At 44.0% G+C, this 144179-nt stretch overlaps 3 protein-coding genes across 4 annotated transcripts in view; all 3 read right to left on the reverse strand.

Annotated features, from left to right (window-relative positions):
* Positions 1 to 268: 268 nt before the first annotated feature.
* Positions 269 to 60372, reverse strand: pfkla (phosphofructokinase, liver a). Its single transcript, XM_020461684.2, has 22 exons — positions 60141 to 60372; positions 53896 to 53969; positions 50934 to 51011; positions 37038 to 37227; positions 36649 to 36814; positions 34053 to 34097; positions 33824 to 33932; positions 27277 to 27372; positions 26276 to 26368; positions 25428 to 25553; positions 25130 to 25194; positions 21918 to 21981; positions 21499 to 21645; positions 19918 to 19988; positions 19692 to 19779; positions 19210 to 19362; positions 13230 to 13394; positions 12348 to 12409; positions 11026 to 11137; positions 10719 to 10818; positions 2974 to 3079; positions 269 to 2836 (listed from the first exon to the last, which is right to left on the reverse strand). Exons 1-22 carry the CDS (start codon positions 60217 to 60219, stop codon positions 2689 to 2691), a joined length of 2337 nt encoding a protein of 778 aa, XP_020317273.2. The 5' UTR covers positions 60220 to 60372; the 3' UTR covers positions 269 to 2688.
* Positions 60373 to 77794: 17422 nt separating this feature from the next.
* LOC116357701 (titin homolog) lies at positions 77795 to 87502 on the reverse strand. 2 transcript variants are annotated; one of them, XM_031805625.1, is made up of 2 exons: positions 87217 to 87502; positions 77795 to 87048 (listed from the first exon to the last, which is right to left on the reverse strand). In XM_031805625.1, the coding sequence occupies exons 1-2, from the start codon at positions 87473 to 87475 to the stop codon at positions 85964 to 85966; spliced, it is 1344 nt and encodes a 447-aa protein (XP_031661485.1). In that variant the 5' UTR covers positions 87476 to 87502; the 3' UTR covers positions 77795 to 85963. The 2 variants fall into 2 exon arrangements, with proteins under 2 accessions (XP_031661485.1, XP_031661484.1); XM_031805624.1 differs by having other exon boundaries at positions 77795 to 87300; positions 87385 to 87489.
* map3k13 (mitogen-activated protein kinase kinase kinase 13) overlaps positions 80627 to 144179 on the reverse strand; it is a 140773-nt gene continuing 77220 nt past the window's right edge. The window contains exons 2-14 of the mRNA XM_031805623.1: positions 127493 to 128188; positions 126668 to 126851; positions 123441 to 123632; positions 118017 to 118175; positions 115277 to 115435; positions 114985 to 115093; positions 113793 to 113902; positions 111986 to 112102; positions 107485 to 107631; positions 106529 to 107324; positions 105309 to 105379; positions 104572 to 104863; positions 80627 to 90523 (exon numbers count right to left, since the gene is read on the reverse strand). Of these exons, the coding sequence (XP_031661483.1) occupies positions 90425 to 90523; positions 104572 to 104863; positions 105309 to 105379; positions 106529 to 107324; positions 107485 to 107631; positions 111986 to 112102; positions 113793 to 113902; positions 114985 to 115093; positions 115277 to 115435; positions 118017 to 118175; positions 123441 to 123632; positions 126668 to 126851; positions 127493 to 128117 (3060 nt within the window). The 5' untranslated portion in view covers positions 128118 to 128188 and the 3' untranslated portion in view covers positions 80627 to 90424. The remainder of the gene's footprint in view (positions 90524 to 104571; positions 104864 to 105308; positions 105380 to 106528; positions 107325 to 107484; positions 107632 to 111985; positions 112103 to 113792; positions 113903 to 114984; positions 115094 to 115276; positions 115436 to 118016; positions 118176 to 123440; positions 123633 to 126667; positions 126852 to 127492; positions 128189 to 144179) is intronic.

Genomic DNA, 144179 nt, shown 5'->3' on the forward strand with positions numbered 1-144179 from the left:
CCTGCTGAAAAATCCAAGTTTATCCAACTCTATCCTTTTGTAAAACAAACATGTTGAGAAAGGGTGAGAGCTCAAATGCAGCTGTGTCTCTCTTTCTGAGGGGGGCGTGATCTTTTAGTGGTCAACAATGATACAGTACCAGCTAAATACAGACTTCAGTGGTCCATCTTTCATTAGAACATATGCATACTTATTTATAAACGATTGTTAACATTATTCAAAACGCAGTTGTATTTATATTTCAAATAAAATCAGATCATCTGAGAAGAACTTTCAAATGTTTTTATTTATGACGTTACTTTATATTGCATCTTTAATCACAATGACATTAATTCACATTTCTATTTTGGCGGCTATTGCTATTCCTAACATCTTGTACAGACAGACACATCCAGAATAGTAATAGCTGATTTCCAGTGTTCTACATTGACTGTATAGGCGTCAGTGATTTGTTCAGGATTACATGTAGGCACACACATGACAAGGCACACACATGACAGGGTCCCACAAGATGACAAAACAGATGGATTGTCGCACAACACAACCACAACATTTTCCTTACAATGGCAAAGAATAAACCAGTATAGACCAACTAGTGACCAGATTAGCCTTTAAACCAGTATAGACCAACTAGTGACCAGAATAGCCTTTAAACCAGTATAGACTAGTGACCAGTATAGTCTTTAAACCAGTATAGACCAAAGTGACCAGTACAGACCAACTAGTGCCCAGAATAGCCTTTAAACCAGTATAGACTAGTGACCAGTAGTCTTTAAACCAGTACAGACAAACTAGTGACCAGAATAGTCTTTAAACCAGTACAGACCAACTAGTGACCAGAATAGTCTTTAAACCAGTATAGACTAGCGACCAGAATAGCCTTTAAACCAGTATAGACCAAATAGTGACCAGAATAGTCTTTAATCCAGTATAGACTAGTGACCAGTATAGACCAAATAGCAGTTTCATCTGGTGTACTAGACCTGGGCCTGACGTCTAGGTAGTCTGACACATTACAGATATAAGGGCCTGATGTCTAGGTAGTCTCAGACACAGTACAGATATAAGGACCTGATGTCTAGGTAGTCTCAGACACAGTACAGATATAAGGACCTGATGTCTAGGTAGTCTCAGACACAGTACAGATATAAGGACCTGATGTCTAGGTAGTCTCAGACACAGTACAGATATAAGGACCTGATGTCTAGGTAGTCTCAGACACAGTACAGATATAAGGACCTGATGTCTAGGTAGTCTCAGACACATTACAGATATAAGGACCTGATGTCTAGGTAGTCTCAGACACAGTACAGATATAAGGACCTGATGTCTAGGTAGTCTCAGACACAGTACAGATATAAGGACCTGATGTCTAGGTAGTCTCAGACACAGTACAGATATAAGGACCTGATGTCTAGGTAGTCTCAGACACAGTACAGATATAAGGACCTGATGTCTAGGTAGTCTCAGACACAGTACAGATATAAGGACCTGATGTCTAGGTAGTCTCAGACACAGTACAGATATAAGGACCTGATGTCTAGGTAGTCTCAGACACAGTACAGATATAAGGACCTGATGTCTAGGTAGTCTCAGACACAGTACAGATATAAGGACCTGATGTCTAGGTAGTCTCAGACACAGTACAGATATAAGGACCTGATGTCTAGGTAGTCTCAGACACAGTACAGATATAAGGACCTGATGTCTAGGTAGTCTCAGACACAGTACAGATATAAGGACCTGATGTCTAGGTAGTCTCAGACACAGTACAGATATAAGGACCTGATGTCTAGGTAGTCTCAGACACAGTACAGATATAAGGACCTGATGTCTAGGTAGTCTCAGACACAGTACAGATATAAGGACCTGATGTCTAGCTAGTCTCAGACACAGTACAGATATAAGGACCTGATGTCTAGGTAGTCTCAGACACAGTACAGATATAAGGACCTGATGTCTAGGTAGTCTCAGACACATTACAGATATAAGGACCTGATGTCTAGGTAGTCTCAGACACAGTACAGATATGAGGGCCCCTCTTTAGATAAACAGGGAAGACAGACAAGTTGGGAGTGACATTCCAGGGTTGGAGCCCAGTGCTTAGAAGCCGGTGTCTACAGTCCAGGGTTAGTATGTGTTCTAGAAGCCGGTGTCTACAGTCCAGGGTTAGTGTGTGTTCTAGAAGCCGGTGTCTACAGTCCAGGGTTAGTATGTGTTCTAGAAGCCGGTGTCTACAGTCCAGGGTTAGTATGTGTTCTAGAAGCCGGTGTCTACAGTCCAGGGTTAGTATGTGTTCTAGAAGCCGATGTCTACAGTCCAGGGTTAGTGTGTGTTCTAGAAGCCGGTGTCTACAGTCCAGGGTTAGTATGTGTTCTAGAAGCCGGTGTCTACAGTCCAGGGTTAGTATGTGTTCTAGAAGCCGGTGTCTACAGTCCAGGGTTAGTATGTGTTCTAGAAGCCGGTGTCTACAGTCCAGGGTTAGTATGTGTTCTAGAAGCCGGTGTCTACAGTCCAGGGTTAGTATGTGTTCTAGAAGCCGGTGCCTACAGTCCAGGGTTAGTGTGTGTTCTAGAAGCCGGTGTCTACAGTCCAGGGTTAGTGTGTGTTCTAGAAGCCGGTGTCTACAGTCCAGGGTTAGTATGTGTTCTAGAAGCCGGTGTCTCCATTCCAGGGTTAATATGTGTTCTAGAAGCCAGTGTCGATGCTGAGAGAGCGTCGGGTCACATGTTCCATCTCTCCAGGGACGTACTCGCTGAAGCTGGTCTGGTGCTTGGCCAACATCTTCAGAATCTGATGCAGGTTCTGCCACCACTGGACCTTGGGCATCCGGTGCCTACGGGGGGAGGGGGTGGAAGAGAAATGTTACTGCCTGCTTAGAGACTAAAATGACACACTCTAAAAACCACATTGTAAAGCACTTCATGACAACAGGTTTGGATAGATGGACAACAGCTGTGGTACTCTACTCACTCAAAGTCAGTCTGTGCCTTAAGTTCAGTCACAGGGATGAAGGACAGGACCTTCTTACTGAAGCCGATGACAGACGCTGTGTCTGGGGCGTTGACGAACACACGACCTGGAATGGTAGAAGTTGACGAGGAGATAACCATTATATATCTACCACCCTGTTTCCACAGCTAGATGTTGTTGAATCAGAGATAAAGCTCCTCCTCTTATAGTGTCTTCATAGTTCACTACTTTAACCAGAGCCTTGGCACCCTATTCCCTTCATAGTTCACTACTTTAACCAGAGCCTTGGCACCCTATTCCCTTCATAGTTCACTACTTTAACCAGAGCCTTGGCACCCTATTCCCTTCATAGTTCACTACTTTAACCAGAGCCTTGGCACCCTATTCCCTTCATAGTTCACTACTTTAACCAGAGCCTTGGCACCCTATTCCCTTCATAGTTCACTACTTTAACCAGAGCCTTGGCACCCTCTTCCCTTCATAGTTCACTACTTTAACCAGAGCCGTGGCACCCTATTCCCTTCATAGTTCACTACTTTAACCAGAGCCTTGGCACCCTATTCCCTTCATAGTTCACTACTTTAACCAGAGCCTTGGCACCCTATTCCCTTCATAGTACACTACTTTAACCAGAGCCTTGGCACCCTATTCCCTTCATAGTACACTACTTTAACCAGAGCCTTGGCACCCTATTCCCTTCATAGTTCACTACTTTAACCAGAGCCTTGGCACCCTATTCCCTTCATAGTTCACTACTTTAACCAGAGCCTTGGCACCCTATTCCCTTCATAGTTCACTACTTTAACCAGAGCCTTGGCACCCTATTCCCTTCATAGTACACTACTTTAACCAGAGCCTTGGCATCCTATTCCCTTCATAGTACACTACTTTAACCAGAGCCTTGGCACCCTATTCCCTTCATAGTACACTACTTTAACCAGAGCCTTGGCACCCTATTCCCTTCATAGATTACCACCTTAACCAGAGCCTTGGCACCCTATTCCCTTCATAGTACACTACTTTAACCAGAGCCTTGGCACCCTATTCCCTTCATAGTTCACTACTTTAACCAGAGCCTTGGCACCCTCTTCCCTTCATAGTTCACTACTTTAACCAGAGCCGTGGCACCCTATTCCCTTCATAGTTCACTACTTTAACCAGAGCCTTGGCACCCTATTCCCTTCATAGTTCACTACTTTAACCAGAGCCTTGGCACCCTATTCCCTTCATAGTACACTACTTTAACCAGAGCCTTGGCACCCTATTCCCTTCATAGTACACTACTTTAACCAGAGCCTTGGCACCCTATTCCCTTCATAGTACACTACTTTAACCAGAGCCTTGGCACCCTATTCCCTTCATAGTTCACTACTTTAACCAGAGCCTTGGCACCCTATTCCCTTCATAGTTCACTACTTTAACCAGAGCCTTGGCACCCTATTCCCTTCATAGTACACTACTTTAACCAGAGCCTTGGCATCCTATTCCCTTCATAGTACACTACTTTAACCAGAGCCTTGGCACCCTATTCCCTTCATAGTACACTACTTTAACCAGATCTTTGGCACCCTATTCCCTTCATAGTACACTACTTTAACCAGATCTTTGGCACCCTATTCCCTTCATAGTTCACTACTTTAACCAGATCTTTGGCACCCTATTCCCTTCATAGTACACTACTTTAACCAGATCTTTGGCACCCTATTCCCTTCATAGTACACTACTTTAACCAGAGCCTTGGCACCCTATTCCCTTCATAGTACACTACTTTAACCAGATCTTTGGCACCCTATTCCCTTCATAGTACACTACTTTAACCAGATCTTTGGCACCCTATTCCCTTCATAGTACACTACTTTAACCAGATCTTTGGCACCCTATTCCCTTCATAGTACACTACTTTAACCAGATCTTTGGCACCCTATTCCCTTCATAGTTCACTACTTTAACCAGAGCCTTGGCACCCTATTCCCTTCATAGTTCACTACTTTAACCAGAGCCTTGGCACCCTATTCCCTTCATAGTTCACTACTTTAACCAGAGCCTTGGCACCCTATTCCCTTCATAGTTCACTACTTTAACCAGAGCCTTGGCACCCTATTCCCTTCATAGTTCACTACTTTAACCAGATCTTTGGCACCCTATTCCCTTCATAGTTCACTACTTTAACCAGAGCCTTGGCACCCTATTCCCTTCATAGTTCACTACTTTAACCAGAGCCTTGGCACCCTATTCCCTTCATAGTTCACTACTTTAACCAGAGCCTTGGCACCCTATTCCCTTCATAGTTCACTACTTTAACCAGAGCCTTGGCACCCTATTCCCTTCATAGTTCACTACTTTAACCAGAGCCTTGGCACCCTATTCCCTTCATAGTTCACTACTTTAACCAGAGCCTTGGCACCCTATTCCCTTCATAGTTCACTACTTTAACCAGAGCCTTGGCACCCTCTTCCCTTCATAGTTCACTACTTTAACCAGAGCCGTGGCACCCTATTCCCTTCATAGTTCACTACTTTAACCAGAGCCTTGGCACCCTATTCCCTTCATAGTTCACTACTTTAACCAGAGCCTTGGCACCCTATTCCCTTCATAGTACACTACTTTAACCAGAGCCTTGGCACCCTATTCCCTTCATAGTTCACTACTTTAACCAGAGCCTTGGCACCCTATTCCCTTCATAGTTCACTACTTTAACCAGAGCCTTGGCACCCTATTCCCTTCATAGTACACTACTTTAACCAGAGCCTTGGCATCCTATTCCCTTCATAGTACACTACTTTAACCAGAGCCTTGGCACCCTATTCCCTTCATAGTACACTACTTTAACCAGATCTTTGGCACCCTATTCCCTTCATAGTACACTACTTTAACCAGATCTTTGGCACCCTATTCCCTTCATAGTTCACTACTTTAACCAGATCTTTGGCACCCTATTCCCTTCATAGTACACTACTTTAACCAGATCTTTGGCACCCTATTCCCTTCATAGTACACTACTTTAACCAGAGCCTTGGCATCCTATTCCCTTCATAGTACACTACTTTAACCAGAGCCTTGGCACCCTATTCCCTTCATAGTACACTACTTTAACCAGATCTTTGGCACCCTATTCCCTTCATAGTACACTACTTTAACCAGATCTTTGGCACCCTATTCCCTTCATAGTACACTACTTTAACCAGATCTTTGGCACCCTATTCCCTTCATAGTTCACTACTTTAACCAGAGCCTTGGCACCCTATTCCCTTCATAGTTCACTACTTTAACCAGATCTTTGGCACCCTATTCCCTTCATAGTACACTACTTTAACCAGAGCCTTGGCACCCTATTCCCTTCATAGTTCACTACTTTAACCAGAGCCTTGGCACCCTATTCCCTTCATAGTTCACTACTTTAACCAGAGCCTTGGCACCCTATTCCCTTCATAGTACACTACTTTAACCAGAGCCTTGGCATCCTATTCCCTTCATAGTACACTACTTTAACCAGAGCCTTGGCATCCTATTCCCTTCATAGTACACTACTTTAACCAGAGCCTTGGCACCCTATTCCCTTCATAGTACACTACTTTAACCAGAGCCTTGGCACCCTATTCCCTTCATAGTACACTACTTTAACCAGAGCCTTGGCACCCTATTCCCTTCATAGTACACTACTTTAACCAGAGCCTTGGCACCCTATTCCCTTCATAGTTCACTACTTTAACCAGAGCCTTGGCACCCTATTCCCTTCATAGTACACTACTTTAACCAGAGCCTTGGCACCCTATTCCCTTCATAGTTCACTACTTTAACCAGAGCCTTGGCACCCTATTCCCTTCATAGTTCACTACTTTAACCAGAGCCTTGGCACCCTATTCCCTTCATAGTACACTACTTTAACCAGAGCCTTGGCATCCTATTCCCTTCATAGTACACTACTTTAACCAGAGCCTTGGCACCCTATTCCCTTCATAGTACACTACTTTAACCAGATCTTTGGCACCCTATTCCCTTCATAGTACACTACTTTAACCAGATCTTTGGCACCCTATTCCCTTCATAGTTCACTACTTTAACCAGATCTTTGGCACCCTATTCCCTTCATAGTACACTACTTTAACCAGATCTTTGGCACCCTATTCCCTTCATAGTACACTACTTTAACCAGAGCCTTGGCATCCTATTCCCTTCATAGTACACTACTTTAACCAGAGCCTTGGCACCCTATTCCCTTCATAGTACACTACTTTAACCAGATCTTTGGCACCCTATTCCCTTCATAGTACACTACTTTAACCAGATCTTTGGCACCCTATTCCCTTCATAGTACACTACTTTAACCAGATCTTTGGCACCCTATTCCCTTCATAGTTCACTACTTTAACCAGAGCCTTGGCACCCTATTCCCTTCATAGTTCACTACTTTAACCAGATCTTTGGCACCCTATTCCCTTCATAGTACACTACTTTAACCAGAGCCTTGGCACCCTATTCCCTTCATAGTTCACTACTTTAACCAGAGCCTTGGCACCCTATTCCCTTCATAGTTCACTACTTTAACCAGAGCCTTGGCACCCTATTCCCTTCATAGTACACTACTTTAACCAGAGCCTTGGCATCCTATTCCCTTCATAGTACACTACTTTAACCAGAGCCTTGGCATCCTATTCCCTTCATAGTACACTACTTTAACCAGAGCCTTGGCACCCTATTCCCTTCATAGTACACTACTTTAACCAGAGCCTTGGCACCCTATTCCCTTCATAGTACACTACTTTAACCAGAGCCTTGGCACCCTATTCCCTTCATAGTACACTACTTTAACCAGAGCCTTGGCACCCTATTCCCTTCATAGTTCACTACTTTAACCAGAGCCTTGGCACCCTATTCCCTTCATAGTACACTACTTTAACCAGAGCCTTGGCATCCTATTCCCTTCATAGTACACTACTTTAACCAGAGCCTTGGCACCCTATTCCCTTCATAGTACACTACTTTAACCAGAGCCTTGGCACCCTATTCCCTTCATAGTACACTACTTTAACCAGAGCCTTGGCACCCTATTCCCTTCATAGTACACTACTTTAACCAGAGCCTTGGCACCCTATTCCCTTCATAGTTCACTACTTTAACCAGAGCCTTGGCACCCTATTCCCTTCATAGTACACTACTTTAACCAGATCTTTGGCACCCTATTCCCTTCATAGTACACTACTTTAACCAGATCTTTGGCACCCTATTCCCTTCATAGTACACTACTTTAACCAGAGCCTTGGCACCCTATTCCCTTCATAGTTCACTACTTTAACCAGAGCCTTGGCACCCTATTCCCTTCATAGTTCACTACTTTAACCAGAGCCTTGGCACCCTATTCCCTTCATAGTACACTACTTTAACCAGAGCCTTGGCACCCTATTCCCTTCATAGTTCACTACTTTAACCAGAGCCTTGGCACCCTATTCCCTTCATAGTTCACTACTTTAACCAGAGCCTTGGCACCCTATTCCCTTCATAGTACACTACTTTAACCAGAGCCTTGGCATCCTATTCCCTTCATAGTACACTACTTTAACCAGAGCCTTGGCACCCTATTCCCTTCATAGTACACTACTTTAACCAGATCTTTGGCACCCTATTCCCTTCATAGTACACTACTTTAACCAGATCTTTGGCACCCTATTCCCTTCATAGTTCACTACTTTAACCAGATCTTTGGCACCCTATTCCCTTCATAGTACACTACTTTAACCAGAGCCTTGGCATCCTATTCCCTTCATAGTACACTACTTTAACCAGAGCCTTGGCACCCTATTCCCTTCATAGTACACTACTTTAACCAGATCTTTGGCACCCTATTCCCTTCATAGTACACTACTTTAACCAGATCTTTGGCACCCTATTCCCTTCATAGTACACTACTTTAACCAGATCTTTGGCACCCTATTCCCTTCATAGTTCACTACTTTAACCAGAGCCTTGGCACCCTATTCCCTTCATAGTTCACTACTTTAACCAGATCTTTGGCACCCTATTCCCTTCATAGTACACTACTTTAACCAGAGCCTTGGCACCCTATTCCCTTCATAGTTCACTACTTTAACCAGAGCCTTGGCACCCTATTCCCTTCATAGTTCACTACTTTAACCAGAGCCTTGGCACCCTATTCCCTTCATAGTACACTACTTTAACCAGAGCCTTGGCATCCTATTCCCTTCATAGTACACTACTTTAACCAGAGCCTTGGCATCCTATTCCCTTCATAGTACACTACTTTAACCAGAGCCTTGGCACCCTATTCCCTTCATAGTACACTACTTTAACCAGAGCCTTGGCACCCTATTCCCTTCATAGTACACTACTTTAACCAGAGCCTTGGCACCCTATTCCCTTCATAGTACACTACTTTAACCAGAGCCTTGGCACCCTATTCCCTTCATAGTTCACTACTTTAACCAGAGCCTTGGCACCCTATTCCCTTCATAGTACACTACTTTAACCAGAGCCTTGGCATCCTATTCCCTTCATAGTACACTACTTTAACCAGAGCCTTGGCACCCTATTCCCTTCATAGTACACTACTTTAACCAGAGCCTTGGCACCCTATTCCCTTCATAGTACACTACTTTAACCAGAGCCTTGGCACCCTATTCCCTTCATAGTACACTACTTTAACCAGAGCCTTGGCACCCTATTCCCTTCATAGTTCACTACTTTAACCAGAGCCTTGGCACCCTATTCCCTTCATAGTACACTACTTTAACCAGATCTTTGGCACCCTATTCCCTTCATAGTACACTACTTTAACCAGATCTTTGGCACCCTATTCCCTTCATAGTACACTACTTTAACCAGAGCCTTGGCACCCTATTCCCTTCATAGTTCACTACTTTAACCAGAGCCTTGGCACCCTATTCCCTTCATAGTTCACTACTTTAACCAGAGCCTTGGCACCCTATTCCCTTCATAGTACACTACTTTAACCAGATCTTTGGCACCCTATTCCCTTCATAGTACACTACTTTAACCAGAGCCTTGGCACCCTATTCCCTTCATAGTTCACTACTTTAACCAGATCTTTGGCACCCTATTCCCTTCATAGTACACTACTTTAACCAGAGCCTTGGCACCCTATTCCCTTCATAGTTCACTACTTTAACCAGAGCCTTGGCACCCTATTCCCTTCATAGTACACTACTTTAACCAGAGCCTTGGCACCCTATTCCCTTCATAGTTCACTACTTTAACCAGAGCCTTGGCACCCTATTCCCTTCATAGTACACTACTTTAACCAGATCTTTGGCACCCTATTCCCTTCATAGTACACTACTTTAACCAGATCTTTGGCACCCTATTCCCTTCATAGTTCACTACTTTAACCAGAGCCTTGGCACCCTATTCCCTTCATAGTTCACTACTTTAACCAGAGCCTTGGCACCCTATTCGCTTCATAGTTCACTACTTTAACCAGAGCCTTGGCACCCTATTCCCTTCATAGTTCACTACTTTAACCAGAGCCTTGGCACCCTATTCCCTTCATAGTTCACTACTTTAACCAGATCTTTGGCACCCTATTCCCTTCATAGTTCACTACTTTAACCAGAGCCTTGGCACCCTATTCCCTTCATAGTTCACTACTTTAACCAGAGCCTTGGCACCCTATTCCCTTCATAGTTCACTACTTTAACCAGAGTCCCATGGGCCCTAGTCAAAAGTAGTGCACTATGTAGGGAATAGGGTGCCATTCGAGACACATCCAGTACCTTGTCTGAAGTTGTTGATCATCTTCTCAGTGAGCCACTGCACAGCCTTCACACCCAGCTTGGTGCCACAGTTTCTGTCGAAGGGTGTTGGTGCACCTCCCTAGAACGACAGGTGAGAGACAAATCTGTTAATCTCAGAGCAGAAAGAAAAACTTCTAGGAAGCATATTTGATCATTCATACACTTCACATTCTACATCATCTACGTCTATCCCCTAATTTCCTGATCAACAAGCTCATCATCCTTTTAATATAAGGTTGCATTTTAACATGTAAGCATCAGCAGTGTGGTTGTGTTCGTTCCGTACCTGCTGGAGGTGCCCCAGCACGTTGACCCTACAGTCGAAGATGCCCTTCCCCTCGGCAGAATACAGCTTGTGGATGAAATCAGTGGTGTAGTGAAGGTGACACTTCTCATTCCTACAAAGACAGAACCATCGAGATCCCATCATTCACTATATTAACTGTCCTATAGAGACAGAACCATCGAGATCCCATCATTCACTATATTAACTGTCCTACAGAGACAGAACCATCGAGATCCCATCATTCACTATGTTAACAGAACCATCAAGGTCCTATCATTCACTATGTTAACAGAACCATCGAGGTCCTATCATTCACTATGTTAACAGAACCATCGAGGTCCTATCATTCACTATGTTAACAGAACCATCGAGGTCCTATCATTCACTATGTTAACAGAACCATCAAGGTCCTATCATTCACTATGTTAACAGAACCATCGAGGTCCTATCATTCACTATGTTAACAGAACCATCAAGGTCCTATCATTCACTATGTTAACAGAACCATCAAGGTCCTATCATTCACTATGTTAACAGAACCATCGAGGTCCTATCATTCACTATGTTAACAGAACCATCAAGGTCCTATCATTCACTATGTTAACAGAACCATCGAGGTCCTATCATTCACTATGTTAACAGAACCATCGAGATCCTATCATTTACTATATTAACTGTCCTATAGAGACAGAACCATCGAGATCCAATCATTCACCATATTAACAGAACGAACGAGATCCTATCATTCACTATGTTAACAGAACCATCGAGATCCTATCATTTACTATAACTGTCCTATAGAGACAGAACCATCGAGATCCTATCATTCACTATAACTGTCCTATAGAGACAGAACCATCGAGATCCTATCATTCACTATGTTAACAGAACCATCGAGGTCCTATCATTCACTATGTTAACAGAACCATCAAGGTCCTATCATTCACTATGTTAAGAGAACCATCGAGGTCCTATCATTCACTATGTTAACAGAACCATCGAGATCCTACCATTCCCTATGTTAACAGAACCATTGAGATCCTATCATTTACTATATTAACTGTCCTATAGAGACAGAACCATCGAGATCCTATCATTCACTATATATTAACAGAACCATCGAGATCCTATCATTTACTATATTAACTACCCCTCTGGATGTCTTGTTGTTAACCTCTATAATGGGGTCTTACCTGTTGACCTCTAATGGTGCACTGTGGTTAACCTCTATAATGGGGTCTTACCTGTTAACCTCTATAATGGGGTCTTACCTGTTGACCTCTAATGGTGCACTGTGGTTAACCTCTATAATGGGGTCTTACCTCAGCACCAGACCCCTCTGGATGTCTTCCTTCATCTTCTCTGCGAGATGCTCCACGTTAGTCTGAAAGGGCAGGGTCGTATTTATTAAGACTACATGGATCATTTATCCCTCTGTTCAGGAAGTCTAACCTACAGTACATGGATCATTTATCCCTCTGTTCAGGCAATAGTACATGGATCATTTATCCCTCTGTTCAGGAAGTCTAACCTATAGTACATGGATCATTTATCCCTCTGTTCAGGAAGTCTAACCTACAGTACATGGATCATGTATCCCTCTGTTCAGGAAGTCTAACCTATAGTACATGGATCATTTATCACTCTGTTCAGAAAGTCTAACCTACAGTACATGGATCATTTATCACTCTGTTCAGAAAGTCTAACCTACAGTACATGGATCATTTATCACTCTGTTCAGGAAGTCTAACCTACAGTACATCCATATGAAATTACTTTGTGGTCTGTCTGGGATAAATGAAGACTGTGTGAGTGTCCGAGATGGCACTCTAGTGAAGACTGTTAGTCTGAGATGGCACCCTAGTGAAGACTGTTCGTCTGACATGGCACCCTAGTGAAGACTGTTAGTCTGAGATGGCACCCTAGTGAAGACTGTTAGTCTGAGATGGCACCCTAGTGAAGACTGTTCGTCTGAGATGGCACCCTAGTGAAGACTGTTCGTCTGAGATGGCACCCTAGTGAAGACTGTTCGTCTGAGATGGCACCCTAGTGAAGACTGTTCGTCTGAGATGGCACCCTAGTGAAGACTGTTCGTCTGAGATGGCACCCTAGTGAAGACTGTTCGTCTGAGATGGCACCCTAGTGAACTACTTTGGACCAAAGTAGAAAATAAGGTTCTATGCCAGCAGCAGCCTGGTTCTCACCTTTAGGTCCTGGAGGTTGAAGGGGTCCTCAAAGATGTAAGCAGCGTCTGCTCCCACAGCGATACCGGCGTAGGTTGCCAGGTAACCACAGTAGCCTCCCATAGTTTCCACTACGAACACCCTTCTCTTGGTCCCTGTAGCCGACTGCTTAATCTTATCACAACTCTAAGAGAGGAGGAGACGGACAGATGACAGACAGAGAGGGGAAGGTTAAAGACACAACTGAAAGGGTCAATCTGCAGTTCCTACATACATGGTTAAAACACGGTTAAACCTATAAACCACGGTTACACCTATAAACATGGTTAAACCACGGTTACACCTATAAACATGGTTAAACCACGGTTACACCTATAAACATGGTTAAACCACGGTTACACCTATAAACATGGTTAAACCACGGTTACACCTATAAACATGGTTAAACCACGGTTACACCTATAAACATGGTTAAACCACGGTTACACCTATAAACATGGTTAAACCACGGTTACACCTATAAACATGGTTAAACCACGGTTACACCTATAAACATGGTTAAACCACGGTTACACCTATAAACATGGTTAAACCACGGTTACACCTATAAACATGGTTAAACCACGGTTACACCTATAAACATGGTTAAACCACGGTTACACCTATAAACATGGTTAAACCACGGTTACACCTATAAACATGGTTAAACCACGGTTACACCTATAAACATGGTTAAACCACGGTTACACCTATAAACATGGTTAAACCACGGTTACACCTATAAACATGGTTAAACCACGGTTACACCTATAAACATGGTTAAACCACGGTTACACCTATAAACATGGTTAAACCACGGTTACACCTATAAACATGGTTAAACCACGGTTACACCTATAAACATGGTTAAACCACGGTTACACCTATAAACATGGTTAAACCACGGTTACACCTATAAACATGGTTAAACCACGGTTACACCTATAAACATGGTTAAACCACGGTTACACCTATAAACATGGTTAAACCACGGTTACACCTATAAACATGGTTAAACCACGGTTACACCTATAAACATGGTTAAACCACGGTTACACCTATAAACATGGTTAAACCACGGTTACACCTATAAACATGGTTAAACCACGGTTACACCTATAAACATGGTTAAACCACGGTTACACCTATAAACATGGTTAAACCACGGTTACACCTATAAACATGGTTAAACCACGGTTACACCTATAAACATGGTTAAACCACGGTTACACCTATAAACATGGTTAAACCACGGTTACACCTATAAACATGGTTAAACCACGGTTACACCTATAAACATGGTTAAACCACGGTTACACCTATAAACATGGTTAAACCACGGTTACACCTATAAACATGGTTAAACCACGGTTACACCTATAAACATGGTTAAACCACGGTTACACCTATAAACATGGTTAAACCACGGTTACACCTATAAACATGGTTAAACCACGGTTACACCTATAAACATGGTTAAACCACGGTTACACCTATAAACATGGTTAAACCACGGTTACACCTATAAACATGGTTAAACCATGGTTACACCTATAAACATGGTTAAACCAAGGTTACACCTATAAACATGGTTACAACTATAAACATGGTTAAAACATGGTTAAACCTATAAACATGGTTAAACCATGGTTACAACTATAAACATGGTTAAAACAAGGTTACACCTATAAACATGGTTAAACCTATAAACATGGTTAAACCTATAAACATGGTTACATCTATAAACATGGTTAAAACATGGTTACACCTATAAACATGGTTAAACCTATAAACATGGTTACATCTATAAACATGGTTAAAACATGGTTACACCTATAAACATGGTTAAACCTATAAACATGGTTACATCTATAAACATGGTTACAACATGGTTAAACCTATAAACATGGTTACATCTATAAACATGGTTACAACTATAAACATGGTTACACCTATAAACATGGTTAAAACATGGTTACACCTATAAACATGGTTAAAACTTGGTTACACCTATAAACATGGTTAAAACATGGTTACACCTATAAGCATGGTTAAAACATGGTTACACCTATAAACACGGTTAAAACATGGTTAAACCTATAAACATGGTTACACCTATAAACATGGTTACAACAAGGTTACAACTATAAACATGGTTACAACTATAAACATGGTTACAACTATAAACATGGTTAAAACAAGGTTACACCTATAAACATGGTTAAAACAAGGTTACACCTATAAACATGGTTACACCTATAAACATGGTTAAACTTATAAACATGGTTAAAACATGGTTAAACCTATAAACATGGTTAAACCTATAAACATGGTTAAACCTATAAACATGGTTAAACCTATAAACATGGTTAAACCTATAAACATGGTTAAACCTATAAACATGGTTAAACCTATAAACATGGTTAAAACATGGTTACAACTATAAACATGGTTAAACCAAGGTTACACCTATAAACATGGTTACAACTATAAACATGGTTAAAACATGGTTAAACCTATAAACATGGTTAAACCATGGTTACAACTATAAACATGGTTAAAACAAGGTTACACCTATAAACATGGTTAAACCTATAAACATGGTTACACCTATAAACATGGTTAAACCTATAAACATGGTTACATCTATAAACATGGTTAAAACATGGTTACACCTATAAACATGGTTAAACCTATAAACATGGTTACATCTATAAACATGGTTAAAACATGGTTACACCTATAAACATGGTTAAACCTATAAACATGGTTACATCTATAAACATGGTTACAACATGGTTAAACCTATAAACATGGTTACATCTATAAACATGGTTACAACTATAAACATGGTTACACCTATAAACATGGTTAAAACATGGTTACACCTATAAACATGGTTAAAACTTGGTTACACCTATAAACATGGTTAAAACATGGATACACCTATAAGCATGGTTAAAACATGGTTACACCTATAAACACGGTTAAAACATGGTTAAACCTATAAACATGGTTACACCTATAAACATGGTTACAACAAGGTTACAACTATAAACATGGTTACAACTATAAACATGGTTACAACTATAAACATGGTTAAAACAAGGTTACACCTATAAACATGGTTAAAACAAGGTTACACCTATAAACATGGTTACACCTATAAACATGGTTAAACCTATAAACATGGTTAAAACATGGTTAAACCTATAAACATGGTTAAACCTATAAACATGGTTAAACCTATAAACATGGTTAAACCTATAAACATGGTTAAACCTATAAACATGGTTAAACCTATAAACATGGTTAAACCTATAAACATGGTTAAACCTATAAACATGGTTAAAACATGGTTACAACTATAAACATGGTTAAAACACGGTTATACCTAAAAACATGGTTACACCTATAAACATGGTTATACCCATAAACATGGTTAAAACAAGGTTACACCTATAAACATGGTTACACCTATAAACATGGTTAACCTATAAACATGGTTAAACCTATAAACATGGTTAAACCTATAAACATGGTTAAAACAAGGTTACACCTATAAACATGGTTACACCTATAAACATGGTTAAACCTATAAACATGGTTAAACCATGGTTACACCTATAAACATGGTTACACCTATAAACATGGTTAAACCTATAAACATGGTTAAAACAAGGTTACACCTATAAACATGGTTATACCTATAAACATGGTTAAACCTATAGACATGGTTAAACCTATAAACATGGTTAAAACATGGTTACAACTATAAACATGGTTAAAACACGGTTATACCTAAAAACATGGTTACACCTATAAACATGGTTAAAACAAGGTTACACCTATAAACATGGTTAAACCTATAAACATGGTTAAACCATGGTTACAAGTATAAACATGGTTAAACCATGGTTACACCTATAAACATGGTTACACCTATAAACATGGTTAAACCTATAAACATGGTTAAAACAAGGTTACACCTATAAACATGGTTATACCTATAAACATGGTTAAACCTATAGACATGGTTAAACCTATAAACATGGTTAAAACATGGTTACAACTATAAACATGGTTAAAACACGGTTATACCTAAAAACATGGTTACACCTATAAACATGGTTAAAACAAGGTTACACCTATAAACATGGTTAAACCTATAACATGGTTAAACCATGGTTACAAGTATAAACATGGTTAAAACAAGGTTACACCTATAAACATGGTTAAACCTATAAACATGGTTAAAACATGGTTACAAGTATAAACATGGTTAAAACAAGGTTACAAGTATAAACATGGTTAAAACAAGGTTACACCTATAAACATGGTTAAAACAAGGTTACACCTATAAACATGGTTACACCTATAAACATGGTTACACCTATAAACATGGTTAAAACATGGTTACACCTATAAACATGGTTACACCTATAAACATGGTTAAAACATGGTTACACCTATAAACATGGTTACACCTATAAACATGGTTACACCTATAAACATGGTTACACCTATAAACATGGTTAAAACATGGTTACACGTATAAACATGGTTACACCTATAAACATGGTTAAAACATGGTTACACCTATAAACATGGTTACACCTATAAACATGGTTAAAACATGGTTACACCTATAAACATGGTTAAAACATGGTTACACGTATAAACATGGTTAAAACATGGTTACACGTATAAACATGGTTACACCTATAAACATGGTTACGTCTATAAACATGGTTACATCTATAAACATGGTTACACCTATAAACATGGTTACAACTATAAACATGGTTACATCTATAAACATGGTTACACCTATAAACATGGTTAAACCTATAAACATGGTTAAAACATGGTTACACCTATAAACATGGTTACACCTATAAACATGGTTACACCTATAAACATGGTTACAACATGGTTACACCTATAAACATGGTTACACCTATAAACATGGTTACACCTATAAACATGGTTACAACTATAAACATGGTTACACCTATAAACATGGTTACACCTATAAATATGGTTACACCTATAAATATGGTTACACCTATAAACATGGTTACAACTATAAACATGGTTACAACTATAAACAAGTTTACAACTATAAACAAGGTTACAACTATAAACAAGGTTACAACTATAAACAAGGTTACAACTATAAACAAGGTTACAACTATAAACAAGGTTACAACTATAAACAAGGTTACAACTATAAACATGGTTACATCTATAAACATGGTTACATCTATAAACATGGGTACACCTATAAACATGGTTACACCTATAAACATGGTTACACCTATAAACATGGTTACATCTATAAACATGGTTACAACTATAAACATGGTTACAACTATAAACATGGTTACTACTATAAACATGGTTACACCTATAAACATGGTTACACCTATAAACATGGTTACACCTATAAACAAGGTTACAACATGGTTACAACTATAAACATGGTTACAACTATAAACATGGTTACAACTATAAACATGGTTACATCTATAAACATGGTTACATCTATAAACATGGGTACAACTATAAACATGGTTACAACTATAAACATGGTGACAACTATAAACATGGTTACAACATAGTTACAACTATAAACATGGTGAAACTATAACATTTCTCCAAAACAGTGGCAGGGAGTCCAGTTTGTTATTGTTTCAACAGTGGATTGCACATTTAACTTCCTAACATATGAACTATTATGAGTCCTCTGTGTGGTGTTACTATGCTAAAACAGGCCCTGCTAAGGGAACAGAGTTGAAGATGAAGGGGCCTGGTCTAGACTTCTGGTTGGCCTCATGTTTTTAAATTGAGTTTATAGTGGCAATCTAGATTCACGTGACATCTTGTTGCCAGAGACGACCACACTGGAAATGACCCATTGGGTTTTATTGTGTTTTATCTTTCATTAGATCAGACTGACCTCCATGGCAGCGTTGACAGCCGTGTCTGCCCCCAGACTGAAGTCTGTCCCGGGTACGTTGTTACTGATGGTGGCAGGGATCACCACCATGGGGATACACAACTCGTCAAAGCTACCGCGAGCATCATACAACTCCAGCACGCCCTCGTACGCCTGTAGAGAACACACACACGCCATCAGATGGAGGCCATTAACAGTCTATCTAGCGCGTGTATTATTTCAGAAATGATTCAATATCTGTCAACACAGTCACATTGTTTAGTCTTTCTAACAGATGACATGAACTTTAAAATGAAATAGTACATTCCATCGTAGGAAGATCGAATAACAGAACATATGTGACTAAAACAACGTTTTGAGGAGGGAGGCCATATAAAATCTATTGTCTGATGCAGCACGCCATGTATGCCATTAGGGAATACTCAATATAATGTATAACACCAATCTCAATATAATGTTCTGTTTTTGTCTGTAACTGGTACCTCAAATCCCCCAACGATCAGCAGAGCCTGGATATTATGCTTGTTGATGGTGTCCACGATCTTCTGCATGCAAGTACTAGGAAGGGTTCTGTAGAGCACAAAGAACCCCCACAGCAAACACAATTCAGGAGGACATCTTTCTAATTAAAAAAAAGGGCGCACCAATAACCACATTGAGTACAAACTATCAACTGCTTTCCCTCCTAATCATCATTGTAAAACAGACCGTTTAGTCCCCAGAAGAGATCCACCCTGGCCAGTCCATCCAGCCACACCGTGCCACTCGATCTCTGTCACCTGGTAGAGGAAGAACACACGTCAGTCAATCAATATCTTTATTGTCCCGATTTGAAAATGTGCAGTCAGGATTATAATCAGTCAGTTCTCTCCATCACAATATTCTCCACATGGATTATCAATTTTTGAATTCCGTAAAGTGAGTGTGGAAGAAGTGAAAAAAGGATTGTTTTCTATCAACAATGACAAGCCACCTGGGTCTGAACATTTGTATGGAAAATTGGAGGATAATAGCAGACGACATTGCCACTCCTATTTGTCATGTCTTCAAGCTAAGCCTACGAGAAAATGTGTCCTCTCAGGCCTGGAGGGAAGCTAAAGTAATTCTGCTACCTAAGAATAGTAAAGCCCCCTTTACTGGCTCAAATAGCCGACCAATCAGCCTGTTACTAACCCTTAGTAAACTTTTGGAAAAGATTGTATTTGACCAGATACAATGTTATTTTACAGTAAACAAATTGACAACAAACTTTCAGCATGATTATAGAGAAGGACATTCAACAAGCACAGCCCTTACACAAATGACTGATGATTGGCTGAGAGAAATTGAAGATAAAAAGATTGGGGCAACTGTTTTGTTAGACTTCAATGCAGCTTTTTACATTATCGATCATAGTCTGCTGCTGGTAAAACGTGTGTGTTATGGCTTTACACCCCCTGCTATAATGTGGATAAAGAGTTACCTGTCTAACAGAACACAGATGGTGTTCTTTAATGGAAGCCTCTCCAACATAATCCAGGTAGAATCAGAAATTCCCCAGGGCAGCTGTCTAGGCCCCTTACTTTTTCAATCTTTACTTGAAAAAGTAAGTGTGTCTATGTATGCAGATGACTCAACATTATACATGTCAGCTACTACAGCAAGTGAAATGACTGCAACACTTGACAAAGAGCTGTAGTTAGTTTGTGATGGAGCCTATTTCTTCCTATTTAAGAAATGAGAGGTAGTCATACCTGTTTGACAGATGACATTAGGCTGGTATATATAGGCAGCTATATCCACAGATTTGTCGGTCAATTCCTCCACCCACCATGCACTCTTAAAGAACTCCTGGCAGACTTGATACAAAATATTTTGTAGTAATGTAATGCTTCACTGTCTCAGTCTGAAACGTTGCGCACACTGCTGCCATCTGCTGGTCAAATCTAAATTACACCTAAACTCCTTTGATTGTATGGCCTTTCTTTTGCATTTCAAACATGATTAAAGAAAAGAAAAAACATGTTGTTGTTTTTTCCTTCATTTTAGGCAGAAATTGAAAAAAAGGATCAGATTTATAGAACATACTGGGACACCTTGAAAGACAATAGAGCATCTGAATACTTGATAATACTGCTGAATCAATCTCTCGCTCTCCATCCATCTTAATAATAGATAATACTGCTGAATCAATCTCTCGCTCTCCATCCATCTTAATAATAGATAATAATGCAGAATCAATCTGCTGTCTCTCTCTTCATCCATCCATAGCATGTTTAGTGTTGTATCCTGAAGAGACTATATCCTCACCGCTCCATTGGCCAACCCCTCGAAGCCGTCATTGACAGAGTAGACCTTGTGACCGTAGGCCAGCGCCACTCTGACAGCCGACCGGACCGCTGCATTCATCCCTGCTGCTGGAGCACCCACATTCAGCACCGCCAGCGTGTGGTTGCTCTGAAGAAAGATGAGACAGAGGAGTCTACAGCCATGTCATGGGAGTAATGTCTCACAGTGAATATTAAGGCTTCCGAGTGGCTCAGCGTTCTAAGGCATCTCAGTGCAAGAGACGTCACTACAGTCCCTGGTTCAAATTCAGGCTGTATCACATCCGGCCGCACAATTGGCCCCAGGTCGTCCAGGTTTGGCCGGGGATTGGCCGTCATTGTAAATAAGAACTTGTGCTTAACTGACTTGCCTGGTTAAATAAAGGAAAAATATAATAATACCTTGGTAACAGCAGGCTTCTGAAAGGCAAGCAGTTTGTATATGTTCCAGTTGTTCTCGAAGCTCCTAAGAATATTATCATATTCAGAAAACAGTTATCAAATGTTCTTAATATCATTATATCATATTTACATACTCCATAATACCCTCAAATGTTCTTAATATCATTATATCATATTTACATACTCCATAATACCCTCAAATGTTCTTAATATCACATTCATTATATCATATTTACATACTCCATAATACCCCACCGTTCAAAAAAGCTGGGGTCACTTAGAAATATATTTGTTTTTTAAAAGAAAATGATTTTTTTTGTCCATTAAAATGTCATCAAATTGATCAGAAATACAGTGTAGACATTGTTAATGTTGTAAATGCCTATTGTAGCTGGAAACGTCAGATTTTTGTATGAAATATCTACTTAGACGTACAGAGGTGCATTATCAGCAACCATCCCTCCTGTGTTCCAATGGCACGTTGTGGGAGCTAATCCAAGTTTATCATTTTAAAAAGGCAAATTTATCATTAGAAAACCCTTTTGAAATTATGTTATGTGGCAAACAGCAGGTCAGCCACCAGGGGGAGACTCGTTGAGGCCTGGTGACAGACGGAGGATACATCACTAAGCGATGGCTCCATCTGCTGGACGTGCCAGGTCTCGACGGGCTCTCCACCCAGGACTAATTGGGGCTGATTGGGGAGTTGGTGAGTAATCAAGGGCTGATTGGGGAGTTTGTGAGTAATCAAAGGCTGATTGTTCACCAGCTGTACAAGCCCCATAAAGCTACTAGAAGGGCAGGACACAGGGAGGACTGGGGGGGAAGTGAGGTGACTTCCATGTAGTTGGAGACGGTTACCAGAGCTAAGACGAGAGAGTTGAGTTTGTGTGCCCGACAGGATACAGCAAGACCTGGAGCCCAGAAGACGGTATCCCGGAGAGTCTCATGGGAGAGACTTTTCTTTTTTATTTATTATTTAATAAACCCCCTTGGAAACTGAGCTAATCCTACTCTGTTCGTGTCTGATCAGTGTAAACATCTTCACCAAACCCCCTGGTCTGCCACAGTTAGCACAGCTGAAAACGGGCCTTCAGACCAGTTGAGTATCTGGAGCATCAGCATTTGTGGGTTCGATTACAGGCTGAAAATGGCCAGAAACAAAGTACTTTCTTCTGAAACTCATCCGTCTATTCTTGTTCTGAGAAATGAAGGCTATTCCAATGCGAGAAATTGCCAAGAAACTGAATATCTCGTACAATGCTGTGTACTTCTCCCTTCACAGAACTGCACAAACTGTCTCTAACCAGAATAGAAAGAGTAGTGGGAGGCCCCGGTGCACAACTGAGGAAGAGAACAAGTACATTAGTGTGTCTAATTAAAGAAACAGACGCCTCACAAGTCCTCAACTGGCAACTTCATTAAATAGTACCCGCAAAACACCATTCACAACAGTGAAGAGACGACTCCGGGATGCTGGCCTTCTAGGTAGGGTTGCAAAGACTGGCCAATAAAAAATAAAAGATTAAGATGGGCAAAATAACAGACACTGGATAGAGGAACCCTGCCTAGAAGGCCATTATACTGGAGTGGCCTCTTCACTGTTGACGTTGAGACTGGACAGAGGAACCCTGCCTAGAAGGCCATTATACTGGAGTGGCCTCTTCACTGTTGACGTTGAGACTGGACAGAGGAACCCTGCCTAGAAGGCCATTACACTGGAGTGGCCTCTTCACTGTTGACGTTGAGACTGGTGTGTGTATGGGCTGTATCTATGTTAGTCTAATACTGTATATTTATACAGGACCAGTCAAAAGTTTGGGCACACCTACTCTTTACTTCTAATATTTTATACATTTTAGAATAATAGTGAAGACATCAAAACTATGAAATAACACATATGGAATTATGTAGTAACCAAAAAAGTGTTCAACAAATCAAAATATATTTTATATTTGAGATTTTTCAAAGTATCCACCCTTTGCATTGACAGCTTTCCAATGGAAGAGGTTTGGAACCACCAAGACTCTTCCTAGAGCTGGCCGCCCGGCCAAACTGAGCAGTCGGGGGAGAAGGGCCTTGGTCAGGGAGGTGACCAAGAACCCAATGGTCACTCTGAAAGAGCTCCGGAGTTTCTCTGTGGAGATGGGTGAACCCTCCAGAAGGATAACCATCTCTGCAGCACTCCACCAACCAGGCCCTTATGGTAGTGGCCAGATGGAAGCCACTCCTCAGTAAAAGGCACATGACAGCCCACTTGGAATTTGCCAAAAGGCACCTAAAGGACTCAGACCAGGATGTTTTTCAGGGACTGGGAGACTAGTCAGGATCGAGGCAAAGATGAACAGAGCGAAGTACAGTGAGATCCTTGATGAAAACCTGCTCCAGAGTGCTCAGGACCTCAGACTGGGGTGAAGGTTCACCTTCCAACAGGACAACAACCCTAAGCACACAGTCAAGACAACGCAGGAGTGGCTTCGGGACAAGTCTCTGAATGTCCTTTAGTGGCTCAGCCAGAGCCCAGACTTGAACCCGATCAAACATCTCTGGAGAGACCTGAACAGAGAGTATCTGCAGAGAAGAATGGGAGAAACTCCCCAAATACATGTGAGCCAAGCTTGTAGCATCATACTCAAGACTGTAATCGCTGCCAAAGGTGCCTCAAAAAAGTACAGAGTAAAGGGACTGAATACTTATGCATTTGTGATATTTCATTATTTTTATTTTTATGAATTAGCAGACATTGTTTTTGCTTTGTCATTATTGGGTATTGTGTAGATTGATGAGGATTTTTTAGTTCCAGTGAAGGGAAATCTTAACTCTACAGCATACAATGACATGCGAGACGATTCTGTGCTTCCAATTTGGTGGCAACAGTTTGGGGAAGTCCCTTTCCTGTTTCAGCATGACAATGCCCGGTGCATAAAGTGAGGGCCATACAGAAATGGTGTTTGAAATCGGTGTGGAAGAATTTGACTAGCCTGCACAGAGCCCTGACCTCAACCCCATCAAACACCTTTGGGATGAATTGGATCGCTGACTATAAGCCAGGCCAAAACGCCCAACAACACCAATGCTCTTATGGCTGTTATAGCAGCAAAGGGGGGACCAACTCCATATTAATGCTCTTGATTTGGGAATGAGATGTTCACCAAGCAGATACTTTTGGTCACGTGGTGTATCATATTCATAAGATATTTGACATCTCTCACCTTCCTCTCAGTTGGATGGCTTCATCAAACCTCTTTTCATTCATGGCCTTCTGAACCTCTTTAGTCTACAGGTAAGACACACATCATATAATCATACGATCGTCAGAATTCGATTTGTGCAAATCCCTCTCATTACCCTCCCTCAAACAGTAAGACTGTAATGCTCTGTTGCAGAGTATGAGAGAGGAACTGTGAAAGGGATTAGATTTACAGACATGGACCAAAAACATTCAGGACTGTTTATTGTTAGGAGAATTTGTCAGTGGTTCGTCACTTCTGAAACAGGAAGATACCTCACCATCTGTACACACTCCACAAGAGGCAGGCGGACAGCCTGGTTTCCTGACAGGCCGATGACACAGGCTGGGGTCTCTGGAGTGGCCTCTAACAGAGCGACGACAGCCTCCACTCCCACCTTACTGCTCTGTGGAATTACAACAGGACAGAACTTAACAAGATGGTGAGTACGCGCCACAGGGGAGGTCCGTAGGCCTTTGGACTCAGAGATATTTTGGAACACCTATAACTGCCATTTCCTGCAATCTAGAGCCTGAAATGATAAAAAATAAAATAAAATAGTATTTCATTTCCTATTTTAAATAATATAGCGGCCAGTCCACAAGCTGGTACAGTGCCACTCTTACATTCTGAACCTTGCATTCACTACGACACCCTCTGACAAACTGCAGCTTCAATATACCCAATATACCCAATCTAAACCGAACAGCACACTACTCCAATCTGAACCGAACACCCCACTACTCCATTCTAAACGGAACACCCCACTACTCCAATCTGAACCGAACACCCCACTACCCCAATCTAAACCGAACAGCCCACTACTCCAATCTAAACCGAACACCCCACTACTCCAATCTAAACGGAACAGCCCACTACTCCAATCTAAACGGAACAGCCCACTACTCCAATCTAAACCGAACAGCCCACTACTCCAATCTAAACGGAACAGCCCACTACTCCAATCTGAACCGAACACCCCACTACTCCACACTACGTCCAGTACAGTAGGGGCCTCCAGTACAGTAGGGGCCTCCAGTACAGTAGGGGCCTCCAGTACAGTAGGGGCCTCCAGTACAGTAGGGGCCTCCAGGGAGAGTATAACAAGTGTTAAGGAGCTCAACTCACCAGCACCCGGTCGAAGGCGGAGGGTGTTCCCCCTCGCTGTACATGACCTAGGACTGTCACCCGGGTGTCATAGCCCAGCCTCTTCACTACCAGCTACACACAGACATGAGACAGAGACAGTCAGAGAATAGACATGGAGAGAGGAGCAGTCAGCCATTCAGTCAGAGAATAGTCATGGAGAGAGGAGCAGTCAGTCAGAGAATAGACATGGAGAGAGGAGCAGTCAGCCATTCAGTCAGAATAGACATGGAGAGAGGAGCAGTCAGCCAGCCAGCCAGCCAGTCAGAGAATAGACATGGAGAGAGGAGCAGTCAGCCATTCAGTCAGAGAATAGACATGAAGAGAGGAGCAGTCAGTCAGAGAATGGACATGGAGAGAGGAGCAGTCAGTCAGTCAGTCAGAGAATGGACATGGAGAGAGGAGCAGTCAGTCAGTCAGAGAATGGACATGGAGAGGAGCAGTCAGTCAGTCAGAGAATGGACATGGAGAGAGGAGCAGTCAGTCAGTCAGAGAATGGACATGGAGAGAGGAGCAGTCAGTCAGAGAATGGACATGGAGAGAGGAGCAGTCAGTCAGTCAGAGAATGGACATGGAGAGAGGAGCAGTCAGTCAGGGAATAGACATGGAGAGAGGAGCAGTCAGTCAGGAAATAGACATGGAGAGAGGAGCAGTCAGCCAGTCAGGGAATAGACATGAAGAGAGGAGCAGTCAGCCAGTCAGTCAGCCAGTCAGGGAATAGACATGGAGAGAGGAGCAGTCAGTCAGGGAATAGACATGGAGAAACGAGGTCAAGTCAGCAAAGGGAACACAGATGTTTATACAGTCATGGGATGCATCCTGTTCTCTTTATAGTGCACTACAAAGGGAACAGGGTCAAATTTGGGACGCATTGTCATGGTCCCACAAAGTATAATAAGTCACTATGTGATTAATACTGATGCAGTTTATCAGGGTTTCCTACAAAGACAGAGGCACACGGAATGAGCTGTTTAAAGACGTACATCCTTGACGTAGTTTGAAGAGATCGGTTCACCAGCTCTGTTGATGGCCCCTTCAGCGATGATTACTATGTTCAGTCTGGAGCCCTTACTGCGACTCTGCACACAAACACATCACACACACACACATCATACTACTATATTACTGACACTCTGCACACACACTACACCAGTGTCTTTCAGTGTATTTGGCTCTTCAGAACAGAATGCAAAAGAACAGAACAGAATAGAGAACAGAATGAAACAGAATATAGAATATAATAGAACAGAATATAGAATATAATAGAACAGAATATAGAAAATAATAGAACAGAATATAGGAGGTAATAAAACAGAATATAGGAGGTAATAAAACAGAATATAGAATATAATAGAACAGAATATAGGAGGTAATAGAACAGAATATAGAATATAATAGAACAGAATATAACAGAACAGAATATAGAATATAATAGAACAGAATATAACAGAACAGAATATAGAATATAATAGAACAGAATATAATAGAACAGAATATAGAATATAATAGAACAGAATATAATAGAAAAGAATATAGAATATAATAGAACAGAATATAACAGAACAGAATATAGAATATAATAGAACAGAATATAATAGAAAAGAATATAGAATATAATAGAACAGAATATAACAGAACAGAATATAGGAGGTAATAGAACAGAATATAGAATATAATAGAACAGAATATAGAATATAACAGAACAGAATATAGAATATAATAGAACAGAATATAGAATATAATAGAACAGAATATAGAATATAATAGAACAGAATATAGAATATAATAGAACAGAATATAGAATATAATAGAACAGAATATAACAGAACAGAATATAGAATATAATAGAACAGAATATAATAGAACAGAATATAGAATATAATAGAACAGAATATAACAGAACAGAATATAGGAGGTAATAGAACAGAATATAGAATATAATAGAACAGAATATAGAATATAACAGAACAGAATATAGAATATAATAGAACAGAATATAGAATATTATAGAACAGAATATAGAATATAATAGAACAGAATATAGAATATAATAGAACAGAATATAGGAGGTAATAGAACAGAATATAGGAGGTAATAGAACAGAATATAGGAGGTAATAGAACAGAATATAGAATATAATAGAACAGAATATAGAATATAATAGAACAGAATATAGAATATAATAGAACAGAATATAGAATATAATAGAACAGAATATAGAATATAATAGAACAGAATATAACAGAACAGAATATAGAATATAACAGAACAGAATATAACAGAAGAGAATATAGAATATAATAGAACAGAATATAAAATATAACAGAACAGAATATAACAGAAGAGAATATAGAATATAATAGAACAGAATATAGAATATAACAGAAGAGAATATAGAATATAATCGAACAGAATATAACAGAACAGAATATAGAATATAACAGAAGAGAATATAGAATGTAATAGAACAGAATATAACAGAACAGAATATAGAATATAACAGAAGAGAATATAGAATATAATCGAACAGAATATAACAGAACAGAATATAGAATATAACAGAAGAGAATATAGAATGTAATAGAACAGAATATAGAATATAATAGAACAGAATATAGAATATAATAGAACAGAATATAGAATATAATAGAACAGAATATAGAATATAATAGAACAGAATATAGAATATAATAGAACAGAATATAGAATATAATAGAACAGAATATAACAGAACAGAATATAGAATATAACAGAACAGAATATAATAGAACAGAATAGAGCAGAACAAAACAGAACATAGAATATAACAATATAGAACACAGCAAATCAGAACTAAATATTGAATAGAACAGAGCATAGAACAGAATATAGAACAGAATAGAACAGAATATAGAACAGAATAGAACAGAATATAGAACAGAATAGAACAGAACAGAGCATAGAACAGAATAGAACAGAGCAGAATAGAACAGAATATAATCTAGAACAGAGCACATAACAGAATATAGAACAGAACAGAGCATAGAACAGAATAGAACAGAGCAGAATAGAACAGAATATAGAACAGAATAGAACAGAGCATAGAACAGAATATAGAACAGAATAGAACAGAACAGAGCATAGAACAGAATAGAACAGAGCAGAATAGAACAGAGCATAGAACAGAGCAGAATAGAACAGAATATAATCTAGAACAGAACACATAACAGAATATAGAACAGAACAGAGCATAGAACAGAATATAGAACAGAATAGAACAGAGCATAGAACAGAGCATAGAACAGAATAGAACAGAGCAGAATAGAACAGAGCATAGAACAGAGCAGAATAGAACAGAGCATAGAACAGAGCAGAATAGAGCAGAATAGAACAGAATATAATCTAGAACAGAACACATAACAGAATATAGAACAGAACAGAGCATAGAACAGAGCATAGAACAGAATAGAACAGAGCATAGAACAGAGCAGAATAGAACAGAATAGAACAGAGCAGAATAGAACAGAATAGAACAGAGCAGAATAGAACAGAATAGAACAGAGCAGAATAGAACAGAGCATAGAACAGAGCATAGAACAGAGCATAGAACAGAGCAGAATAGAACAGAATAGAACAGAGCAGAATAGAACAGAATAGAACAGAGCATAGAACAGAGCATAGAACAGAGCATAGAACAGAGCAGAATAGAGCAGAATAGAACATAATCTAGAACAGAACACATAACAGAATATAGAACAGAACAGAGCATAGAACAGAATAGAACAGAGCAGAATAGAACAGAATAGAACAGAGCAGAATAGAACAGACTAGAACAGAGCAGAATAGAACAGAATAGAACAGAGCAGAATAGAACAGAACAGAGCAGAATAGAACATAATCTAGAACAGAACACAGAATATAATCTAGAACAGAACAGAATATAGAACAGATATAGAATAAAACAAAACAAGACATAGAATAGAACAACTTTGTTGTGATTCCGGCCTTGTGTCTTCTTGGCTATGACGCTACAAGCTTGGCACACCTGTATTTGGGGATTTTCTCCCATTCTTCTCTGCAGATCCTCTCAAGCTCTGTCAGGTTGGATGGTGAGTGTTTCTGCACAGCTATTTTCAGGTCTCTCCAGAGATGTTTGATCGGATTCAAGTCCGGGCTGTGGCTGGGCCACTGAAGGACATTCAGAGACTTGTCCCGAAGCCATTCCTGCGTTGTCTTGGCTGTGTGCTTAGGGTCGTTGTCCTGCCGCTGAAAAACATTCCCACAACATGCTGCTGCCACCACCATGCTTCACTGTAGGGATGGTGCCAGGTTTCCTCCAGACGTGACGCTTGGCATTCAGGCCAAAGAGTTCAATCTTGGTTTCATCAGACCAGAGAATCTTGTTTCTTATGGTCTGAGAGTTCTTTACGTGCCTTTTGGAAACTCCAAGCGGGCTGTCATGTGCATTTTACTTCATCTGATTGGTAAAGTGCTGCAGATACAGTCCTTCTGGAAGGTCCTCCCATCTCCACAGAGGAACTCTGAAGCTCTGTCAGAGTGACCATCAGCTTCTTGGTCACCTCCCTGACAAAGATCCTTCTCCCCCGATTGCTCAGTTTGACCGGGTGGTCAGCTTTAGGAAGAGTCTTGGTGGTTCCAAACTTCTTCCATTTAAGAATGATGGAGGCCAATGTGTTCTTGAGGACCTTCAATGCTGCAAAAATGTTATGGTACCCTTCCCCAGATCTGTGCCTCGACACAATCCTGTCTCGGAGCTTTACGGACAATTCCTTCGACCTCCTTCGGCTTGGTTTTTGCTCTGACATGTACTGTCAACTGTGGGATCTTATATAGATAAGTGTGTGCCTTTCCAAATCATGTCCAATCAACTTATTCTAAAATTGAATTTACAATTATAATAAATAAGGCACATTACAAAATGTGAAAAAAAGTCAAGGGGTCTGAATACTTTCCGAATGCACTGTATAACATAAGATCAAATCAAATGTATTTATAAAGCCCTTCATACATCAGCTGATGTCAAAGTGCTATACAGAAACCCAGACTAAAACCCCAAACAGCAAGTAATGCAGGTGTAGAAGCACGGTGGAGAAGAGGCTAGAATATATACTGAACAGAAATATAAATGAAACAGGCAGCACTGAGAATGCACACGTGAAGGTGGTAAATTAGGTGGCGTCAGACCTTTGTGTCTGTCCTCCCTGACCTGCTGCTTTGTTTAATGTTACCTTTTTACCCCTTTTTAGTGATATCCAAATTGAACTTAGAACTTGGGAGGCCCCTTAGTGCTGCTTTTGACAACATCAATCACCACATTCTTCTGGAGAGAGTGGAAAACCTAATTGGTCTACACGGACAAGTTCTGGCCTGGTTTTGACAGTCAGAAAGATATTAGTTACTCTGGATGGTTTGTCTTCTGACAAATCAATGGTAAGTTTTCGGTGTTTAGGACCACTATTGTTTTCACTATATATTCTACCTCTTTTCGTAAATACAATGTCACTGCTATGCAGACGACACACAGCTATACATTTCGATGAAGAAGTGGTGAATCACCAAAATGCTGGACCCTGACCTCTCTTTTGACAAACACATCAAGAATATTTAAAGGGTAGCTTTTTCCATCTTCGTAAAATTGCTAAAACCATAACTTTTCTGCAAAAAAATGATGCAGAAAAGCTTATCCATGCTTTTGTCACTTCTAGGTTAGATTACCCGGATAAACCACTAAATAAACTTCAGTTAGTGCAAAACACGGCTGCTAGAATCTTGACTAGAACCAAAAAATTTGATCATATTACTCCAGTGCTAGGCTCTCTACACTGGCTTTCTGTTAAGGCTAGGGCTGATTTCAAGGTTTTACTGCTAACCTACAAAGCATTACATGGGCTTGCTCCTACCTGTCTCTCTGATTTGGTCCTGCCGTACATACCTACACGTACGCTACGGTCACAAGACGCAGGCCTCCTAATTGTCCCTAGAATTTCTAAGCAAACAGCTGGAAGCAGGGCTTTCTCCTATAGAGCTCCATTTTTATGGAACGGTCTGCCTACCCATGTCAGAGACGCACTCGGTCTCTACCTTTAAGTCTCTATTGAAGACTCATCTCTTCAGTAGGTCCTATGATTGAGTGTAGTCTAGCCCAGGTGTGTGAAGGTGAATGGCAAGGCACTGGAGTAACTAACCACTCTTGATGACTGCCTGGCCGGTTCCCCTCTTTCTGCTGGGATTCTCTGCCTCTGACCCTATTACAGGGGCTGAGTCACTGGCTTACAGGTGCTCTTCCATGCCGTCCCTAGGAGGGGTGCGTCACGTGAGTGGGTTGAGTCACAGACGTGATCTTCCTGTCCGGTTTGGCGCCCACTCGGGCTCCTGCGGTGGAGGAGATCTTCCTGGGCTAAACTCAGCCTTGTCTCAGGGTAGTAAGTTGGTGGTCTGTTGATATCCAGCAAGTGGTGTGGGAGCTGTGCTTTGGCAAAGTGGGTGGGGTTATATCCTGCCTGGTTGGCCGGAGCCACAGTCCCCCCCCCCCCCCCCCCATCTCAGCCTCCAGTATCTGTGCTGCAATAGTCTATGTGCCGGGGGGCTGGGGTCAGTCTGTCCTATCTGGTGTAATTATGTAGTCTTATCTGGTGTCCTGTGTAAACTTAAATGTGTTCCCTCTCTCTCCCTCCCTCTTTCTCGACCTCTGAATGCTCAGCTATGAAAAGCCAACAGACATTTACTCCTGAGGTGCTGACCTGTTGCAACCTCTATAACCACTGTGACTATTATTATTTGACCATGCTGGTCATCTATGAACGTTTGAACATCTTGGCCATGTTGTTATATTATCCACCGGCACAGCCAGAAGAGGACTGGCCACCCCACATAGCCTGGTTCCTCAGTATAGTATAGAACAGTATAGAACAGTATAGAACAGGATAGAACAGTATAGAACAGTATAGAATAGAACAGGATAGAACAGGATAGAACAGTATAGAACAGTATAGGATAGAACAGTATAGAACAGTATAGAACAGTATAGGATAGAACAGTATAGAACAGTATAGGATAGAACAGGATAGAACAGTATAGGATAGAACAGTATAGAACAGTATAGAACAGTATAGAACAGTATAGAACAGTATAGAACAGGATAGGATAGAACAGTATAGAACAGTATAGAACAGTATAGAACAGGATAGGATAGAACAGTATAGAACAGTATAGAACAGTATAGAACAGGATAGGATAGAACAGTATAGAACAGTATAGAACAGGATAGGATAGAACAGTATAGAACAGTATAGAACAGGATAGGATAGAACAGTATAGAACAGGATAGGATAGAACAGTATAGAACAGAATAGGATAGAACAGGATAGGATAGAACAGTATAGAACAGTATAGGATAGAACAGTATAGAACAGTATAGAACAGAACAGGATAGAACAGTATAGAACAGGATAGAACAGTATAGAACAGGATAGAACAGGATAGAACAGTATAGAACAGGATAGAACAGTATAGAACTAGTCCCAGTCTCACATGCTCCAGGCGGGCACACATGTGGTCCTCCCAGCCCTCTAATGGTGGAGCCTCTGGGATGAAGAGCCAGTCTGCTCCGGAGGCCAGAGCAGACACCAATGCTAGATACCTGTGGAGAGAGAACGTTAATGTAACGGAATGGCCTGTTTTAAAGAGGTTACAGAGGACACAGTCATACATAACAACGACCCTAAAATAACACAACATTAACATGTGGAACTTAACTTACCCACAGTGACGTCCCATGACCTCCAGGACAAAGGCACGCTGGTGGCTGTAAAATAAACTCTTTACTCAGAACTGATTTTAAAAGCAATTTAGTACAAACCACATTAATGTTGTCATTGAATTTAAGAATTGAACTTACACACGCTGCTGCTACTCTGTTTATTATATATCATGATTGTCTCGTCACTTTACTTTCAATGCTGCAGAAATGTTTTTGCTACGCTTTCCCAGATCTGTGCCTCAATACATTCCTGTCTCAGAGCTCTACGGACAATTCCTTTGACCTCTTGGCTTGGTTTTTGCTCTGACATGCACTGTCAACAGTCTATATAAGTTGCACTGTCAACTTATATAGACAGGTGTGTGCCTTTCCAAATCATGTCCAATCAATTGAATTTACCACAGTTGGACTCCAATCTCATTGTAGAAACATCTCAAGGATGATCAATGGAAACAGGATGCACCTGAGCTCAATTTCAAGTCTCATAGCAAAGGGTCTGAATACTTATGTAAATAAGGCATTTGTTTTAACCCCGAGGACAAACCATCCAGGGCTACTTTTTTTTTTAGGTCACTGTTTTCAATTTCATTTTCTATGGGAATCCCTATTCATGAGGAACCTGCTTGCAGTTCCTAGGGCTTCCACTAGATGTCAACAGTCTTTAGAAATTGGTTGATGTTTTTCTTTTGAGAAATGAAGAAGTAGTCCTGTTCTTTCCATGACTCAGATGGACTCAAGTCTTTTGGCATGACCTGCATGTTGTTTTCCCCGTATTGAACACAGTATAACCCGTCTGCAATTTGATCGATTATTTAGGGTACCTAAGGTTGGATTAGGAACGTTGTTTGAAATGTTTGGACCAAGTTTAGATACTTTGTAGGCATGTTGGGCGAGTTGAAACCGCCAAATAAATTGACATTTTTGGGATATAAAGAAGGAATTTATCGAACAAAAGGACCATTTAATCGCATGTCCTCAGATAATCGCATGGTCTGCTTACACAGTAAAGTTTTGACACAGCGGCTGGATTAACAAGCAGTTAAGCTCTATATAGATGTACAACACTTGCATGGTTTGTATTATGAATTTGGCGCACTGCAATTTCACTGGCTGTTGTCAAATCAATCCCGTTAACGGGATTAGAGTGGGAAGGGATCACTACAGATCCCTAAGAGGTTTTAATGCTGTCACTATACACAGCTTTATTAAGTGTGCCTGCATTAGCCACATAGGCCACAGAAAAATGTTGTCACATATTTTAGAATGTAATAATAATTTGAATATCCATGCATTGGAAACGCCTAAAAACACAATTATTCATGAAGTGCTTGCTTTCTATTGGACAGTTTTTGCATGTTTTTATTTTGGGTCGGGCGGGGGTCTATATTATGCCCTGTATGTACAATTATATACATTATAAAACATTGAGGAAAATTACAATGAAGTGCTTGAAAAAGTCCCCAAAAGTCCTTGAATTTATCTTGTCAATGTTGGTATGAACCCTGTGTCGTCCGTCCCACAGTCCTAGACCTGTGTCGTCCGTCCCACAGTCCTAGACCTGTGTCGTCCGTCCCACAGTCCTAGACCTGTGTCGTCCGTCCCACAGTCCTAGACCTGTGTCGTCCGTCCCACAGTCCTAGACCTGTGTCGTCCGTCCCACAGTCCTAGACCTGTGTCGTCCGTCCCACAGTCCTAGACCTGTGTCGTCCGTCCCACAGTCCTAGACCTGTGTCGTCCGTCCCACAGTCCTAGACCTGTGTCGTCCGTCCCACAGTCCTAGACCTGTGTCGTCCGTCCCACAGTCCTAGACCTGTGTCGTCCGTCCCACAGTCCTAGACCTGTGTCGTCCGTCCCACAGTCCTAGACCTGTGTCGTCCGTCCCACAGTCCTAGACCTGTGTCGTCCGTCCCACAGTCCTAGACCTGTGTCGTCCGTCCCACAGTCCTAGACCTGTGTCGTCCGTCCCACAGTCCTAGACCTGTGTCGTCCGTCCCACAGTCCTAGACCTGTGTCGTCCGTCCCACAGTCCTAGACCTGTGTCGTCCGTCCCACAGTCCTAGACCTGTGTCGTCCGTCCCACAGTCCTAGACCTGTGTCGTCCGTCCCACAGTCCTAGACCTGTGTCGTCCGTCCCACAGTCCTAGACCTGTGTCGTCCGTCCCACAGTCCTAGACCTGTGTCGTCCGTCCCACAGTCCTAGACCTGTGTCGTCCGTCCCACAGTCCTAGACCTGTGTCGTCCGTCCCACAGTCCTAGACCTGTGTCGTCCCACAGTCCTAGACCTGTGTCGTCCCACAGTCCTAGACCTGTGTCGTCCCACAGTCCTAGACCTGTGTCGTCCCACAGTCCTAGACCTGTGTCGTCCCACAGTCCTAGACCTGTGTCGTCCCACAGTCCTAGACCTGTGTCGTCCCACAGTCCTAGACCTGTGTCGTCCCACAGTCCTAGACCTGTGTCGTCCCACAGTCCTAGACCTGTGTCGTCCCACAGTCCTAGACCTGTGTCGTCCCACAATCCTAGACCTATGTTGTGGTAAGTCTCTCTGGATAAGAGCGTCTGTTAAGTGACTAACATGTAAACTGATTAAACTGTGTACCTCTGTGCGGTGGTAGTGATGGCGTCCACTATCTCCATGATGCGATGCAGGGCGGAGTCAGCGCCTATGGTCATGTCTGTCCCACAGAAGTCGTTGTCTATAGATCCAACCAACCCTACGATGTTCAGGTGATCATGCTGCTTCGCTAGGGTGTCGGTGATCCGGCCTGCAGGGCACACACACACACACACACACACACACAGTGTAAAAATACTGGATGCCATATCTTAACCCAAAATATGGTGAAATAACTCAGAAAAGCCAAGGATCTATAAAGCATAATGTGTTCATTACAGAATAAGTATTTTATTAAGAGAGAGTGTGTGTGTGTGTGTGTGTGTGTGTGTGTGTGTGTGTGTGTGTGTGTGTGTGTGTGTGTGTGTGTGTACCTTTCTGAACCAGTTCAGCCAGCAGTCCAGTCCACTCGGTCCTGAAGATGTTAGCGCCGGTGAGGCTGCCGTCTCCTCCACACACACACAGATTGGCGATGCCTCTCTTCACCAGGTTAAAGGCTGCTGCCAGGCGACCGTCCCGCGTGGTGAAGACCTTACAGCGAGCACTGCCGATCACCGTGCCACCCTGAGGGAGAGACCGAAGGAGACCACAGTCACAGTCAGTCTCCAGTATCTATGCTCCGGGGATCTAGGGTCAGTCTGTCCTATCTGGTGTAATTCCCTCCCTCTCTCCCTCCCTCCCTCCATTGATGTGATGGTTATACTATATAGTACACTTCAGCAAAGAAAAATGGATGCAGTCAACCTATGGCACACAGAAACAGCAGATTTTCAATCAAAGCGAATTTATTTAGCAGGGCTGAGGTAGCAATAGTTAATATCACAGTTTCACACTAAAAGCCAATTGATGCGTTGTTGTTGGTTTTTGTCTAGCTAGCTAAATTGTATATGTTGCATTTCTTAAAAACAAAAATGTGGAAAATGTGGTCGGAGGGTGTGACGCAATTACGGAGCCTCCAGAGGCCAAATCGAGCTCCGCGCCGCATCGGCGTGAGCCTACCTAATTTTGTAACTATGCGGAACTCTGCATCGATCCGTATTGACATGATTTGTTGACCGTAGGTGGGGAGGAAGATCCTTTATAAACAGAAAGTCACTTCCTTTACAACATCTCTGGTCTGCAACACTTCTGCAGATGCCATATCACTGTAAAAGGTGCACGGCCAATGGAGATGTTGGATTGACTATGCAGCGCTTTTAAATGAAAAACAGCATTCCAGACTAATAGTTAACACCTGCATTGTAATGGAAAGCACCATAGCAATGTATACAACTATGGTAATGGATAGCAGTAGACCCACACATAACATGTACAGGCTATACAACACAACATTCATTGGACAAATCAAATCAAATTTTATTTGTCACATACACATGGTTAGCAGATGTTAATGCGAGTGTAGCGAAATGCTTGTGCTTCTAGTTCCGACAATGCAGTAATAACCAACAAGTAATCTAACTAACAATTCCAAAACTACTGTCTTATACACAGTGTAAGGGGATAAGGAATATGTACATAAGGATATATGCATGAGTGATGGTACAGAGCAGCATAGGCAAGATACAGTAGATGATATCGAGTACAGTATATACATATGAGATGAGTATGTAAACAAAGTGGCATAGTTAAAGTGGCTAGTGATACATGTATTACATAAGGATGCAGTCGATGATATAGAGTACAGTATATACGTGTGCATATGAGATGAATAATATAGGGTAAGTAACATTATATAAAGGTAGCATTGTTTAAAGTGGCTAGTGATATATTTACATCATTTCCTATCAATTCCCATTATTAAAGTGGCTGGAGTTGAGTCAGTGTCATTGTCAGTGTGTTGGCAGCAGCCACTCAATGTTAGTGGTGGCTGTTTAACAGTCTGATGGCCTTGAGATAGAAGCTGTTTTTCAGTCTCTCGGTCCCAGCTTTGATGCAACTGTACTGACCTCGCCTTCTGGATGATAGCGGGGTGAACAGGCAGTGGCTCGGGTGGTTGATGTCCTTGATGATCTTTATGGCCTTCCTGTAACATCGGGTGGTGTAGGTGTCCTGGAGGGCAGGTAGTTTGCCCCCGGTGATGCGTTGTGCAGACCTCACTACCCTCTGGAGAGCCTTAAGGTTGAGGGCGGAGCAGTTGCCGTACCAGGCGGTGATACAGCCCGACAGGATGCTCTCGATTGTGCATCTGTAGAAGTTTGTGAGTGCTTTTGGTGACAAGCCAAATTTCTTCGGCCTCCTGAGGTTGAAGAGGCGCTGCTGCGCCTTCTTCACGATGCTGTCTGTGTGAGTGGACCAATGCAGTTTGTCTGTGATGTGTATGCCGAGGAACTTAAAACTTGCTACCCTCTCCACTACTGTTCCATCGATGTGGATAGGGGGGTGTTCCCTCTGCTGTTTCCTGAAGTCCACAATCATCTCCTTAGTTTTGTTGACGTTGAGTGTGAGGTTATTTTCCTGACACCACACTCCGAGGGCCCTCACCTCCTCCCTGTAGGCCGTCTCGTCGTTGTTGGTAATCAAGCCTACCACTGTTGTGTTGTCCGCAAACTTGATGATTGAGTTGGAGGCGTGCGAGGCCACGCAGTCGTGGGTGAACAGGGAGTACAGGAGAGGGCTCAGAACGCACCCTTGTGGGGCCCCAGTGTTGAGGATCAGCGGGGAGGAGATGTTGTTGCCTACCCTCACCACCTGGGGGCGGCCCGTCAGGAGGTGGTGACCCAGGGTCTCGAGCTTGATGACGAGCTTGGAGGGTACTATGGTGTTGAATGCCGAGCTGTAGTCGATGAACAGCATTCTCACATAGGTATTCCTCTTGTCCAGATGGGTTAGGGCAGTGTGCAGTGTGGTTGAGATTGCATCGTCTGTGGACCTATTTGGGCGGTAAGCAAATTGGAGTGGGTCTAGGGTGTCGGGTAGGGTGGAGGTGATATGGTCCTTGACTAGTCTCTCAAAGCACTTCATGATGACGGATGTGAGTGCTACGGGGTGGTAGTCGTTTAGCTCAGTTACCTTAGCTTTCTTGGGAACAGGAACAATGGTGGCCCTCTTGAAGCATGTGGGAACAGCAGACTGGTATAGGGATTGATTGAATATGTCCGTAAACACACCGGCCAACTGGTCTGCGCATGCTCTGAGGGCGCGGCTGGGGATGCCGTCTGGGCCTGCAGCCTTGCGAGGGTTAACACGTTTAAATGTTTTACTCACCTCGGCTGCAGTGAAGGAGAGACCGCATGTTTTCGTTGCAGGCCGTGTCAGTGGCACTGTATTGTCCTCAAAGCGGGCAAAAAAGTTATTTCGTCTGCCTGGGAGCAAGACATCCTGGTCCGTGACTGGGCTGGGTTTCTTCCTGTAGTCCGTGATTGACTGTAGACCCTGCCACATGCCTCGTGTCTGAGCCGTTGAATTGAGATTCTACTTTGTCTCTGTACTGACGCTTAGCTTGTTTGATAGCCTTGCGGAGGGAATAGCTGCACTGTTTGTATTCGGTCATGTTACCAGACACCTTGCCCTGATTAAAAGCAGTGGTTCGCGCTTTCAGTTCCACACGAATGCTGCCATCAATCCACGGTTTCTGGTTAGGGAATTTCTGGAATGTTTTAATCGTTGCTATGGGAACGACATCTTCAACGCACGTTCTAATGAACTCGCACACCGAATCAGCGTATTCGTCAACATGTGGACTGGGACATGTTTCGTATTGCGTCAGATAACAATATTGGCCAAATGTGCACTGACCTATGGGACTCCCAATCACGGCCGGTTGTGATACAGCCTGGAATCGAACCAGGGTCTGTAGTGACGTCTCTAGCACTGAGATACAGTGCCTTAGACCGCTGTGTCACTCGGGAGCCCATTTAAACATATGTCAGAAGTGGGATACGTCGGAGAGACAGACAGCAAGGTTTAAACAAATCTCCGCTTTTGAAAACAAAATATTAGGCTAAAAGAAATGTGAGATAATGTCAAGACGCTTTTCATAGTGGAGATCTGTTTCAAGTTGTATAAATTGCCTGGCTGGGCTGATGAGACAGTGGATTGCGCAGTCCGATGGAACAGAGTAAATAGGCATTTCAACGTCATAGATTTAGCCGGTGGTAACTTGTGGAATAGAGTCCGACTGGAATGCAGTTTTAACCAATCAGCATTCAGGATCAGAACCCCCTGTTGTATAACATTCAACATTCAACAATACAAACACACACAAAAACCACTGAATTAGACTGCTTTAAAACATTGATAAGAGTATAAAAATGCACTAGAACATAAGATGCTATTTATCTACTGACGAGAGACTGATGATATAGGCTCCAGCACCACACACAGAAAGAACTTACCATCTGCAGAACTAGACCGGCAGGGAGGGAGAGAACAGAGAAGAGATAGTGAGCTCCAACAGTATTGGGACAGTGACAATTTTTATTCTTGTTTTGGCTCTGTACTCCAACACTTTGTATTTGAAATGAAAGGTTAAAGACTGTCAGCTTTAATTTGAGAATATTGTAATCCATGTCAGGTGAACCGTTTAGAAATTAAAGCACTTTTTGTACATAGTCCTCCCCATTTTAGGGAACCAAAAGTATTTGGACAAATCCACAATATGTGTATTAAAGCAGCAAAAAGTGTTTGGTTCCATATTCACACAAACAACAAAATGTGGCGGCACCCATTGTGGCTGGTCATATCACCTGTGCAACTAGAGGTGAAAAAACAACCATAGATCACCTTTAGTCCACACATACAAAGCTCTCCCTCACCTTCTACTTGGCAAATCTGACCATAACTCTATCCTCATGCTTCCTGCAAAAAAAAAAAAACTCAAACAGGAAGTATTAGTGACTTGCTCAATACAGAGGTGTTCCAATGAAGTGGATGCTGAGCTACAGGACTGCTTCGCTAGCAAAGACTGGAATATGTTCCAGGATTCATTCAATATCATTGAGCAGTGTACCACATCAGTCACCGGCTTCATTAAAAAGTGCATTGATGACGTCATGCCCACAGTGAACGTACGTACATATCCCAACCAGAAACTATGGATTACAGGCAAAGTCCGCACTGAGCTAAAGGCTAGAGCTGACACTTTCAAAGAGCTGCTAGCCATCAAGCTAACAAAGATGTTTTTTTGCCGCACTGCTTTGCTTTATCTTGGCCAGGTCGCAGTTGTAAATGAGAACTTGTTCTCAACTAGCCTACCTGGTTAAATAAAGGTGTTCTCAACTGGCCTACCTGGTTAAATAAAGGTGTTCTCAACTAGCCTACCTGGTTAAATAAAGGTGTTCTCAACTGGCCTACCTGGTTAAATAAAGGTGTTCTCAACTAGCCTCCCTGGTTAAATAAAGGTGTTCAACTGGCCTACCTGGTTAAATAAAGGTGTTCTCAACTGGCCTACCTGGTTAAATAAAGGTGTTCTCAACTGGCCTACCTGGTTAAATAAAGGTGTTCTCAACTGGCCTACCTGGTTAAATAAAGGTGTTCTCAACTGGCCTACCTGGTTAAATAAAGGTGTTCTCAACTAGCCTACCTGGTTAAATAAAGGTGTTCTCAACTGGCCTACCTGGTTAAATAAAGGTGTTCTCAACTGGCCTACCTGGTTAAATAAAGGTGTTCTCAACTAGCCTACCTGGTTAAATAAAGGTGTTCTCAACTAGCCTACCTGGTTAAATAAAGGTGTTCTCAACTAGCCTACCTGGTTAAATAAAGGTGTTCTCAACTAGCCTACCTGGTTAAATAAAGGTGTTCTCAACTGGCCTACCTGGTTAAATAAAGGTGTTCTCAACTGGCCTACCTGGTTAAATAAAGGTGTTCTCAACTGGCCTACCTGGTTAAATAAAGATAAGATAGCTGCTTGGAAACAGCAGATTTTCCCAATTTGGGCCTTTTCTCATGGAGGCGAATGCTTCCTGAGTTCTAGGAGTTGTGTTTGCTATGCTATTTCCCGGGACACTGTGGACCAACCGGATTTTCAATGCAACAACGATCTACTTGAGGAGGACTATCGATCGGACTGAGCTTTCTACCCTAAGAAAGCAAATCGCAGCGTTCCACAACTTGCTGGGGAAACCACGGCCACCTACCTCTGAGGATGCCGCGCATTCGTCCTACCCTATTTCCAACCCAGGGGGATTCTCCTTCGGGTTCAGATCTTCAGACCGTATGGTGTCTGAGACTCCGGCACCTTCCTCAGCCAAGATTAAATCTATGGCTGGCTCGGTTCCATCGGGCCACACCTCCCCTCAGTCCTCAAAGGTCTCCACTTGAGACAAAACAAAACATTCAGACCTCCCCAGGCATTTCACCAGCTGTCAGCATCGGTAGCTCTATGGTGAGAAACATCTCGGTTCCTTGGGAAAAACAGCTGTGCTATCCTGGAGCACGAGCACAGGAAAACTATGCTTAACAAGTCATATAATTATTTTTGTGGACTCACTCTGTATGCAATAATAATGTTAAACATGATTGAAACGTGAAATTCAAACACAAAGACCAGGGAGGTTTTCCAATGCCTCGCAAAGAAGGGCACCTATTGGTAGATGGGTAAAACATGAGGCCAATGGTGACTTTAAAACAGTTCCAGGGTTTAATGGCCATAATAGAAAACTGAGGAAGGATCAACAACATGGTAGTTACTCCATTTACATGTCAGTCATTTAGCAGACGCACTTATCCAGAGAGACTTACGGTCTGCTGTCCTAGCTTCAGGGGGGAAGATGGACAGGGACTCTGCTGTCCTAGCTTCAGGGGGGGAAGATGGACAGGGACTCTGCTGTCCTAGCTTCAGGGGGGGAAGATGGACAGGGACTCTGCTGTCCTAGCTTCAGGGGGGGAAGATGGACAGGGACTCTGCTGTCCTAGCTTCAGGGGGGAAGATGGACAGGGACTCTGCTGTCCTAGCTTCAGGGGGGAAGATGGACAGGGACTCTGCTGTCCTAGCTTCAGGGGGGAAGATGGACAGGGACTCTGCTGTCCTAGCTTCAGGGGGGAAGATGGGCAGGGACTCTGCTGTCCTAGCTTCAGGGGGAAGATGGGCAGTGACTCTGCTGTCCTAGTTTCAGGGGGAAGATGGACAGGGACTCTGCTGTCCTAGCTTCAGGGGGGAAGATGGACAGGGACTCTGCTGTCCTAGCTTCAGGAAAAGCTAGCTTCAACATTGGGGTCCCAGGAAAAACAAGATCTTGTACTGGGCTGAGCAGGAGCTGCCCTCTCATAGGGGTGGGAGACCTGAGGTGGCAGAACAGAGTGCTCGGGTTAGGGTGTAGGGTCCCACAATACTAATATGACTGATAGAGTGAAAATGAAGCGTGTACAGAACAAAAATAACAAAAATATTCCTAAACATGCATCCCGTTTGCAACAAGGCACTATACTGCAAAAAAAATGGCTAAGCAATTCATTTTTTTGTCCTGAATACAAAGTGGTATGTTTGGGGCAAATCCAATACAACACATTATTGAGTACTCTCTATATTTTCAAGCATAGTGGTGCAGCATGTTATGGGCATGCTTGTAATTGTTAAGGACTGAGGAGTTTTTCAGGATAAAAAAGAAACTGAATAGAGCTAAGCACATGCAAAATCCTAGAGGAAAACCTGGTTCAGTCTGCTTCCCACCAGACACTGGGAGAGAAATTCACCTTTCAGCAGGACAATAATCTAAAACACAAGGCCAAATCTCCACTGGAGTTGCATACGAAGAAGAGTGAATGTTCCTGAGTGGCAGAGTTACAGTTCAGACCTAAATCTGCTTGAAAATCAATGACCCCAACGTGTCTAGCAATGACAAACAACCAATTTGACAGAGCTTGAAGAATTTTGAAAATAATAATGGGCAAATGTTGCACAATCCTGGCGTGGAAAGCTCTACCCCGAAAGACTCACAGCTGTAAATCGTGGCCAAAGGTGACTCTAACCTGTATTGATTCAGAGGGTTGAATACTTATCTAATCAAGATACAGCACACACACACACAGATTTTATTTTTCATAAATTCATAACAGAATATTTAGTGTGAATCGTTGATAAAAAATGACAAGGAAGTCCATTTAAATCCCACTTTGTAACAACAAAATGTGGAAAAAGTCAAGCAGAGTAAATACCGTCAGAAGGCACTGTAGCCTAAGAAACAAGGCTCAAGAAATCAATAACTTGCTAGTAACAGATAACATTCATAAAGTGACTATCTCTGAAACACACTGAGATAACACCCTTCACGATAGCAATACATGGTTACATCTACAGAAAAGACAGGAATGCCAATGGGGGTGGTGTTGCTGTTTATATTCAGATTCATATTCCCGTAAAGTTTAGAGGAAGCTGTTTTAGTAACATGTCTACAGGTTCTCCTAAAGCCTTGTGGGAAATTGCTTTAGACCACCAAGTGAATATGGATCATGTGTGAAATGCTTGATAATGTATGTGATATCATTAGAGAGGTATATTTTCTGGGTGACCTATATTGACTGGCATTCATTAAGGTGTCCACTCAAGAAAAATATTAAAAATGTAACCAGTGGATGCAACCTGGTTCAGGTTATCATTCAACCTACCAGGGTATTTACAAACAGCATATGAATTAAATAATGTATTGATCACATCTTTACGAATGCTGCAGATTTGCTTTAAAGCAGTATCCATAGGATGTAGTGATCACTATATCGTAGCCATATCTAGGGAAACGAAAGTCCCAAAGGCTGGGCCTAATATAGTGTATAAGAGGTCATACAATAACTTACATAGTGATTCATATGTTGAAGATGTAAATAATATTTTTTGGACTGTGGTGTATAATGGGACACAACCAGACACTGCAATTATACCATTTAAGAAATTGCTTATTCCAGTTACTAATAAGCATTCACACATTAAGAAAATTACTGTAAAAACTTAAATCCATAAAAATGTGTATGGTTGAAAAGGATGAGGCAAAAGCAATGGCAAATAAGTCTGGCAGCAGAGCCAATAGGCTGCATAGCCAATAGGCTGCATAGCCAATAGGCTGCATAGCCAATAGGCTGCATAGCCAATAGGCTGCATAGCCAATAGGCTGCATAGCCAATAGGCTGCAGCTTTTCCGGCTTTCGGGAAAAAAAAGTAAATGAAAGGCGGATTAAAAAAAACTGTTGCAAAAGTCTGGTTCATCCTTGGGAGCAATTTCCAAACGTCTGAAAGTGCCACGTTCATCTGTACAATCAATAGTACGGAAGTATAAACACCATGGGACCACGCAGCCGTCATACCGCTCAGGAAGGAGACTGTCTCCTAGAGATGAACGTACTTTGGTGCGAAAAGTGCCATAATGACCATCGTTATGTTTGGAGGAAAAAGGGGTAGGCTTGCAAGCAGAAGAACACCATCCCAACCGTGAAGCACGGGGGTGGCAGCATCATGTTGTGGGGGTTCTTTGCTGCAAGAGGGACTGGTGCACTTCACAAAATAGATGGCTTCATGAGGTAGGAACATTATGTGGATATATTGAAGCAAGATCTCAAGACATCAGTCAAGAAGTTAAAGCTTGGTCGCAAATGGGTCTTCCAAATGGACAATGACCCCAAGCATACTTCCAAGGTTGTGGCAAAATGGCTTAAGGACAACAAAGTCAAGGTATTGGAGTGGTCATCACAAAGCCCAGACCTCAATCATATAGAATGTTTGTGGGCAGAACTGAAAAAGCGCGTGCGGGAAAGGAGGCCTACAAACCTGACTCAGTTACACCAGCTCTGTCAGGATGAAGGGGCCAAAATTCACCCAACTTATTGTGGGAAGCTTGTGGAAGGCTACCCGAAACGTTTGACCCAAGTTAAACAATTTAAAGTCAATGCAACAGCTCAGCGTTCAACACCAATTACCCAAAAAGATCATCACTAAGCTAAGGACCCTGGGACTAAACACCTCCCTCTGCAACTGGATGCTGAACTTCCTGACGGGCCGCCCCCAGGTGGTAAGAGTAGGTAACAACACATCCGCCACGCTGATCCTCAACACAGGGGCCCCTCAGGGGTGCGTGCTCAGTCCCCTCCTGTACTCCCAGTTCACACATGACTACATTCCATCTCATATTGCTGAAATGAGCAGCAAACCTGGTTTCAAAAACAGATAAAGCAATGCCTCTCCCCTATTGGACCTAGGTAGTTTGTGTGTATGTATTGATATGTAGGCTACCTGTGCCTTATTTTTTCATTTTTAATTGATGTAGTTCTGTCCTTGAACTCCTGTCTATTAAAGTTCTGTATTATGTTTCTTGTTCTGTGTGGACCCCAGGAAGGATTAAGGGTTCCCCAGGAATTCCTATCACTGTGATGCCTTCGACCACTGCGTCCGTGTGTGTTTTAACTATTTAACTGTACTAACAGGCAGCAAAATGTTCAATATCGCTAAAAGAAGAAAACCGCAGGGCAGCTCTCTAGGCCTTCTACTCTTTTCTATTTTGACCAATCACTGGCATTAAACAAAGCATGTGTGTCCATGTATGCTGATGATTCAACCATAACCACATCAGCAACCACAGCTGATGATTTCACTGAAACCCTTAAAGTGTTGCAGTCCGTTTTGGAATGGGTGGCCAGCAATAAACTGGTCCTGAACATCTATAAAACTAAGAGCATTGTATTTGGTACAAATCACTCCCTAAGTTCTAGACTTCAGTTGAATCTGGTAATGAATGGTGTAGCTGTTGAACAAGTTGAGGAGACTAAATTACTTGGCGTTACCTTAGATTGTAAACTGTCATGGTCAAAACATATAGATTTCATGGTTGTAAAGATGGGGAGAGGTCTGGCCGTAATGAAGAGACGCTCTGCTTTTTTGACACCACACTCCACAAAGGAAGTCCTGCAGGCTCTAGTTGTATCTTCTCTTGATTATTATCCAGTCATGTGGTCCAGTTCTGAAGGAAAGACCTAGTTAAGCTGCAGCTGGTCCAGAACAGAGCGACACGTCTTGCTCTTCATTGTAATCAGAGGGCTGATATAAATACTATGCATGCCAGTCTTTCTTGGCTAAGAGTTGAGGCTGACTGCATCACTTAATTTGACCCTCCCCCTTCCCACAGTCCCCAAATCCTGAACAAATTCAAGAAAGCGTACAGTATTATATCGAGCCCGTACTACGTTCCATGTCATATTGCTCAAATAAACAGCAAACCTGGTTTCAAAAAACAGATAAAGCAACACCTCACGGCACAACGTCTCTCCCATGTTGGACCTAGATAGTTTGTGTGTATAGATATGTAGGCTACCTGTGCCTTGATAGTTTGTGTGTATTGTAGGCTACCTGTGCCTAGATAGTTTGTGTGTATTGTAGGCTACCTGTGCCTAGATAGTTTGTATGCATTGATATGTAGGCTACCTGTGCCTTGATAGTTTGTATGCATTGATATGTAGGCTACCTGTGCCTTGATAGTTTGTATGCATTGATATGTAGGCTACCTGTGCCTAGATAGTTTGTGTGTATTGATATGTAGGCTACCTGTGCCTTATTTTATTCATTTTTTAAATTAATGTAGTTCTGTCCTTGAACTGTTCTTGTCGGTTAATGTTCTGTATTATGTTTCATGTTTTGTGTGGACCCCAGGAAGAGTAGCTGCTGCTTTTGCTACAGCTAATAGGGATCCTAATAAAATACCAAACACCTGTCGTATTCAGCGCGTGACAAATACATTAGATTTAACCAATAGCAACCTGGACTATCTGCATTGACTATCTCTTTGACTCATCACATATGCAGCTGCTACTGTTTATTATCAATCCTGTTGCCGAGTCACTTTATTCCTACCTAAACCGAGTGTACAAAACATTAGGAACACCTGCTCTTTCATGAGAGACTGACCAGGTGAATCCAGGTGAAAGCAATGATCCCTTATTGATGTTACTTGTTAAATCCACTTCAATCATTGTAGATGAAGAGCAGGAGACATGGTAAATAAGGATTTATAAGACTTGAGACATGGATTGTGTATGTGTGCCATTCAGAGGGTGAGTGGGCAAGACAAAAGTTTTGTGTTTTTGAACAGGGTATGGTAGTAGGGGCCAGGCGCACCGTTTTGAGTGTGTCTAGACCTGCAACGCTGCTGGACAGTTTCCCATGTGAACCAAGAATGGTCCATCACCCAAAGGACATCCAGCCAACTTGACACAACTGTGGGTAAGAATTGGAGTCAACATGGGCCAGAATCCCCGTGGAATGCTTTCAACACCTTGTAGAGTACATGCCCTGACAAATTGAGGCTGTTCTGAGTGCAAAAGGGGTTGCAACTCAATATTAGGAAGGTGTTCCTAATGTTTTGTACACTCAGTGTATGTGTACATATCTACCTCAACTACCTGGTACCCCTGCACAACGACTCAGTACTGGTACCCAGTGTACATTTCATCATGTCACCACTATAAGACCCTCAATATTTATTGGAAAGGAGCATCAAGCCCATCACTGTGCACTATCACCACTCTGTGAAGTTCATCAAGCCCATCACTGTGCACTATCACCACTCTGTGAAGTTCATCAAGCCCATCACTGTGCACTATCACCACTCTGTGAAGTTCATCAAGCCCATCACTGTGCACTATCACCACCCTGTGAAGTTCATCAAGCCCATCACTGTGCACTATCACCACCCTGTGAAGTTCATCAAGCCCATCACTGTGCACTATCACCACTCTGAAGTTCATCAAGCCCATCACTGTGCACTATCACCACTCTGTGAAGTTCATCAAGCCCATCACTGTGCACTATCACCACCCTGTGAAGTTCATCAAGCCCATCACTGTGCACTATCACCACCCTGTGAAGTTCATCAAGCCCATCACTGTGCACTATCCCCACCCTGTGAAGTTCATCAAGCCCATCACTGTGCACTATCCCCACCCTGTGAAGTTCATCAAGCCCATCACTGTGCACTATCCCCACCCTGTGAAGTTCATCAAGCCCATCACTGTGCACTATCACCACCCTGTGAAGTTCATCAAGCCCATCACTGTGCACTATCCCCACCCTGTGAAGTTCATCAAGCCCATCACTGTGCACTATCCCCACCCTGTGAAGTTCATCAAGCCCATCACTGTGCACTATCCCCACCCTGTGAAGTTCATCAAGCCCATCACTGTGCACTATCCCCACCCTGTGAAGTTCATCAAGCCCATCACTGTGCACTATCCCCACCCTGTGAAGTTCATCAAGCCCATCACTGTGCACTATCACCACCCTGTGAAGTTCATCAAGCCCATCACTGTGCACTATCACCACCCTGTGAAGTTCATCAGTTATTTCATCTGTAGCCTAATAAACTGCATGGTTTCCCGATTCGTAGTGGGAGGACCACACAACATATCATCACCTGACTTCAAGTTACCTTCCATATGATGGTTATTATATCAATATTTACACATAAAGGCGTTTCCACCATCCTTTTTCACATAATTACATTTTACTGAGTCTTAAAGATACCATCATGTCGAATGAACAAATTAGTTTTCGTGATTTTTGTATTTATACGATACGACTTTACTCTCGTGAAAACTAGACATGTACTGTCCCAATACTTCTGGACCTCACTGTATATGGAGAGAAATAGTTAAAGCAAAACAGATGCTGAAGAGACATGTTATGACGATCAGAGAAAGAGACACAGTTCATCATCTTGACCCGCTGACACAGTAGGTGATCAATTCAAATATCTCTCCCTTCCTCACCATAAAAGCTCAGGCTAGGGGTGTACTGGACAAGCTGCTATTTCCCTGTTTTGCCTTCTTACCAGGTCACCCTCAAAAAATAGGTTTTTAACCTCAAGTAAAAAAAAATATTTAACAAGTCAGTTAAGAACAAATTCAAATTTTCAATGACTGCCTAGGAACAGTGGGTTAACTGCCTGTTCAGGGGCAGAACGACAGATTTGTACCTTGTCAGCCCGGGGATTCAATATTCCAACCTTTTGGTTACAAATCCAACGCTCTAACCACTACGTTACCTGCCGCCCCAATGGGTTTTGCCTGGTTAAATAAAGGTTACATTTTCAAAAATTCTGAAAATCTGGCATTTCAGACAAATGCCAGTTGGGCGGGAATTATAATTTTTTCCTATTGGGTATTGTTTATTTTTAGCACAATTCTAATGATCTGGCGAATAATGGGGGCCTCAAGGAAGAAAATGGTCCAGTGTGGTAGAAATGCCAGAGCCGATTTCTGGTCCCGGTCTTTTGACCATCCCATGTAAAACGGCTCTGATCATGACTCCTGACACCAGTAGAGTTTAGGCTTCTCTTTCAGAGTAGCTAGGTCACTGTTACCTGCTGTATGATGTTGGTGACACTCTGCCAGTGGGCCAGCTTGATGTTGTCCCCTCCATCCACCAGACCCTGGTAGCCCTGAGAGGAAAATATCAATCACATCGTTCAATCAATCAGATCAATACTGGTCATGATGGAGGAGAACATCCTAAGATACAGGCTAAATAACTGTAAGATACAGGCTAACTGTAAGATACAGGGTGACTAACTAACTGTAAGACACAGGCTGACTAACTGTAAGACACAGGCTGACTAACTGTAAGACACAGGCTGACTAACTGTAAGACACAGGCTGACTAACTGTAAGACACAGGCTGACTAACTGTAAGACACAGGCTGACTAACTAAGATACAGGCTGACTAACTGTAAGATACAGGGTGACTAACTGGAAGACACAGGCTAACTAATTGTAAGACACAGGCTAACTAATTGTAAGACACAGGCTAACTAATTGTAAGGCACAGGCTAACTAACTGTAAGATAGATACAGGCTAACTAATTGTAAGACACAGGCTAACTAATTGTAAGACACAGGCTAACTGTAAGATACAGGCTGACTAACTGTAAGATACAGGCTGACTAACTGTAGGATACAGGCTAACTAACTGTAAGACACAGGCTAACTAACTGTAAGATACAGGCTGACTAACTGTAAGATACAGGCTGACTAACTGTAAGATACAGGCTAACTGTAGGATACAGGCTAACTAACTGTAGGATACAGGCTGACTAACTGTAAGATACAGGCTAACTAACTGTAAGATACAGGCTAACTGTAAGATACAGGCTGACTAACTGTAAGATACAGGCTGACTAACTGTAAGATACAGGCTGACTAACTGTAAGATACAGGCTGACTAACTGTAAGATACAGGCTGACTAACTGTAAGATACAGGCTAACTAACTAAGATACAGGCTAACTAACTGTAAGATACAGGCTAACTGTAAGATACAGGCTGACTAACTGTAAGATACAGGCTGACTAACTGTAAGATACAGGCTGACTAACTGTAAGATACAGGCTGACTAACTGTAAGATACAGGCTAACTAACTGTAAGATACAGGCTAACTAACTGTAAGATACAGGCTAACTGTAGGATACAGGCTAACTGTAGGATACAGGCTAACTGTAAGATACAGGCTAACTAACTGTAAGATACAGGCTAACTAACTGTAAGATACAGGCTAACTAACTGTAAGATACAGGCTAACTAACTGTAAGATACAGGCTAACTAACTGTAAGATACAGGCTAACTAACTGTAGGATACAGGCTAACTAACTGTAGGATACAGGCTAACTAACTGTAGGATACAGGCTAACTGTAAGATACAGGCTAACTAACTGTAAGATACAGGCTAACTAACTGTAAGATACAGGCTAACTAACTGTAAGATACAGGCTGACTAACTGTAAGATACAGGCTAACTAACTGTAAGATACAGGCTAACTAACTGTAGGATACAGGCTAACTAACTGTAGGATACAGGCTAACTAACTGTAGGATACAGGCTAACTAACTGTCGGATACAGGCTAACTAACTGTCGGATACAGGCTAACTAACTGTCGGATACAGGCTAACTAACTGTCGGATACAGGCTAACTAACTGTCAGATACAGGCTAACTAACTGTCAGATACAGGCTAACTAACTGTCAGATACAGGCTAACTAACTGTCAGATACAGGCTAACTAACTGTCAGATACAGGCTAACTAACTGTCAGATACAGGCTAACTAACTGTCAGATACAGGCTAACTAACTGTCAGATACAGGCTAACTAACTGTCAGATACAGGCTAACTAACTGTCAGATACAGGCTAACTAACTGTCAGATACAGGCTAACAACTGTCAGATACAGGCTAACTAACTGTCAGATACAGGCTAACTAACTGTCAGATACAGGCTAACTAACTGTCAGATACAGGCTAACTAACTGTCAGATACAGGCTAACTAACTGTCAGATACAGGCTAACTAACTGTCAGATACAGGCTAACTAACTGTCAGATACAGGCTAACTAACTGTCAGATACAGGCTAACTAACTGTCAGATACAGGCTAACTAACTGTCAGATACAGGCTAACTAACTGTCAGATACAGGCTAACTAACTGTCAGATACAGGCTAACTAACTGTCAGATACAGGCTAACTAACTGTCAGATACAGGCTAACTAACTGTCAGATACAGGCTAACTAACTGTCAGATACAGGCTAACTAACTGTCAGATACAGGCTAACTAACTGTCAGATACAGGCTAACTAACTGTCAGATACAGGCTAACTAACTGTCAGATACAGGCTAACTAACTGTCAGATACAGGCTAACTAACTGTCAGATACAGGCTAACTAACTGTCAGATACAGGCTAACTAACTGTAGGATACAGGCTAACTAACTGTCAGATACAGGCTAACTAACTGTCGGATACAGGCTAACTAACTGTAGGATACAGGCTAACTAACTGTAGGATACAGGCTAACTAACTGTCAGATACAGGCTAACTAACTGTCAGATACAGGCTAACTAACTGTCAGATACAGGGTAATGAACTGTCAGATACAGGCTAACTAACTGTCAGATACAGGCTAACTAACTGTCAGATACAGGCTAACTAACTGTAGGATACAGGCTAACTAACTGTCAGATACAGGCTAACTAACTGTAGGATACAGGCTAACTAACTGTCAGATACAGGCTAACTAACTGTCAGATACAGGATAACTAACTGTAGGATACAGGCTAACTAACTGTCAGATACAGGCTAACTAACTGTCAGATACAGGCTAACTAACTGTAGGATACAGGCTAACTAACTGTCAGATACAGGCTAACTAACTGTCAGATACAGGGTAATGAACTGTCAGATACAGGGTAATGAACTGTAAGATACAGGGTAATGAACGATGCGTTTTAAAACTGGTGTGCGGTAGAATAGATGGTGATTGGATAATAGTACCTCATATACGAGATACATCTTGGCTCCAACAAATATCCCCATCCGGGTCACAGCGCGGACAGCTGCATTCATTCCTGGATATCAGAGGGTCAGATTACAAACTGCAATAAAAAATACATCTGTCATACTATAGATTTCTTTGATCATATATTGTTTAATATCGGGGTGGCAGGTAGCCTAGTGGTCAGAGCGTTGGGCCAGTAATGAGGCCATGCTCATAAAAAATGTCTATACTCGTCATTTAAAAAAATATTGTATTAACCTTTTATTTAACTACGCAAGTCAGTTAAGAACAAATTCATATTTACGATGACATTATCTGTCAGTGCAGCTTTTGAGTCAACATGTTGAAATGTAAGTTACTGGAATCTGGCTTACTGTGAGGTCAATAACTCTGAATTACATCTGGCTTACTGTGAGGTCAATAATTCAGAATTACATCTGGCTTACTGTGAGGTCAATAAATCTGAATTACATCATCATGTGCTAACAAAATATTCTATAGTAATAGCAAGCTAACCAAGTTTACCTCCATCCTTCTCATCTTGGCTCTCTCGCCCTCAGGGAATGAGCAGTCACCCCATGTGCACCAAAATATAATTTCTTTGTATGGATCAAAAATGACTCTGGGAAACCATTAACTGCTTCCTAAAGTCCCACCGTTTACAGAACTGATGGTTTTAGGATTAAAAAGGCAGGGCAGTCCGGGGCTCATGTTTGGAGTATTGCAGTGTAGCCTAGTTTGTTTTACACCATCCCAGCAGGGCAGAATACTCGGAGCTGAGACAAAATCTTTCGGGCCTAAAACCCCCGAAAGCCCGGGTCTGGTGACGTCAATGACAAGCTAGTGTGAAAGTGAAAAAAATTGAACAAAATATTAGAGGCCGACCGATTAAATCGGAATGGCCGATTAATTTGGGCCGATTTCAAGTTTTCATAACTAATCGGTAATCGGCATTTTTGGACGGTGATCACCGCTAACTAGCGTTTGCCAACTACTTACATTGCACTCCACGAGGAGACTGCGTGGTAGGCTGACTACCGGTAATGCGAGTGCAGCAAGGAGCCAAGGTAAGGTGCTAGCTAGCATTAAACTGATCTTATAAAAAACCATCAATCTTAACATAATCACTAGTTAACTACACATGGTTGATGATATTACTAGTTTATCTAGCGTGTCATGCGTTGCATATAATCGATGCGGTGCCTGTTATTTTATCATTGAATCACAGCCTACTTCCCCAAAACGGGGGATGATTTAACAAACACATTCGCAAAAAAAGCACTGTCGTTGCACCAATGTGTTAATATTGCCTGCTAACATGAATTTATTTTAACTAGGGAAATTGTGTCACTTCTCTTGCATTCATTGCACGCAGAGACCGGGTATATGCAACATTTTGGGCCGCCTGGCTCGTTGCAAACTAATTTGCCAGAATTTTATTATGACATAACATTGAAGGTTGTCCAATGTAACAGCAATATTTAGACTTATGGATGCCACACGTTAGATAAAAAACCGAACGGTTCCGTATTTCACTGAAAGAATAAACGTCTTGTTTTCGAGATGATAGTTTCCGGATTCGACCATATTAATGACGTATCTCGTATTTCTGTGTGTTATTATGTTATAACTAAGTCTATGATTTGATAGAGCAGTCTGATTGAGCAGTGGTAGGCAGCAGCAGGCGTGTAAGCATTCATTCAAACAGCACATTCGTGCGTTTGCCAGCAGCTCTTCACTGTGCTTCAAGCATTGAGCTGTTTATGACTTCAAGCCTATCAACTCCGGAGCTAGTTAGCGGTGGTGCGTCACTCGCTCTGAGACCTTGAAGTAGTTGTTCCCTTTGCTCTGCAAGGGCCGTGGCTTTTGTGGAGCGATGGGTAACGATGCTTCGAGGGTAGCTGTATCGGCGTTGAAAAATCATAATCGGTCGACCTCTACAAAATATAGCTAGCTCTCTCTATGCTGCTTCCCCTTGTTAAAAACTGTTCAACTATTGTCTCTCTCTCTCTGAGTCAACTACTACATGTTATATACACTGCAGTGCTAGCTAGACGTAGTTTATGCTTTCAGTACTAGATTCATTCTGTGATCTTTTGATTGGGTGGACAACATGGCAGTTCATGCTGCAAGAAATCTGATAGGTTGAAGGATGTCCTCCGGAAGTTGTAATAATTACTGTGTACAGTGGGGCAAAAAAGTATTTAGTCAGCCACCAATTGTGCAAGTTCTCCCACTTAAAAATATGAGAGAGGCCTGTAATTTACATCATAGGTACACTTCAACTATGACAGACAAAATGAGGAAAAGAAAATCAAGAAAATCACATTGTAGGATTTTTAATGAATTGATTTGCAAATTATGGTGGAAAATAAGTATTTGGTTACAAACAAGCTAGATTTCTTTAACCTCTTGAAACTAGGGGGCACTATTTTCATTTTTGGAAAAATAACGTTCCCAAAGTAAACGGGCTATTTTGTCAGGACATGGGGTTGAGAAACATGAGGCTCAGGGGTGCGTGCTCAGTCCCCTCCTGTACTCCGTGTTCATCCACGAATGCATGGCCACGCACGACTCAAACACCATCATTAAGTTTGCAGACGACACAACAGTGTGCAAAACTAAAGAAACCACTGCTTTTAATCAGGGCAAGGTGACCAGAAAAAATGACCGAATACAAACAGTGTAGCTATTCCCTCCCCAAGGCAATCAAACAAGCTAAGTGTCAGTATAGAGACAGAGTAGAGTCGCAATTCAACGGCTCAGACACGAGAGGTATGTGGCAGGGTGTACAGTCAATAAAAGGAAAACCAGCCCCGTCGCCGACCAGGATGTCTTGCATACGGACAGACTAAACAACTTCTTTGCTCGCTTTGAGGACAATACAGTACCACTGACAAGGCCCGCTACAAAACCTGCGGGCTCTCCTTCACTGCAGCCGACATGAGCAAAACATTTAAACGTGTCAAACCTCGCAAGGCTGCAGGCCCAGACGGCATCCCTAGCCGCATCCTCAGAACATGCGCAGACCAGCTGGCTGGTGTGTTTACGGACATATTCAATCAATCCTTATCCCAGTCTGCTGTTCCCACATACTTCAAGAGGGCCACCATTGTTCCTGTTCCCGAGAAAGCTAAGGTAAATGAGCTAAATGACTACCGCCCCATAGCACTCACCTCTGTCATCATGAAGTGCTTTGAGAGACTAGTCAAGGACCATATCACCTCCACCCTACCTGACACCCTAGACCCACTCCAATTTGCTTACCGCCCCAATAGTTCCACAGAAGGCGCAATCGCCATCACACTGCCTTATCCCATCTGGACAAGAGGAATACCTACGTTAGAATGCTGTTCATCAACTACAGCTCAGCATTTAACACCGTACCCTCCAAACTCATCATCAAGCTCGAAACCCTGGGTCTTGACCCCGCCCTGTGCAACTGGGTCCTGGACTTCCTGACGGGCCGCCCCCAGGTGGTGAGGGTAGGTAACAACATCTCCACCCCACTGATCCTCAACACTGGGGCCCCACAAGGGTGAGTTCTGAGCCCTCTCCTGTACTCACTGTTCACCCACGACTGCGTGGCCATACGCGCCTCCATCTCAATCATCAAGTTTGCAGACGACACTACAGTGGTAGGCTTGATTACCAACAACGACGAGACGGCCTACAGGGAGGAGGTGAGGGCCCTCGGAGTGTGGTGTGATCATGGACTTCAGGAAACAACAGAGGGAGCACCCCCCTATCCACATCGACGGGACAATAGTGGAGAGGGTAGAAACTTAAGTTCCTCAGCGTACACATCACTGACAAACTGAAATGATCCACCCACACAGACAGCGTTGTGAAGAAGGCACAGCAGCAGCTTGTCACCCAAAACACTCAAACTTTTACAGATGCACAATCGAGAGCATCCTGTCAGGCTGTATCACAGCCCGGTACTGCAACTGCCCACAACCGTAAGGCTCTCCAGAGGGTAGTGAGGTCTGCACAATGCATCACCGGGGGCAAACTACCTGCCCTCCAGGACTACTAGTTTTTTATTAGATATTTATATTACCTTCATTTAATTAGGCAAGTCAGGCCTAGGAATAGTGGGTTAACTGCCTTGTTCAGAGGCAGAATGACAGAGTTGTACCTTGTCAGCTCGGGGATTCGAACGTGCAACCTTTTGTTTATTAATCCGATGCTCTAACCACTAGGCTACCCTGCCGCCCCCGCTGTCATCCAGAAGGCGAGGTCAGTACAGGTGCATCAAAGCTGGGACCGAGAGACTGAAAAACAGCTTCTATCTCAAGGCCATCAGACTGTTAAACAGCCACCACTAACATTGAGTGGCTGCTGCCAACATTCTGACTCAACTTCAGCCACTTTAATAATGGACAAATTGATGTAATAAATGTCACAACGCCACTTTATATAATGTTTCCTACATTACTCATCTCATATGGATATACTGTACTCTATACCATCTACTGCATCTTGCCATCTTGATGTAATGTATCACTAGCCACTTTAATCAATGCCACTTAATATAATGTTTCCATACCCTACATTACTCATCTCATATGTATATACTGTACTCTATACCATCCACTGCATCTTGTTTACATACCCTACATTACTCATCTCATATGTATATACTGTACTCTATACTGTACTCTGTACTCTATACCATCTACTGCATCTTGCCTATGCCGTTCTGTACCATCACTCATTCATATATATTTTTTTATATACATATTCTTATTCATTCCTTTACACGTGTGTGTATAAGGTAGTAGTTTTGGAATTGTTAGGTTAGATTACCTGTTGGTTATTACTGCATTGTCAGAACTAGATGCACAAGTATTTCTCTACACTTGCATTAACATCTGCTAACCATGTGTATGTGACTAAAAACATTTGATTTGATTTGCTAGGCCTGTTCACCGACATCAACGAGACATCCTATAGAGAGAAAGTCAGAGACCTGGCAGGGTGGTGCCAGAATAACATCCTCTCGCTCAATGTAACCAAGACTAAGGAGATTATTGTGGACTACAGGAAAAGAGGACCAAGCACGCCCCCATTCTCATCGACGAGGCTGTAGTGCGGTAGGTTGAGAGCTTCAAGTTCCTTGGTGTCCACATCACCAACAAACTAGAATGGTCCAAACACACCAAGACAATTGTGAAGAGGGCACAACAAAGCCTATCCCCCCCCCCCCAGGAGACTGAAAAGATTTGGCATGGGTCCTCCGATCCTCAAAAGGTTCTACAGCTGCAACATCGAGAGCACTGGTTGCATCACTGCCTGGTTGCATCACTGCCTGGTACTGCAACTGATCGGCCTCCGACCACAAGGCACTACAGAGGGTAGTGCGTACGGCCCAGTACATCACTGGGGACAAGCTTCCTGGACCTCTATACCAGGCGGTGTCAGAGGAAGGCCCTATAGAGGGTAGTGAGGAAGGCCCAGTACAGTAGGTCTACTACACCTGTTGTATTCAGCATTTCACTGTAAGGTCTACTACACCTGTTGTATTCAGCACACCGGACAAATAAACTTTGATTTGAATTGTATGAAATTCACTGAGTAGGATGGTCCTCCACTGTTTAGTTATGTAGTAGGCGGAGTCTGTAACCTTAACGGTCCCTGATCAAACATGCAAAGGTAATGCAATGAATGGCTCCTCCTCTCTTCTACCTGATATCCTGCACGTATGGCCCAATACACACACACGTAGATGCGCTAATGGGGGTGCGCTTGTCTAGCTGGCCCGGTGCGAAATGTTGCCAGAGTTGACACTTTTCACAGCATTATATTGGTTTTAAACACGAAATCCGCGAACCCGGCGTACAGAGAATCTCAATCAAGCGCACCTTCAGTTTTAGCAGCGCTTCCACAAACATTTTGCAAACTGATTATATTCAAACGATCGACGGATGAAGACACACAACCAGAATATTACCATTTATACAACATTATAAGTGGAACGAGTCATATCTGTCAAAATGCACGAAAACACATTTTTATTGGATAACATTGTCAAGCCCTCGTTCTTTCCTTTTAGCTGTCAAAACCCCATGTCAACAACTCGCGTAAAATAAAAGTAGTTTAAAATCATGATCAAAGTAAAATAACTAGCAGTTAACATATGACCGACGACCTGTAGGGATTATGCAACTAACACAACGTAGCCCTAGTTGATAAATAGCTGGACAGATGTTTGTCCCTTCCCCTAATCATCTCGTACCTTGTGCATCTCCGCCACTTGTCAACAAGGCGATAGCTTTCCCAGCGCCGGTCATCTTCAGTCTCTCTAAATCCGACATGTTGGCAGCGGTGGAATACGGATCAACCTCGACTGGAGAAATTCTGTGAAATAATAACTCTTCTCGTTAAAATACAAGTTACGAGCTCATGCAGCAAGTAGTGTGGGTGACTTTCCTTGTGTTGGCTGACCGTCTGTTGAAATGACTCCGCCCCAACAAGATTGCACAATATGGGAAGGTGTGGTCGTCTTTCTGATAGCCTCCTCCTTCTTCTTCGATGAGGTTTAACGGTGGTTGGCATCCAACAAATGTTGCATTACCGCCACTCACAAGACTGGAGTATAACTCCCTTCCACGTTGCTTGAAAATTAACATGAATAAATCAACAAATACCCTACCATCTAACTCTACACTAAACCCCCCCACCCTACTCCACTATTTAATACCCTACCATCTAACCCTACACTAACCCCCACCCCCCCCCCCACCCTACTCCACTATTTAAATACCCTACCATCTAACCCTACACTAAAACCCCCCACCCTACTCCACTATTTAAATACCCTACCATCTAACCCTACACTAAAACCCCCCATCCTACTCCACTATTTAAATACCCTACCATCTAACCCTACACTAAAACCCCTCACCCTACTCCACTATTTAAATACCCTACCATCTAACCCTACACTAAAACCCCCCACCCTACTCCACTATTTAAATACCCTACCATCTAACCCTACACTAAAACTCCTCACCCTACTCCACTATTTAAATACCCTACCATCTAACCCTACACTAACACCCCACCCCCCCCCCCCACCCTACTCCACTATTTAATGCCCTACCATCTAACCCTACACTAAAACAAACCCCCCACCCTACTCCACTATTTAAATACCCTACCATCTAACCCTACACTAAAACCCCCCACCCTACTCCACTATTTAAATACCCTACCATCTAACCCTACACTAAACCCCCCCCCCACCCTACTCCACTATTTAAATACCCTACCATCTAACCCTACACTAAAAACCCCCCACCCTACTCACTATTTAAATACCCTACCATCTAACCCTACACTAAAACCCCCACGCTACTCCACTATTTAAATACCCTACCATCTAACCCTACACTAAAACCCCCCACCCTACTCCACTATTTAAATACTCTACCATCTAACCCTACACTAAACCCCCTACCCTACTCCACTATTTAAATACCCTACCATCTAACCCTACACTAAAACCCCCCCACCCACCCTACTCCACTATTTAAATACCCTACCATCTAACCCTACACTAAAACCCCCCACCCTACTCCACTATTTAAATACCCTAAACCATCTAACCCTACACTAAACCCCCCCCCCTACTCCCTATTTAAATACCCCTACATCTAACCCTACACCTAAACCCCCCCCCCCCACCCTACTCCACTATTTAAAATACCCTACCATCTAACCCTACACATAAACCCCCCACCCACCCTACTCCACTATTTAAATACCCTACCATCTAACCCTACACTAAACCCCCCCCACCCTACTCCACTATTTAAATACCCTACCATCTAACCCTACACTAAAACCCCCCCACCCTACTCCACTATTAAATACCCCTACCATCTAACCCTACACTAAAACCCCCCACCCTACTCCACTATTTAAAATACCCTACCATCTAACCCTACACTAAACCCCCCACCCTACTCCACTATTTAAAATACCCTACCATCTAACCCTACAACTAAAACCCCCACACGCTCTCCACTATTTAAATACCCTACCACATCTAACCCTACACTAAAAACCCCCAACCCTACTCCACACTATTTAAATACTCTAATCCATCTAACCCTACACTAAAACCCCTCAAACCCTACCTCCACTATTTAAATACCCTACCATCTAACCCTACACTAAAACCCCCCCACCCACCCTACTCCACTATTTAAATACCCTACCATCTAACCCTACACTAAACCCCCCACCCTACTCCACTATTTAAATACCCTACCATCTAAACCCTACACTAAACCCCCCCCCCCCCTACTCCACTATTTAAATACCCTACCATCTAACCCTACACTAAACCCCCCCCACCCTACTCCACTATTTAAAATACCCTACATCTAACCCTACACTAAAACCCCCCACCCACCCTACTCCCACTATTTAAATACCCTATACCATCTAACCCTACACTAAACCCCCCCCCACCCTACTCCACTGATTTAAATACCCTACCATCTAACCCCTACACTAAACCCCCCACCCTACTCCACTATTTAAATACCCTACCATCTAACCCTACACTAAAACCCCCCCCCCTACTCCACTATTTAAATACCCTACCATCTAACCCTACACTAAACCCCCACCCTACTCCACTATTTAAATACCCTACCTACCAACCATCTAACCCTACACTAAAACCCCCCACCCTACTCCACTATTTAAATACCCTACCATCTAACCCTACACTAAAAAACCCCACCCACCCTACTCCACTATTTAATACCCTACCATCTAACCCTACACTAAACCCCCCCCCCCCACCCTACTCCCACTATTTAATACCCTACCATCTAACCCTACACTAAAACCCCCCCCACCCTACTCCACTATTAAATACCCTACCATCTAACCCTACACTAAACACCCCCACCCCCCTACTCCACTATTTAATACCCTACCATCTAACCCTACACTAAAACCCCCCCACCCTACTCCGCTATTTAAATACCCTACCATCTAACCCTACACTAAACCCCCCCCCCTACTCCACTATTTAAATACCCTACCAATCTAACCCTACACTAAACCACCCCCCCCACCCTACTCCACTATTTAAATACCCTAACCATCTAACCCTACACTAAAACCCCCCCACCCACCCTACTCCACTATTTAAATACCCTACCATCTAACCCTACACTAAACCCCCCCCCACCCTACTCCACTATTTAAATACCCTACCATCTAACCCTACACTAAAACCCCCACCCTACTCCAGTATTTAATACCCCTACCATCTAACCCTACACTAAAAAAACCCCCCACCCTACTCCACTATTTAATACCCTACCATCTAACCCTACACTAAACCCCTCACCCTACTCCACTATTTAAATACCCTACCCCATCTAACCCTACACTAAAACCCACCCCCCCACCCTACTCCACTATTTAAAATACCCTACCATCTAACCCTACACTAAAACCCCCCACCCTACTCCACTATTTAAATACCCTACCCTACCATCTAACCCTACACTAAACCCCCCCCNTAACCCTACACTAAAACCCCCACCCACCTACTCCACTATTTAAATACCCTTACCATCTAACCCTACACTAAACCCCCCACCCTACTCCACTATTTAAATTACCCTACCATCTAACACTACACTAAAACCCCCCACCCTACTCCACTATTTAAATACCCTACCATCTAACCCTACACTAAAACCCCCCACCCTACTCCACTATTTAAAAATACCCTAGCATCTAACCCCTACACTAAAACCCCCCACCCTACTCCACTATTTAAATACCCTACCATCTAACCCTACACTAAAACCCCCACCCTACTCCACTATTTAAATACCCTACCATCTAACCTACCAAAAAACCCCCACCCCTACTCCACTATTTAAATACCTACCATCTAACCCTACACTAAAACCCCCACCCTACTCTCACTATTTAAATACCCTACCATCTAACCCTACACTAAAACCCCCCCCCACCCTACTCCACTATTTAAATACCCTACCATCAACCCTACACTAAAACCCCCCCACCCTACTCCACTATAAATACCCTACCATCTAACCTACACTAAAACCCCCCCTACTACTCCACTATTTAAATACCCTACCATCTAACCCTACACTAAACCCCCCACCCTACTCCACTATTTAAATACCCTACCATCTAACCACACTAAAACCCACCCACCCTACTCCACTATTTAAATACCCTACCATCTAACCCTACACTAAACCCCCCCACCCTACTCCACTATTTAAATACCCTACCATCTAACCCTACACTAAAACCCACCCTACTCCACTATTTAAATACCCTACCATCTAACCCTACACTAAAACCCCCCCACCCTACTCCACTATTTAAATACCCTACCATCTAACCCTACACTAAAACCCCCACCCTACTCCACTATTTAAATACCCTACCATCTAACCCTACACTAAAACCCCCACCCCTACTCCACTATTTAAATACCCTACCATCTAACCCTACACTAAAACCCCCACCCTACTCCACTATTTAAATACCCTACCATCTAACCTACACTAAACCCCCCCCCCCCACCCTACCCACTATTTAAATACCCTACCATCTAACCCTACACTAAAACCCCACCCTACTCACTATTTAAATACCCTACCATCTAACCCTACACTAAAACCCCCCACCCTACTCCACTATTTAAATACCCTACCATCTAACCCTACACTAAAACCCCCACCTACTCCACTATTTAAATACCCTACCATCTAACCCTACACTAAACCCCCCCCTACTCCACTATTTAAATACCCTACCATCTAACCCTACACTAAACCCCCCCACCTACTCCACTATTTAAATACCCTACCATCTAACCCTACACTAAAACCCCCCACCCACCCTACTCCACTATTAAATACCCTACCATCTAACCCTACACTAAACCCCCCACCACTACTCCACTATTTAAATACCTACCATCTAACCCTACACTAAACCCCCACCCTACTCCACTATTTAAATACCCTACCATCTAACCCTACACTAAAACCCCCCACCCTACTCCACTATTTAAATACCCTACCATCTAACCCTACACTAAAACCCCCACCCTACTCCACTATTTAAATACCCTACCATCTAACCCTACACTAAAACCCCCACCTACTCCACTATTTAAATACCCTACCATCTAACCCTACACTAAACCCCCACCCTACTCCACTATTTAAATACCCTACCATCTAACCCTACACTAAACCCCCCCCACCCTACTCCACTATTTAAATACCCTACCATCTAACCCTACACTAAAACCCCCACCCTACTCCACTATTTAAATACCCTACCATCTAACCCTACACTAAACCCCCCACCCTACTCCACTATTTAAATACCCTACCATCTAACCCTACACTAAAACCCCCCACCCTACTCCACTATTTAAATACCCTACCATCTAACCCTACACTAAAACCCCCACCCTACTCCACTATTTAAATACCCTACCATCTAACCCTACACTAAAACCCCCACCCTACTCCACTATTTAAATACCCTACCATCTAACCCTACACTAAACCCCCCACCCTACTCCACTATTTAAATACCCTACCATCTAACCCTACACTAAAACCCCCCACCCTACTCCACTATTTAAATACCCTACCATCTAACCCTACACTAAACCCCCCAACCCTACTCACTATTTAAATACCACCATCTAACCTACACTAAAAGCCCCACCCTACTGCCACTATTTAAATACCCTACCATCTAACCCTACACTAAAACCCCCCACCCTACTCCACTGTTTAAATACCCTACCATCTAACCCTACACTAAAACCCCCACCCTACTCACTATTAAATACCTACCATCTAACCCTACACTAAAACCCCCACCCTACTCCACTATTTAAATACCCTACCATCTAACCCTACACTAAACCCCCCCCCACCCTACTCCACTATTTAAAATACCCTACCAATCTAACCCTGACACAACCCCCCCCACCCTACTCCACTATTAATACCCACCATCTAACCCTACACTAAAACCCACCCCACTCTCCACTAAATACCCTAGCCATCTAACCCTACACTAAACCCCCCCACCCTACTCCACTGTTTAAATACCCTACCATCTACCCTACACTAAACCCCCCCCACCCTACTCCACTAATTAATACCCTACCATCTAACCCTACACATAAAACCCCCCCACCCTACTCCACTATTTAAATACCCTACCATCGAACCCTACACTAAAACCCCCACCCTACTCCACTATTTAAATACCCTACCATCTAACCCTACACTAAAACCCCCCACCTACGCCCACTATTTAAATACCCTACCATCTAACCCGACACTAAACCCCCCCCCACCCTACTCCACTATTTAAATACCCTACCATCTAACCCTACACTAAACCCCCCCACCCCTACTCCACTATTTAAATACCCTACCATCTAACCCTACACTAACAACCCCCCACCCTACTCCACTATTTAAATACCCTACCATCTAACCCTACACTAAAACCCCCCACCCTACTCCACTATTTAAATACCCTACCATCTAACCCTACACTAAACCCCCCCCCACCCTACTCCACTATTTAAATACCCTACCATCTAACCCTACACTAAAACCCCCACCCTACTCCACTATTTAAATACCCTACCATCTAACCCTACACTAAAACCCCCACCCTACTCCACTATTTAAATACCCTACCATCTAACCCTACACTAAACCCCCCCCCCCACCCTACTCCCACTATTTAAATACCCTACCATCTAACCCTACACTAAAACCCCACCCTACTCCACTATTTAAATACCCTACCATCTAACCCTACACTAAACTCCCCCCCCACCCGACTCCACTATTTAAATACCCTACCATCTAACCCTACACTACAACCCCCATCCTACTCACTATTTACATACCCTACCATCTAACCCTACACTAAAACCCCCAACCCTACTCCACTATTTAAATACCCTACCATCTAACCCTACACTAAACCCCCACCCTACTCACTATTTAAATACCCTACCATCTAACCCTACACTAAAACCCCCCACCCTACTCAACTATTTAAATACCCTACCATCTAACACCTACACTAAAAACCCCCTCCTACTCCACATTTAAATACCCTACCATCTAACCCTACCACTAAACCCCCCACCCTACCTCCCACTATTTAAATACCCTACCATCTAACCCTACACTAAAACCCCCACCCTACTCCACTATTTAAATACCCTACCATCTAACCCTACACTAAACCCCCCCCCCCACCCTACTCCACTATTTTAAATACCCTACCATCTAACCTACACTAAAACCCCCCAGCCCTACTCCACTATTTAAATACCCTACCAATCTAACCCTACACTAAAACCCCTCACCCTACTCCACTATTTAAATACTCTACCATCTAACCCTACACTAAAACCCCCCACCCTACTCCACTATTTAAATACCCTACCATCTAACCCTAAACTAAACCCCCACCCTACTCCACTATTAAATACCTACCATCTAACCTACACTAAACCCCCCACCCTACTCCACTATTTAAATACCCTACCATCTAACCCTACACTAAACCCCCCCACCCTACTCCACTATTTAAATACCCTACCATCTAACCCTACACTAAAACCCCCCACCCTACTCCACTATTAAATACCCTACCATCTAACCCTACACTAAAACCCCCACCCTACTCCACTATTAAATACCCTACCATCTAACCCTAAACTAAACCCCCCCCCACCCTACTCCACTATTTAAATACCCTACCATCTAACCCTACACTAAAACCCCCCACCCTACTCCACTATTTAAATACCCTACCATCTAACCCTACACTAAACCCCCCCCCACCCTACTCCACTATTTAAATACCCTACCATCTAACCCTACACTAAAACCCCCCCACCCTACTCCACTATTTAAATACTCTACCATCTAACCCTACACTAAACCCCCCCCCCCACCCTACTCCACTATTTAAATATCCTACCATCTAACCCTACACCTAAAACCCCCCACCCTACTCCACTATTTAAATACCCTACCATCTAACCCTACACTAAAACCCCCCACCCTACTCCACTATTTAAATACCCTACCATCTAACCCTACACTAAACCCCCCACCCTACTCCACTATTTAAATACCCTACCATCTAACCCTACACTAAACCCCCCACCCTACTCCACTATTTAAATACCCTACCATCTAACCCTACACTAAAACCCCCCACCCTACTCCACTATTTAAATACCCTACCATCTAACCCTACACTAAAACCCCCCACCCTACTCCACTATTTAAATTACCCTACCATCTAACCCTACACTACAACCCCCCATCCTACTCCACTATTTAAATACCCTACCATCTAACCCTACACTAAACCCCCCACCCTACTCCACTATTTAAATACCCTACCATCTAACCCTACACTAAACCCCCCCCCCCACCTACTCCACTATTTAAATACCCTACCATCTAACCCTACACTAAACCCCCCCCACCCTACTCCACTATTTAAATACCCTACCATCTAACCCTACACTAAAACCCCCCACCCTACTCCACTATTTAAATACCCTACCATCTAACCCTACACTAAAACTCCCCACCCTACTCCACTATTTAAATACCCTACCATCTAACCCTACACTAAAACCCCCCACCCTACTCCACTATTTAAATACCCTACCATCTAACCCTACACTAAACCCCCCCCCACCCTACTCCACTATTTTAAATACCCTACCATCTAACCCTACACTAAAACCCCCCACCCTACTCCACTATTTAAATACCCTACCATCTAACCCTACACTAAACCCCCCCCCCCCACCCTACTCCACTATTTAAATACCCTACCATCTAACCCTACACTAAAACCCCCCACCCTACTCCACTATTTAAATACCCTACCATCTAACCCTACACTAAAACCCCCCACCCTACTCCACTATTTAAATACCCTACCATCTAACCCTACACTACAACCCCCCATCCTACTCCACTATTTAAATACTCTACCATCTAACCCTACACTAAACCCCCCCCCACCCTACTCCACTATTTAAATACCCTACCATCTAACCCTACACTAAAACCCCCCACCCTACTCCACTATTTAAATACCCTACCATCTAACCCTACACTAAACCCCCCCACCCTACTCCACTATTTAAATACCCTACCATCTAACCCTACACTAAAACCCCCCACCCTACTCCACTATTTAAATACCCTACCATCTAACCCTAAACTAAACCCCCCCCCCACCCTACTCCACTATTTAAATACCCTACCATCTAACCCTACACTAAAACCCCCCACCCTACTCCACTATTTAAATACCCTACCATCTAACCCTACACTAAACCCCCCCCCACCCTACTCCACTATTTAAATACCCTACCATCTAACCCTACACTAAAACCCCCCACCCTACTCCACTATTTAAATACTCTACCATCTAACCCTACACTAAACCCCCCCCCCCACCCTACTCCACTATTTAAATATCCTACCATCTAACCCTACACTAAAACCCCCCACCCTACTCCACTATTTAAATACCCTACCATCTAACCCTACACTAAAACCCCCCACCCTACTCCACTATTAAATACCCTACCATCTAACCCTACACTAAAACCCCCCACCCTACTCCACTATTTAAATACCCTACCATCTAACCCTACACTAAAACCCCCCACCCTACTCCACTATTTAAATACCCTACCATCTAACCCTACACTAAAACCCCCCACCCTACTCCACTATTTAAATACCCTACCATCTAACCCTACACTAAAACCCCCCACCCTACTCCACTATTTAAATACCCTACCATCTAACCCTACACTACAACCCCCCATCCTACTCCACTATTTAAATACCCTACCATCTAACCCTACACTAAAACCCCCCACCCTACTCCACTATTTAAATACCCTACCATCTAACCCTACACTAAACCCCCCCCCCACCCTACTCCACTATTTAAATACCCTACCATCTAACCCTACACTAAACCCCCCCCCACCCTACTCCACTATTTAAATACCCTACCATCTAACCCTACACTAAAACCCCCCACCCTACTCCACTATTTAAATACCCTACCATCTAACCCTACACTAAAACTCCCCACCCTACTCCACTATTTAAATACCCTACCATCTAACCCTACACTAAAACCCCCCACCCTACTCCACTATTTAAATACCCTACCATCTAACCCTACACTAAACCCCCCCCCACCCTACTCCACTATTTAAATACCCTACCATCTAACCCTACACTAAAACCCCCCACCCTACTCCACTATTTAAATACCCTACCATCTAACCCTACACTAAACCCCCCCCCCACCCTACTCCACTATTTAAATACCCTACCATCTAACCCTACACTAAAACCCCCCACCCTACTCCACTATTTAAATACCCTACCATCTAACCCTACACTAAAACCCCCCACCCTACTCCACTATTTAAATACCCTACCATCTAACCCTACACTACAACCCCCCATCCTACTCCACTATTTAAATACTCTACCATCTAACCCTACACTAAACCCCCCCCCACCCTACTCCACTATTTAAATACCCTACCATCTAACCCTACACTAAAACCCCCCACCCTACTCCACTATTTAAATACCCTACCATCTAACCCTACACTAAACCCCCCCACCCTACTCCACTATTTAAATACCCTACCATCTAACCCTACACTAAAACCCCCCACCCTACTCCACTATTTAAATACCCTACCATCTAACCCTACACTAAAACCCCCCACCCTACTCCACTATTTAAATACCCTACCATCTAACCCTACACTAAACCCCCCATCCTACTCCACTATTTAAATACCCTACCATCTAACCCTACATTAAACCCCCCCACCCTACTCCACTATTTAAATACCCTACCATCTAACCCTACACTAAACCCCCCCCCACCCTACTCCACTATTTAAATACCCTACCATCTAACCCTACACTAAAAACCCCCACCCTACTCCACTATTTAAATACCCTACCATCTAACCCTACACTAAAACCCCCCACCCTACTCCACTATTTAAATACCCTACCATCTAACCCTACACTAAACCCCCCCCCCACCCTACTCCACTATTTAAATACCCTACCATCTAACCCTACACTAAACCCCCCCCCCACCCTACTCCACTATTTAAATACCCTACCATCTAACCCTACACTAAAACCCCCCACCCTACTCCACTATTTAAATACCCTACCATCTAACCCTACACTAAACCCCCCCCCACCCTACTCCACTATTTAAATACCCTACCATCTAACCCTACACTAACCCCCCCCCCCCACCCTACTCCACTATTTAAATACCCTACCATCTAACCCTACACTAAAACCCCCCACCCTACTCCACTATTTAAATACCCTACCATCTAACCCTACACTAAACCCCCCCCCCACCCTACTCCACTATTTAAATACCCTACCATCTAACCCTACACTAACCCCCCCCCCCACCCTACTCCACTATTTAAATACCCTACCATCTAACCCTACACTAAAACCCCCCACCCTACTCCACTATTTAAATACCCTACCATCTAACCCTACACTAAAACCCCCCACCCTACTCCACTATTTAAATACCCTACCATCTAACCCTACACTAAACCCCCCCCCCCCCACCCTACTCCACTATTTAAATACCCTACCATCTAACCCTACACTAAACCCCCCCCATCCTACTCCACTATTTAAATACCCTACCATCTAACCCTACACTAAAACCCCCCACCCTACTCCACTATTTAAATACCCTACCATCTAACCCTACACTAAACCCCCCCCCCACCCTACTCCACTATTTAAATACCCTACCATCTAACCCTACACTAAAACCCCCCACCCTACTCCACTATTTAAATACCCTACCATCTAACCCTACACTAAACCCCCCCCCACCCTACTCCACTATTTAAATACTCTACCATCTAACCCTACACTAAAACCCCTCACCCTACTCCACTATTTAAATACCCTACCATCTAACCCTACACTAAACCCCCCCCACCCTACTCCACTATTTAAATACCCTACCATCTAACCCTACACTAAAACCCCTCACCCTACTCCACTATTTAAATACCCTACCATCTAACTCTACACTAAACCCCCCACCCTACTCCACTATTTAAATACCCTACCATCTAACCCAACACTAAAACCCCTCACCATACTCCACTATTTAAATACCCTACCATCTAACCCTACACTAAAACCCCTCACCCTACTCCACTATTTAAATACCCTACCATCTAACCCTACACTAAACCCCCCACCCTCTCCACTATTTAAATACCCTACCATCAAACCCTACACTAAACCCCCCACCCTACTCCACTATTTAAATACCCTACCATCTAACCCTACACTAAAACCCCCCACCCTACTCCACTATTTAAATACCCTACCATCTAACCCTACAATAAAACCCCTCACCCTACTCCACTATTTAAATACCCTACCATCTAACCCTACACTAAAACCCCCCACCCTACTCCACTATTTAAATACCCTACCATCTAACCCTACACTCACTACAAACCCCCTACCCTACTCCACTATTTAAATACCCTACCATCTAACTCTACACTAAACCCCCCCATCCTACTCCACTATTTAAATACCCTACCATCTAACCCTACACTAAAACCCTCACCCTACTCCACTATTTAAATACCCTACCATCTAACCCTACACTAAAACCCCCCATCCTACTCCACTATTTAAATACCCTACCATCTAACCCTACACTAAAACCCCCCACCCTACTCCACTATTTAAATACCCTACCATCTAACCCTACACTCACTACAAACCCCCTACCCTACTCCACTATTTAAATACCCTACCATCTAACTCTACACTAAACCCCCCCATCCTACTCCACTATTTAAATACCCTACCATCTAACCCTACACTAAAACCCCCACCCTACTCCACTATTTAAATACCCTACCATCTAACCCTACACTAAAACCCCTCACCCTACTCCACTATTTAAATACCCTACCATCTAACTCTACACTAAACCCCCCACCCTACTCCACTATTTAAATACCCTACCATCTAACCCAACACTAAAACCCCTCACCATACTCCACTATTTAAATACCCTACCATCAAACCCTACACTAAACCCCCCACCCTACTCCACTATTTAAATACCCTACCATCTAACCCTACACTAAAACCCCCACCCTACTCCACTATTTAAATACCCTACCATCTAACCCTACAATAAAACCCCTCACCCTACTCCACTATTTAAATACCCTACCATCTAACCCTACACTAAACCCCCCACCCTACTCCACTATTTAAATACCCTACCATCTAACCCTACACTAAAACCCCCCACCCTACTCCACTATTTAAATACCCTACCATTTAACCCTACACTCACTACAAACCCCCCACCCTACTCCACTATTTAAATACCCTACCATCTAACCCTACACTCACTACAAACCCCCTACCCTACTCCACTATTTAAATACCCTACCATCTAACTCTACACTAAACCCCCCCATCCTACTCCACTATTTAAATACCCTACCATTTAACCCTACACTCACTACAAACCCCCCACCCTACTCCACTATTTAAATACCCTACCATCTAACCCTACACTCACTACAAACCCCCTACCCTACTCCACTATTTAAATACCCTACCATCTAACTCTACACTAAACCCCCCCATCCTACTCCACTATTTAAATACCCTACCATCTAACCCTACACTAAAACCCTCACCCTACTCCACTATTTAAATACCCTACCATCTAACCCTACACTAAAACCCCCCATCCTACTCCACTATTTAAATACCCTACCATCTAACCCTACACTAAAACCCCCCACCCTACTCCACTATTTAAATACCCTACCATCTAACCCTACACTAAAACCCCCCATCCTACTCCACTATTTAAATACCCTACCATCTAACCCTACACTAAACCCCCCATCCTACTCCACTATTTAAATACCCTACCATCTAACCCTACACTAAAACCCCTCACCCTACTCCACTATTTAAATACCCTACCATCTAACCCTACACTAAAACCCCCCACCCTACTCCACTATTTAAATACCCTACCATCTAACCCTACACTCACTAAAACCCCCTACCCAACTCCACTATTTAAATACCCTACCATCTAACCCTACACTAAAACCCACCATCTTCCATGGTGTCCTCCCATGAACACCATTCTTGTTTAGTGTTTTACATATCGTAGACTTGTCAACAGAATGTTAGCATGTTCCAGAGATGTCTGTAAGTCTTTAGCTGACACTCCAGGATTCTTCTTAACCTCATTGAGCATTCTGCGCTGTGCTCTTGCAGTCATCTTTGCAGGACGGTCACTCCTAGGCAGAGTAGCAACAGTGCTGAACTTTCTCCATTTATAGACAATTTGTCTTACCGTGGACTGACTTTTAGAGATACTTTTGCAACCCTTTCCAGCTTTATGCAAGGCAACAATTCATAATCTTAGGTCTTCTGAGATCTCTTTTGTTCAAGGCATGGGTCACATCAGGCAATGCTTCTTGTGAATAGCAAATGTGAATGTTTAAATTATGTATTCAATATAGACAAGAAAAAAACTATAATTTGTTAGTTTAAGTACACTGTGTTTGTATATTGTTGTGACTTAGATGAAGATCAGATCAAATTGCATGTCAAATTTATGCAGAAATCCAGGTAATTCCAAAGGGTTCACTTACTTTTTCTTGCCACTGTATATAAAAATACAAATCACCACCCCATCAATTCTTCTGAATCACCACCCCATCAATTATTCTGAATCACCACCCCATTAATTCTTCTGAATCACCACCCCATTAATTATTCTGAATCACCACCCCATCAATTCTTCTGAATCACCACCCCATCAATTCTTCTGAATCACCACCCCATCAATTCTTCTGAATCACCACCCCATCAATTCTTCTGAATCACCACCCCATTAATTCTTCTGAATCACCACCCCATCAATTCTTCTGAATCACCACCCCATCAATTATTCTGAATCACCACCCCATTAATTCTTCTGAACACCACCCCATCAATTATTCTGAATCACCACCCCATCAATTCTTCTGAATCACCACCCCATCAATTCTTCTGAATCACCACCCCATCAATTATTCTGAATCACCACCCCATCAATTCTTCTGAATCACCACCCCATCAATTATTCTGAATCACCACCCCATCAATTATTCTGAATCACCACCCCATCAATTCTTCTGAATCACCACCCCATCAATTCTTCTGAATCTCCACCCGATCAATTCTTCTGAATCACCACCCCATCAATTCTTCTGAATCACCACCCCATCAATTCTTCTGAATCACCACCCCATCAATTCTTCTGAATCACCACCCCATCAATTCTTCTGAATCACCACCCCATCAATTCTTCTGAATCACCACCCCATTAATTCTTCTGAATCTCCACCCCATCAATTCTTCTGAATCTCCACCCCATCAATTATTCTGAATCACCACCCCATTAATTCTTCTGAATCTCCACCCCATCAATTATTCTGAATCACCACCCCATCAATTATTCTGAATCACCACCCCATCAATTATTCTGAATCACCACCCCATTAATTCTTCTGAATCACCACCCCATCAATTCTTCTGAATCACCACCCCATCAATTCTTCTGAATCACCACCCCATCAATTCTTCTGAATCACCACCCCATCAATTCTTCTGAATCACCACCCCATCAATTCTTCTACAGTAAAATCACCCATGTACCTCTCGCCACCACCACCCTGAAACCACAAATGGATCCGCCAAAAGGCAACAGTCTTGACATTTAATCTGAGTAAAAATTCCCTGTCGTAGGTCAGTTAGGATCATCACTTTATTTTAAGAATGTGAAATGTCAGAATAATTGTAGAGAGAATGATTTATTTCAGCTTTTATTTCTTTCATCACATTCCCAGTGGGTCAGAAGTTTACATACACTCAATTAGTATTTGGTAGCATTGCCTTTAAATTGTTTAACTTGGGTCAAACGTTTCAGGTAGCCTTCCACAAGCTTCCCACAATAAATTGGGTGAATTTTGGCCCATTCCTCCTGACAGAGCTGGTGTAACTGAGTCAGGTTTGTAGGCCTCCTTGCTCGCACATGTTGTTTCAGTTCTGCCCACACATTTTATATAGGATTGAGGTCAGGGCTTTGTTTATTATGACCAAACAGTTCTATTTTTGTTTCATCAGACCAGAGGACATTTAAGTATCTTTGTCCCCATGTGAAGTTGCAAACCGTAGTCTGGCTTTTTTTATGGCGGTTTTGGAGCAGTGGCTTCTTCCTTGCTGAGCAGCCTTTCAGGTTATGTCGATATAGGACTCGTTTTTCTGTGGATATAGATACTTTTGTACATGTTTCCTCCAGCATCTTCACAAGGTCCTTTGCTGTTGTTCTGGGATTGATTTGCACTTTTCGCACCAAAGTACGTTCATGTCTAGGAGACAGAACACGTCGCCTTCCTGAGCGGAATGACGGCTGTGTGGTCCCACTTTATACTTGGTGATTATACTTGCGTACTATTATTTGTACAGATGAACGTGGTACCTTCAGGCGTTTGGAAATTGCTCCCAAAGATGAACCAGGCTTGTGGAGGTCTACAATATTTTTTCTGAGGTCTTGGCTGATTTCTTTTGATTTTCCCATGATGTCAAGCAAAGAGGCACTGAGTTTGAAGGTTGGCCTTGAAATACATCCACAGGTACACCTCCAATTGACTCAAATGATGTCAATTAGCCTATCAGAAGCTTCTAAAGCCATGACATCATTTTCTGGAATTTTCCAAGCTGTTTAAAGGCACAGTCAACTTAGTGTATGTAAAAGTCTGACTGACCCACTGGAATTGTGATACAGTGAATTTTAAGTGAAATAATCTGTCTGTAAACAATTGTATAACAATGAATTGTGTCATACACAAAGTATATGTATATGCACAAAGTATATGTCCTAACCGACTTGCCAAACCTATAGTGTGTTAACAATACATTTGTGGAGTGGTTGAAAAACAAGTTTTAATGACTCCAACCTAAGTGGATGTATACATCCGACTTCAACTGTATCTTCGTTAATGGTTATTTTACTTTTTCAACCAAAACATTTGACTAGTTACAGTTATATTGCAAATGTGCAATACATGTTAAATTATATAATATAGCCTACCAGACTTGTAAACAAGATGAGTTTAAAATTCAGTATGGTTACATGTGATTATTGTGGATAGTCAGATTAATATAGTAGTTTGATTAACATGTAGTTTGTTTGTGAAAGCTACTTCTATGACATTTATTTGTTCTGAACTCACTTCACTCGTGCTAAAGAGCAAGGCTCGCTCAGCTGGTGCCACCACATGTCAGATCAAATAAACAGCTGGAACACCGATTAAGGTGGTTACATGTCCTAATCATTTGAAAGATTGTTCAGAAAACCAGTTGTTTTAATCGGGGCTTTGATTTTGACCTTACACTGATTAAGATAAGCAGAGTGAGGTGTTTACATGACTAATGCTATAATCTGCCTACTGTCATAATCAGTGTAAATGTCTCCATGATATATGATGTCATCAAAACATCAACTACACAGTTCTATTGGTTCCTGAATATATTACATCTTTACAATAAAGACAAACTCACAGAAATACTGAAGAGGACAAGAAATTAGTGGTCAGAAAAGAGATGTGTCACAGCGTGTTTGGTACATCAGTGTTTATTCCATGCAGCTATTTATTTATTTGATTTATTCTTCCTGGTTCCCATTGCACTGTACACTGGATTATATGGGAAATGGACAGGATTGGTTGATCATAGTGCCATTCAAAAGGAGAAGAAGGAAGAAGGCGGGACAACAAAACAACACGTGTTGGGCGAGTTGAGAAGAATGATTACAGCTAAAGACACGGACACAGAAACTCAGAGGTAAGTCACCTGTAATTTGGGGACAGAGAGACAGAAGGACATCGAAAGAAAGAGAGAAAAAAACATGAGTCTGATTAACCTATATATAAATAGACCTGATAAAGTGTTTTCAAACCTGCTCTGCTCTGAAGCCCATTTGTTGTACCTACTACAGAACTGTCACTGTTCAATCCAAGCCGCATATCTGCATACCCTGGTAATAACACCATTGTAAACATTTACTGTCTTGAGCATTGATTTAAAGACTGTGAAATTCAACCATGATATACTAGATGACCAAAAGTATGTGGACACCTTTTTGTCAAACATCTCATTCCAAAATCATGGGCATTAATATGGAGTTGGTCCCCCCCTTTGCTGCTATAACAGCCTCCACTCTTCTGGGAAGGCTTTCCACTAGATGTTGGAACATTGTTGCGGGGACTTGCTTCCATTGAGCCACAAGAGCATTAGTGAGGTCAGGCACTGATGTTCGGGCGATTAGGTCTGGCTCGCGGTTGGCGTTCCAATTCATCCCAACGGTGTTCGATGGGGTTGAGGTCAGGGCTCTGTGAAGGCCAGTCAAGTTCTTCCACACAGATCTCAACAAACCATTTCTGTATGGACCTTGCTTTGTGCACTGGGGCATTAACATGCTGAAGCAGAAAAGGGGCTTCTCCAAACTTGCCTAGTTAAATAAATACAAATAACATAAAAACTGTTGCCGCAAAGTTGGAGGCACAGAATCGTCTAGAATGTCATTGTATGTTTTGTATGTTGCAGCATTAAGATTTCCCTTCACTGGAACTAAGGGGCTTAGCTCGAAGCGTGAAAAACAGCCCCGACCATTATTCCTCCTCCACCAAACTTTACAGTCGGCACTATGCATTCGGGCAAGTAGCTCTTTCTTGGCCTCCGCCAAACCCAGATTCGTCCATCGGACTGTGGTAAAGCGTTTCCACTGCTCCAGAGTCTAATGGCAGCGAGCTTCACACCACTCCAGCCGACACTTGGCATTGCGCATGGTGATCTTAGGCTTGTGTGCGGCTGCTCGGCCATGGAAACCCATTTCATGAAGCTCCTGACACACAGTTCTTGTGCTGACGTTGCTTCCAGAGGCAGTTTGGAACTCGGTAGTGAGTGTTACAAATGAGACAGACAATTTTTACGCACTTCATCACCTACCAATTTGACGAATTTACTTATTGGAAAGGTGGCATCCTATGACGGTGCCACGTTGAAAGTCACTGAGCTCTTCAGTAAGACCCTTCTACTGAGAATGTTTGTCTAAGGAGATTGCATGGCTGTGTGCTCAATTTTATACACCTGTCAGCAACGGGTGTAGCTGAAATAGCCGAAGCCACTAATTTGAAGGCGTGTCCACATACTTTTGGCTATGTAGCGCATGTGACTTCAACAGCAAGTGTTATATTGTAGGCTCTAGATAGAATGATGGACAGACAATTCTGACAAACCATGGCAGCAGGCGACATGGGTCAGCATAGTGCTGGTTCTAGTTAAGATATACAGTAGAGAACAGAAAGGCTGGATACTACTTCCTCCTGAAAGTTCCTAATCAGACAGACTCAGACTCATGACTAACCCCAGACTACTGACTAACCCCAGACTACTGACTAACCCCAGAATACTGACTAACCCCAGACTCATGTCAGACAGATGATTATGTTGTAATAGATCCAACAGAGCCATACTATATGTATGCACATGTATATATGGCTCTGGTTCCCAGCAGCTGCCAATAGAGGTATAATACTAGAGAGATAGTTAGGTTCAGCAGCTGCCAATAGACAGATAATACTAGAGAGATAGTTAGGTTCAGCAGCTGCCAATAGACAGATAATACTAGAGAGATAGTTAGGTTCAGCAGCTGCCAATAGACAGATAATACTAGAGAGATAGTTAGGTTCAGCAGCTGCCAATAGACAGATAATACTAGAGAGATAGTTAGGTTCAGCAGCTGCCAATAGACAGATAATACTAGAGAGATAGTTAGGTTCAGCAGCTGCCAATAGACAGATAATACTAGAGAGATAGTTAGGTTCAGCAGCTGCCAATAGACAGATAATACTAGAGAGATAGTTAGGTTCAGCAGCTGCCAATAGACAGATAATACTAGAGAGATAGTTAGGTTCAGCAGCTGCCAATAGACAGATAATACTAGAGAGATAGTTAGGCTCTTCAACCGTACCCACCCAAGACCGATCAACAAAATGTTTGTTTTTTTTAGATCCAAAGAAGTATGACATTAATAACACCTTTCATCACTCAGCGTGTAATTGTGTTATCTGTCCAATTATAATAATATCAATAGGATAAAGACAACCAATCATTCTAAAGCTTCCTGAAATTAAAATAAGTCAACTCTCCTGGAGAGGTCATCCAGAATGAATTAATAATCATGGAGGCCAGCTACAAAAAAAGACAAATGATATGAAAACAATACAAAAGTTGTACTTCACAGGACTCAGCAAGACATTGTTAACAGAACATAACATCGTGGTCTGATTCAACTGATAACAATACACATTGAAGGAGGAAGGTGTGGAACAAAACACAACAGCCACTAGGACCCAGTGGTCGATGACTAAATGGTACACTAGTCCCTAAATTGCCCCAATGGGCCCTGGTCAAAAGTAGTGCACTATAAAGGGAATAGGGTGCCAAAAGTCTATACTGGTATTCCACATCTTCATCCACAGGATTGATCGATCCTTCAATTCTCACATCATTACCGTCACCCCAGTCAGCTGATCAGGGACAGTGGCCCATAGCTGAGGCTCTGACGCTGGTCATGTGACAGGGGTCAGAACATACTACGGGTCAGAGTTCATACAACATTAGTCAATGGTTTATACACAGACAGACAGGACAGGACAGGAGGAGTAGCTACCAGAGTCATCTGTTTAGATAGTTAGGACACTACAATCAATTATACCATGGCATTGTTGAATACTCGTTTCTGGTTGGCTTGAAGGGCATTCTAGAGTGTGTATTATTTCCCAATAATGCATGGTATATCAGCACGGTAGAATTCAATGGCTATAGTTAAATTTGTACATGTTTTGTTTGAGCTGCATTTGAAAGAAAATGTGGAATTGAAAACAGTTTTGGTATTGTTGAATTAGATTTTCATAATAACAAGCTAGGACTGACGGTTTGGTTAGACTAACAAGTCTGTTTGTTACCCCAGCAACTACAGTATCTAGTAAATTGATGTTAAACCTTTCTTTAATTGAACTTTTCTTTAACTAGGCAAGTCAGTTAAGAACAAATTCTTATTTGTAGGGACTAGGGTACCAGTTAGCCATTGGGTCCTGACAAGCATCTGTTCTGTGCCTACACTGGCCACTTGTGCAAGTCCCTATGGGACTTCCAATCATGGGCCAGATGGGATACAGTCTGGATTTGAACCAGGGACTGTAGTGACACCTCTTGCACTGAGATGCAGTGCCTTAGACCGCTGCGCCACTCGAGAGCCCTAAATGATCACATTTTTAGTGGCAAATGTTAAATTATAGCCATGGCATAAAAGGGATAATCAACTCAGGACTCTATGCGGTATTTGGACATAATGCAACTCCTTGGAAGATCCGTTCCACTCTGCCACACCTTCCACGCCGCTCAATATTGACCAGAGAATGCATAGACCCTCGTTGATTATCCCCTACATAATTCCATATGGCAGCCATGGTGGCTCACCATGGGCAATATTCACCAGAGAATGCATAGACCCTCGTTGATTATCCCCTACATAATTCTATATGGCAGCCATGGTGGCTCACCATGGACAATATTGACCAATAGCAGATCATTGCATTTTCTTAATCATTTTAAAGCCAGACTCAGAATGTCCTAAATAAAATGTCACTTTTTTATGGTTTAATATATCTAGAAATGTATAGATTCATTTGCCATTTGGATCCCTTCAAAGTAATACAAATGGCAGTTTTATGAATTATAACTACAGCAACTTTGTTTATAAATTGCAGGTCAGATTTCTCCAGTAATTATGATGCATTAGGGTTATTGATCAGGTCACATTTCTCCAGTAATTATGATGCATTAGGGTTATTGATCAGGTCACATTTCTCCAGTAATTATGATGCATTAGGGTTATTGATCAGGTCACATTTCTCCAGTAATTATGATGCATTAGGGTTATTGATCAGGTCACATTTCTCCAGTAATTATGATGCATTAGGGTTATTGATCAGGTCAGATTTCTCCAGTAATTATGATGCATTAGGGTTATTGATCAGGTCACATTTCTCCAGATAATTATGATGAATTAGGGTTATTGATAATTTGTTCTATCTGTGCGTCTACATCAAGGATTACAGCAACACATTAACATATCTAGCTATATCCCTCTCAGTACAAACAAGACTCATGAATGAGAGTTGAGTGATACAGAATAAACTGCAATCTGAGGTGCAGTTAACTCTAATGAACTTATCCTCTGCAGCAGAGGTAACTCTGGTTCTTTCTTTCCTGTGGCGGTCCTCACGAGAGCCAGTTTCATCATAGCGCTTGATGGTTTCTGCGACTGCACTTGAAACTTTCAAAGTTCTTGAAATTCTCCGGATTGACTGACCTTCATGTCTTAAAGTAATGATGGACTGTCAACGTGGTCTTTTTCCAAATAGTGCTATCTTCGATATACCCACCCTACCTTGTCACAACACAACTGATTGGCTCAAACGCATGAACTTTTAACAAGGCACACCTGTTAATTGAAATGCATTCCAGGTGACTGCCTCATGAAGCTGGTTGATAGAATGCCCAAGAGTGTGCAAAGCTGTCATCAAGGCAAAGGGTGGCTACTTTGAAAATCTAAAATATATTTTGATTTGTTTAACATTTTTTTGGTTACTACATGATTCCATATGTGTTATTTCATAGTTTTGATATATTCACTATTATTCTACAAGACAAACCCTGGAATGCAAGATCGAATCCCCGAGCTGACAAGGTACAAAATCTGTCGTTCGGCCCCTGAACAAGGCAGTTAACCCACTGTTCCTAGGCCGTCATTGAAATCAAGACTTTGTTCTTAACTGATTTGCAGAGTTAAATAAAGGTTAAATAAAAAATGGAGGCTGGCCCAGCTGTCTGATACTGACTAATATAGAGTGGCTGGCCCAGCTGTCTGATACTGACTAGTATAGAGTGGCTGGCCCAGCTGTCTGATACTGACTAATATAGAGTGGCTGGCCCAGCTGTCTGATACTGACTAATATAGAGTGGCTGGCCCAGCTGTCTGATACTGACTAGTATAGAGTGTCTGGCCCAGCTGTCTGATACTGACTAGTATAGAGTGGCTGGCCCAGCTGTCTGATACTGACTAGTATAGAGTGGCTGGCCCAGCTGTCTGATACTGACTAATATAGAGTGGCTGGCCCAGCTGTCTGATACTGACTAATATAGAGTGGCTGGCCCAGCTGTCTGATACTGACTAGTATAGAGTGTCTGGCCCAGCTGTCTGATACTGACTAGTATAGAGTGGCTGGCCCAGCTGTCTGATACTGACTAATATAGAGTGGCTGGCCCAGCTGTCTGATACTGACTAGTATAGAGTGGCTGGCCCAGCTGTCTGATACTGACTAGTATAGAGTGTCTGGCCCAGCTGTCTGATACTGACTAGTATAGAGTGTCTGGCCCAGCTGTCTGATACTGACTAATATAGAGTGGCTGGCCCAGCTGTCTGATACTGACTAATATAGAGTGGCTGGCCCAGCTGTCTGATACTGACTAATATAGAGTGGCTGGCCCAGCTGTCTGATACTGACTAGTATAGAGTGTCTGGCCCAGCTGTCTGATACTGACTAGTATAGAGTGTCTGGCCCAGCTGTCTGATACTGACTAGTATAGAGTGTCTGGCCCAGCTGTCTGATACTGACTAGTATAGAGTGTCTGGCCCAGCTGTCTGATACTGACTAGTATAGAGTGGCTGGCCCAGCTGTCTGATACTGACTAGTATAGAGTGTCTGGCCCAGCTGTCTGATACTGACTAGTATAGAGTGGCTGGCCCAGCTGTCTGATACTGACTAGTATAGAGTGGCTGGCCCAGCTGTCTGATACCTGTTTATTTTTTACATGATGTCTTGTCTGGGTTTGTTTACATGATGTCTTGTCTGGGTTTGTTTACATGATGTCTTGTCTGGGTTTGTTTACATGATGTCTTGTCTGGGTTTGTTTACATGATGTCTTGTCTGGGTTTGTTTACATGATGTCTTGTCAGGGTTTGTTTACATGATGTCTTGTCAGGGTTTGTTTACATGATGTCTTGTCAGGGTTTGTTTACATGATGTCTTGTCTGGGTTTGTTTACATGATGTCTTGTCTGGGTTTGTTTACATGATGTCTTGTCAGGGTTTGTTTACATGCTGTCTTGTCTGGGTCTGTTTACATGCTGTCTTGTCTGGGTTTGTTTACATGCTGTCTTGTCTGGGTTTGTTTACATGATGTCTTGTCTGGGTTTGTTTACATGATGTCTTGTCTGGGTTTGTTTACACGATGTCTTGTCTGGGTTTGTTTACATGATGTCTTGTCTGGGTTTGTTTATATGATGTCTTGTCTGGGTTTGTTTACATGATGTCTTGTCTGGGTTTGTTTACATGATGTCTTGTCTGGGTTTGTTTACATGATGTCTTGTCTGGGTTTGTTTACATGATGTCTTCTCTGGGTTTGTTTACATGATGTCTTGTCTGGGTTTGTTTACATGATGTCTTGTCTGGGTTTGTTTACATTATGTCTTGTCTGGGTTTGTTTACATGATGTCTTGTCTGGGTTTGTTTACATGATGTCTTGTCTGGGTTTGTTTACATGATGTCTTGTCTGGGTTTGTTTACATGATGTCTTGTTTACATGAAGTCTTGTCTGGGTTTGTTTACATGAAGTCTTGTCTGGGTTTGTTTACATGATGTCTTGTCTGGGTTTGTTTACATGATGTCTTGCCTGGGTTTGTTTACATGATGTCTTGTCTGGGTTTGTTTACATGATGTATTGCCTGGGTTTGTTCACATGATGTATTGCCTGGGTTTGTTTTGTCGCCACAAAAGTTTCATATTTCATAATCACAAATGACGTCAAGGAGACTTACTGAGTCTGAACGTCCTGAATTCAAATTAGAATCCAAATGATGGTTATGAGTGGATAAATAGAATGCTCAATGGCAGCAACATGGCGCCCATTCTAAAAGCTGGCCCAACTCTCTCTGTATATGGCTCTGCTAGCTACTGACATTTAGATGATGTTGCATCAGACCAAGAGCAGCAGTCTGTTCTGTGTTCTGTGGTCTCGGTGTCTCTGCCTTGTTTTCCTGATTTGAAATGTGAGCCATCTGATCTCCATTCATTTCATTTCATACGATGTTTCATACAGATGTTTGACTTAACCCTGACTGGCCATAATCTAAAAATATAAACATGTTTTACACAGATACTGAAACACATACAGGGGTAACATGATTCTAGTGTTGCTAGTTACACAAGATGCAGTATCCCTTTTAAAAGAGGACGACACAAACAGAGTGTTACTAGCACTAAGGAAGACTGCGAGGAGATGAGAAAAATGATCATCCTTTCTGACAGCTGGTCTTCTAAATTATAAAAGGAATGCGTCCCAAATGGCACCCTATTCCCTATATACTGTTGACCAGTGGCACTATATAGGGAATAGGGTGCCATTTTGGGATGCAGGTATGGAATGGAGCCGGTTATGAAACCACACTATGTAATACAAGGCAACATAACCCACTGTACCTGGAGCCATCCAGTAGACATTAGATTGTTACAGTAGAGAAAACCAAAACAACACTCTATCTTCAACTGAAAACCTGAGCATCAAACCAGCAAAGGCAAGAAGTACTTTACCAAGTCATTTATGAAAACGACTCACTGTTTAAAAATATAGCCTGTCTGTCTGCCACTAACTATATGTCCAGCCGTCTAGACAGTGGTTCCATTCAGTTTGGTGTCTGACTGTGCCTCTACTCTCCCCTCTGTAACACCATTCAGTCTGGTGTCTGACTGGTCCTCTGTCAGACCACTCAGTCTGGTGTCTACTCTCCCCTCTGTAACACCATTCAGTCTGGTGTCTGACTGGTCCTCTACTCTCCCCGCTGTCAGACCATTCAGTCTGGTGTCTGACTGTGCCTCTACTCTCCCCTCTGTAACACCATTCAGTCTGGTGTCTGACTGGTCCTCTACTCTCCCCTCTGTCAGACCATTCAGTCTGGTGTCTACTCTCCCCTCTGTAACACCATTCAGTCTGGTGTCTGACTGGTCCTCTACTCTCCCCTCTGTAACACCATTCAGTCTGGTGTCTGACTGTGCCTCTACTCTCCCCTCTGTAACACCATTCAGTCTGGAGTCTGACTGGTCCTCTACTCTCCCCTCTGTAACACCATTCAGTCTGGTGTCTGACTGGTCCTCTACTCTCCCCGCTGTCAGACCATTCAGTCTGGTGTCTGGCTGTGCCTCTACTCTCCCCTCTGTCAGACCATTCAGTCTGGTGTCTACTCTCCCCTCTGTAACACCATTCAGTCTGGTGTCTGACTGGTCCTCTACTCTCCCCTCTGTCAGACCATTCAGTCTGGTGTCTACTCTCCCCTCTGTAACACCATTCAGTCTGGTGGTGTCTACTCTCCCCTCTGTAACACCATTCAGTCTGGTGTCTACTCTCCCCTCTGTAACACCATTCAGTCTGGTGTCTGACTGGTCCTCTGTCAGACCATTCAGTCTGGTGTCTGACTGGTCCTCTACTCTCCCCTCTGTAACACCATTCAGTCTGGTGTCTGACTGGTCCTCTGTCAGACCCTTCAGTCTGGTGTCTGACTGGTCCTCTACTCTCCCCTCTGTAACACCATTCAGTCTGGTGTCTGACTGGTCCTCTACTCTCCCCTCTGTAACACCATTCAGTCTGGTGTCTACTCTCCCCTCTGTAACACCATTCAGTCTGGTGTCTGACTGGTCCTCTACTCTCCCCTCTGTCAGACCATTCAGTCTGGTGTCTACTCTCCCCTCTGTAACACCATTCAGTCTGGTGTCTGACTGGTCCTCTGTCAGACCCTTCAGTCTGGTGTCTGACTGGTCCTCTACTCTCCCCTCTGTAACACCATTCAGTCTGGTGTCTGACTGGTCCTCTACTCTCCCCTCTGTAACACCATTCAGTCTGGTGTCTACCGTCCCCTCTGTAACACCATTCAGTCTGGTGTCTGACTGGTCCTCTACTCTCCCCTCTGTCAGACCATTCAGTCTGGTGTCTACTCTCCCCTCTGTAACACCATTCAGTCTGGTGTCTGACTGGTCCTCTACTCTCCCCTCTGTCAGACCATTCAGTCTGGTGTCTACTCTCCCCTCTGTAACACCATTCAGTCTGGTGTCTGACTGGTCCTCTGTCAGACAATAACATAGCGTAACATGCACCAATGCCCGATGAACAACCTTGCTGAAAGACATGGAACAAACGGAGACTCAGGGGGCCTGATAAAACTGGGATACTGCACCTCAGTGGCAACTATGTTCCACCTAGTTATTACACCAACTTCACTCCAACATTTCTACCTGGTCCACTGTACCATTCAACAACATATACCACGGTATTGGCCCACGCGGAACAACACACAACAGAGATACTACATGATAACGTTATAGGTCCAGTCTTGGTCCAGAAAGAGCATCCTGAGCAGGAGACAGACAGTACAGTACCATAACATCACAGTGCACGAGGGTGTTGAGACATACAGGTGCTACGACTTGACTTGATGCAGGACAGCGAGATTGGATACTTGGTTATGGAGGATTCTCTGGAGCCAGGTCGATCTGGCTGGGTTGGGAGAGAACTAAAATGATCTTGTGCTTTTCTGCTCTTTTTGAGTCATGCAGACTTCTGGGTAGTCTGTCCTTACAAGCCAAACAGACATGCTAAGGTGGTGCAGTTCTGCTGCAGGGATCCATTTCAACACAGATGGTTGGTTGGGAGATGGTTGATACAACGTTGGTTGTGAACCAGTACCTGGGCTTGAGGAGACGAGATCTCCTGATGCTCAGGATCCTTCAATTCAAAGTCCCATTACCCAGCTCTGCAAACGGTATAACATGAAAATACATTCGGTTCTCAACCAGAATATGGAGTTTCTCAGAGCAACTATCATCATTACTGCCATTCTGCAAGGAATGTACTTCCAGAACAGGTCTGAATGCTGTACTACTGCTGGTCCGGCCAACCTGTCCGTGGCAGTATAATAAGGGATTATATTGGCGGTGCCGAAGGTCGATCTGGCATTTGCACACTTGGTCAAAAACAATAGCAAATTTGTATTCAGACCTGTTCTGGAAGTACATTCCTTGCAGAATGGCAGTAATGATGATAGTTGCTCTGAGAAACTCCATATTCTGGTTGAGCATCAGGAGATCTCGTCTCCTCAAGCCCAGGTACTGGTTCACAACCAACGTTGTATCAACCATCTCCCAACCAACCATCTGTGTTGAAATGGATCCCTGATGGTTGGGACAACGTTGGTTGATGGTTGGGACATGGTTGGGCTGTTTCATGCTGGTGTTTAGACGTTATTTGCCCATGTCTGTGTCCCACTGGGGATCGGGTTACAGTCCTGATTCATCTGTAAAGTCATGTTTAGCAGGTAGGTTATATCATACTGGACTGGTCAGACAGTTTCAGAGACAGTGATGGTTGGTGGGGGGGCTGGGCTGTGGGACAAGACAGGAGGCTGTGTGTTCTGATGTTCTTTTCACACAGTTAGAATCATCAGTACTGCTCTGGAATACTGACAGTCCCATTCTGGAATACTGACAGCCCCCTTCTGGTATACTAACAGTCCCATTCTGGAATACTGACAGTCCCATTCTGGAATACTGACAGTACTGATCTGGAACACTGACTGTCTCATTCTTGAACACTGACAGTCCCCTTCTGGAATACTGACAGCACTGTTCTAGAATACCTACAGTACTGTTCTGGAATACTGACAGTCCCATTCTGGAATACTGACAGTCCCATTCTGGAATACTGATAGTACTGATCTGGAACACTGACAGTACTGATCTGGAACACTGACTGTCTCATTCTGGAATACTAACAGTCCCATTCTGGAATACTGACAGTACTGTTCTGGAATACAGACAGTCCCATTCTGGAATACTCACTGAGTACGGTTACATGTACACAATAATGTGATTATTGTGGATAATCAGATTAATATAATAGTTTGTTTAAAATGTTTACATGCTTTGCAAGAAGAAAGATTTCCCCAATAATCCTGTTTACATGAACACATTTGAAATCAGGCTGCCTGATGGCAATATGATGAATAAAGAACATCGGCAATCAAAATAAACTCCGTACCACGTCATTACCGTGTTATTTTTGGGAAGCATATTTGATTCTGTGTTCGGACATATAAAGTTTGTATGTGAAAACTACTTCAATGACGCATACATTCAGTTGTCCCGAACTCACTTCCCTCAAGAGGGAGGCCCACACACTTCCCTCAAGAGGGAGGCCCACTCACTTCCCTCAAGAGGGAGGCCCACTTACTTCCCTCAAGAGGGAGGCCCACTCACTTCCCTCAAGAGGGAGGCCCACTCACTTCCCTCAAGAGGGAGGCCCACACACTTCCCTCAAGAGGGAGGCCCACTCACTTCCCTCAAGAGGGAGGCCCACTCGGCTGGTGCCAGCACATGTCAGATCAAACACACTGTAGGACTGATTAAGTTTTTGACCTAGTAATTCAACAGATGGCTCAGAAAACCAGGTATTTTAATCGGTGTATACTTCCTTCCATTTTGACCTTACGCCAGTTAAGATAAGCAGAGTTAGGTGTTTACATGACTATTGCATAATCTGCCTACTGGCATAATCAGTTTAATATCAAATTATTAGTGTGCATGTAAACGTACTCACTGTACTGTTCTGGAGTACTGACAGTGGCCTGAGAGACCAGCACCTGACACACACACACACACACACACACACAGTACAGCAGCATCCTGCCCAGCCCTACAGTAACACAGTCACTGTTACCCACTGGTTAGTTTATAGTCTCTGGCTGGTCCAAGCTGCACTGCGTCCTCTTCATCATCATCATCCTCACCAGTATCTTACAATTAACAGTTTTGTTGTTGTTTCTTCTTAAGTTTTACAGAGTTCCTGATTTTTCCCTCAAACTGTTACACAATCATCTATCTACAGTATATATATCTAATATCGTTCAAAAGGGATCCCTGCTTAGGTTGTCTGGGTGGAATGGGGATGCTATGCAGTGAGGAAGTAGGGAGAGGATCTATTGCAGGGGCGTTGCTATGGCCCTGTAGGCTCCTGGGGCCCAGAGTTTTTCCAAGCAGACGGGAGGGCCGAGTGGCCCCCAGGATATTCCATGGGGAGGCTGATCACCAGGAGGTGTGTGCGCCAGGCTGGTTGTTCTTAATGGTGGCATCAGAACACTCTGCATCAGAGGAATCACAGTCAGAGTCAAAGTGCAGCGGGTTCTGAGGAAACAAACGAGACAGAGAGAGGGAGAGAAAGAGAGAGGGAGTGAGAGAGGGAGTGAGAGAGGGAGTGAGAGAGAGTGAGAGAGTGAGAGAGTGAGAGAGAGAGAGAGAGAGAGAGTGTGAGAGAGAGAGAGAGAGAGTGTGAGAGAGAGAGAGAGAGAGAGAGAGAGAGAGAGAGAGAGAGAGAGAGAGAGAGAGAGAGAGAGAGAGAGAGTGAGTGAGTGAGAGAGAGAGAGAGAGAGAGTAAATACATGTCAATAATAATTAGGGCTGCGGCGGTCATTACATTTTGCCAGCTGGTGATTGTCATGCAAATAACAGCCGGTCTCACGGTTTTTGACCACAATTAACATAAATACGTTTAGCATCTCCAGCTTCCATGCACAGCCTGCAAGCCACTGAGGCGGACCTTTGGAAAATCTACATTTTAAAAAGTCTAACAAATCCATTTAAAGTGGAACTGACAGCGTTTTCGCAACATTAAATATTATTAGAAAAATGAATCTACACCCCCAGGAAGAGATATGACACTTTAAAAACAAAGTCTGACAAGTCAGATAGATAAGGCACTTAGATATGGTATTTTCAAGTTTTCATAAATTCATAGAATGTTTGGGAATGGCGTTCTAAGGCATTCTATAGCAATATAGTGGGACAACGGCCGTGCGTTTGGACAATTGATAGACACTGAGGTAAATTGACTCTAATAAAAACATGTCTTGTCCAGGACCGGAGTCAACACAGACCGAGGCGCCATAGCCATTTGTCAAACGGGCCTGCCGTCATTCACTTTGAACTGGACTGTGTGTTTATAGGCAGTGGGGCCTGACATCATTCACTATGAACTGGACTGTGTGTTAACAGGCAGTAGGGCCTGTCATCATTCACTATGAACTGGACTGTGTGTTTACAGGCAGTAGGGCCTGTCATCATTCACTATGAACTGGACTGTGTGTTTACAGGCAGTAGGGCCTGTCATCATTCACTATGAACTGGACTGTGTGTTTACAGGCAGTAGGGCCTGTCATCATTCACTATGAACTGGACTGTGTGTTTACAGGCAGTAGGGCCTGTCATCATTCACTATGAACTGGACTGTGTGTTTACAGGCAGTAGGGCCTGTCATCATTCACTATGAACTGGACTGTGTGTTTATAGGCAGTGGGGCCTGACATCATTCACTATGAACTGGACTGTGTGTTTACAGGCAGTTGGGCCTGACATCAGTAGCAACAGCCTGACTTTAGATCATTAGAATTCATTCACCTGAAAATCCACCTGAATTGATTTCTGCAAATATGTAAACATTACGGGAGTCCTCTTACATTTGGGAAATTTACAGTCCTATTGATCATACAACCATGAACAGGTAGGCTCTCTCCCCCTCAGTTATGCAACAACAACAACAAGATCAACAACTAATGCTAGAGAGAGATGAGCTAGACATCTCTCTCAAACTTTGTCAGCTAGCTGGCCGTCAAAATCACACTGATAAACAAGGGGGAATAGTAGCCTGCTCGTCATTCTGCAGCTCGCCTGCCAATGCATTCTAGTCCCAAACCATGTTTTGACAACTGAATGGGAACTTGCCTGCTTGCCCGCCCATTTGATCAATGCCAAATACATTTGATTGACAACTAAGAGACACAAACAGTGCATTCAGTGCAACAGTATTCAGACAGCTTGTTATATTACAGCCTTATTCTAAAAATGTATTCAATTGTATTTTCACCCATCAATCTACACACAATACCCCATAATGACATCACAATACCCCATAATGACATCACAATACCCCATAATGACAACACAATACCCCATAAGGACATCACAATACCCCATAATGACATCACAATACCCCATAATGACATCACAATACCCCATAATGACATCACAATACCCCATAATGACATCACAATACCCCATAATGACATCACAATACCCCATAATGACATCACAATATCCCATAATGACATCACAATAACCCCATAATGACATCACAATATCCCATAATGACATCAAAATACCCCATAATGACATCACAATACCCCATAATGACATCACAATACCCCATAATGACATCACAATACCCCATAAGGACATCACAATACCCCATAAGGACATCACAATACCCCATAATGACATCACAATACCCCATAATGACATCACAATACCCCATAATGACATCACAATACCCCATAATGACATCACAATACCCCATAATGACATCACAATACCCCATAATGACATCACAATACCCCATAAGGACATCACAATGCCTGATAAGGACATCACAATACCCCATAATGACATCACAATACCCCATAATGACATCACAATACCCCATAATGACATCACAATACCCCATAATGACATCACAATACCCCATAATGACATCACAATACCCCATAATGACATCACAATACCCCATAAGGACATCACAATACCCCATAATGACATCACAATACCCCATAAGGACATCACAATACCCCATAATGACATCACAATACCCCATAAGGACATCACAATACCCCATAATGACATCACAATACCCCATAATGACATTTTTTATTTTATTTTTTATTTAACCTTTATTTAACCAGGCAAGTCAGTTAAGAACACATTCTTATTTTCAATGACGGCCTGGGAACAGTGGGTTAACTGCCTGTTCAGGGGCAGAACGACAGATTTGTACCTTGTCAGCTCGGGGGTTTGAACTCGCAACCTTCCGGTTACTAGTCCAACGCTCTAACCACTAGGCTACGCTAGGCTACGCTGCCGCCCCATAAGGACATCACAATACCCCATAATGACATCACAATACCCCATAATGACAACACAATACCCCATAATGACAACACAATACCCCATAAGGACATCACAATACCCCATAATGACATCACAATACCCCATAAGGACATCACAATACCCCATAATGACATCACAATACCCCATAATGACAACACAATACCCCATAATGACAACACAATACCCCATAAGGACATCACAATACCCCATAATGACATCACAATACCCCATAATGACATCACAATACCCCATAATGACAACACAATACCCCATAATGACAACACAATACCCCATAAGGACATCACAATACCCCATAATGACATCACAATACCCCATAATGACATCACAATACCCCATAAGGACATCACAATACCCCATAATGACATCACAATACCCCATAATGACAACACAATACCCCATAATGACATCACAATACCCCATAATGACAACACAATACCCCATAATGACATCACAATACCCCATAATGACATCACAATACCCCATAATGACAACACAATACCCCATAATGACATCACAATACCCCATAATGACATCACAATACCCCATAATGACAACACAATACCCCATAATGACAACACAATACCCCATAATGACATCACAATACCCCATAATGACAACACAATACCCCATAATGACATCACAATACCCCATAATGACATCACAATACCCCATAAGGACATCACAATACCCCATAATGACAACACAATACCCCATAATGACAACACAATACCCCATAATGACATCACAATACCCCATAATGACATCACAATACCCCATAATGACATCACAAAACCCCATAATGACATCACAATACCCCTTAATGACAAAGCAAAAACAGGTTTTGAGACATTTTTGCAAATCTATTTAATATATAAAACTGAAATATAAAATGTACATAAGTATTCAGACCCTTTACTCAGTACTTTGTTGAAACACCTTTGGCAGCGATTACAACCTTGAGTCTTCTTGGGTATGACACTACAAGCTTGGCACACTTGTATTTGTGGAGTTTCTCCCATTCTTCTCTGCAGATCCTCTCAACCTCTGTCAGGTTGGATGGGGAGTGTTGCTGCACAGCTATTTTCAGGTCTCTCCAGAGATGTTTGATAAGGTTCAAATCCGGGCTCTGGCTGGGCCACTCAAGTACATTCAGAAACTTGTCTTGGCTGTGTGCTTAGGGTTGTTGTCCTGTTGGAAGGTGAACCTTCACCCCAGTCTGAGGTCCTGAGCACTCTGGAGCAGGTTGTCATCAAAGATCTCTCTGTACTTTGCTCAATTCATCTTTCCCTCGATCCTGACTAGTCTCCCAGTCCCTGCCACTGAAAAACATCCCCACAGCATGATGCTGCCACCACCATGCTTCACCGTAGGGATGGTACCATGTTTCCTCCAGACGTGACACTTGGCATTCAGGCCAAAGAGTTCAATCTTGGTTTCATCAGACCAGAGAGTCTTGTTTCTCATGGTCTGAGAGTCTTTAGGTGACTTTTGGCAAACCCCAAGCGGGCTGTCTTGTGCCATTCTACCATAAAGCCCTGATTGGTGGAGTGCTGCAGAGATTGTCCTTCTGGAAGTTTCTCCCATCTCCACAGAGGAACTCTGGAGCTCTGTCAGAGTAACCATCAGGTTCTTGGTCATCTCCCTGACCAAGGCCCTTCTCCCCTGATTGCTCAGTTTGGCCGGGCGTCCAGCTCTATGAAGAGTCTTGGTGGTTCCAAACTTCTTCCATTTAAGAATGGAGGCCACTGTGTCCTTCGGGACCTTCAATGCTGCAGAAATGTTTTGGTACACTTTCCCAGATCTGTACCTCGACACAATCCTGACTCGGAGCTCTACGGATGATAAGGGAATTTATATGTTTAAAGATAATGATTAAATTCCACCTGAAACCCACTTCCGGCGCCGACAGAGATGGCCGCCTCGCTTCGCGTTCCTAGGAAACTATGCAGTTTTTAGTTTTTTTACGTGTTATTTCTTACATTAGTACCCCAGGTCATCTTAGGTTTCATTACATACAGTCGAGAAGAACTACTGAATATAAGATCAGCGTCAACTCACCATCAGTACGACCAAGAATATGTTTTTCGCGATGCGGATCCTGTGTTCTGCCTTACAAACAGGACAACGGAGTGGATTCCATGCAGCGACCCAAAAAAACGACTCCGAAAGAGAGGGAAACGAGGCGGTCTTCTGGTCAGACTCCGGAGACGGGCACACCGTGCACCACTCCCTAGCATTCTTCTTGCCAATGTCCAGTCTCTTGACAACAAGGTTGATGAAATCCGAGCAAGGGTAGCATTCCAGAGGGACATCAGAGACTGTAACGTTCTCTGCTTCACGGAAACATGGCTCACCGGAGAGACGCTATCCGAAGCGGTGCAGCCAACGGGTTTCTCCACGCATCGCGCCGACAGAAACAAACATCTTTCTGGTAAGAAGAGGGGCGGGGGCGTATGCCTTATGGCCAACGTGACATGGTGTGATGAAAGAAACATACAGGAACTCAAATCCTTCTGTTCACCTGATTTAGAATTCCTCACAATCAAATGTAGACTGCATTATCTACCAAGAGAATTCTCTTCGATTATAATCACAGCCGTATATATCCCCCCCCAAGCAGACACATCGATGGCTCTGAACAAACTTTATTTAACTCTCTGCAAACTGGAAACAATTTATCCGGAGGCTGCATTCATTGTAGCTGGGGATTTTAACAAGGCTAATCTGAAAACAAGACTCCGTAAATTTTATCAGCATATCGATTGCGCAACCAGGAGTGGAAAGACCTTGGATCATTGTTACTCTAACTTCCGCGACGCATATAAGGCCCTGCCCCGCCCCCCTTTCGGAAAAGCTGACCACGACTCCATTTTGTTGATCCCTGCCTACAGACAGAAACTAAAACAAGAGGCTCCCACGCTGAGGTCTGTCCAACGCTGGTCCGACCAAGCTGACTCCACACTCCAAGACTGCTTCCATCACGTGGACTGGGAGATGTTTCGTATTGCGTCAGATAACAACATTGACGAATACGCTGATTCGGTGTGCGAGTTCATTAGAACGTGCGTTGAAGATGTCGTTCCCATAGCAACGATTAAAACATTCCCTAACCAGAAACCGTGGATTGATGGCAGCATTCGTGTGGAACTGAAAGCGCGAACCACTGCTTTTAATCAGGGCAAGGTGTCTGGTAACATGACCGAATACAAACAGTGCAGCTATTCCCTCCGCAAGGCTATCAAACAAGCTAAGCGCCAGTACAGAGACAAAGTAGAATCTCAATTCAACGGCTCAGACACAAGAGGCATGTGGCAGGGTCTACAGTCAATCACGGACTACAGGAAGAAATCCAGCCCAGTCACGGACCATAATGTCTTGCTCCCAGGCAGACTAAATAACTTTTTTGCCCGCTTTGAGGACAATACAGTGCCACTGACACGGCCTGCAACGAAAACATGCGGTCTCTCCTTCACTGCAGCCGAGGTGAGTAAGACATTTAAACGTGTTAACCCTCGCAAGGCTGCAGGCCCAGACGGCATCCCCAGCCGCGCCCTCAGAGCATGCGCAGACCAGCTGGCCGGTGTGTTTACGGACATATTCAATCAATCCCTATACCAGTCTGCTGTTCCCACATGCTTCAAGAGGGCCACCATTGTTCCTGTTTCCAAGAAAGCTAAGGTAACTGAGCTAAACGACTACCGCCCCGTAGCACTCACATCCGTCATCATGAAGTGCTTTGAGAGACTAGTCAAGGACCATATCACCTCCACCCTACCTGACACCCTAGACCCACTCCAATTTGCTTACCGCCCAAATAGGTCCACAGACGATGCAATCTCAACCACACTGCACACTGCCCTAACCCATCTGGACAAGAGGAATACCTATGTGAGAATGCTGTTCATCGACTACAGCTCGGCATTCAACACCATAGTACCCTCCAAGCTCGTCATCAAGCTCGAGACCCTGGGTCTCGACCCCGCCCTGTGCAACTGGGTACTGGACTTCCTGACGGGCCGCCCCTAGGTGGTGAGGGTAGGCAACAACATCTCCTCCCCGCTGATCCTCAACACTGGGGCCCCACAAGGGTGCGTTCTGAGCCCTCTCCTGTACTCCCTGTTCACCCACGACTGCGTGGCCATGCACGCCTCCAACTCAATCATCAAGTTTGCGGACGACACAACAGTGGTAGGCTTGATTACCAACAACGACGAGACGGCCTACAGGGAGGAGGTGAGGGCCCTCGGAGTGTGGTGTCAGGAAAATAACCTCACACTCAACGTCAACAAAACTAAGGAGATGATTGTGGACTTCAGGAAACAGCAGAGGGAACACCCCCCTATCCATCACATCGATGGAACAGTAGTGGAGAGGGTAGCAAGTTTTAAGTTCCTCGGCATACACATCACAGACAAACTGAATTGGTCCACTCACACAGACAGCATCGTGAAGAAGGCGCAGCAGCGCCTCTTCAACCTCAGGAGGCTGAAGAAATTCGGCTTGTCACCAAAAGCACTCACAAACTTCTACAGATGCACAATCGAGAGCATCCTGGCGGGCTGTATCACCGCCTGGTATGGCAACTGCACCGCCCTCAACCGTAAGGCTCTCCAGAGGGTAGTGAGGTCTGCACAACGCATCACCGGGGGCAAACTACCTGCCCTCCAGGACACCTACACCACCTGATGCTACAGGAAGGCCATAAAGATCATCAAGGACATCAACCACCCGAGCCACTGCCTGTTCACCCCGCTGTCATCCAGAAGGCGAGCTCAGTACAGGTGCATCAAAGCTGGGACCGAGAGACTGAAAAACAGCTTCTATCTCAAGGCCATCAGACTTAAACAGCCACCACTAACATTGAGTGGCTGCTGCCAACACACTGTCAATGACACTGACTCAACTCCAGCCACTTTAATCATGGGAATTGATGGGAAATTATGTAAATATATCACTAGCCACTTTAAACAATGCTACCTTATATAATGTTACTTACCCTACATTATTCATCTCATATACATACGTATATACTGTACTCTATATCATCGACTGCATCCTTATGTAATACATGTATCACTAGCCACTTTAACTATGCCACTTTGTTTACATACTCATCTCATATGTATATACTGCACTCGATATCATCTACTGTATCTTGCCTATGCTGCTCTGTACCATCACTCATATCCTTATGTACATATTCTTTATCCCCTTACACTGTGTATAAGACAGTAGTTTTTTGGAATTGTTAGTTAGATTACTTGTTCGTTATTACTGCATTGTCGGAACTAGAAGCACAAGCATGTCGCTACACTCGCATTAACATCTGCTAACCATGTGTATGTGACAAATAAAATTTGATTTGATTTGATTTATAGTTTATGTAGCATGTATAAGGAATAATTCAAGTATTAAACCCAACTATTAGGGATTATAGTTTATGTAGCATGTATAAGGAATAATTAAAGTATGAAACCCAACTATTAGGGATTATAGTTTATGTAGCATGTATAAGGAATAATTCAAGTATTAAACCCAACTATTAGGGATTATAGTTTATGTAGCATGTATAAGGAATAATTCAAGTATTAAACCCAACTATTAGGGATTATAGTTTATGTAGCATGTATAAGGACTAATTAAAGTATTAAACCCAACTATTAGGGATTATAGTTTATGTAGCATGTATAAGGAATAATTCAAGTATTAAACCCAACTATTAGGGATTATAGTTTATGTAGCATGTATAAGGACTAATTAAAGTATTAAACCCAACTATTAGGGATTATAGTTTATGTAGCATGTATAAGGACTAATTAAAGTATTAAACCCAACTATTAGGGATTATAGTTTATGTAGCATGTATAAGGACTAATTAAAGTATGAAACAGAAGTCCAACTAGGTTCAGAAGAGACCTGTGAGGGAGAGAAATGTGTGTGTATGTGTGTGCCTAAGAAAATACAGAGAACAATTCAACTGTGTTTGACCCGACCTGGCTAGAACTCTGAGAAACTTATGATAGGACAGGGAGTCCTTCTCAAGGTTCCTCTAATCTCGGGGGAATGGAACTGTGGGCTGGGTAGTGATAAACAGTGGTGAGAACTATGGAGAAGGATACAACTCACCTACTGTTCGTGTGTATGTATGTGTGTAGGATATCTACTGTTATAAAATGGATGTCTTTGTAGAATGGACTTCAGAGCGCTCTCGTGAATAAACATTCTGACTATTGTAAGCTGGGACTCTTGTCTGTTTCATTCAACCAGAATCTTACAAACTCTGGGTTGCAGACTGAGTAGATTAATTTAAGTTTATGAACATTGGAAAAAGGGAAGGGGTCTGAATACTTTCCGAATGCACTGTATGCTAACTGTGGATAACAGTCGTTCAAGTTCAGCATAGCTAGTTAGCAAAGCGATTCACATTTCTTGCTAGCTAACCAAATGACACCTGCATCTCTACTTGTAGCCACTGAAAAAAATATATGAGGGGGAAAAGTCTGTTACTCACCCACTCCTCCAATGACATGACATTCTTCCAGCAGCTAGCTAATGTGCTGTGTTTTAAACTAGCTAAATAAAAAGCTAGCTACATAAATAGATACGCTGTACCCCAGGGGTGTCAAACTCAATCAGCGCACAGGCCATATTAAATGCATGGATCACCGGTACAGATGAATGCAGCTCAGCTGTATGGTGCACTCTAAATGTCTTGTAGTAGAGTAGCCAGCCCGGCTACTGCTCTAATGTTGCTTTAACAGACCTACATGTCTTGTAGTAGAGTAGCCAGCCCAGGCTACTGCTCTAATGTTGATTTAACAGACCTAAATGTCTTGTAGTAGAGTAGCCAGCCCAGGCTACTGCTCTAATGTTGCTTTAACAGACCTAAATGTCTTGTAGTAGAGTAGCCAGCCCAGGCTACTGCTCTAATGTTGCTTTAACAGACCTAAATGTCTTGTAGTAGAGTAGCCAGCCCAGGCTACTGCTCTAATGTTGCTTTAACAGACCTAAATGTCTTGTAGTAGAGTAGCCAGCCCAGGCTACTGCTCTAATGTTGCTTTAACAGACCTAAATGTCTTGTAGTAGAGTAGCCAGCCCAGGCTACTGCTCTAATGTTGCTTTAACAGACCTAAATGTCTTGTAGTAGAGTAGCCAGCCCAGGCTACTGCTGTAATGTTGCTTTAACAGACCTAAATGTCTTGTAGTAGAGTAGCCAGCCCAGGCTACTGCTGTAATGTTGCTTTAACAGACCTAAATGTCTTGTAGTAGAGTAGCCAGCCCAGGCTACTGCTCTAATGTTGCTTTAACAGACCTAAATGTCTTGTAGTAGAGTAGCCAGCCCAGGCTACTGCTCTAATGTTGCTTTAACAGACCTAAATGTCTTGTAGTAGAGTAGCCAGCCCAGGCTACTGCTCTAATGTTGCTTTAACAGACCTAAATGTCTTGTAGTAGAGTAGCCAGCCCAGGCTACTGCTCTAATGTTGCTTTAACAGACCTAAATGTCTTGTAGTAGAGTAGCCAGCCCAGGCTACTGCTCTAATGTTGCTTTAACAGACCTAAATGTCTTGTAGTAGAGTAGCCAGCCCAGGCTACTGCTCTAATGTTGCTTTAACAGACCTAAATGTCTTGTAGTAGAGTAGCCAGCCCAGGCTACTGCTGTAATGTTGCTTTAACAGACCTAAATGTCTTGTAGTAGAGTAGCCAGCCCAGGCTACTGCTCTAATGTTGCTTTAACAGACCTAAATGTCTTGTAGTAGAGTAGCCAGCCCAGGCTACTGCTCTAATGTTGCTTTAACAGACCTAAATGTCTTGTAGTAGAGTAGCCAGCCCAGGCTACTGCTCTAATGTTGCTTTAACAGACCTAAATGTCTTGTAGTAGAGTAGCCAGCCCAGGCTACTGCTGTAATGTTGCTTTAACAGACCTAAATGTCTTGTAGTAGAGTAGCCAGCCCAGGCTACTGCTGTAATGTTGCTTTAACAGACCTAAATGTCTTGTAGTAGAGTAGCCAGCCCAGGCTACTGCTCTAATGTTGCTTTAACAGACCTAAATGTCTTGTAGTAGAGTAGCCAGCCCAGGCTACTGCTCTAATGTTGCTTTAACAGACCTAAATGTCTTGTAGTAGAGTAGCCAGCCCAGGCTCCTGCTCTAATGTTGCTTTAACAGACCTAAATGTCTTGTAGTAGAGTAGCCAGCCCAGGCTACTGCTGTAATGTTGCTTTAACAGACCTAAATGTCTTGTAGTAGAGTAGCCAGCCCAGGCTACTGCTCTAATGTTGCTTTAACAGACCTAAATGTCTTGTAGTAGAGTAGCCAGCCCAGGCTACTGCTCTAATGTTGCTTTAACAGACCTAAATGTCTTGTAGTAGAGTAGCCAGCCCAGGCTACTGCTCTAATGTTGCTTTAACAGACCTAAATGTCTTGTAGTAGAGTAGCCAGCCCAGGCTACTGCTGTAATGTTGCTTTAACAGACCTAAATGTCTTGTAGTAGAGTAGCCAGCCCAGGCTACTGCTCTAATGTTGCTTTAACAGACCTAAATGTCTTGTAGTAGAGTAGCCAGCCCAGGCTACTGCTCTAATGTTGCTTTAACAGAACTCTGCTTTGCATGGTATGTTGTTGCAGGTTTATTTTTGAGGGGTTATTATGCTTGTTGTCAAGCTTTAAAAACCGAAACCAGACTGCAACATATTAGTGGCCTACTGTAAAATGCTGTCAGTTCCATTTAATATACCGTCACAATAAATCCAATATTTTTTTAAATTTTTTTTAGGTCTAAAGAAACATTCTTATATGAAGAAAATGTAGCCTATTTCAGAAGAACAGAATAGCGTATTCGGAGTCGTCCTTATGCTAGGCCCTGTTCTGGCTATGCCATACGGCTGTGGGCACCCATCAGACTATTCTTAATTTAATATTGTCTTTAGATATACTAAATAATATATGTGTGAAATTAGTTTTGATTTAGAATGGGCCCTTATCATGCACTTGTCGGGAACAGGGGCAGGGGTAAAACAGGGGGACAACAGGGGCAGGGGGAAAACAGGGGTAAAACAGGGGGACAACAGGGGCAGGGGGAAAACAGGGAGAAAACAGGGGCAGGGGTTAACAGGGGGAAAACAGGGGCAGGGGGAAAACAGGGGGAAAACAGGGGCAGGGGGGAAAACAGGGGTAAAACAGGGGGACAACAGGGCAGGGGGAAAACAGGGAGAAAACAGGGGCAGGGTTAACAGGGGGAAAACAGGGGGCAGGGGGAAAACAGGGGGAAAACAGGGGCAGGGGGAAAACAGGGGTAAAACAGGGGGACAACAGGGGCAGGGGGAAAACAGGGGTAAAACAGGGGGACAACAGGGGCAGGGGGAAAACAGGGGCAGGGGGAAAACAGGGGTAAAACAGGGGGACAACAGGGGCAGGGGGAAAACAGGGGTAAAACAGGGGGACAACAGGGGCAGGGGGAAAACAGGGAGAAAACAGGGGCAGGGGTTAACAGGGGGAAAACAGGGGCAGGGGGAAAACAGGGGGAAAACAGGGGCAGGGGAAAACAGGGAGAAAACAGGGGGAAAACAGGGGGAAAACAGAGGCAGGGGTAAAACAGGGGCAGGGGGAAACAGGGGGAAAACAGGGGCAGGGGGAAAACAGGGGGAAAACAGGGGGAAAACCAGGGGCAGGGGGAAAACAGGGGGAAACAGGGGCAGGGGGAAAACAGGGGGAAACAGGGGCAGGGGGAAAACAGGGGGAAACAGGGGCAAAACAGGGGGAAACAGGGGCAGGGGAAAAACAGGGTGAAACAGGGGCAGGGGGAAAACAGGGGGAAACAGGGGCAGGGGGAAAACAGGGGCAGGGGGAAACAGGGGGAAAACAGGGGGAAAACAGGGGGACAACAGGGGCAGGGGGAACACAGGAGGAAAACAGGGGCAGGGGGAAAACAGGGGGAAACAGGGGCAGGGGGAAAACAGGGGCAGGGGGAAAACAGGGGGAAAACAGGGGGAAAACAGGGGGAAAACAGGGGCAGGGGGAAAACAGGGGCAGGGGGAAAACAGGAGGAAAACAGGGCAGGGGGAAAACAGGGGGAAAACAGGGGCAGGGGGAAAACAGGGGGAAAACAGGGGAAAAACAGGGGCAAGGGGGGAAAACAGGGGAAAACAGGGGGAAAACAGGGGCAAGGGGAAAACAGGGGGAAACAGGGAGAAAACAGGGGGATGGGGAAAACAGGGGAAAACAGGGGCAGGGGGAAAACAGGGGGAAAATAGGGGCAGGGGGAAACAGGGGGAAAACGGGGGAAAAACAGGGAGAAAACAGGGGGAAAACAGGGAGAAAACAGGGAGAAAACAGGGGGGATGGGGAAAACAGGGGGAAAACAGGGGCAGGGGGAAAACAGGGGAAAATAGGGGCAAGGGGGAAAACAGGGGAAAACAGGGAGAAAACAGGGGGAAAACAGGGGGAAAACAGGGAGAAAACAGTGGGATGGGGAAAACAGGGGGAAAACAGGGGCAGGGGGAAAACAGGGCAGGGGGAAAACAGGGAGAAACTGGGGGAAAAACAGAAGGAAAAACATGGCAGGGGGAACAGGGGCAGGGGGAACACAGGGGCAGGGGGAAACAGGGGCAGGGGGGGAAACAGGGGCAGGGGGGAAACAGGGGCAGGGGAAACAGGGGCAGGGGGAAACAGGGGCAGGGGGGAACACTTCGGACTCTTCTCCAGGTTCATCTCTCTGTAGGTGATGGCCCAATTTGGTGTTTGTCCCATTTTGTGAATTATTGGTTGGTGAGCGGACCCCAGACCTCAGAACCATAAATGGCAATGGGCTCTATGACTGATTCAAGTATTTTTAGCCAGATCCTAATTGGTATGTTGAATTTTATGTTCCTTTTGATGGCAAAGAAGGCCCTTCTTGCCTTGTCTCTCAGATCATTCACAGCTTTGTGGAAGTTACCTACCTCCAACACCACTTTCCATCAATATGCATAACAGACCCTCATGCCAAATTGAGTCGAAGGCTTTTTTGAAATCAACTTTCCCTTTGTATTGGTTTGTTTGACCCATTTGGTAGTTACTGGGGTCAAATTTGTCTCCACTTTTGTGGATTGGGGTGATCAGTCCTTGGTTCCAAATATTGGGGAAGATGCCAGAGCTGAGGATGATGTTAAAGAGTTTAAGTTTAGCCAATTGGAATTGGTATGTCTCTGATCGCATAGCTGTGCAACCTCTCTTTCACCTCACCTCATAGCTGTGCTCATCAGAACACAGTTTCCCCAGGGAGATCTGGGTCTTGACCCTGCGGACAGCACACTCCTTATCAGACAGGCCGTCTGACTGGGTGTTGATGTCGATGGGGATGTCAGGTGTGTGGGATAGCAGCTCATCCAGGTGGTCCTCCTGAGAGGCTGAAAGGAGCTCCAGGGGTCCGCTGTGGGAGCGGTCACTGGTGTTACCCTCCTCTTCCTCAGATACAGACAGGTTCTCTGAGCTGAAGGTGGAGTAGGACTGGAACGACCTCATACAGTGGTGTGGTCTGTGGAGGGGAGGGAGGGGAGGAGTGAGAGAGGAGAGGGAGAGAGAGGAGAGATAGAGGAGAGGGAGAGATAGGAGAGATAGAGGAGAGGGAGAGATAGGAGAGATAGAGGAGAGAGAGGAGAGATAGAGGAGAGGGAGAGAGAGGAGAGATAGAGAGAGGAGAGATAGAGGAGAGGGAGAGAGAGGAGAGGGAGAGAGAGGAGAGATAGAGGAGAGGGAGAGAGAGGAGAGATAGAGGAGAGGGAGAGATAGGAGAGATAGAGGACAGGGAGAGAGAGGAGAGAGAGAGTTAATGTGTGAGTAAAAGACAACTGTTAAGATAGTAATCAATCCAGTTGTATTTGTATATGTCAGCTGGTAAAACCCATCAGAGGATGACATGAAAAGCTGAGGAGCAGCGATTAATATTATAGTAACGATTCATATGAGGAGCAGCTTCTCACCTCTGTCTCCGTGGAAACTCCACCTCACTGTCCACCTCCCCCTCCTCTTCCTCTGACGACTCATCACCAGCCTGAGAGACGAGACATTACAGACAGTTAGACATTAGAACGGCTGCTGGCCAGCCTCCTTCACAGACTAGCACTTTAAAAAACAGTCAGCCGTGTGAATGAACTGGGCTACAGAGGAACCACTTCATCCCTTTTAAGACAGTCAGCCGTGTGAATGAACTGGGCTACAGAGGAACCACTTCATCCCCTTTAAGACAGTCAGCCCGGGTGAATGAACTGGGCTACAGAGGAACCACTTCATCCCATTTAAGACAGTCAGCCGTGTGAATGAACTGGGCTACAGAGGAACCACTTCATCCCATTTAAGACAGTCAGCCGGGTGAATGAACTGGGCTACAGAGGAACCACTTCATCCCATTTAAGACAGTCAGCCGTGTGAATGAACTGGGCTACAGAGGAACCACTTCATCCCCTTTAAGACAGTCAGCAGTGTGAATGAACTGGGCTACAGAGGAACCACTTCATCCCCTTTAAGACAGTCAGCAGTGTGAATGAACTGGGCTACAGAGGAACCACTTCATCCCATTTAAGACAGTCAGCCGTGTGAATGAACTGGGCTACAGAGGAACCACTTCATCCCCTTTAAGACAGTCAGCAGTGTGAATGAACTGGGCTACAGAGGAACCACTTCATCCCCTTTAAGACAGTCAGCAGTGTGAATGAACTGGGCTACAGAGGAACCACTTCATCCCATTTAAGACAGTCAGCCGTGTGAATGAACTGGGCTACAGAGGAACCACTTCATCCCATTTAAGACAGTCAGCCGGGTGAATGAACTGGGCTACAGAGGAACCACTTCATCCCATTTAAGACAGTCAGCCGTGTGAATGAACTGGGCTACAGAGGAACCACTTCATCCCCTTTAAGACAGTCAGCAGTGTGAATGAACTGGGCTACAGAGGAACCACTTCATCCCCTTTAAGACAGTCAGCAGTGTGAATGAACTGGGCTACAGAGGAACCACTTCATCCCATTTAAGACAGTCAGCCGTGTGAATGAACTGGGCTACAGAGGAACCACTTCATCCCCTTTAAGACAGTCAGCAGTGTGAATGAACTGGGCTACAGAGGAACCACTTCTCAGCATTTATACTAATAACTGTATGTATTTGATGCTCCCAGAAACAGGTAAAACTCCTCTCTCTCTCTCACCTTCCTGAGGGGCCTGAGGTTGCGTGGGAGGCCAGCTCCAGAGGGTAAGCTGCTCTTCCGAGCTGTATCCTGCTTCTCCTGCTGCTCTCCCTCTGCTGTGGGGTCAGGTACTCTGGACAGGGAGGGGGACGAGCCCTCCCAGGTGGACAGCAGGGAGTAGTGTGGCAGCACTGGGTGGCTGGGGGCCGGGGGGGTCTCCTGGCAGTGCAGGCAGCCTGGAAAGGGGTGTGCCTGGCAGCAGGGGCACAGTGTCCCACCCCTCCCCCCGGGGCCTGACACAGAGATGCTGCGCTGGCGTGAGTCTGACACCACGGCCGTAGAGATGAGGTCAGGGCTGGTGCCGGACAGGCGGCGTTGGAGGTGGTCTGTCTGGGGGCTCCGCAGGGCCGCGGCCGGGCCGAAGTAACGCAGGTTGTTGGCACAGTTGACCACCGCTTCCTCTCTGTTCTTCAGGGGCAGCAGAGGGCCCTGTGGTGGGGGATGGTGGTGGTGCTCGTAGTGCTCTTGGACAGCACACCCGGTGGCAGGATGATGGTAGTGCTGCTTCCCTAGAGGTTGGTGCTGGTAGTGGTCTTCGAGGGGTTGTTGCTCCTCCGTAGCCTCCGCCCCCGGCCCGGTCTTCAGAACCCCGGGGAAGTCGCTGTGGGAACCCTTGCTGTTGGCACGGCGGTGCCGGGGCTTGCTGCGGTACCTCTGCTTGCCAGGTGGTGTGGAAACCTTGGGGCTGGTAGAGTGGGGCGAGGGGGATGGGAGCACCTCCACACTGGGGATACCTTCGGAACGCAGCAGGTCCGGCCTTGAGGAGTCAGAGGTTAAAGGTCAGGGTGTGGTGTCAGTAGTAGTATACTAACACTGCTTCTAAAACAATACAAACATACTCGCCAAGGAACATGGTACGAGGGAAGAGTAAACCCTGCCCATACATGCCCCGTCTTTAATAAAGTGAGAGCTCTGACCTCTTCGCAGGGGGTATCCCAGTCTTGTGGGAAATGCAGCCTTTCTTCCTGATGAATTTCTCCACGGCGTTGGGCCTGACGATGGGCCGCACCAGGTGGGAACGCTTGTAGTTACCTGGATACTTCTTCTCCACAGCCAACTCTCTCCTACGGGGGGGGGGGGTTAGTAATGTCACACTGATGACTATTGACAGATTACTAGCCTAAGTATTAGTCTGTCATGTCACCCAGAGAGCAGAAACAGACTAACAGACTCTATATTATTACTACAGCTGTCAAAATTAACACCTTAAAACCTGGGATGGGACCCTTTTTTTCAATTTCCTCCTGAAATTACATTCCCAAATCTAACTTCCTGTACCTCAGGACCTAAAATGACATTCCCAAATCTAACTGCCTGTACCTCAGGACCTAAAATGACATTCCCAAATCTAACTGCCTGTAGCTCAGGACCTGAAGCAAGGATATGCATATTCTTGATACCATTTGAAAGGAAACACTTAGAAGTTTGTGAAAGTGTGAAATTAATGTAGGAGAATATAACACATGAGATCTGGTAGAAGATAATACAAAGAAAAACATGCATTTGGTTTTTCCATCATTTTTGAATGCAAGAGGCCATTACATCCATGTGTATGTGTGTGCATAGTGCGTATGTTATTGTGTGTGAATGCATGTGTATGTGCCTATATTTGTGTTGCTTCAGTCCCCGCTGTTCCATAAGGTGTACTGTTATCAAATGTTACTGCTTGAATTAGTTACCTGATGTGGAATAGAGTTCCATGTAGTCATGGCTCTATGTAGTACTGTGGAATAGAGTTCCATGTAGTCATGGCTCTATGTAGTACTGTGGAATAGAGTTCCATGTAGTCATGGCTCTATGTAGTACTGTGGAATAGAGTTCCATGTAGTCATGGCTCTATGTAGTACTGTGGAATAGAGTTCCATGTAGTCATGGCTCTTTGTAGTACTGTGGAATAGAGTTCCATGTAGTCATGGCTCTATGTAGTAGTGTGGAATAGAGTTCCATGTAGTCATGGCTCTATGTAGTACTGTGGAATAGAGTTCCATGTAGTCATGGCTCTATGTAGTACTGTGGAATAGAGTTCCATGTAGTCATGGCTCTATGTAGTACTGTGGAATAGAGTTCCATGTAGTCATGTCTCTATGTAGTACTGTGGAATAGAGTTCCATGTAGTCATGGCTCTATGTAGTACTGTGGAATAGAGTTCCATGTAGTCATGGCTCTATGTAGTAGTGTGGAATAGAGTTCCATGTAGTCATGGCTCTATGTAGTACTGTGGAATAGAGTTCCATGTAGTCATGGCTCTATGTAGTACTGTGGAATAGAGTTCCATGTAGTCATGGCTCTATGTAGTACTGTGGAATAGAGTTCCATGTAGTCATGGCTCTATGTAGTAGTGTGGAATAGAGTTCCATGTAGTCATGGCTCTATGTAGTACTGTGGAATAGAGTTCCATGTAGTCATGGCTCAATGTAGTACTGTGTTCCTCCCATAGTCTGTTCTGGACTTGGGGACTGTGAAGAGACCTCTGGTGGCATGTCTTGTGGGGTATGCATGGGTGTCTGAGCTGTGTGCCAGTAGTTTAGACAGACAGCTCTGTGTATTCAACATGTCAATACCTCTCATAAATACAAGTACTGATGAAGTCAATCTGTCCTCCACTTTGAGCCAGGAGAGATTGACATACATATTATTAATATTAGATCTCTGTGTACATCCAACGGCCAGCCTTTTTGTGGCACCTGACCACACGACTGAACAGTAGTCCAAGTGGGACAAAACTAGGGCCTGTAGGACCTGCCTTGTTGATAGTGCTGTTAAGAAGGTAGTAACTAGGGCCTGTAGGACCTGCCTTGTTGATAGTGATGTTAAGAAGGTAGAAACTAGGGCCTGTAGGACCTGCCTTGTTGACAGTGTTGTTAAGGTAGAAACTAGCACCTGTAGGACCTGCCTTGTTGATAGTGTTGTTAAGAAGGTATAGCAGCACTTTATCATGGACAGACTTCTCCCCACCTTAGCTACTGTTGTATCAATGTGTTTTGACCATGACAGTTTACAATCCAGGGTTACTCCAAGCAGATTAGTCTTCTCAATTTGCACATTATTCATTACAAGGTTTAGTTGAGGTTTAGGGTTTGGTGAATGATTTGTCCCAAATACAATGCTTTCAGTTTAAGAAATATTTAGGGCTAACTTATTCCTTACCACTTTGAAATGAACTGCAGCTCTTTGTTAAGTGTTCGTCATTTCAGGCCCGGTAGTAACTGACATGTATAGTGTTAAGTCATCATACATAGACACACTGGATTTACAAAAATCCAGTGGCATGTCGTTAGTAAAAATTGAAAAAAGTAAAGGGCCTAGACAGTTACCCGGGGGAATTCCTGATTCTACCTGGATTATGTTGGAGAGGCTTCCATTAAAGAACACCCTCTGTGTTCTGTTAGACAGGTAACTCTTTATCCACATTATAGCAGGGGGTGTAAAGCCATAACACACACATTTTTCCAGCAGCAGACTATGATCGATAATATGATCATAAAGGCTTCTCTGAATCCTGTGACGCATGGGAGTGGGTTGATTTCCTTGTCTTTCTCGCCAGCGATGATTTTTGGTAAGAAATGGGACCGTTCCCAGTGCAAAAACCATTTTCTATCCTGGAGCTCGAGTAAATGACATTACTAAGCTGCTCCCGAATGTACTACGTCATGATATGGACATCGATTCTATCCAAGTCCATGTGGGTTTTAATGACATGTGCGAAAGGCGGGATAACTTGAGCCCGTTGCTCCCAGCACCTGGTGCAGGCCTCCGACAGTAATTTTTTAAATCTTTATTTAATTAGGCAAGTCAGTTAAGAACAAATTCTTAGTTTCAATGACAGCCTAGGAACAGTGGATTAACTGCCTTGTTCAGGGGCAGAACCTTGTCAGCTCGAGGATTCGAGTACCTTGTCAGCTCAGGGATTTAAACTTGCAACCTTACGGTTATTAGCCCAACGCTGTTCGGCTTCCACAGCTCGTGACATGCGACCATCTTTGATTGCCATGGTCCTCTTGCTGGGCTCCTTCAACTCCACTATCAGATGGGGGAGCTCCGGGCAACACTGGCCAGAGATGCATCCAACAAGCGCGAACGGCGTCCAGACACCGGCGTAGAAAAGGTAAACATGCCACTCTTCGTTTTCCAGTTTCTTACTTAGGCTGGCAACCTGCGTGATCAAGGAAGACACATCAAGCCTATAATCCTCGGCAAGCAAACAATTGCCGCATTGGAAAACTCTGAGTGATCCGGATTGTCCCAAAAGAAAGTCTAGTAGCTCCTAAGGCGCTGGAACCGTTCATTTATTTCTCCAGACAGAAACTCATCCGGTACCAACTTCGTTAGCTTGCAGCTTAGTGTCTCTGTTAAGCAGTATTCCAGGACAAGAAATAGTGGTCCTAGTAGTTAAAAGCGAACCGCGTCGCGGAATCCATGCAAAAACAAGTTCGGTATTTATATTCAACGAATATTGGTTATGTTTCAGTAAAATATAAAAATCTAGTGTTTCCAGCATACAGTGTTCAGCTGCACCCGCTGATGACGTAACTTGTGCATATCGCCCTGTTCTTCCTGGTTCTGACCCTCCTGTTCTTCCTAGTTCTGACCCTCCTGTTCTTCCTAGTTCTCACCCTCCTGTTCTTCCTAGTTCTGACCCTCCTGTTCTTCCTAGTTCTGACCCTCCTGTTCTTCCTAGTTCTGACCCTCCTGTTCTTCCTAGTTCTGACCCTCCTGTTCTTCCTAGTTCTGACCCTCCTGTTCTTCCTGGTTCTGACCCTCCTGTTCTTCCTAGTTCTGACCCTCCTGTTCTTCCTAGTTCTGACCCTCCTGTTCTTCCTAGTTCTGACCCTCCTGTTCTTCCTAGTTCTGACCCTCCTGTTCTTCCTAGTTCTGACCCTCCTGTTCTTCCTGGTTCTGACCCTCCTGTTCTTCCTAGTTCTGACCCTCCTGTTCTTCCTAGTTCTGACCCTCCTGTTCTTCCTAGTTCTGACCCTCCTGTTCTTCCTAGTTCTGACCCTCCTGTTCTTCCTGGTTCTGACCCTCCTGTTCTTCCTAGTTCTGACCCTCCTGTTCTTCCTAGTTCTGACCCTCCTGTTCTTCCTAGTTCTGATCCTCCTGTTCTTCCTAGTTCTGACCCTCCTGTTCTTCCTAGTTCTGACCAGAGAAACAGAGATTGCATTTAGCAGTCACTTCTTCTAAACCTGAAAAGAAACAACTTCTACATGTTATGCAGCTAAAACAGCCAAATATACCCAAATTGGACTTTAGTAAAAACATTGTGGGCCTGTTACAATATATCAATCATGACGGATTTGACTAATTTCAACTGAGGTAGATCAGATTTGTTGAATGTGTTCCAGTCTGGTCAATGGAACGTCTCCATGGACTCCTTTACCACATCGATGTATTGGGATACAGGTTCCATTCTATACGTACTTGATGAGCTCCTTCTCGCGGACCTCCAGCTGTAACATGATGGCACTCAGCTCCATGTAGAGGTTGTTAGCTCTCTCCAACTTCCTCTCGTAGTGCTCCCTGATGTCCAGGGCATGTCTAGAGAGAGAGAGAGGACGCTCAATACACATCTATCTAGAGTTGAAGTCGGAAGTTTACATACACTTAGGTTGGAGTCATTCAAACTTGTTTTTCAACCACTCCACACATTTCTTGTTAACTAACTATAGTTTTGGCAAGTCGGTTAGGACATCTACTATGTGCATGACACAAGTCATTTTTCCAACAATTGTTTACAGACAAATTATTTTACTTATAATTCACTGTTATCACAATTCCAGTGGATCAGAAATGTACATACACTAAGTTGACTGTGCCTTTAAACAGCTTGGAAAATTCCAGAAAATTATGTCATGGCTTTAGAAGCTTCTGATAGTTGACATAATTTGTGTCAATTGGAGGTGTAACTGTGGATGTATTTCAAGGCCTACCTTCAAACTCAGTGCCTCTTTGCTTGACCATGGGGAAATCAAAAGAAATCAGGCAAGACCTCAGATAAAACAATTGTAGACCTCTACAAGTCTGGTTCATCCTTAGGAGCAATTTCCAAATGCCTGAAGGTACCACGTTCATCTGTACAAACAATAGTACGCAAGTATAAACACCATGGGACCACACAGCCGTCATACCGCTCAGGTAGGAGACGCGTTCTGCCTCCTAGAGATGAACGTACTTTGGTGCGAAAAGTGCAAATAAATCCCAGAACAACAGCAAAGGACCTTGTGAAGATACTGGAGGAAACAGGTACAAAAGTATCTATATCCACAGTAAAATGAGTCCTATATCGACATAACCTGAAAGGCTGCTCAGCAAGGAAGAAGCCACTGCTCCAAAACCGCCATAAAAAAGCCAGACTACAGTTTGCAACTTCACATGGGGACAAAGATACTTAAATGTCCTCTGGTCTGATGAAACAAAAATAGAACTGTTTGGCCATAATGACCATTGTTATGTTTGGAGGAAAAAGGGGGATGCTAGCAAGCTGAAGAACACCATCCCAACCATGAAGCACGAGGGGTGGCAGCATCATGTTGTGGGGGTAATTTGCTGCAGGAGGGTCTGGTGCACTTCACAAAATAGATGGCATCATGAGGTAGGAAAATTATGTGGATATATTGAAGCAACATCTCAAGACATCAGTCAGGAAGTTAAAGCTTGGTCGCAAATGGGTCTTCCAAATGGACAATGACCCCAAGCATACTTCCAAAGATGTGGCAAAATGGCTTAAGGACAACAATGTCAAGGTATTGGAGTGGCCATCACAAAGCCCTGACCTCAATCCTAAAGAAAATGTGTGAGCAGAACTGAAAAAACATGTGCGAGCAAGGAGGCCTACAAACCTGACTCAGTTACACCAGCTCTGTCAGGAGGAATGGGACAAAATTCACCCAACTTATTATGGGAAGCTTGTGGAAGGCTATCCGAAACGTTTGACCCAAGTTAAACAATTTAAAGGCAATGCTACCAAATACTAATTGAGAGTATGTAAACTTCTGACCCACTTGGAATGTGATGAAAGAAAGAAAAGCTGAAATAAATCATTCTCTCTATTATTATTCTGGCATTTCACATTCTTAAAATAAAGTGGTGATCCTAACTGACCTAAAACAGGGCATTTTTACTAGGATTAAATGTCAGGAATTGTGAAAAACTGAGTATAAATGTATTTGGTTAAGGTGTATGGAAACTTCCCAACTTCACCTGTATATATAAACTCTCTCTCTCCTACCTGAGTTCATCCCTCCTGCGTTTGATCAGCTCCTCATCCAGTCGGTGGATGCAGGTTCCTTCAGACTTGATCTTCTCAAAGTGTTTCCTCACCTCCTCCCTCCACTCAGACTGACAGGAACAGGACACACAGGGTTACATATCACTACAGGGTAGCTTAGAATGTTCTATAAGGACAGGTATGCTAGGGGCTTAGAATGGTCTATAAGGACAGGTATGCTATGGGCTTAGAATGGTCTATAAAGACAGGTATGCTATGGGCTTAGAATGGTCTATAAGGACAGGTATGCTAGGGGCTTAGAATGGTCTATAAGGACAGGTATGCTAGGGGCTTAGAATGGTCTATAAGGACAGGTATGCTATGGGCTTAGAATGGTCTATAAGGACAGGTATGCTAGGGGCTTAGAATGGTCTATAAAGACAGGTATGCTATGGGCTTAGAATGGTCTATAAAGACAGGTATGCTAGGGGCTTAGAATGGTCTATAAGGACAGGTATGCTATGGGCTTAGAATGGTCTATAAAGACAGGTATGCTAGGGGCTTAGAATGGTCTATAAGGACAGGTATGCTATGGGCTTAGAATGGTCTATAAGGACAGGTATTCTATGGGCTTAGAATGGTCTATAAGGACAGGTATGCTAGGGGCTTAGAATGGTCTATAAGGACAGGTATGCTAGGGGCTTAGAATGGTCTATAAGGACAGGTATGCTATGGGCTTAGAATGGTCTATAAGGACAGGTATGCTATTGGCTTAGAATGGTCTATAAGGTCAGGTATGCTAGGGGCTTAGAATGGTCTATAAGGACAGGTATGCTAGGGGCTTAGAATGGTCTATAAGGACAGGTATGCTAGGGGCTTAGAATGGTCTATAAGGTCAGGTATGCTAGGGGCTTAGAATGGTCTATAAGGTCAGGTATGCTAGGGGCTTAGAATGGTCTATAAGGACAGGTATGCTATAAGCTTAGAATGGTCTATAAGGTCAGGTATGCTAGGGGCTTAGAATGGTCTATAAGGACAGGTATGCTAGGGGCTTAGAATGGTCTATAAGGACAGGTATGCTAGGGGCTTAGAATGGTCTATAAGGTCAGGTATGCTAGGGGCTTAGAATGGTCTATACGGTCAGGTATGCTAGGGGCTTAGAATGGTCTATAAGGACAGGTATGCTAGGGGATTAGAATGGTTGTGTTCTCACCTGAGACTTGAAGTAGGTCTCCTGAGGAGCTCCCAGGATATCAGCTGAGGCGATGTCCAGATGGAGTAGGATTTGACGGAATGACGGACGGTTCCTGGGCTTCCCTTGCCTGGAGGGGAGGAGAAAGGCAAATAGCAAGGAGAGAGGGAGGAGAACAAGAGAGTGGAGTGGAGACCAACCAAAAAGAGGAAGGAGAGGGCAAGATTACATGAATCCATGTTATTATACAGGAAGATATTACCTAGAATATTTGCAGGGTGTGGGATATTTATCTCAGATATGCGTATCTCACCATGTCTGCTTCATGAGGATCTTGAACCCATCAGGGCATGTGGAGGGAACAGGGAGGTGGAGACTGTTGCTACCCACACCCCAGATGATGGCTGAGGAGTCCACGTCTTTATAGGGGATCTCTCCAGTCAGCAGCTCCCATAACACCACGCCAAACGACCTGTACTCCACACAGAGGGTTATTATAATATAATACCACGCCAAACGACCTGTACTCCACACAGAGGGTTATTATAATATAATACCACGCCAAACGACCTGTACTCCACACAGAGGGTTATTATAATATAACACCACGCCAAACGACCTGTACTCCACACAGAGGGTTATTATAATATAATACCACACAACCTGCCAACCACACAGAGGGTTATTATATTATAATAACACACAACCTGCCAACCACACAGAGGGTTAACAAACACTATGTGCTATATTAACTTCCTCCCAACATAACCCCACAGCGCATAAAGTGTTCAGACCCCTTGACTTTTTCCACATTTTGCTACGTTACAGCCGTATACTAAAAAAGGATGAAATCATTTATTTTTCCTCATCAATCTACCCAACATAATCTACACACAATACCCCATAATGACATCACAATACCCCATAAGGACATCACAATACCCCATAATGACAACACAATACCCCATAATGACATCACTATACCCCATAATGACATCACAATACCCCATAATGACATCACAATACCCCATAATGACATCACAATACCCCATAAGGACATCACAATACCCCATAATGACAACACAATACCCCATAATGACATCACAATACCCCATAATGACATCACAATACCCCATAATGACATCACAATACCCCATAATGACATCACAATACCCCATAATGACATCACAATACCCCATAATGACATCACAATACCCCATAATGACATCACAATACCCCATAATGACATCACAATACCCCATAATGACATCACAATACCCCATAATGACATCACAATACCCCATAATGACATCACAATACCCCATAATGACATCACAATACCCCGTAATGACAAAGTGAAAACAGGTTTCTTGAAGTTTTTGCAAATTTGAATGAAAAACAAAAACAGAAAAATAACATTTACATAAGTATTCAGACCCTTTGCTCAGTACCTTTTTGAAACACATTTGGCAGCGTTTACAGCCTAGAGTCTTCTTGGGTATGACGCTACAAGCTTGGCACACCTGTATTTGGAGAGTTTCTCCCATTCTTCTCTGCAGATCCTCTCAAGCTCTGTCAGGTTGGATGGTGAGTGTTGCTGCACAGCTATTTTCAGGTCTCTCCAGAGATGTTCGATCGGGTTCAAGTCCAGACTCTGGCTGGGCCACTCAAGGACATTCAGAGACTTGTCCCGAAGCTACTCCTGCGTTGTCTTGGCTGTATGCTTAGGGTCGTTGCCCTGTTGGAAGGTTAACCTTCACCCAGTCTGAGGTCCTGAGTGTTCTGGAACATGTTTTCATCAAGGATCTCTGTACTTTGCTCCGTTCATCTTTCCCTTGATTCTGAATAGTCTCTCAGTCCCTGCTGCTGAAAAACATCCTCACAGCATGATGCTGCCACCACCATGCTTCACCGTAGGGATGGTGCCACCTCCATGCTTCACCTTAGGGCTGGTATTGGCCAGGTGATGTGCTGGGTTTCCTCCAGATGTGACGCTTGGAATTCAGGCCAAAGAGTTTAATCTTGATTTCATCAGACCAGATAATCTAGTTTCTCATGGTCTGAGAGTCTTTAGGTGCTTTTTGGAAAACTCCAAGTGGGCTGTCTTGTGCCTTTTACTGAGGAGTGTCTTCCGTCGGGCCACTCTACCATAAAGGCCTGATTGGTGTAGTGCTTTGACCTCATGGCTTGGTTTTTGCTCTGTCAACTGTGGGACCTTATATAGACAGGTGTGTGCCTTTCCAAATCATGTCCAATCAAATGAATTTACCACATGTGGACTCCAGTCAAGTTGGAGAAACATCTCACAGATGATCAATGGAAACAGGATGCACTTGAGCTCAATTTCAAGTCTCATAGCAAAGGGTCTGAATACTTAAAAAGGTTTTTCTGTTTTTTAATACATTTGCAAACATTTCTAAAAAACTATTTTTCACTTTAAGATTATGGGGTAGTGTGTGTAGATTGATGAGAATGTTTATTTTAAAATCCATTTTAGAATAAGGCTGTAACGGATTTTGCATATCGTTCATGAGTTGGCCCCACATATTTATGAACAGCCTGATGTCCTTTGTGGCTATCTCATGAATTGATGTATTTAGGTGAGTGGACACCTGGGGTGATTGATTTATGAGTTGCCCTTCGTGTTCGCTCCTATAACCTATAAATCTGTATCTCTTTGTGACTAATTGGTTTACAGGTAGACCAGAGGGGCCCTGATTGGCTGATGAGTGGCAACCCTGATTAGAAGCTGCTGCTCATCAGTTGTTCTTTAACAAATGCTGTTTTGAATTAAAAAATTGTACCTACACACTGAAGAAGGCTGTAAAGCTGAAACGTCTGGGTATGCTATCCCTGATGCAGTAAAACAACTAAAAACATTGAATGATGAAGTAACATTTATGCAACATTTAAGAACCTATAACACCTCTTTGTTGGTCTGAATTTGACAGGGGCTTTACGCCCCCACCAGGCTTCACGGTTCTCTTTACGCCCCCACCAGGCTTCTGGGAGTGCGCCACGGTTCTCTTTTGATTACTTATTGTTGTACTCACCAGATGTCTACTTTCTCAGACACCGGTTCGTTCCTGATGACCTCTGGGGCCATCCAGGCCACCGTACCAGCGAACGACATCTGAGTACTCTTATCACTGAGCTCCTTGGATGTCCCGAAGTCACTGATCTTCACAGTATCTTGTTGGGTCACCAGCACACTGAGGTAGAAGAGGAGAATCATGACATCATACACAGTAGGACCTCAGTGGAGGAAACATGTGGGTAATAACTTATAACCTCAACACACAACTTGAATTGGTCAACAACATTGGTCCATAATATAAAACCTGAGCACAAACTCAAACAGAAATACAGTGGTGAAAGGACTCAGCTGTCCAAAACATGAGACAGACAGACAGACAGACAGACAGACAGACAGACAGACAGACAGACAGACAGACAGACAGACAGACAGACAGACAGACAGACAGACAGACAGACAGACAGACAGACAGACAGACAGACAGACAGACAGACAGACAGACAGACAGACAGACAGACAGACAGACAGACAGACAGACAGACAGACAGAGGTCTTTCAAACTGACAGACAGAAGGTCACTACGTGGTCTTTGTATTGTAATGATTCTGTTCAGGAAGTCACAGCGACCTACAGCATATTCCTCCTGTCTCCGTCTTTATACCGCTGACTAACAGAGTTGAATACCGTTGACTAACAGAGTTGAATACCGCTGATTAACAGAGTTGAATACCGCTGACAAACAGAGTTTAAAAAGCTGACTAACAGAGTTTAAGAGTTTAAACTCTGTTAGGTATCAGACCCCAGTTAGACTAGCTGTCTCCATGGTATCAGACTCCAGTTAGACTAGCTGTCTCCATGGTATCAGACTCCAGTTAGACTGGGGTCTGATACCATGGAGACAGCTAGTCTAACTGGGGTCTGATACCATGGAGACAGCTAGTCTAACTGGAGTCTGATACCATGGAGACAGCTAGTCTAACTGGAGTCTGATACCATGGAGACAGCTAGTCTAACTGGGGTCTGATACCATGGAGACAGCTAGTCTAACTGGAGTCTGATACCATGGAGACAGCTAGTCTAACTGGAGTCTGATACCATGGAGACAGCTAGTCTAACTGGAGTCTGATACCATGGAGACAGCTAGTCTAACTGGAGTCTGATACCATGGAGACAGCTAGTCTAACTGGAGTCTGATACCATGGAGACAGCTAGTCTAACTGGAGTCTGATACCATGGAGACAGCTAGTCTAACTGGGGTCTGATACCATGGAGACAGCTAGTCTAACTGGGGTCTGATACCATGGAGACAGCTAGTCTAACTGGAGTCTGATACCATGGAGACAGCTAGTCTAACTGGGGTCTGATACCATGGAGACAGCTAGTCTAACTGGAGTCTGATACCATGGAGACAGCTAGTCTAACTGGAGTCTGATACCATGGAGACAGCTAGTCTAACTGGAGTCTGATACCATGGAGACAGCTAGTCTAACTGGAGTCTGATACCATGGAGACAGCTAGTCTAACTGGGGTCTGATACCATGGAGACAGCTAGTCTAACTGGGGTCTGATACCATGGAGACAGCTAGTCTAACTGGAGTCTGATACCATGGAGACAGCTAGTCTAACTGGAGTCTGATACCATGGAGACAGCTAGTCTAACTGGGGTCTGATACCATGGAGACAGCTAGTCTAACTGGGGTCTGATACCATGGAGACAGCTAGTCTAACTGGAGTCTGATACCATGGAGACAGCTAGTCTAACTGGAGTCTGATACCATGGAGACAGCTAGTCTAACTGGAGTCTGATACCATGGAGACAGCTAGTCTAACTGGAGTCTGATACCATGGAGACAGCTAGTCTAACTGGGGTCTGATACCATGGAGACAGCTAGTCTAACTGGAGTCTGATACCATGGAGACAGCTAGTCTAACTGGGGTCTGATACCATGGAGACAGCTAGTCTAACTGGAGTCTGATACCATGGAAACAGCTAGTCTAACTGGGGTCTGATACCATGGAGACAGCTAGTCTAACTGGAGTCTGATACCATGGAGACAGCTAGTCTAACTGGGGTCTGATACCATGGAGACAGCTAGTCTAACTGGGGTCTGATACCATGGAGACAGCTAGTCTAACTGGAGTCTGATACCATGGAGACAGCTAGTCTAACTGGAGTCTGATACCATGGAGACAGCTAGTCTAACTGGAGTCTGATACCATGGAGACAGCTAGTCTAACTGGGGTCTGATACCATGGAGACAGCTAGTCTAACTGGGGTCTGATACCATGGAGACAGCTAGTCTAACTGGAGTCTGATACCATGGAGACAGCTAGTCTAACTGGGGTCTGATACCATGGAGACAGCTAGTCTAACTGGGGTCTGATACCATGGAGACAGCTAGTCTAACTGGAGTCTGATACCATGGAGACAGCTAGTCTAACTGGAGTCTGATACCATGGAGACAGCTAGTCTAACTGGAGTCTGATACCATGGAGACAGCTAGTCTAACTGGGGTCTGATACCATGGAGACAGCTAGTCTAACTGGATTCTGATACCATGGAGACAGCTAGTCTAACTGGGGTCTGATACCATGGAGACAGCTAGTCTAACTGGAGTCTGATACCATGGAGACAGCTAGTCTAACTGGAGTCTGATACCATGGAGACAGCTAGTCTAACTGGGGTCTGATACCATGGAGACAGCTAGTCTAACTGGAGTCTGATACCATGGAGACAGCTAGTCTAACTGGGGTCTGATACCATGGAGACAGCTAGTCTAACTGGAGTCTGATACCATGGAGACAGCTAGTCTAACTGGGGTCTGATACCATGGAGACAGCTAGTCTAACTGGAGTCTGATACCATGGAGACAGCTAGTCTAACTGGGGTCTGATACCATGGAGACAGCTAGTCTAACTGGGGTCTGATACCATGGAGACAGCTAGTCTAACTGGAGTCTGATACCATGGAGACAGCTAGTCTAACTGGAGTCTGATACCATGGAGACAGCTAGTCTAACTGGGGTCTGATACCATGGAGACAGCTAGTCTAACTGGAGTCTGATACCATGGAGACAGCTAGTCTAACTGGGGTCTGAGACATAACAAAAAAGACATTACAGACAAAATACTACACTTGTAGTGTGCGTGTGTGGGTGCATCTATCAGATACACAAGTGGTGTCACATGAGGGAGAAGCGTTGTGTTGAGAGGTGTTGCTTTATCTGTTTTCTGAAACCAGGTTTACTGTTTATTTGAGCAATATGAGATGAGAGTTCCATGCAATAAGGGCTCTATATAATACTGTACACTTTCTGGAATTTGTTCTGGATTTGTGGACTATGAAAAGACCCCTGGTGGCATGTCTGGTGGGATAAGTGTGTGTAAATTAAATTATTGCATCTGAGCTCCTAGAGTGTGCGGCTCTCTTTCATTTTCAAGGGATAAGTGTGTGTGTCAGAGCTGTATGTAAGTTGACTATGCACTTTGGGATTTTCAACACATGAATGTTTCTTATAAAAACAAGAAGTGACGCAGTCAGTCTCTCCTCAACTCTTAGCCAAGAGAGACTGGCGTGCATAGTGTTAATATCAGCCCTTTGATTACAATGAAGAGCAAGATGTTCTGTTCTGGGCCATCTGCAGTTTAACTAGGTCTTTCCTTGCAGAACTGGACCACATGACTGGACAATAATCAAGATAAAACTAGAGCCTGCAGGACTTGCTTTGTGAAGTGTGGTGTCAAAAAAGCAGAGCATCTCTTTATTACAGACAGACCTCTCCCCATCTCTTTATTACAGCCAGACCTCTCCCCATCTCTTTATTACAGACAGACCTCTCCCCATCTCTTTATTACAGCTAGACCTCTCCCCATCTCTTTATTACAGCTAGACCTCTCCCCATCTCTTTATTACAGCCAGACCTCTACCCATCTCTTTATTAGACAGACCTCTCCCCATCTCTTTATTACAGCCAGACCTCTCCCCATCTCTATATTACAGCCAGACCTCTCCCCATCTCTTTATTACAGCCAGACCTCTCCCCATCTCTTTATTACAGCCAGACCTCTCCCCATCTCTCTATTACAGACAGACCTCTCCCCATCTCTTTATTACAGCCAGACCTCTCCCCATCTCTTTATTACAGCCAGACCTCTCCCCATCTCTTTATTACAGCTAGACCTCTCCCCATCTCTTTATTACAGACAGACCTCTCCCCATCTCTTTATTACAGCCAGACCTCTCCCCATCTCTTTATTACACAGACCTCTCCCCATCTCTTTATTACAGACAGACCTCTCCCCATCTCTTTATTACAGACAGACCTCTCCCCATCTCTTTATTACAGACAGACCTCTCCCCATCTCTTTATTACAGCCAGACCTCTCCCCATCTCTATATTACAGACAGACCTCTCCCCATCTCTTTATTACAGACAGACCTCTCCCATCTCTTTATTACAGACCTCTACCCATCTCTTTATTACAGCCAGACCTCTACCCATCTCTTTATTACAGCCAGACCTCTCCCCATCTATATGTTTTTACCATGACAGTTTACAATCTAAGGTAACGCCAAGTAATTTAGTCTCCTCAACTTGTTCAACAGCCACACCATTCATTACCAGATTCAGTTGAGGTCTAGAACTTTGGGAATGATTTGTACCAAATACAAATGCTCTTAGTTTTAGAGATGTTCCGTGTTAGAGATGTCCACCCATTCAAAAACAGATTGCAACTCTTTGTTAAGGTTTTCAGTGACTTAATTTGCTGTGATTTCTGGTGCGTATATGGTTGAATCATGAGCATACATGGACACACATGCTTTGTTTAATGCCAGGTTTGTCATTATTGATCGATAACAATCATTTGTCCACCTCTCTCACACCAACTTTACAACATTTAAACTTGCTTGTATGTCATGATATGTTACTTTATGCATGAATACGATGGCTCACTGTTCATTGTTGGCATTTGCTATCTAAGTTTGCCCACTTTGCCAATGAATTAACCATTAAACTAATTAGCAAAGTCAAATGGTTTTGTGATGAATAAGCTATCTGACTCGATTAAAGGTGGAGTTGAATGTCTTGCAATCTACCATTGAACATTTTAGGACACATCATTGTAGTCGGTATAAAATGTGGGATGAACCTCTCTGTCTGTAAGAAGATCTGCTTTCTCTTTCAGTCATTTACAATCTGACAGAAACTCCCTCTATATGTAACATCATTAATTAAGATAAGAATATTAATATTACCAAACCTGTTCATAGGAATGGATAACACTAATGAGTCGGACAGGGAGGATAGGTTAGGGTTAGGGGAGGGTTAGGGGCGGGTTGGGGGAGAGTTAGGGGAGGTTTGGGGTAAGGGGATGGTTGGGGGAGGGTTAGGGGAGGGTTGGGAAAGGGTTGGGGGAGGGTTGGGGTAGAGACACTCACTTGGGTGACTTGAGGTCTCTGTGTATGATCTTGTGGAGATGCAGGTAGTTCATCCCAGAGGCGATCCCTGAGGCCCAGTCCACCAGCAGTCTGGGGGTCACCTTCCGTCCGGCCCTCAGAACCTCATAGAGTTGGCCCTGGGAACAATACTCCATTAAGATACAGTAGCACGGAGCCTGGGTGCACACACCCCTGGAGAGGAGAGAGACAAGAGAGGGAGGAGAGGGAGGAGAAGAGGAGAGGGAGGATAGGGAGGAGAGGGAGGAGAAGAGGAGAGAGGATGAGTTACAAAGTCAAAAGATGTGACACAGTACACCATAACGGTACTTTAGCACGGAGTTGGGGTGCACTACAGAAGGACGACACTGAGAGAGAGACATTCAGGGTGGATTTCCTAGGCACAGATTAAGCCTAGCACTAGACTGAAAAGCATGTTTAAATTATATTCTCCATGGTTATAGGGTACAACTTGAAATCAGACAACAGCAAAAACTCGTGTAGCAACTCCTCAAACAATAGTTCCGCCTGATGTGCTCAGGGATTTTTCAGTGGGAGGGGTTATAACAGTAGTCTAGTGTGAGGGGTTATGTCAGTAGTCTAGTGTGAGGGGTTATAACAGTAGTCTAGTGTGAGGGGTTATAACAGTAGTCTAGTGTGAGGGGTTATAACAGTAGTCTAGTGTGAGGGGTTATAACAGTAGTCTAGTGTGAGGGGTTATAACAGTAGTCTAGTGTGAGGGGTTATAACAGTAGTCGAGTGTGAGGGGTTATAACAGTAGTCTAGTGTGAGGGGTTATAACAGTAGTCTAGTGTGAGGGGTTATAACAGGTGTCTAGTGTGAGGGGTTATAACAGTAGTCTAGTGTGAGGGGTTATGTCAGTAGTCTAGTGTGAGGGGTTATAACAGTAGTCTAGTGTGAGGGGTTATAACAGTAGTCTAGTGTGAGGGGTTATAACAGGTGTCTAGTGTGAGGGGTTATAACAGGTGTCTAGTGTGAGGGGTTATAACAGTAGTCTAGTGTGAGGGGTTATAACAGTAGTCTAGTATGAGGGGTTATAACAGGTGTCTAGTGTGAGGGGTTATAACAGTAGTCTAGTGTGAGGGGTTATATCAGTAGTCTAGTGTGAGGGGTTATAACAGTAGTCTAGTGTGAGGGGTTATAACAGTAGTCTAGTGTGAGGGGTTATAACAGTAGTCTAGTGGGAGGGGTTATAACAGTAGTCTAGTGTGAGGGGTTATAACAGTAGTCTAGTGTGAGGGGTTATATCAGTAGTCTAGTGTGAGGGGTTATAACAGCAATCTAGAGTGAGGGGTTAGGGGTAGTGGACCTACTTGAAGCCGATGATGTTGGATCAGTGGTAGGGGTAGTGAACCCACTTGAAGCTGATGATGTTGGGTCAGTGGTAGGGGAAGTGAACCTACTTGAAGCTGATGATGTTGGGTTAGTGGTAGGGGGAGTGAACCCACTTGAAGCTGATGATGTTGGGTCAGTGGTAGGGGTAGTGAACCTACTTGAAGCTGATGATGTTGAGTCAGTGGTAGGGGTAGTGAACCTACTTGAAGCTGATGATGTTGGGTCAGTGGTAGGGGTAGTGAACCTACTTGAAGCCCATGATGTATGGTCAATGTTAGGGGTAGTGGAGATACCTGAAGCCGAGGATGTTGGGTCAGTGGTAGGGGTACTGAATCTACTTGAAGCCGATGATGTTGGGTCAGTGTCAGTGTTAGGGTTAGTGAACCTACTTGAAGCCGATGATGTTGGGTCAGTGGTAGGGGTAGTGAACCTACTTGAAGCTGATGATGTTGGGTCAGTGGTAGGGGTAGTGAACCTACTTGAAGCTGATGATGTTGGGTCAGTGGTAGGGGTAGTGAACCTACTTCAAGCCGATGATGTTGGGTCAGTGGTAGTGGTAGTGGACATACTTGAAGGCGATGATGTTGGGTCAGTGTCAGTGGTTGGGGTAGTGAACCTATTTGAAGCCGATGATGTTGGGTCAGTGTTAGGGGTAGTAGACCTACTTGAAGGCGATGATGTTGGGTCAGTGTCAGTGGTTGGGGTAGTGAACCTATTTGAAACCGATGATGTTGGGTCAGTCGTAGGGGTAGTGCACCTACTTGAAGCCGATGATGTTGGATCAGTGGTAGGGGTAGTGGACCTACTTGAAGCCGATGATGCTGGGTCAGTGTCAGTGGTAGGGGTAGTGAATCTACTTGAAGCTGATGATGTTGGGTCAGTGGTAGGGGTAGTGAATCTACTTGAAGCTGATGATGTTGGGTCAGTGGTAGGGGTAGTGCACCTACTTGAAGCCGATGATGTTGGGTCAGTGGTAGGGGTAGTGCACCTACTTGAAGCCGATGATGTTGGGTCAGTGGTAGGGGTAGTGCACCTACTTGAAGCCGATGACGTTGGGTCAGTGGTAGGGGTAGTGCACCTACTTGAAGCCGATGATGTTGGGTCAGTGGTAGGGTTGGTGAACCTACTTGAAGCCGATGATGTTGGGTCAGTGTCAGTGGTAGGGGTAGTGAACCTACTTGAAGCCGATTATGTTGGATTAGTTATAGGGGTAGTGAACCTACTTGAAGCCGATGATGTTGGGTCAGTGGTAGTGGTAGTGAACCTACTTGAAGCTGATGATGTCGGGTCAGTGGTAGGTGTAGTGAACCTACTTGAAGCCGATGATGGTGGGTCATTGGTAGGGGTAGTGAACCTACTTGAAGCTGATGATGTCGGGTCAGTGGTAGGGGTAGTGAATCTACTTGAAGCTGATGATGTCGGGTCAGTGGTAGGGGTAGTGAATCTACTTGAAGCTGATGATGTTGGGTCAGTGTCAGTGTAAAAGTAGTGAACCTACTTGAAGCTGATGATGTTGGGTCAGTGTCAGTGTTAGGGATAGTGAATCTACTTGAAGCTGATGATGTTGGGTCAGTGTCAGTGTAAAAGTAGTGAACCTACTTGAAGCTGATGATGTTGGGTCAGTGTCAGTGTTAGGGGTAGTGAACCTACTTGAAGCCGATCATGTTCGGTCAATGGTAGGGGGAGTGAACCTACTTGAAGCTGATGATGTCGGGTCAGTGGTAGGGGTAGTGAATATACTTTAAGCTGATGATGTCGGTCAGTGGTAGGGGTAGTGAACCTACTTGAAGTAAATGATGTTGGGTCAGTGGTAGGGGTAGTGAACCTACTTGAAGCCGATGACGGTGGGTCAGTGGAAGGGGTAGTGGACCTACTTGAAGCCGATGATGTTGGGGTGTTTGAGCTTCCTCAGGTGTTTGATGTCTGTCTCTTTCTGCTCACGGACCTTCTTGATGGCCACCTCATTGCCATGGAGCTTCCCCAGAAAGACAGCCCCCTGCGCCCCGCTGCCCAGCCACTGCAGCTCCGAGATCTCCTCAAACGGGACCTCCCACATGTCTAGAGAGGACAGACATACAGACATGTTACTAATGGGACCTCCCACATGTCTAGAGAGGACAGACAGACAGACAGACATGTTACTAACTAACGGGACCTCCCACATGTCTAGAAAGGACAGTTACTGGCCCAACGCACTAACCGCTTTGACTACCTTCTGTCAAGTTGTGGTTTAGTGGAAACCGGATGGCCAGCTGACCAACCACAAGGCTAAACCCGGGACAGGATTTGACCCCTACCCCTGTTCACCCTGAGGGACAGGATTTGACCCCTACCCCCTGTTCACCCTGAGGGACAGGATTTGACCCCTACCCCCTGTTCACCCTGAGGGACAGGATTTGATCCCTACCCCTGTTCACCCTGAGTGACAGGATTTGACCCCTACCCCCTGTTCACCCTGAGGGACAGGATTTGACCCATACCCCTGTTCACTCTGAGGGACAGGATTTGACCCATACCCCCTGTTCACCCTGAGGGACAGGATTTGACCCCTACCCCTGTTCACCCTGAGGGACAGGATTTGACCCCTACCCCTGTTCACCCTGAGGGACAGGATTTGACCCCTACCCCCTGTTCACCCTGAGGGACAGGATTTGACCCCTACCCCTGTTCACCCGGACATAGTAGCAGGCAGTGTGTACCTTGTTGCTGCAGCTTGTATTCAGTGCTGTAGGTCTTCCCTATGATGTTCCAGACGGGTCTGAGACAGCCGAACAGGCCCTCCAGGAACCCCCCTCCTCCCGGTGCTCTGTGGAAGTGCAGTTTGATGTCATCATGGGGGTGAGGGTGGTTGTGGGTTCCAGACCCAGGGTGGTGTTGGTGTATGGGACACAACCCCTCCCTTGTCCCCTCCCCCTCGCCCCCGCTGCCACACCCCTCCTGGCCACATGATGCCGGTGACTCCGCCTCCTCATGCTCCTGAAATTGGAGCACGCTGTTGTCAAACTGTCTCTGCTCCCGCCCAGAGTCCTCACTGAGCGCTGTGATTGGTGGGCTGGTGCCCAGCATAGCCTCCTCGTCCTGGCATGGGGGTGGGGCGAGCGTCATCAGGGGAACCAGGAGGTGTGTGGGAGGCGCTAGATCTGTGATGATCTGGGGGGGTAGAGGAAGGGGAGGGGCTGGGGTGTTGGGAGAGGAAGTTTTCTTAACGCTGTCCCCCACCACAGTGTTCTTTAGCTCCTCCTTCAGCTTGCCAACAAGCAGGCTGGGGCATGACGCCCATGACAGCACCTCTGGAGAGCTACCCATGGTGCACTGCGGGAGCATGGGCCGCCCAGCGTCGCGGACAGAGAGAGGCCGTTCCTGACAGGAGCGGTTCTCTGAACTCAGGGAGTCACCTGCAGAGAGAGAGAGGGAGCGAGAGAGGGAGAGAGAGAGATACCCACTAATTATCAAAATCCAGAAAAGATACGTTAAATTCTATAACCACCTAAAAGGAAGCGATTCCCAAACCTTCCATAACAAAGCCATCACCTACAGAGAGATGAACCTGGAGAAGAGTCCCCTAAGCAAGCTGGTCCTGGGGCTCGGTTCACAAACACCTGACCACTGTGACTGACCCAAACTTAAGGAAAGCTTTGACTATGTACAGACTCAGTGAGCATAGCCTTGCTATTGAGAAAGGAAAAAGAAAGAATTTGAAAACAAAGCCGATTTTGATCAACTCTCATATCTACTGGGTGAAATTCCAGTGTGCCATCACTGCAGCAAGATTTGTGACCTGTTGCCACAAGAAAAGGGCAACCAGTGAAGAACAAACACCATTGTAAATACAACCCATATTTATGCTTATTTATTTTCCCTTGTGTACTTGAACCATTTGTACATTGTTACAACACTGTATATATATATATATATATACAGTATATCACAAAAGTGAGTACACCCCTCAAATTTTTTGTAAATATTTGAGTATATCTTTTCATGTGACAACACTGAAGAAATGACACTTTGCTACAATGTAAAGTAGTGAGTGTACAGCTTGTATAACAGTGTACATTTGCTGTCCCCTCAAAATAACTCAACACAGCCATTAATGTCTAAACCGCTGGCAACAAAAGTGAGTACAGTGAAAATTGGGCCCAATTAGCCATTTTCCTCCCCGGAACGTATTTACAGAAATGTGAGGGGTGTACTCACTTTTGTGATATACTGTATATATATATATATATATATATATATATATATATATATATATATATATATATATATATATATAGAGAGAGAGAGAGAGAGAGAGAGAGAGAGAGAGAGAGAGAGAGAGAGAGAGAGAGAGAGAGAGAGAGAGAGAGAGAGAGAGAGAGAGAGAGAGAGAGAGAGAGAGAGAGAGAGAGAGAGAGAGAGAGGAAGATAGAGAGGGAGAGTGTCACACCCAGATTATTTTTATGTCTCTATTTTGGTTTGGTCAGGGCGTGAGTTGGGGTGGGCATTCTATGTTTTTCAATTTCTGTGTTTGGCCGGGTGTGGTTCTCAATCAGAGGCAGCTGTCTATCGTTATCTCTGATTGAGAACCATACTTAGGTAGCCTTTTCCCACCTGTGTTTTGTGGGTAGTTGTTTTCTGTGTATCACCTGTCAGAACTGTTTCGGTTATTCCTTTTGTTATTTTGTATTTAGTGTTCAGTTTCGAATAAATAATATGAACCACGCTGCACCTTGGTCCTTCTTCCTTCCTATGAATGCAGGGAGAGAGAGGGATATATATATATATAGAAAGAGGAAGATATAGAGGGAGAGGGAGAGAGAGAGGGAGATATATATAGAAAGAGGAAGATATAGGGGGAGAGAGAAAGTCAGAGATAGGGGGAGAGAGAGAAATATATGGTAGGCTGATCCTATAATCCCCATACTAGGCTCTAGAGACTAGAGGTTGACCGATTAATCGGAATGGGCGATTAATTAGGGTTGATTTCAAGTTTTCATAACAATCGGTAATCTGCATTTTTGGATGGCGATTATGGCCGATTACATTGCACTCCACGAGGAGACTGCGTGGCAGGCTGACTACCTGTTATGTGAGTGTAGCAAGGAGCCAAGGTAAGGTGCTAGCTAGCATTAAACTACCTGTTATGTGAGTGTAGCAAGGAGCCAAGGCAAGTTGCTAGCTAGCATTAAACTACCTGTTATGTGAGTGTAGCAAGGAGCCAAGGCAAGTTGCTAGCTAGCATTAAACTACCTGTTATGTGAGTGTAGCAAGGAGCCAAGGCAAGTTGCTAGCTAGCATTAAACTACCTGTTATGTGAGTGTAGCAAGGAGCCAAGGCAAGTTGCTAGCTAGCATTAAACTACCTGTTATGTGAGTGTAGCAAGGAGCCAAGGCAAGTTGCTAGCTAGCATTAAACTACCTGTTATGTGAGTGTAGCAAGGAGCCAAGGCAAGTTGCTAGCTAGCATTAAACTACCTGTTATGTGAGTGTAGCAAGGAGCCAAGGCAAGTTGCTAGCTAGCATTAAACTACCTGTTATGTGAGTGTAGCAAGGAGCCAAGGCAAGTTGCTAGCTAGCATTAAACTACCTGTTATGTGAGTGTAGCAAGGAGCCAAGGCAAGTTGCTAGCTAGCATTAAACTACCTGTTATGTGAGTGTAGCAAGGAGCCAAGGCAAGTTGCTAGCTAGCATTAAACTACCTGTTATGTGAGTGTAGCAAGGAGCCAAGGCAAGTTGCTAGCTAGCATTAAACTACCTGTTATGTGAGTGTAGCAAGGAGCCAAGGCAAGTTGCTAGCTAGCATTAAACTACCTGTTATGTGAGTGTAGCAAGGAGCCAAGGCAAGTTGCTAGCTAGCATTAAACTACCTGTTATGTGAGTGTAGCAAGGAGCCAAGGCAAGTTGCTAGCTAGCATTAAACTACCTGTTATGTGAGTGTAGCAAGGAGCCAAGGCAAGTTGCTAGCTAGCATTAAACTACCTGTTATGTGAGTGTAGCAAGGAGCCAAGGCAAGTTGCTAGCTAGCATTAAACTACCTGTTATGTGAGTGTAGCAAGGAGCCAAGGCAAGTTGCTAGCTAGCATTAAACTACCTGTTATGTGAGTGTAGCAAGGAGCCAAGGCAAGTTGCTAGCTAGCATTAAACTACCTGTTATGTGAGTGTAGCAAGGAGCCAAGGCAAGTTGCTAGCTAGCATTAAACTACCTGTTATGTGAGTGTAGCAAGGAGCCAAGGCAAGTTGCTAGCTAGCATTAAACTACCTGTTATGTGAGTGTAGCAAGGAGCCAAGGCAAGTTGCTAGCTAGCATTAAACTACCTGTTATGTGAGTGTAGCAAGGAGCCAAGGCAAGTTGCTAGCTAGCATTAAACTACCTGTTATGTGAGTGTAGCAAGGAGCCAAGGCAAGTTGCTAGCTAGCATTAAACTACCTGTTATGTGAGTGTAGCAAGGAGCCAAGGCAAGTTGCTAGCTAGCATTAAACTACCTGTTATGTGAGTGTAGCAAGGAGCCAAGGCAAGTTGCTAGCTAGCATTAAACTACCTGTTATGTGAGTGTAGCAAGGAGCCAAGGCAAGTTGCTAGCTAGCATTAAACTACCTGTTATGTGAGTGTAGCAAGGAGCCAAGGTAAGTTGCTAGCTAGCATTAAACATATCTTATAAAAAACAATCAATGATAATCACTAGTTAACTACACATGGTTGATGATATTACTAGTTTATCTAGCTTGCATATAATTGATGTGGAGCCTGGGATAGGGGGCAGCATTTTCACTTTTGGATGAATAGCGTGCCCAGAGTGAACTGCCTCCTCCTCTGTCCCAGATGCTAATATATGCATATTATTATTACTATTGGATATAAAACACTCTGAAGATTCTAAAACTGTTTGAATGATGTCTGTGAGTATAACAGAACTCATATGGCAGGCGAAAACCTGAGAAAAATCCAACCAGGAAGTAGGAAATCTGAGGTTTGTAGTTTTTCAAAGCTTGGCCTACCGAATACACCGTGTCTATGGAGTCAAGTTGCACTTCCTACGGCTTCCACTAGATGTCAACCGTCTTATGAAACTTGAATGAGGATTCTACTATAAAAGAGGGGCTCATGAGACCTGTTTGAGTCAGTGGTCTGGCAGAGTGCCTTGGTCTCATGATGCGCGCTCCCGACAGAGTTACCTCTCGTTCCAGTGCTTTTCCAGTGATATTTCTCTGGCAGATGATGCTTTTTCCGTTAAATGTAAAAAAAAATCTGACACCGGAGAAGTCTATCTTTAATTCTGTGAATAACAATTGTATCTTTTATCAATGTTTATTATGAGCAAAATCACCAGATGTAAACTGAGATTGTTGGATATAAATATGCACATTATCGAACAAAACATACATGTATTGTGTAACATGATGTCCTATGAGTGTCAACTGATGAAGATCATCAAAGGTTAGTGATTCATTTTATATATATTATATTTCTGCTTTTTGTGACTCCTATCTTTGGCTGGAAAAATGGCTGTTTTTTTGACGTGGCGGTGATCTAACATAATCATATGTTGTGCTTTTGCTGTGAAGCATTTTTTAAATCGGACACGATGGGACGATGACACATGAAGTTTATCTTTCATTTGCTGAATTGGACTTGTTAATGTGTGAAAGTTACATATTTCAAAAAAATATTTTTGAATTTCGCAAGATTTAGACTTTTCAGCGGAATGTTGTCGAGGGGTTCCGCTAGAGGAATGCCTGCCCTAGAAAGGTTAATTTATCATTGAATCACAGCCTACTTAGACAAACGGGTGATTTAACAAGCGCATTCGTGAAAAAAAGCACTGTCGTTGCACCAATGTGTACCTAACCATAAACATCAATACCTTTCTTAAAATCAATACACAAGTATATATTTTTAAACCTGAATATTTAGTTAATTTTGCCTGCTAACATTAATTTATTTTAACTAGGGAAATTGTATAACTTCTCTTGCGTTTTGTGCAAGCAGAGTCAGGGTATATGCAGCAGTTTGGGCCGCCTGGCTCGTTGCAAACTGTGTGATGACTATTTCTTCCTAACAAAGACAGCCAACTTCGCCAAACGGGGGATGATTTAACAAAAGCACATTTGCAACAAAAAAAGCACAATTGTTGCACGACTGTACCTAACTATAAACATCAATGCCTTTCTTAAGTTAAAATCAATACACAGAAGTATATTTTTTAAAACCTGCATATTTAGTTAAAATAAATTAATGTTAGCAGGCAATATTAAACTAGGGAAATTGTGTCACGTTCATTGCACGCAGAGTCAGGGTATATGCAACAGTTTGGGCGCCTGGCTCGTTGCGAACTAATTTGCCAGAATTTTAGGTAATTATGACATAACATTGAAGGTTGTGCAATGTAACAGCAATATTTAGACTGATGGATGCCACCCGTTAGATAAAATACCGAACGGTTCTGTAATTCACTGAACGAATAAACGTTTTGTTTTCGAAATGATAGTTTCCGGATTCGACCATATTAATGACTTAAGGCTCGTATTTCTGTGTGTTATTATGTTATAATTAAGTCTATGATTTAATATTTGATAGAGCAGTCTGACTAAACCGTGGTGTTACATCTGGCGTTGAACGAGTGAGACCAAAGCCCAGCGTGGAAAGTGTTCATGATATTTAATAATGAAACACCGACAAAACAACTAAATATAAACTAACGTAAAGCTCTGTAGCACTAAACAGCAACTATACAAAGACAAGATCCCACAAACTAGGGTGGAAAACAGGCTGCCTAAGTATGATTCCCAATCAGAGACAACGATAGACAGCTGCCTCTGTTTGTGAACCATACCCGGCCAACAAAGAAATAGAAAACTAGAATGCCCACCAAAATCACACCCTGACCTAAACAAATAGAGAAATAAACTCTTTAAGGTCAGGGCGTGACAGGTGGTAGGCAGCAGCAGGTTCGTAAGCATTCATTCAAACAGTACTTTCCTGAACACAGAGACTGCTCTCCCTCCCTCGCTCCTGACCTGAACACACAGAGACCCTTTTCTCTCCCTCCCTCCCTCCCTCCCTCCCTCCCTCCCTCCCTCCCTCCCTCCCTCCCTCCCTCCCTCTCTCCCTCTCTCCCTCCCTCCCTCCCTCCCTCCCTCCCTCCAGACCTGAACACAGAGACCCTGCTCTCCCCCCCTCCCTCCCTCCTTCCCTCCTGATCTGAACACAGAGACCCTGCTCTCCCCCCCTCCCTCCCTCCTTCCCTCCTGACCTGAACACAGAGACCCTGCTCTTCCCCCCTCCCTCCCTCCCTCCTGGCCTGAACACAGAGACCCCTCCCTCCCTCCCTCCAGACCTGAACACAGGGACCCTGCTCTCCCTCCCTCCCTCCCTCCCCCCTGGCCTGAACACAGAGACCCCTCCCTCCCTCCCTCCATACCTGAACACAGGGACCCTGCTCTCCCTCCCTCCCTCCCTCCCTCCTGGCCTGAACACAGAGACTCCTCCCTCCCTCCCTCCAGACCTGAACACAGGGACCCTGCTCTTCCCCCCTCCCTCCCTCCTTCCCTCCCTCCCTCCAGACCTGAACACAGAGACCCTGCTCTCCCTCCCTCCCTCCCTCCAGACCTGAACACAGGGACCCTGCTCTCCCTCCCTCCCTCCAGACCTGAACACAGAGACCCTGCTCTCCCTCCCTCCCTCCAGACCTGAACACAGGGACCCTGCTCTCCCTCCCTCCCTCCAGACCTGAACACAGGGACCCTGCTTTCCCTCCCTCCCTCCAGACCTGAACACAGAGACCCTGCTCTCCCTCCTTCCCTCCCTCCCTCCAGACCTGAACACAGGGACCCTGCTCTCCAACTATCTCTCTTCTCCATTCTCCTACTGTAGCCGTGTGTTTAACAGACTGGTTAGCATTGGTACAGCATCCTTCCACTCTCCTACCGTAGCCGTGTGTTTAACAGACTGGTTAGCATTGGTACAGCATTAGCATAGCCGTGTGTTTATCAGACTGGTTAGCATTGGTACAGCATCCTTCCACTCTCCTACCGTAGCCGTGTGTTTGACAGACTGGTTAGCATTGGTACAGCATCCCTCCACTCTCCTACCGTAGCCGTGTGTTTAACAGACTGGTTAGCATTGGTACAGCATTAGCATAGCCGCGTGTTTAACAGACTGGTTAGCATTGGTACAGCATCCTTCCACTCTCCTACCGTAGCCGTGTGTTTAACAGACTGGTTAGCATTGGTACAGCTTTAGCATAGCCGTGTGTTTAACAGACTGGTTAGCATTGGTACAGCATCCTTCCACTCTCCTACCGTAGCCGTGTGTTTAACCGACTGGTTAGCATTGGTACAGCATTAGCATAGCCGTGTGTTTATCAGACTGGTTAGCATTGGTACAGCATCCTTCCACTCTCCTACCGTAGCCGTGTGTTTGACAGACTGGTTAGCATTGGTACAGCATCCCTCCACTCTCCTACCGTAGCCGTGTGTTTAACAGACTGGTTAGCATTGGTACAGCATTAGCATAGCCGCGTGTGTCCAGGGTGTGTATTCTCTGTTCTGTGGAAAGAAACCTGATCCCTTCCCCACGCCAACTGCTCCATCCCCAGATGCTGCAGTTCAGGATCATCTGACTAACATGGCATCTGACAGCAGGCAATCAGCCCAGAGATCCAGTGGGTTAGGCAGTAAGGGTTAGTGTGTGTGTGTGTGTGTGTGTGTGTGTGTGTGTGTGTGTGTGTGTGAGAGCTATGGCAGTCAGATTATCCTGTACTGCAGCACAGACAGACACACACCAGAGAAATGAGCCCCAAGGATTGACTTAACCAAGGGCAGCAACTCAATCATCAAGTTTGCAGACGACACAACAATAGTAGGCTTGATTACCAACAACGACGAGACAGCCTACAGGTGAGGAGGTGAGGGCCCTCAGAGTGGGGTGTCAGGAAAATAACCTCTCACTCAATGTCAACAAAACAAAGGAGATGATCGAGGACTTCAGGAAGCAGCAGAGGGAGCCGTTTAAATCCACATCTACGGGACAGTAATGGAGAAGGTGGAAAGGTTTAAGAAAGTATTAAGTTCCTCGGCGTACACATCACGAACAAACTGAAATGGTCCACCCACACAGACAGCATACACATCACGAACAAACTGAAATGGTCCACCCACACAGACAGCATACACATCACAGACAAACTGAAATGGTCCACCCACACAGACAGCATACACATCACAGACAAACTGAAATGGTCCACCCACACAGACAGCATACACATCACGGACAAACTGAAATGGTCCACCCACACAGACAGCATACACATCACGGACAAACTGAAATTGTCCACCCACACAGACAGCATACACATCACGGACAAACTGAAATGGTCCACCCACACAGACAGCATACACATCACGGACAAACTGAAATGGTCCACCCACACAGACAGCATACACATCACGTACAAACTGAAATGGTCCACCCACACAGACAGCATACACATCACGGACAAACTGAAATGGTCCACCCACACAGACAGCATACACATCACGGACAAACAGAAATGGTCCACCCACACAGACAGCGGTCACATCACGGACAAACTGAAATGGTCCACCCACACAGACAGCATACACATCACGGACAAACAGAAATGGTCCACCCACACAGACAGCATACACATCACGGACAAACTGAAATGGTCCACCCACACAGACAGCATACACATCACGGACAAACTGAAATGGTCCACCCACACAGACAGCATACACATCACGTACAAACTGAAATTGTCCACCCACACAGACAGCATACACATCACGGACAAACAGAAATGGTCCACCCACACAGACAGCATACACATCACGGACAAACAGAAATGGTCCACCCACACAGACAGCATACACATCACGGACAAACAGAAATGGTCCACCCACACAGACAGCATACACATCACGGACAAACAGAAATGGTCCACCCACACAGACAGCGTACACATCACGGACAGCATGGTGAAAGCGGCGCAGCAGAACCCCCATGTCATTATCATTATCAGCCTTGTATAACCACCATGTCATTATCATTATCAGCCTTGTATAACCCCCATGTCATTATCATTAGCAGCATTATATAACCACCATGTCATTATCATTATCAGCCTTGTATAACCACCATGTCATTATCATTATCAGCCTTGTATAACCCCCATGTCATTATCATTAGCAGCCTTGTATAACCACCATGTCATTATCAGTAGCAGCCTTGTATAACCACCATGTCATTATCATTATCAGCCTTGTATAACCACCATGCCATTATCATTAGCAGCCTTGTATAACCACCATGTCATTATCAGTAGCAGCCTTGTATAACCACCATGCCATTATCATTATCAGCCTTGTATAACCACCATGCCATTATCATTATCAGCCTTGTATAACCACCATGTCATTATCATTATCGGCCTTGTATAACCACCATGTCATTATCATTATCAGCCTTGTAGAACCACCATGTCATTATCATTATCAGCCTTGTATAACCACCATGTCATTATCATTATCAGCCTTGTATAACCACCATGCCATTAGCATTATCAGCATTGTATAACCACCATGTCATTATCATTATCAGCCTTGTATAACCACCATGTCATTATCATTATCTGCCTTGTATAACCCCCATGGCATTATCATTAGCAGCCTTGTATAACCACTATGCCATTATCATTAACAGCATTGTATAATCTCCATGTCATTATCATTGACAGCATTGTATAATCCCCATGTCATTATCATTAGAAGCCTTGTAGAACCCCCATGTCATTATCATTAGAAGCCTTGTAGAACCCCATGTTATTATCATTAGCAGCCTTGTAGAACCACCATGTCATTATCATTAGAAGCCTTGTAGAACCACCATGTCATTATCATTTGCAGCCTTGTATAACCACCATGTCATTATCATTAGCAACCTTGTAGAACCACCATGTCATTATCATTATCGGCCTTGTAGAACCACCATGTCATTATCATTTGCAGCCTTGTATAACCACCATGTCATTATCATTATCAGCCTTGTATAACCACCATGTCATTATCATTAGCAACCTTGTATAACCACCATGCCATTATCATTAGAAGCCGTGTAGAACTACCATGTCATTATCATTTGCAGCCTTGTATAACCACCATGTCATTATTATTAGAAGCCTTGTAGAACCCTCATGTCATTATCATTAGCAGCCTTGTAGAACCACCATGTCATTATCATTAGAAGCATTGTCGAACCACCATGTCATTATCATTTGCAGCCTTGTATAACCACCATGTCATTATCATTAGCAACCTTGTAGAACCACCATGTCATTATCATTATCAGCCTTGTAGAACCACCATGTCATTATCATTTGCAACCTTGTATAACCACCATGTCATTATCATTATCAGCCTTGTATAACCACCATGCCATTATCATTATCAGCCTTGTATAACCACTATGCCATTATCATTTGCAGCCTTGTAGAACCACCATGTCATTATCATTAGCAACCTTGTAGAACCACCATGTCATTATCATTAGAAGCCTTGTAGAACCCCCATGTCATTATCATTAGAAGCCTTGTAGAACCCCCATGGAGCTGTCGGCCTAAGAGCGCATCCTGTTCAGTCTTAATAATGAAACTTACTAAGTGACCGACCGGCTCGATTCGGTCTTATGTAGCAGCATTTGTAAATGTGTTTTTTACATTGGATAAAAGTAGAGACTCAGAGCTAGAAAATGGTATATTATACAGTACACTGCAGTTGAGGAACACTGGGAAAGTAATTATGGTTTGAATGTTGATAAACCTGTAACCCCACTTATGAGAAAATGGCCCTTGAATATTTTGGTACCTACTGGAGAACACTTCTTTGTCTACACCCATTCAGCATCGTTCACACCCTCTTAAACTTAAACCACAACTATCTCTTTAAGGATTCACGTGAGGCCTTGTACTAAACAACATTACATTTCAAGACTAAAGGCTGGTTCATACTACGTGTGTTCATAAATTCAATCTGGAGTGCCAGAGTGAGCTCTGTGTGTTCGTCTGAGCGTGCGCTCTGGCACACTCAGAAGAGAGTGCTCTGAAATCAGAGTTTACAGCCAGACCGAATTTACCAGCTATGTCTATCGACAGTTGTCCCAGTGTCATCATGAACAGTCTATTGAAATGGTTACTTGCATAGGGTCTGCTGTCCGGACCTCTGGCAGTCTCTATGGGGGCGCCACAGGGTTCAATTCTTGGACAGACTCTCTTCTCTGTATACATCAATGATGTCGCTCTTGCTGCTGGTGAGTCTCTGATCCACCTCTACGCAGATGACACCATTCTGTATACTTCTGGCTCTTCTTTGGACACTGTGTTAACAACCCTCCAGGCAAGCTTCAATGCCATACAACTCTCCTTCTGTGGCCTCCAATTGCTCTTAAATACAAGTAAAACTAAATGCATGCTCTTCAACCGATTGCTACCTGCACCTGCCCGCCTGTCCAACATCACTACTCTGGACGGCTCTGACTTAGAATACGTGGACAACTACAAATACTTAGGGTGTCTGGTTAGACTGTAAACTCTCCTTCCAGACCCATATCAAACATCTCCAATCCAAAGTTAAATCTAGAATAGCTTCCTTTTTCGCAACAAAGCATCCTTCACTCATGCTGCCAAACATACCCTTGTAAAACTGACCATCCTACCAATCCTCGACTTCGGCGATGTCATTTACAAAATAGCCTCCAATACCCTACTCAACAAATTGGATGCAGTCTATCACAGTGCAATCTGTTTTGTCACCAAAGCCCCATATGCTACCCACCATTGCGACCTGTACGCTCTCGTTGGCTGGCCCTCGCTTCATACTCGTCGCCAAACCCACTGGCTCCATGTCATCTACAAGACCCTGCTAGGTAAAGTCCCCCCTTATCTCAGCTCGCTGGTCACCATAGCATCTCCCACCTGTAGCACACGCTCCAGCAGGTATATCTCTCTAGTCACCCCCAAAACCAATTCTATTTTGCTCCTTTGCACCCCATTATTTTTATTTCTACTTTGCACATTCTTCCATTGCAAATCTACCATTCCAGTGTTTTACTTGCTATATTGTATTTACTTTGCCACCATGGCCTTTTTTGCCTTTACCTCCCTTATCTCACCTCATTTGCTCACATCGTATATAGACTTGTTTATACTGTATTATTGACTGTATGTTTGTTTTACTCCATGTGTAACTCTGTGTCGTTGTATGTGTCGAACTGCTTTGCTTTATCTTGGCCAGGTCGCAATTGTAAATGAGAACTTGTTCTCAACTTGCCTACCTGGTTAAATAAAGGTAAAATAAAATAAAAAAATTAAAATAGTGGAATCTTTTGTTTAGACATGTACCTAGCTAGCTAAACAATGAACCATAACCCCAACTCATAATGTTACTACCCTGCATGAATCTGCAGGTAGCTAACCAACCAGGTTCAATGTTAGCTAGCAACCATTAGGAGTAACTAAGATACAAATAACATTACTACACAGATCATTCACGTAACGTACTAACACTACGTTTTAACTTGACATAAAATTAGACGTGTGTAATATCTGAAAATGTAGCTATCTAGACTATCTTACCCATATACATGGATGGACAGTTCTCCCTCTGTCACAGATGACATGATTGCCCTTAGTTTGAAGATGTAATCAGGGGACAGGTGATTTATACAATAGCCTTCTGTGTGTTCTCTTTTCGACTTGCTCTCCATATTTGCAATAAAACACCAATATTTTCTCCATATCCTTAGCTATCATACTCTAATTCCACTGATTTCAAAACTCGGTCCTCCAGAAAGTGGAGAGCAACACTTTTGAAGTTCTTTGTAATATATATTTTTTAAACAGTGTTAGAAAGGATTACCTACACAATATGAGCAGCTCATATTATAGACAGAAGCATGCTACATGGCAGACCAATCCTAAGTCATCTCTTGGCATGTCCAGCCCATCCATTATCTCAGCCAATCATGGCTAGCGGGAAGGTCCCTGCCTTTTTCCATGGCTAAACCAACTAGGCTCGTAATTTAACACTTTTATTGGTATTTACAGAAGTTTGTTATTAAGGCACATGAACGTCCAGAAGGAGAAAAATGCATTTTGATCTCCAAAAAAAGTTGACATTCAAACGTCTCTGTAACGGTTTTCATTAGGTGAAGTAGAGGCGGACCAAAACGCAGCGTGATTATATTGATTCATGTTTAATAAACAAAGATAAACACGAACACTACAAAACAATAAACGTGGAAAACCAAAAACAGCCCTATCTGGTGCAAAACACAGAGACAGGAACAATCACCCACAACACCCAACACAAAACAGGCTACCTAAATAGAATGCCCACCCAGCTCACGTCCTGACCAGCACTAAAACAAGGAAAACACATACGAACGATGGTCAGAACGTGACAGTACCCCCCCACCAAGGTGCGGACTCCGAACGCACAACCTAAACCTATAGGGGAGGGTCTGGGTGGGCATCTGTCCGCGGTGGCGGCTCTGGCGCTGGACGTAGACCCCACTCCATAATTGTCTTAGTCCACCTCCTTAGCGTCCCTTGAGTGGCGACCCTCGCCGCTAACCTTGGCCTAGGAAACATAACAACGGGCCCCACTGGACTGAGGGGCAGCTCCGGACTGAGTTAGCTCAGGACTGAGGGGTACCTCGGGACTGAGGGGTAGCTCGGGACTGAGGGGTAGCTCGGGACTGAGAGGTAGCTCGGGACTGAGGGGTAGCTCGGGACTGAGGGGTAGCTCGGGACTGAGGGGAAGCTCGGGACTGAGGGGAAGCTCGGGACTGAGAGGAAGCTCAGGACTGAGAGGAAGCTCAGGACTGAGAGGAAGCTCCGGCAGGTTGATGGATCTAGCAGATCCTGGCTGGCTGCTGGTTCCGGCAGATCCTGGCTGACTGGCAGATCCTGGCTGAATGGCGGATCCTGGCGGATCCTGGCTGACTGGCAGTTCTGGCAGATCCTGGCTGACTGGCGGATCCTGGCTGACTGGTGGATCCTGGCTGACTGGCGGATCCTGGCAGACTGGCGGATCTAACTGATCCCGGCAGACTGGCGGCTCTGGCGGATCCTGGCTGACTGGCGGTTCCTTGCAGACTGGCGGCACTGGCGGCTCCTGGCTGACTGGCGGCTCCTGGCTGACTGGCGGCTCCTGGCTGACTTGCGGCTCCTGGCTGACTGGCGGCACTGGCGGCTCCTGGCTGACTGGCGGCACTGCCACTACCAGCCCTGGCAACTATTACACACATCTGCTCCCCATCATTATGCACATCTGCTCCCCATCATTACGCACATCTGCTCTCCATCATTACGCACACCTGCTCCCCATCATTACGCTCACCTGGTCATCATTTCTCTGTGATTACTCCACCTTTATTTAGCCCTCAGTTGACATCAGTCATTAGATAGTATTGTTTTCTCTCACGTTTCTGTACACTTCTCATGTTTGTCCATCTGTGTCCTTTCATTATCAAACTCCCCTTCTGTTTCCTGACTCCCGTCGTAAGCAGCAGAGGATAACACCATCTTCCAGAGGAACTGGGTCATCTACTCCATCAACACTACGACCAGCTGGTGCAACTGGGTATGGCCATGGAGGAGGTCCTCCGCGTTCTCCATCACCACCACGACACCAGCGAGGCTCTCCTCTGCCTCGACACCACCAGCGGCTCTGTTCAGGGCAGTTTTCAACCATCCTCCAGAGGGCAGAGAGGGTGGTGAGCAACTTCTCCAACTCCAGCAGGGTGCCCAGACCGCTGTGGAGTACACCCTCACCTTTCAGACTGTGGCAGCCTCCAGCAGGGTGCCCAGACCGCTTGGACGCACTATTCACAATGGATATCCAATGCGATAACCTTCTCCAGGAGAGCCGGTGCCCACCTTGCCACTCGCCTCCTTTGGCTGTCCTGAGGCAGAGCCTGAACCCATGGAGGTAGTGGCCACACACCTCTCTGTGGCAGAGCAGCGTCGCCGGAGACAGCCTGGGCTCTGTCCCTAGTGTGGCCAGGAGGGGTACCAGCTTCAGTGGTGTCCGGTGCCGTCCCAACCCTGGGTCCACTAGAGCAGAGGGGCTTTTAACAAAGTTATCCTCAGCAGATTCCCACTTCATAACCCCAACATCTCCAGGTTGAGGATGGAAATCCCCACCTGGGGACCAGGATGCCGGAGGACCTGCTTTCCTGATTAGAGGGTCCTGTGAATGTCCTCCCGTATTGTTGGCTCCATGTTTTGGTACGTAGATGTGGACATCCACCAGGCTCTGGAGATGGAGCCTGCTACCTGCTGCCAGCTACCTGCTACCTGCTGCCTGCTGCCTGCTGCCTGCTACCTGCTGCCTGCTGCCAGCTACCTGCTGCCTGCTACCTGCTGCCTGCTACCTGCTACCTGCTGCCAGCTACCTGCTGCCTGCTGCCTGCTACCTGCTACCTGCTGCCAGCTACCTGCTGCCTGCTACCTGCCCCCCTAGAGTTTGGTGGATGTCCCCATCTACGTCCCCACAGGGGTCAGAGATCGGCTGTTGACCTGGACACACACAATGCTCACAGCTGGACACCCAGGTATCCCCTGCACTATCCAATCCCTCTCCGATAAGTACTGGTGGCCCACCTTGTTACAGGACTTCGCCCACTATGTCAACTCTTGCTCTGTCTGTGCCCAATCCAAATCTCCTCCGGGATGCTCCAGCAGAGAAACTTCCCTCAGCCACATCTGTCCATAGACTTTGTAACTGATCTCCCCCTTTTTGATAGGTTTACCACTATTATGGTTGTTGTTGACATATTCTCTAAATCCTGCCGTTTTATCCCTCTCTCTGGTCTCCCTACCACTCTCCAGTTCGCTGAGGCACTGTTCCAGCAGGTCTTCTGACACTATGGCCTTCCGGAGGACATCATCTCCGACCGTGGCACCTATTTCACGTCACGGGTCTGAAAAGGCTTTATGATGAAGCCCGGGCCACAGTCAGCCTCACATCCGGGTACCACCCTCAGTCCAACAGGCAGGTGGAGAGGACCAACCAGGAGCTGGGGAAAGGAGTCACTTCCAGGACCAGCAGTAGATATGTCTACAACTCACTTTGTCACTCCTCCCCCGGGCTGACTCTTTCCAGTGCGTCCTGGGTAATCAGCCGGCCCAGGCTACATGGAATCCGAGGCAGACCGAGGCGCCTGCAGTGGATGAGTGCTTCTGCCGGATCAGGCAGACTGCCACCGCAGTGAGGCTCCCGTGTTCCAAATGCCATTATTGAAATGAAAGTGATCCACAAAAAGTGCCTATGAAAATCAGGCAGAACGGTGGACATGGTAGGATAAATTGTCCCCAAACTTGAAACT

Source organism: Oncorhynchus kisutch, linkage group LG26, assembly GCF_002021735.2.
Source record: "Oncorhynchus kisutch isolate 150728-3 linkage group LG26, Okis_V2, whole genome shotgun sequence".
Taxonomy (NCBI): domain Eukaryota; kingdom Metazoa; phylum Chordata; class Actinopteri; order Salmoniformes; family Salmonidae; genus Oncorhynchus; species Oncorhynchus kisutch.

Excerpts from the sequence above, each read along its gene's own strand:
- pfkla (XM_020461684.2), bottom strand. The coding sequence starts at position 60,219 with ATGTCGGATTTAGAGAGACTGAAGATGACCGGCGCTGGGAAAGCTATC. Across the intron at positions 21,982-25,129 it reads GCCATCCAACTGAGAGGAAG|GAGCTTCGAGAACAACTGGA; the intron begins GTGAGAGATGTC and ends TAATATTCTTAG. Across the intron at positions 2,837-2,973 it reads AAGGCACAGACTGACTTTGA|GCACCGGATGCCCAAGGTCC; the intron begins GTGAGTAGAGTA and ends CTCCCCCCGTAG.
- LOC116357701 (XM_031805624.1), bottom strand. The coding sequence starts at position 87,475 with ATGTCTTTCAGCAAGGTTGTTCATCGGGCATTGGTGCATGTTACGCTA. Across the intron at positions 87,301-87,384 it reads GTCAGACACCAGACTGAATG|GTGTTACAGAGGGGAGAGTA; the intron begins GTGTTACAGAGG and ends CCAGACTGAATG.